Below are 144,179 nucleotides of genomic sequence, written 5' to 3'. Positions count from 1 at the left end.
GGGGGCACTCCCCTCTCGTGTTTCTGCCCAGAAAGTAGAACTCATTTCAGTCACTCAAGCTTTGGAATTGACTAGAGGAAAATGACTTAACATTTGAACTGATTCAAGATACGCCTTTGAAGTGGTACATGCACACAGGACTTCTGCAAAGAAAGGGACCTTTTGACATCTCAAGGCACATTGATCAAAACCAGAAAACATATGCAAGTTGGAAACAAGAAATTATATACAGTAATTTCACGATTACAAGCCGCGCTGAGTATAAGCTGCACTTCCAGGGTGTCGGCAACATTGAGGTCTTTGTCCGTATATAAGCAGCACCGGATTATTAGCAGCACTATCGTTCCCAGCAAGGATCCGTGTGCAACTTTAACAAAGTTGACAATTAGTAACAGAATCGCAGGATCACGGGGTTTACTGGTTCGGCCCTGCTCGGGGTGGTCGCCAGGGAGTGGCCCCAGCCCCACTCGTTGCTGCCACCGGGAGGCAGGGGAGCGACATGCCCAGCCGGTGCCACCGGTAGGAGGGAGAGGGGCGTCCCTGGCTGCTGCTGCAGCCGCGCCCCCCAGGGCTGGGCAGCACTGCCGCTGCCCAGGGTCGCTGCTGGCTCGGAGTTCCAGGTTGGGAAATTTCCAAAATTTGTTCATATATAAGCCGCTCCTGAATGTAAGTCACGTTTCCAGTTTGGGAGCAAAATTTTAGTCAAAATGGTGCAGCTTATAATTGTGAAATTACTGTGTATTTTTTTTTTTTCTCGAACACCCTGTGCCTACAGGGATGAAAGGCCTACTGTGACAACACTGGGTGGAGGACGCTGGTCCTGTGGACTGTGACATCCATGAACAATGGGTTGTGACCTTGTTTCCCTCACTACTTGTCTTGGGATGACCAGACAGTGAAATGAAATGATGCCTGACTGACAGCAACTGCCCCATCTGCCGCCTGTGAGGATGTGGCTTCTACTCTACCCTGTCACCACCAGTTTTGCCTGGGCTGTATTCTGCGGTGGACACAGAGAAATCCAGTGTGCCCACTCTGCAGAAGAACAGTAGTGACTGTCCGATTTTCTGATCATGGAGAAGACGACTATCTGGAGACATCCATCACAGTCCCTGAGGAGCTACCAGATGGCAGCAGCCAGGCAGAGAGAGATCCAGGCAGCCTGGATGAGAACAGCTCTCATCCTCCTGTGATGTCCTTTTCATCTTCTCCACAGGGAACAGTGTCTCCAGCAGAGCAGGAAGGTTCAGGGCTGGAGTTTGTGAGCAGTGTCTTGCCTGAGGTCTGGGCAGAAATTTTCCGTCAATGACAGCATCTCCTGGACCCTATGCGGCCCTGGCTGTATGAGAGGCTGGAGGGAATATACCGGGGCTGGTGGTGGGTTGTGGATGCCATAGAGAGCAGCATCTTGCATGGCCTTTGCATCTACAGGCCAAATGCTGAGATTCTGGTCAAAGTGCTGCAGCCTCTCCTCAAGGAGCACATGGCACTCCTGGTCCATGATGTCATCAGCATTGTTATGGGCCAGTGCCGGGAGGAGGCTCAGAGGCTGCTGCGCTCTGGTGTTGTCAGGGATGAGAACAATGGCCCTGTGGCCAGTGCCAGCTCCAGCTCCACCAGCTCCAGCTACTCCAGCTCCAGCTCTAGCAATTCCAGGATCTCCAGCTCCAGTAACTCCAGGAGCTTCAGCTTCAGCAGCAATAGCTCCAGTTCCAACAGCTGCAGTTCCAACAGCTGCAGCTCTGACAGCTGCTGCTCCAACAGCTGCAGCTCTGACAGCTGCTGCTCCAACAGCTGCTACTCCTACAGCTCCAGCTCCAGCTCCAGCTCCATCTCCAGCTCCAGAAGTTCCCAGCAAGGGACTCCCGACAACAGCACCACAGGCTCTGATGAGGAGGAAGAAGCTGGTACATCAGAGGCTTCCCCCTGCCCAGGGCAGCAGTCACAGCCCCTCTGCTCCCAGGCTAGGGACTGATTGTCCACTGGGCCCCAGTATGTCTGACAGAAGAGGGAACCCTGGCCCTAGAGCTCTCCCCAGGTCTACCACAGGCTGCCCCACCAGCAGCTCTAGCAGGATTCTTGCAACTCTTTATTTGAGGAAAAGGAAATAAATTGTTATTTCCCTCACAAAATCTCTGGGTGCTGCTTTCTCTCCCGTTCAGCCCCGCTGTAGGTGGCACTCAGGTGGGGGGGGCACAGCCATGGGATCCCAGATCCATTGGACCATGGCAACAGGACCTCTTCCCGCAGCTTCCTGCTGCAGCTGCACACTCATAGAGCAGCAGATGCCATAGGCAGACTGGGCATCAGGGGCAGCTGGTCCTGTCACAGGACTGTGCCCTCAGCCTGCCTCCATATTTTGTCTTACCTGCCCACTTGGGAGGGGGGAGTGATACAGTGGCTTTGGTGGGTGCCTGGCCAGGGTCCATGCAGGGTCCTTTCCTGACTGCCCCAAGGGCTGCTGCATAAACAGTTTCATTTGTTCAGGACCCCACTTAAAATTATTCCTCCATGTCACATCTGACTCTGGAATATGCATCCTCCAAAAATCCATGGGGTCTAGGAAAGTTTGAGGTTCCTTCTTGCTGGTTGATGGGGACAGATCTGCTGTTTTGTTGACTGAATTAATTGGAATTGGATGATATCCATCTTGACCTTTTGCTCCTAAAAGACGAATTTCCTGAGAAGCTCCCTTGACCTTACTTTGTTTTATGACAAAACCAGCTTTCAGGAGGATCTGGATTATCTCCTCTCCTTTCCAAAATCTTCCTCTGCTGTGCTGCCTCATACAACAGTGTGATGGATGTACTACAGTTGTTCTGGATCCTCACCCTTTTCCAGTGGCATGGTAAATACTGGGCTATACTGGATTCCTCTGCAGGTGAAAGCAAACTGTGCTTGCACTCTCCTGATGAAGGAATGGAGAAGAACGCATCAGTTATGTCTGTGGTGGCACCACTTTGCTGCCATGGACTCCAGCTCACACTGAAGTTTGAGCACGTCTGGCATGGCAGCACTCAGTGATGGTGTGACTTCATTCAGGCCATTGAATCATGATTTTAGAGGGTTAAGATTTTTACTAAGGGTAGAAACCATTTCCATGACCAAGATGCAAGTTAGGTAGGCAAGTGGTAGGTTAATGATTACTAGATGCTTAAGCTAGAGCTAATTGCTATATTGTCTACTATTACGAGCTTGTGTATAGAAGAACGTAGAGTAAGGGAACCATTATAAGATCAAACTGAAACCAGTAAGAACAATGACCAGCACCTGGACTGCTTGACGAAGTACGGGGCCTTGGATCATGGCAGAGGGTCACCGAGACCTGATGAAGACTCTCCTGACATCATCCTTGGAGACCACTGACCCATTTTGAATCCACCAACCCAATTCGGCTCCACCCACTGCTTGCAACTCTGGGTTGGGAAATTTCAGAACTTTGTTCATATATTGGCCACTTCTGAGTGTAAGCTGCACTTCCAGGCTGGGACCAAAATTTTAGTCAAAATGGTGCGGCTTATAATCGTGAAATTACTGTAGTTAGAGGTTCTTTGTCCATGATCATATTGGTTTTTAACGATTCACCATGGCGCTCTACCGTCAGTCTCCATTCTCCCTTAGACTTATGCACATAAGTAGTAGGCCATACGGGACTACTAAAGGCTGAGCAAGTCTTGCTGACAACTCCTGGGTTTTCCAGGTCATGAACCATCTCATGGATGGGGGGTCACACACGTCCCAGCTGGGGCAGTATTTTTGACAATGCACTATTGTGGTAGTGATTGGCACCTGTTGTTCTTTGGCCCTCAGCAGTCCCACTGAAGGGTTCCCTGAGGCACCAGGGACCAGTTCTCAAATTTCCTTTGTCTCTACAGCAGCTATCCCAAAAGCCAAATGATGCCCTTTTGGGTACTTGAAATACCTTCTCCTGAGGCAATCTATGTCAAGGCTGCACGGGGTGTTCTGCCATTTGTGAAGAACAAAGGCTCACTTCAGCTTCCAGTACAGTCAGCTGTTGGGATTCCGCCTGTCACCCCAGGAACAGAGATGGATTCTGGCCCTACACAGCTCAATGGCATTTTGCACTGATGTTGACCAAAGCCACCTGCTCTTGTAGGCCTGATGTGCCAAGCCATCAATCCACACAGACCTGGAGAGCTGACTGTCTCTTTTCTCCACTCAGCTGGGGGCAAAACCTCTCTAGTCCTGCTCATAGTACTCATTGCTTACTTCTAATAAATGTGAACTACAAGAGAATCAAAGAAACATCAGCCCTTCTATTCTGTTTGAGAACTTGCCCACTGAAAACCAGAGTAGATTTATCCTTGTAGTATTTCCGGGTCATGTCTGAGACTGGAAAGATTGATGTTTGGAGAGCTTTTGGGACACGTGTGTGTGGAGGAGGAAAAGTCAGTCCTTCCCCAGGCAAAGCAGTGAACTGCTTCACACCCCCCAAAGGACCTGAATCCCAGCCTGGCTGAGCTGCCAGTCATTGGCACTCTGGAGGAAAAGCCTCACACTCCACCCCTGGAGGCCCTGACCCAGCCTCTGAGTGGCCAAATGACCCAAAGTCCCACATGGACAGTCATGAAGGTGGAGGGGTATTTAAGGTTCAGCATGAGGTCACATGTCCTGATGCTACCTTCATCTTGAAGTGTCTATCTGAACACCGCTGGAACTAGGAGTTCGTATCTATATGTGTGCTTTTCTGTATCTTTTCTCTCATTTTCTTCTTCTTCTTCTAATTCCCTCTTCTTGGAACATTTTGAGTAACTTAACATCAAATGGTTTTAATGTTCCCTAAGTAGAATGGGTCAAATTAATGCTCGAAGTGTTTTATGTTGATTGGGTGTTGCAGTAAAACTTTTGTCAAATCTCGCTGATTTTCTAAAGTTAAACAGTAAAGTTGTTTGGATCTCTCAAGAATACCTTTTTGGTTTTTCTCCCATGCATTTAACCCAGAGTAAAAGAACCCTTTTAAAAACCCTTTTAGCAAGTTGACTGGGACCTTACAGATGGCTGTCCTTCCTCTCAGCTCTCTCAAAACACCTGTCTTTGCTTTTTCTGTGGAATTCCTGCCTTCAGCCTTCATTTGGTTACCTTCTGGCTAAGGACTGATTTCAGCATTAAACGCCAGCCTTGCTGGGACGATGAATATATGCCTTTGAATCACTTCCAGCCAAATAAATGGGCAGGTACATTTCACCAAAAAGAATAACTCAAGAAGCAAAGGACAGTCCATTTTTTCTTAAACTAGATCAGGATATGAATGTTAATTTCTTAAGATTAATTCAGTTATCAGACATGAACTTAACACTGCCACCACCAACCATAAAATAACTGTATTCAGAAAGGAAAATGTAACTGGTTTAGAAGCACATCCTGTAAACACTGAACATCACACACTAACATTCCTACGTATTTATCACTCAGCATAAAGATGTTGGCTTGTTGGGTTTAACCTGTAATCCAATGAATGACTGTGTACCTTAGAAGAGCCAGAAATATGATGTTTAGATATCTACAAACTGAGAACTGTAGTGGTTTTCTTCTTGCTGACTTTGCTGACAGTAGGGCAGAATATTCAGGGTCTACAGTGCAGATCCTACTGCATAAGGGGCAGTGCCGTGGAAAAGGAATTGTTTACAGTCACACTGGTTAGATGTGGAGGCACTGGGGCTTGCCAAGGAAACAACAATCTCCATGCCCAGGAAGGAAAGACCCTGAGTCAAGGAAGAGGCATTAAGGGCATGAAGACAGAAGGTTTCTCTACAGTCCATTGCTCTTTTATGTTAATGTACCCCAGTTCCCTTTTCCCCATTGGCCCGTTGGCCCAGACCACCCCTTCTACTCTTTCATGGCCTTCCCCTAAAATGTTCTCTCTTTCCCTGATCCCCATTGGCCCCAGTTTACTGCATTTTTCAGCCCCTGTTACCCCACTGGTTTTCCTTTACCCAGCCTTGGCACCACTTTCCCCTGTTCCCACTGGTCCCTGATTCCATGCTCCGACCCTCTTTCCCCGTATTTAAACCCAAACCCTTCCATGCTCCTGGTCTTTTGTCCCAGGGCCCCTTTGGTGTGTGGCTGCAATAAACCCCAGGGGAACTCCGCACAAAAGACCCTTCCCCTCCTTTCATTCGCGGCCTTCTCCTGGCATCTGTGGTGTGCTTGTGTGCGTGAGTGCGCTTCCGTGTGCCGGTCTGCCCGCCTGGATCGCTGCCTGCTGGAGACACTTCGGGAAGGCGGCAGAAACTCGGCATCACCGCACGCCGCTACAGTTAGAGGTTGTTTCTTAAAAAGTTTGTTTCAAGTACAACAGAACCAAGTTCGGACTTAGAACAGAATGTGAAATATTGCAAAGATTTTGATCCAAATCCCCTTCTCCCAAGTCCCAGCCTCAATGTAGAACCTTGTCCTTGGGGACATTTTCATGTGACACGGGGAAAACTGCTGCAAAATGCCAATAATCAAATGACCATTGGATCTGAGGCAGGTGTTGATCCAGCAAAATCATGCCACACTGATGGTCTGTGAAGGATGCCTGTGATTCACCAGCAGAACACCATTTACCCACTTCTCAAAAATCTCTACAGATCTTGTCAAAATACAGACTACAAATCTCTTGCTTATGAGCATCTCTTGAAAGACATCTCAAATTTGCTTTTTGCAGAATTCATCTGTAAACCAGCACTACATTATACCGGGATTGTTAGGAGATGGCACTTGCACAGTCCCACATCAACTATTTAAGGATGGGACTTAGAACAGCAAACAATGCAGCTCTTTGTGTCAGAGACTGCCCCTAAGCATTTTCACACCACCATTCACAAGAACAATTCAGTCCTGATGGCAGTGACTCTACTATAGCCTCAAAAATAAAGACAAGATCACTGCAGACAGATTTTACTTAAGATGTTGAGATTCAAATAAAACAATAAAAAAGTAACCCAAATTTGGAAACAGTAATCATTAGCAGCAGTAATAAATAGAGATTCTCGATGCACCAACTTCAGGACACAGAAAATCTTTCTAATAATAGGTTGCCTATACACCTACAATATTTCTTTCTTAATGCTATATTAATTGAGTATTTGTATAAAGAAGTGACTGACTACATCACTAAATACATTTTTACACTACTACAAGAAAAATTCCAGTTTCCATTATTGCATGTAAACTTTCTATTTTGAAGTACCACAGTGGGCAGTCTCCTATCCAAAACTCTATGCTAGCTATTCATAAAGAAAGAAAAAAGCCCCAAAAGAAAACAAAATGAAACCCCAAAGCATAGAATTAATTGAAACAACATTTTGGAAAGCCAATACTATTTGTAAACAAAAGATGTTCAACGTCTCAGTATTATTTTCTTGTAGCACGTTACTCATATTCAGCAACTACTGTGATTGGCTCCAACACTGAGCTAAGAGTCACCTCAGAGACAGACTCAGTGAGCTGGGTATTTGCTTTGTTCGGTGGGGGATCACTCCTCCTAACATACATGCTCAGCACTTTACACAGCACAATTTATGGTTCAATTTCATACATATCCATTACATTCCTTGGGACAGGAGTGGTTATACAAATTACTTCTCGGAAGTCATTAATGTCATTAGCATATGTGATGAGCAAATGCAGTGTACTCTGGTGATCGCACTGAGGAAGGCTGTGAATCTTCCTCAGGGGTTGTTCTGAGGAAGGCCGGCAGTCTATCTGACTTTGCACTTTTCTCCTTTCTTTCTGAAGTATGGGCAGTCCTTCATCAGCAGTTTCTGTGCCAGTTTCAACAAGTTCTGTTCCTTTTATCTTAACAAGATGCATTTTGTTCCTCTTATCTTGATTGGGTTAAGGCATGTCCTGCTTCTTAGACTGGTGATTAATATTTGCTGACTATTAATAGCTAGCTCATGCTTACATGAGTTAACTATTGATCAACTCCTTTCAATCCCAGGGAGGCCCTGGGAAAGGCGCCAGCCAGGGAGATGGGGAAGAGGCTGGGAGTAGGGGGAATCCGAGAGAAGGCAGATCCTGGCAATGGAGAGAGAGCCCTGGGAGAAGGGAAGAGTCTGGGGCAGAGGGAGGAGAGCCTGGGAGAGAAGGCATTCCGGGACAGGGGAGACAGTCCTTAGAGGGGAGAACCTGGGGGCGGGGCGAGCCTTGGAGAGAAGGGAAATCCCTGGACCAGGAAGTCCAGCAGCTGGGCCGAGAACGGGCATGGGTCAGTGCTCTCGGGAGAGCGTGTCTGCGGGGTGGGCCCAGAGCCGGAGACTCGTGGAAAGCGACTACTTGGCATGCTCAGCATGCAAAATTTGGAGATATAAGGTAAAGTACTTTTATAAGGGATATTGGAAGAAACTGGCCTTGGTTTATCATTATGTCAGTGAGAAATGTTATTGATATTTGTGACAAATCAGAGGAGCCAGTTTAGATTAGTCAGAGAAAAATTATTAGTAAGCAAATTTAGCAGGCGATAACTGAGCAAAAGCAGTGCTGAGTGGCCAGGGAGTCATTGCTCCACCAATGGCTTGCACCAAAAAGAAGTTTTAGTTCGTTTTTATACAGTCTATTTTCCGGTTCTTGTGGTTGCTCGTTCTGATTTGCTGGTGTACTCTGCAAATTTAGCAAGCAGGGGCGAGGAGTTGCTAGGGGATCGCTTCCGCCTCCTGGTGGGAATTGATAAGGGTCTGGTGTGGTCGTCTTTCTCCGCACGTCCTCTGGTGGGGGCTCCTCTTTGTTTACTCAAGAGGAAGAGGTGCTAATGAGTAACCCTTTGCATTCAGCGTCTGTAAACACTTACTGAACAAGATTTTATAACAAAGCACATTCCATTACACCTGGACATTGCAGCCAGCTTCTGATTTATGTCCCCCCACTTCTTTTCCATGTTCTGAGCCAAGAGCAGTAGTATCCTTGTCAGGCATCCTAACACATTCCACAGTGACACCTCACTCCTATTCCATGTATTCTGCCACAGAAGATTCCTTGATCTTTTTTCTCTGACACCAATGGGGATCTGCAGTCCCTGCCCGGCACTGCTCCTTGTGGATTCTCAGCACAGAGGCGATGCTCTGGCGCACCTGGCACAGGTGACCCTTGGGCCCGAGGAGGGAGCGATGCTCGGAGCTGCCGCGTATCCGGCAGTGAACCTGAGCGGTGCCATGGCCTCGCTGGAGCCCGAGCGGTGCCCAGGACGCTGCTTCCCCGGGCAAGGCTGTGCTCTCCCGCCGCCGTGGCTGCCGAGCGGTCGCTTTCCGCGAGTCTCCGGGTCCGGGCCCACCCCGCAGCCGCACTCTCCCAAACGCACTGACCCGCGCCTGTTCTTGGCTCGGCTGCAGGTCTCCCTCGTCCCAGGCTCCCCCGTTCCCGCTCCACCTGCTGGATCTCCCTCTACCGGGCTGGGGTCTCCTCTCCCAGGGCTTTCCCGGACTGTCTCCGCTCTAACTGGCTCCCACCCCTCTCGGGATCTGCCCCCGTTCCCGACTTCTCCCCCGTCTCCCGTGCTCTCCTTGTCTCGGGAATCCCCCAGTCCCGAGCTATCCCTTGCCCCAGGCTCCCCCCTTTCCCGGGCTGTTGCCAGTGCTTTTCTTCATCACCCTGGATCTCTCCCAATCACTCCTTCCTCTTGCAGGATCTCCCCTTTCTCCCAGACCTGTGTCCCCTCTGCCGGGATGTCCGTCCATTCCCAGCCCGCCCCACGCCCGGCCCGAAGTGTAGCTCGGGGTTCAGAGCGCGGCGGGGCCACGGCAGGAGGAGCCGCAACCCCGCAGGCGGAGCGGCCCCGGCTGTGCCAGGAGCTATGCCTGGGAGGAGCTGCGGCACGGGGCAGTTCCTCCGGGCTCGCTGCAGGCACTGAGAGCTCCGGCCTGTGCTCCCTTTGGAGCTTCAGGGCTGTCGGATGCCTTGCAGTGAAGCCAGAGTGCCCGGGCTGTTCCGGTCGCTTCTTGTCCTCAGCTCAGCAGGAAGAGGGTTCCAAGTGTGGGTGCGAGGGATGTGTGAGCATCCAGCAGTCTGTGTCCCTGTGTCCCATTTTCGGAGGTTGGTGTTTCCCCCTGGCGGTAAATTCTTGGATATCATGAGTGGGAGCCTGGATTTACACTCAGGCCTTTAAGTAAAGGAAGCTTGGAGACATTTTTCTATGCACTTCCTAGAAAACAACTACATTGTCCGTGGAGATTCTGTCATGTTTTGATTAGTTTTTGATGGACTGGTGGGTGTGTTTCCTGATGGGGTAGTTGCTGAATATGAATAATTTTGAGTAATGTACTAGGTGAAAGTATCACAGAGACGTTGAACATTTTTTTTATTGCCAGGTAGTAGTGGCTTTTCAAAATACTGTTTGAGTTAATTAATTCTAGGTTTTGTTTTGTTTTGTTTTGTTTGGGGATTTTTCTCTCCCAATTCTGAATAGGAGAATGCCCACTATGGTACTTTGAAAAAAAAGAGATGCCATGCAATAATGGAAGCTGGAGTTTTTCTCGCAGTAGTGTAAAAATGTATTTAATTATGTAGTTCGTCACTTCTGTGTATAAATATTCAATAACTAAAGCACTAAGAACGAAATATTGTAGGTGTATAGACAATCTATTATTAGAAAAGACTTTCTGACTCCTGGAGCTGGTGCATGTCTTGGGTTACAATACAGGGTGTGATAAAAGGTCTATTCTATCACCATGTGTTGAAGGCGGGGGCCGTGATGCTTATCTCCGTGGGAGATGTTCTACTAATTGGCCATCCATTGAAACCAGGTGGAGCATTGTTCTCTATCTTTTCACAACCCATCCTTCCTCCTGGGAGGTATCTTCTGCTAATGGCCCATTGAGTCCCACTGTGTAACTGATAAAATTACTGCATCCCATTGGAAGTTGCTCCAGCCAGGGGGAAGGGCCCAACATTTCTTACAAAGATGAAAGAGAGGTTTTGGGACACTAAGGCAGCCCCTTCTCCGCTGGACTCCAGAGGGAAGCTGGATTTCTCCACATCACCGCTGGACCTCCAGAAGGAAACTGCACCTTCTACAGGAGCACTGCTTCAACTGAATCACATCTGTCACTACAAAAAGACTGCAGCCACCATTTAATCGAACTGCTATGAATACCCTGCCTGAAGGGGTGCCAGGCTGTACTCTTTGTCAGGGCTTCGGGTCTGTTTCTTTGTGGTATTGTATTTCTATTTTAATTTCCCTAGTAAAGAACTGTTATTCCTAATTCCCATATCTTTGGCTGAGAGCTGCTTGATTTCAAAATTATAATAATTTAGAGGGAGAGGGTTTACGTTCTCCATTTTCAAACAGAGGCTCCTGCCTTTCTTAGCAAACACCTGTCCTCCAAACTAGAACAGTGCATCAAGGATCTCTATTTATTGCTTGCTTCTAATGATTACTGTTTCCAAATTGGGGTTGTTTTTTTTATGGTAACAGTGATGGTGCTGTTGAATCTCAACATTTGAGTAAAATCTGTCTGCAGTGATCTTGTCTTTATTTTTGAGGCTGTAGTAGATCTGAGTCACTGCCATCAGGACTGAATTGTTCTTGTGAATGGTGGTGTGAAAATGCTTAAGGGCTGTCTCTGACACAAAGAGCTGCATTGTTTGCTGTTCTAAGTCCCATCCTTAAATAGTTGATGTGGGACTGTGCAAGTGCCATCTCCTAACAATCCCGGTATAATGTAGTGCTGGTTTACAGATGAATTCTGCAAAAAGCAAATTTGAGATGTCTTTCAAGAGATGCTCATAAGCAAGAGATTTGTAGTCTGTATTTTGACAAGATCTGTAGAGATTTTTGAGAAGTGGGTAAATGGTGTTCTGCTGGTGAATCACAGGCATCCTTCACAGACCATCAGTGTGGCATGATTTTGCTGGATCAACACCTGCCTCAGATGCACTGGTCTTTAAATTATTGGCATTTTGCAGCAGTTTTCCTCATGTCGCATGAAAATATTTCCATGGACATGGTTCTACATTGAGGCTGGGACTTGGGAGATGGGGATTTGGCTCAAAATCTTTGCAATATTTCACATTCTGTTCTAAGTCAGAACTTGGTTCTGTGGTACTTGAAGAAAACATTTTAAGAAACAGTCTCCAACCAGCCTGGCTGTAAACAACTCCTTTTTCATGGTACTGCCCCTTAAGCAGTAGGATCTGCACTGTCACTATAAACCCTGAATATTCTGCCTTAATATTAGTAAAGTCAGCAACAAAAGAAAACCATTACACTTTTCAGTTCATATATATCTGAGCATCGTAGTTCTGGCTCTTCTATGGTACATTCATGGGATTACAGGTTAACCCAGCAAGCCAACACCTTAATACTGAATGTGAAATACATAGGAATGTTAGTGTATCATGTTGTCCTGCCTTTACAGTATGTGCTTCTAAACCAATTACATTTTCCTTTCTGATTAAAGGGTTTTTTGTTGGTAATGGCAGTATTGATTAGGTTCATGGCTGGTAACTGAATTCATCTGAAAAAATTACCATTAATATCTGATGTATATCCTAATCTAAATGAGGAAAAGTGGACTGCCATTGTGAGACGCAGGGTAAAGACTCCACAACCAGTGAGGTTATAAAGTAGGTATGTTTTATTCATGCTAGGCACAGGGGAACCTCTCTGCTATAAACGTGTGCACCACCATGATGATTTACTCTGCCTTTAGACATAAAGATGTTACATGTTCAAGATAACTGCTACACAACCTATGCATACTCAGGACCTTTCTCCAAAAAAGCAGGTTTTATTATAAAGAGCAGTGGGAAACAATTTCCACAGTCCTCGCCTTTGGCTCGTCTTGCGTGCATCTGCGCAGCGGCTTCTGGTGGGCCAGGGGGCTTCAGATGAAGAAAGCTCCTCTTCTTCACACTGAACTTTCTACCTCTGCTCTTCCCCAATGCTCCTTGGATCCTTTGCATTTCTCCAAAGTCAGTTTTGCCTGGTCCCAGGTAGTTAATCCTTACTTTTATCAGGGGTCAGTCCTGCTCTTATCAGACCCCCTTTATCAATTGCTATTTTGAGATATTCTTTTTGGTGAAATTTACCTGCCTATTTGACTTGGTTAGAGCTGATTCAAAGGTATATACTCATTTCCCCAGCAAGGCTGGCATTTAATGCTGAAATCTGTCCTTAGCAAAAAAACAACCAAATGAAGGCTGAAGGTTGGAATTCCATAGGAAAAGCGAAGACACTTAAAAGGTGGTTTTGGGTGTCATGGAAATTGTACACGTCAGTGCAAACAGACGTCTGAACTCTCACCTTTCCTGTGGCTGTCTAATAATCTCATTTTCTTCATTCTTCCAATTGACGTGGGATTGTTTGCCACTTGCTGGAAGGATGTACTGCCAGGTCTGACAGATGTCAAGAAGGTTTTGCTTCAGGCAAAGGAAAAGAAAGAGTCTTTATTCTTTGGCGCTGCAGATGGAACAGCCAGCACCAGGTACATTCCTCATCACTACTTTCATGAGACACCTTCTCAGGATATAGCTATGCAAACTGCTGGAAGAACTTAAAATAGCATATGGGCGAATGGACTTGGGCAAGTACTGAGGGGCTTCTTTGTGAGCTACACACTTGAACAATAGCAGTGCTACAACTGAGAGTTTTGGGCAGTCTTTTTCTACTTCAATTTGAGTCACTGTGACTAATTCTGCAGCCCTAATTATGGAGATACCTTGTATTTTCTGCAGGCTTGCTGAGGGTAAACTGCTCCTCCAGCCTGGCCATTAAGGAAGGCATTCAAGAGTATCTGCCCCAGTATCAGCACCTGGAATGGAATTCTAGACATCTGATTATCACAGACCTGACAACCCCTCATATACAACCTTGGAGCAGCCCAGAAGAGGAAGACAAAAATTGAAGTAAAAGTGATTCTGGGTTAAAGGGCTTAAAATAGTCAGATGTGAAGAATATGAACGTTTTTTATTATTACTTTTCCTAGATGGAAACCATAAAGTTCGTGATCTCAAATGTCTCTTACAATCCATGGCTGCACTGTCCTATTGCCAAGAACACAGATATTAGCTGCCTGCAGTCCCTTCCAGTGCTGGCACTACAAGCTCCCTCTTGCCTTGAGCCAAACGCGTGCCTACATCTTGGGGTGGCTTTACCAGGTTTCTTTTTCCAAGTGTTTGACCCCAGACTTCAGCCCCAGCCTATTGGTTATTTCCATCACCAGGTAGTTTTACACAATGAACCATTTGGGTTTTACCTAAGAGGTGAATCATTAGGATTGTGGTGCTTTCTTGCATCCAATGTCCTGTTAAGGCCAAGAGTGAGCTGTTCCTACAGCTTACTTTGTGGCTATTCCTACACAATTTCATTCCACACAAAATGATTAAAGATAATCTATCTTTTTGCTTACTAGGTTGAGGCTGCAGCTTAGTGTAAATATGTGTGTGTCCTGGTTTGAAAAGACAGTTGTGCTAGGGAAAAGCAGGGCCTTACCTCAAAAAGAGCTAATAAACCCCTCCCTCCAAATTAGGATAATTTTGAAATTCAGGTGCTCTCAGGCAAAGATAGGGGAATAGGAATTCTTTACTAGTATATCTAACAAGACAAGCAAAACAACAACAACAGTGAAATTAACAACAAACAGAGCAGTAACCCAGTGCTAGTCCTGCTTGGCCGCAGGCACCCTTCCCTGTGCTGCAGTCACCGGTGCTGGGCAGGGGCAGATCCCGCGCAGCTGCAGGAGTGCTGGGGGTGATGACAGTGGTGTCCCAGGTGGCAAAGGGATGGAGGAGAGGCTTTTGCTTCCAGTGTCGGTCCCGGTGCTCAGCAGGGTGCTTGGAGATAGCAGGTTGAAGCGAGAAGGTGCGGAGTCCAACAACAGAAAAGGCTCCTGGTGTTGGGATGGCAGGGCTCAGGCAGCAGCAGCGCAGCAGCGGCGTCCTCCTCCAACTCCAAGAGCGAGCGAGCAAGTTCCTTCTCCCTTCTTCACCTGCTTCCAATCTCATGGTGTTCCTCCCTTCCCCCCATGAGAGAAACTCCGAAAAAAAAAGAAACAGTCTCGCCCTCCCCCTGTCACTAGCCATCATTGCTACTCAGCATGTCAATTCCACAGAGGGGAAAGGAAAAAAAACAACACACAACAGTTCAAAAAGAAAATGTCATTATCCCCTTACATTTTTTCCCCTCGCCACTCAAGGTGCTGCCTGAGGGTGCTCTAGAGATGGATCACTACTCACAGACAAGTAACCTCAGACAGGTTTTACTATCCACAGATTGACAGACCTGTGACGAACTGGGTGCCACAGCCTTTCATACACTCATCAAAGCCTAAGGATCAGTGAAAAAATAGGGACAAACATTGACGTCGTCACTAATCATGGAATCGAGAAGTGCCCCAAAGCCAATATCACTTTCAAAGGGAAAGTTATTACAGATTGTTACAACTGCGATTCTTATATACAATGACCAATTTCAGTTCAAAGGTGGCTACAGAGTGGTAGAACTCCGCTGAGTCTATAGATAAAGATGGAAATATCCATTTCAGTTCCCACAATCAAGTATGTTCCAGCTCACTAAGTACTGCCTACATATATATATATATATATGTTTGTATACAAGGAACCAATCATCAACTGAAGAATCTGAAAATCCACAGTGCAGGAGTTCTACACTCAATGGAATCCCAGAGTTTTCTCAGCAGGCTTTGCAGGGAGCTCTCAGGGAACGTGTGGCCCTGCTGCCATCCCAACTCTGCACATTCCTTGCCCACCCTGAGAGCACGTGGGGCATGTGCTGGGCATGGTTGGAGATGTTCATGGTCAAAATCCCCCAGCATCATCACCTTTACATCCGCTTATTGCTTTGGACAGCACAAAGCACACAACACCCATCTCAGCTGACAAATGTAATTTCTTGCAGATTGCTACGGCCACTCTGCTGATTGACAAATATGCAAGACTCTATTTCAGTTTAGAAATGTTATTTATTACAAATTGCTACAGTTGCGCTGACAATACAGAATTATACAAATCTCAGTTAGGTTAAAAAAAGGAATTTATTACATTAGTACAACAATGCTATGCAAAAATATACAAATATCAACTTCAGTTAACAAAAACTTAATTTATTGCCAACCTCTACAAAAATTCACTGTACGTAAAGATAAATTAGGTGTTTAACAACTTAATTTATTACATACAAGCGTACAGCCCATAAACAAACATGAAAATATGCATTCCCTCTCTAAAAAGCCCTACACTAACTCAACAGATACAGTTATACAACTGTACTACTCCATAAATGTTTAAATAGAATTAAATATATATGCATGCACATATATATAAAAATACATATATAACTATAACAATCTACAGGTGTAAATATAGACTAAATATTACATATTACATGCTATATGTAAGTAGGTTTATAAACCAAACCTATCGATACACAAATATCACTGTACCAATCTAAATATCCATGCAACTGTATCAATACAAATATACAGCTATACATCTCCACACATATGTAAATGCAGTTACACATAGAAATAGATCAATATACATATAAAATATTAAAAATAGAACATATATACCTATGCAAATATCAATATACCTCTTTAAAGAGCCATATACCTGTAACTGCATCAATACAAATAGGTATCTACACAACTGAAAACCTAGGAAATAGAACTAAAGTCAGATATAATAACATACATTATACTTAGATACATATACACACATGTATGTATATATACGCATATATACACAGCACATCCATAAATACAACAGACATATGGAAATATTCCTATATAAATAGCAACACACGTTTGTAAATATCCATATAATTATCCCTCTCTATGTGAAAGTCCATATATCTTTAAAGAGGACTCCAAGCAGAAAATCGAATTTCAACAGCCCCATCATGAAAGCCTCTCCGTCTGTCTCTACCTGCCATGCAGAGCAGTTCTCCTGAACAGGGACAGCAGTTGGACATCTGGGAAGCAAAAGCAGAGTCAGGAACTGGGCCTCTCCCTTGGCAGCACTTGCACTCCATCAGGGAGGAGAAAATCTTAGCGCCTCCCCAGGAGGGCTGGAAAGAAAAAGCAGTTCGAGTGGGTCATGGTGTGTGAGCGCAGCTGCAGTGGGACTGTCCCGCAGCCCCCGGCACAGCCGGCACAGCTCCCGGGCCCTGCCGGCACAGCTGCCTTGCCCAAGGACAACCCCTGTGCTGGCCGGGGCAGCTGTGCTGAGCAGCCCCAACCCGAGCAGGGCCCGCTCCTGCCCCGCTGGGCACTGCCCACGGCCACAGCCCACGGCACCCTCACCCCAGCCTGCCCCACCGGCCCTGTGCCCTCACCCTGGCTCTTGCAGAGCACCAGCAGCTCCCTGCTCACTGCTCTTGCGTATGGCCTTTGGCTTCTCTCTGCTGGCTCCCGTTGCTCCTCCTGCTGTTGTCAAGGTCTTTAGTGCAGCTGTGGCAAAAATGGAGTCTCAGGAATTGGTTCCAAGGCCTGGCAGAGCTGCAGTCCCGGACCCCTCTGTGCTCCCTGCTGGCTCCTCCATCCCCTCAGCCCCGCCATGCTCTGGGCAAACCCCGAGTCCCCTTCAGTTCCTTCAGAGCCCCGCAGTCCTCTCACCCCCTCAGTCCCTTCTGACCCATCTCGTCCCCTTAGACCCGCCACCCCCCTCAGCCTGTGCCACTTCCCTGTCACCTCAGTGCCATCATGGCCCTCTGCTGCCCCACACCCTCAGCCCCAGCAGCACCTCAAGGTCACCGTCCCTTCAGTGTCACCCCTCCTCAGCCCCCTGAGCCCCCTCAGTCTCACCGTCCCTCAGCAGCTCCTCAGGGGACAGTGCCTGGGGCCAGCGGCAGCTCCCACCGCTCCAGGGACACCCGGGGCTGGAATTGCTGCTCTGCCCGGCCCGGCCGCCAGCTCGGACCAGCACAGCAAGAGGGGACAGAGGGGGCACAGGGAAAAACAAGAGATGGAAAAGGCATTAGAGGAGGGAAAGAGCTTAAAAATACAGCCTAGGCCTACACAGCTCAATCTGTGTATCTAAACTTCCATATACCTCTAATTAAATAAATATGCACATTTATAAATGTAACTAATTAATAATTAGCACATTTTAAAATTTAATACTAATAATTGAAAAAAATAATAACATATAAATATGTATTAAAATTAGCCCATGTACACATAAATGTAAAATCTGAAAATCTATAAAAGTACATATAATTTTATCACATCTATATATATAGACTTAGCTATATAGATATATAAATATAAGCACATATAAACATAACTCTATAAATCTATAAAAGTAACTACATGGATATAGAAATATAACTCTAGAAATCTCTAAATATATCTATAAACCTGGGGATTCCACCTGCCTGATGGTCACAGGCTCTCCCTCGGTCTCTCGTTCTCACGCAGGGCAAGGTAGATCAGATGGATATCTGGGAAGCAAAGGGAACACTCAGTCAATATTGGCCGCCATGCATCTTTCCCTTTGGAAGTAACTGTCCTTCTATCAAAGACTGTAAGAGATGGCCTGGAAGGGAGACTCTCAATTGGGAATTTCAGGCCTGCTCTTTAAAGAGCTGAAATCCTTCCAAGTTTTCAAAACTTCTGAAGTTTTGAAGTGTCCCAGTAAACTCACAGCACTCACAGTGCAAATGGCACCCACGAGAGCTTGAAACACAGACAATCCCAGCTCCCAGAAAGAAGCCCAGCCTTGTTCTTTCTCTGTGCTGAGAGATCTCAGTCCTCACTGAAATGGCTGAAGCTGAAGGGTGCTGTGAGCTGAGTTATGAAACCAAATTGGGATACCCGGCTTGGTGACACAACTGCCACAAGGTCATGTTTATTCCTGGCTCTCTTGCCACAGCAGAGGACTCAGTGTCAGAGTTTCCGGAGATGTGTGGAGGCCAGAGCTCAGGGAGGTTGTGTCAGAGCAGGATTTGAACTAAAGGCACCAGGAAGCACCAACCCTGCAGACAAGAACTCAACTCCTCTGATCTCCCTTCCTGTCAGAGGCAGGCTCAGAGCAGCCACCTCACACCTCTCTGAACCAAGGTGGGCTCTGTGCTTACCAAGCTCCTCGCGTTCCTGGGAACTGCTCCCACAGCTCTGCATGCCAGGCAAAGCTTCCTCTGCTGCAGCCTTGTTCACAGGCTCCCCTCCTGAAGACTCAGGGGCTACATTAATATTCCCCTTGAAAGAGAAACAGAGAGAAATAAACCCTTCTCACCAGTTACACAAAACATCTGGTCCAACAACTTAGTGGCACACAAACTTAATCTCTTGTTCCTAACACGAAGTCTGGGCCCCATAGGCCTTCAAAAGTCCAAAAGATTTGACTTCTCCAACACAGTCCAAAAACTGTCAAAGCTGACTGTTGAATGGGGGGGTAACACTGAACACAGCCATGGGTAACACTGAACACATGGAATGGCTGTCAAGGAAGGAGTCCTCCCTGCTGGCACAGGGATGTGCTCCTCCCTCCAAAGCCCTCGGCTGAACAGTCTCATCCAGGCTGCAGCTTTGCAGGGACTGCATGGGAACACACATCTCTTCCCACACAGATGCCCAACAGCAAGGTGACTGAGCTCTGGAACATGGAGAGCAAGACTGGCCAGTTTGCCCAGTGGAGGATTTCCCAGACAGAAACTGGACTGCAGGCACCAGGTGACTGAGAGGACAAGAAAGCTGCAGCTCCAGCCCATCCCCAAACACAGCTCTGGGAATGCCTACACGCACGGCAGGGCTCACACAGCAGCAGAGGCAGCTGCAGCCCAGCCCTTGCTTTGCCTTGGCCTTTACACACAAAAGAGGCAGAGCCCACATCTGCTGTTAGAACAGAGGCACCTCTCACATGCCCCTCTCTGACTGGGACACTTTGCCTTCACTGGCATTCTCCAAACACTCTTCGGTCCCATCAAACAAAGCCTGGTAGAATGCACAAAGCTTCCACTTCCTCACCACAAATGCCCCTGCAGGAGGCATTCTTCCCAGGAAAAGGAGCACCCAAACTTAGCCAACACAGGCTCACACCTCTCATCCTCACTGACGGGGGAGACTTTTTCATTCCTCTTCTCTTAGAAACCTTACTTTACCAAGCAAATCCTTCCCTGTCCATTCACAACTGAATTCAAGAAGCCTTTGCTTCTCAGCCAAGTAACAACATTCAAAAGCTCTCCGTCCAGCCCCTTTCATCCCTGTTCAGTGGAGTTACCTGAGCACAGGGAGACCTTTCAGGTGGGGAGGACGAAAGCATCTCCTCCAGTGTCTCAAGCACCAGGTCGAGATCCAGCGGTGGCAATTCCTCTTCCCCAGGAGTATACCAGAGCCACCTGGGGGCTGTCCATGGTGCATAACCAGCATAGCCAGCTGGAGCACTGGGGGCTGAAGTGCCTGGAGTGGCTGCAAGAAGTCAAACACATTGGTCAGGCTCCAGAATGTGGGATTGGGACACAGAGCTCTATGCTGCCTTGGATCAAAGTTCACAGGCAGCACAAAGCAGTCTCAATTCCAGAAACATATTCAAACTTCCCAGAGGATTGGAAGAGTGAATCGTCCTCTTAAAAAGTCTTTCTTCTAAATGATGTGTATGTATGTTAAAGGACGGATTCCAAAATTGATCTACACATAGACAAAACCACTACATAATCACTGCCTTTTCTATCTCCCCATCAGCTTTTGGAGTTGGTAGCTTTGCAATTTCTCATCACAAGAGACCACAGAAAGCAGATTCATTCAGGAAGAGCCCAGATCTCCAGACACACATGCTAAACTTAAACTGTGAATTTATTCTAAAAAGCAACCTTGTGGGTGAGGCTGAATTCTGCAGCCACAGCTGCTCTGCCAACACAGAATAATTTAATATCATTATTTGAAAGAGAGACAACCTGTAAACTCTGAAATATCATATCAGGGTGATAGTTTGGCTTCATTCCAAAAAAGATGGGAGTTTACCTAACACTGACAAGTTGTGAACAAAGATGTTTTGCCTTGCCCTTGCACCCTACAGAGAGGCTGTCTGGAAAATGCCCAGAACCCTCTCCCAAACAGCAGACAGGACAGGAAAAGCAGACCGAGATTGGTTTTGTTTACACAGTTCCACTTGAAACTTTCTACCTGATTCACACTTGAGATCTCCCCATGACAGAGCACTGCAGGAAAATATTTCAAACAGTCAATTTACAGGATCGTACTGAAAAGCAAGGGTAGAAACTCTTTCCCTACCTGATGGGCAGTAGGCTGGTGAGTGCTGCTCAGGAGATATGCAGCTGCTGCTCTCTGGAACTGTCACCAAAGGGCTTTGATGGTCCATGGGAACTGGTAGAATGAAAAACCCAGGCTGGAGTTGAAATTTGTATGTGCCTGGGTCCATTGATGAAGCCCCAAAAAGTACAGAGGTGACAAACACTTTCTTGGAAGGTTCTGGGGAAGCCTCATGCTCTTGAGTACCTGCACTTCTGGAGGGGTTGGAATGAGCTCAGAATACCCAGGTGAGGCAGCACTTACATCTGGCGTGTGCTGCTCTGAAGATTTGCAGCTGCTGCCCTCTCGAAGGCCCTGCAGGCAGCTTCAGGGTCAGTGCGAACCAGTGGAATGGTGAGCTTGCGCAGATTAAATTCGCGGATGAGCTCTCTTGATGGTTCCACTGGTGAAGCTCCAGAAAGTCCAGGGGGGGCACAAACTTTCTTGGCAGGTGGTGGGGAAACCTCAGACTCCTGAGCACCTGCACCTCCATTGGAAGGGCCTGGAGGCAGCTCTGAATCCTCACGGGAAGCAGCAGAGAGGTTGTGGCATGATGGAGCTGTGCAGCAGTGAGGGAAGAGGAAAGGAAGCAAAGGGAGGTCAGGGTCACTCTTGGTCTTTGCCTGTGTTGCCCTTGGCAGCAAGTGTACTTCTGCCAGGGAAGACAAAACCTCCCATCCTCCCAAGTAGGGTGAGAAAGAAGAAGGACAAGGAAAGAAACATGTCCTGGGGCAATTCAACATCCACTTCTTGCCTACTTAGTTCTCCCCTATTCATTCAACTGTCTGGGAAAGTTGTCCTGCTGCCATTCCTTGGCAGGAGGCAACTGCCAGAAACCCAACTGCCAGGTCTGTTCCCCTCTGCCCCAGAGGGCCAGGAGGCTCCCTCCCGCTGGGCCTGACCACGACCAAGCCCTCGGCTCACACACACTCCTCGAGAGCTCCCCAGGCATCCCAGGGCAGGGCAAGGAGCAGCAGCAGCCACGGCGCGGGGCTGGGCCAGCTGCAGAGCGAGCGGGCGGGACCGTCCTGCAGCCCCCGGCACAGCCGGCACAGCTGCCGGGCCCTGCCGGCACAGCTGCCTTGCCCAGGGACAGCCCCGGTGCCGGCCGGGGCCGCTGCGCTGAGCAGCCCCAGCCCGGCCAGGGCCCGCTCCTGCCCCGCAGGGCACTGCCCACGGCCACAGCCCGCGGCACCTTCGCTCCCGCAGCTCCCAGCCCGTCTCACCGGCTCTGGGGGGCTGCCCGGCAGACAAGGTGGGCAGCGGCCGCTCCGTGCGGAGCTGCTGGAAGCGGCTGGTTTGGCGGCTGCGCACCTCCAGCCCCGCCGCCAGCCGCTGCCTGTTGGCTCTGGTCAGGCGCTTGATGTGGAGGAGGAGGTTGGGGCGGTCCCGGCGAAAGCTGGGATTCGTGAAGCAGAGCCAGCCCCCGGCCTCGCCTGGCACCTTGTGGAAGCCTTAGAGGTTGAGCTGGCGCACGAAGCTGCCGAAGTGCGTGGCCCCGCCCCTTCGCCGCCCGCTGCGAGGGCACCGCCCTGGCTGAGCAGCTCCCGCTCCAACAGGGAGCGGTCGATGAGCAGGCCCTGGCCGCGGCTGTCCCAGCGCACGGAGCGGACGCGGGGGCTGTTCAGCAGGCGCCACAGCTTGGCGGGGAAGGTGCTGGCGCTGAGCCCGGCGGGCAGCGGCAGCTCGGCCATCGCGCTCATCACCAACTGTGGCCACACAACGCCCGGGGCTGCACCGGCGGCGCGTGGCCTGAGGGGGTCGCTGCGCTCAGCCCCGCTCGCGGCCCCGCGGCGGGCCGCGGTTGGCGGGGACGTGCGCGGCAGAGCCGGGGCTGCGGGCCCAGCGCGGGCGGGGCGGCTCCGGGGCTGGGCGGGCACCGTGAGGCAGCGCAGGGCGAGCTGCAAACCCTTCCTTTGTCCCGCTGCCCGCGCTTATCCTCTGCCTCGGCTCTGCAGCAGAACCACAAACCATCGAGGCAAGCGCAGGAACTTTCAGAAAGGGGTCTCAGTTGAGGAATCCCACGGGAAACTCTTCTTCTTTGTCCAGTGAAAGCAAAATCACTCCGTGTTTTGCACAGCTGAAGGGAGGAAATTATGTTAGATTGGTTAGCTTTAGTATTTTGGTCGGGTGGCAGAGTTCCCACTTCAAAGCAGACAAGGCCAAATGGGAGAAGGGGAAATGAAAAGAGAGAATTGAATACATTTTTTTTGCCCCTTTTCCAGCCAACTGGCTGGTTCTTTCTCACTGTCCCTGCCTGTCTGCAGCAGATTTGGCACATTTGTCACTCTTTGGAGATAGAAGCAGCGGCTGGAAGGGGCAGCAATTTTGTCAGCATTTCCATCAGTGCTAAAGTCCGGCTGCCTGGAAGGAAGTTGCTTTACCTGAGGGGTTAATCACTTACAGTGATAGTGAATTCACAGTGCTGTCTTCACCAAGAGGTTTGGCATTTTTCTTTGCTTAGTAATAATTTATTCTCTTTTTTTTTCTTTTTTTTTTTTCCCCACAATCAGGGGAGAGTTACAATGTTAAATCCTTCCTGCAGCCAAGTCTTTTCAATGTAAACCAGCAAAGGTGATCTTGCAATGCTCTGCTTAGTGTCACTTGTTCTTTTTACTTTAAAATGCCCCTGGAGCTGGAAACAGTTTTCAGAGCAGGACATAATAGACCTATTTCTTCCATCTCTTAATTCCTGCCCTTTTTTTATGTCTTTATGTGTTTAACTATCAGGACTCATGTGAGTGTATTTGGTGGTATGGCAGAAGCTCATCCCACACACACAGTAGATATTTTCCTTACATCCAGCTTGTCTTGGGTTCCAGCTGACACTGCCTTCTCCTGCCCTCCTTCCAGGTGCTTTGTGAGGAGCCCAGCCCTGTCCCTTCAGTCGCTGCCCTGTGGGTGACACGCTGACACAAGGATTGTTGGTCTCATCACATTCTGGAGCACTCTATTGGAGTGAGTGTTCTCAAGATGCCCTGTCATCTTTTCCTCTGTGTGCTGCTTTCTCAGAAAAATTGAAACCCACTATATAGAAAATCTCTTCCCATTTCATCTTAAATAGTTTAAAACACAACCTGAATTAGGAATGCTCCTCCTCAGAGGGATGGTGTTTGTCTTTGTTTAAACACAGTATAACAAACCACACAAAAATTATCCCAGCAACTGAATCACAATGAAATTTCTAATGAATAGGCCAAAAGGAGAAGACAGGAGTTCAGAAAAAAAGAGACATCTTTCTTCATGTTTCATGGCCCTTATGTCCGTCTATGTGCTGCTTTTTTAAGGCCTCCTTTGTAATCTCTGTGAGTCATGAGACACACTGTGGCCTACTGAAGATGAGGAAGCAGGTGGTTGAAAAGTGGATGTCCACTGGAATGTTTAGTCACACCTGTGGTATAGTTATGTTTACATTGACTTTTCCACAGTACTGTGTGGCTAAGAATGAGAAGTTACCCTTAGCTGTGTTTTAAAGACACTGAAACTTAAAAAGAAATGTGCGTGTCTTGTGTCTGGCAGCATAACTCTTCCCCAGCTTTCTATGGTACTGGTAAAATTTAATGTCAGTTACAAACAGCACAAGGTAAATAATGGATATTACATTTCAGTGTTTGGGCAAACAGTTGGTTTAGAATTGACACCAGAAAAGGTTGTTAATTTTTAGGAAAGAAAATCCTTAAATTTTTTGTGGTGTATGGTTTTAGATTAAGATTTTTTTCTAAAAATTACTTCTTTCCCCTTTAAAAAGAATTTGTAAAGAACACAACTCAATGTACAGGCCTCATCACTTGAAGTACTATAGTTCCATGTCCTTCTTTTTTCCTTGGTTTTGTTTAGAGTTGCCAATTTTAATACCCTTAGTTTTTCTTTAGGATAGGATTGAGGAGTAAAAACAAGGCAGAACTAAAACTTAAAAGGATATAAAGAAGAGATTTATTATTAACACAGAGAAAAAATAAAAATTCGGAATAAGATTTTTCAGATCACTTTTTCTTCCCCCCACTTTTCACATTTTTTAACAACAGCATACAGAGGCACTTCAGTTAGTTTTTCACTTAAATAATAATTTCAGTTCACTTCAGAGAGAGAAGTATCTTCTTGTTTTGACTATAGGGATTTTTTCTAAGAAACGAATAAAGTTTTTTTGTGTTTTTACCTTCATGATTTGCATCCGCCTGGGAAAATTTGTAAAACCGTGAAACTTTTTCCATCTTCACAGCCTTCCCAGAACTGTGTTTTGTGGGCCATGTCAAACTTATGGGGTATTGCTTTTAAGGGCAAGTTGTTCAAAGGTAAAAGTTCTCTTCATCTTTTTTTCTCATGTGTTTGTTTTTCTGTTTTCCAAAACAGAGACCCTCATTGCCTCCGGGCAAAGGATCCTTTTCTCAAACACTTCAACCCTCTCCATGTGTTTTCTCTACAATTTATAGGAATTTTTAGTGCAGTCCAGTCTACTCTACAGCTTATAAAAAGGTTTTTTTCAGCTAACTTTCACAGCGTTTCCTCAGTCTTTTCCCATCTGGAAACTGGGCTCTTAGTTTACTGACTTTAGTGTATTTTTTTTTTGTTCCATTACTTCTTACTCAAAGGAGGAGGATAGGAGGTCCGTCAGTCTTATTGGAGTACTGGAAGGGTTAAAATTTCACACAATAAGAGCAGGAACTGGGCTAGGACATGCTGGAGCCATGCCAGGATCTCAGGCTGTGCCGGGGGAGGCTTCATCTCCCCAGGGCTGCTCCAAGCCGATAGCAAGGGGTTTTCAGTCTTTCTTTTGCCCCTGGCCATGAGGGCCCCTGGTTATCAAAAGCGGGCCCGGGGCTCCCGAGCCCATGGCCCTGCCCAGCCAGGCCGCATAACGAGGGCCAGGCCGGGCCAGAGCCAGGCCAAGTGTTACTTGATTAAAATCCAGAATTTAAATGAGAATTTTTACTTTAACCAATGTAGTTCATGGAGGTGAAGTAACTTTTAAATTGGTTTCCTCAGCTGTTAATGATAAAATCAGCTTTCTGATTAGTCCCAGTGTCAGGAAAATTAATCCACAAACACTAGAGGTTTATGTCCAAAAAGGAGACAGAGGAGTCCCTTTTGCTTTATTCGAATAAAGGGAGAGGCCATGGGGCATTCCCCTGGGGTCTCTCAGATTTTTGGAGGATGAAGCCTCCTTTTTATCCTATTTTCCTGGCCACATTTCCCTCTCTCTTTCCCATTGGCTGAGGTACTTGAGAGGCACAGACTTCCCGGAACGCTTGATACCTAAGATTTCCCTCTAATGTATAACTCTCCCTTTTAATTTTTAATTCTTACAGAATCCATAGTTTACCCCCCCCCCCCTCATTGTTTCTTTCATCTTCCAATACCCAGTTTCATTTCTATAGTTTGTTTGTAAAGGCAAATGTCTTTTTCCATTCATCAGTCAGTGTAATAAATCCCATTGTTTCTTCTATCTCTCAGTGCTAGCCTTATCTACCAGCAGACCCACAGTTTGTTTGTAAAGACAAATCCAGTGTTCCTCTCACCAGCAACTTGCAGGAGACATTCTCACAGAGAAAACCCCCTGTGTGTGTGTGTGTGTGTGCGCCTTTCTCTTGTGACTTCTATGCAAAACTAGCACATTTCTGTACATGGCATTGTAACTTTTGAATCACAATTGTTACCCCTTTGAAAATGCAATTCTAGTGTTCTCCCTAGTGGTGAATATTTACCAGTTCCAAGTGAAAGAACAGACAGTCCTGAAAATGAAATATGCTTTATGTGAATATATTTTTTTTAACTAGTTTCCTGGTATTACGTGCAACAGGGGGCAACATGAAACCAGTCTATACTCACTTATTTTTTGAGAAGCTGTCAGAAATTACTCATCTTTTAAGTATATCTGCAACACATTAAGGTGTATGTGTGTGCTTCAGCTGAAACTCTCCTGTGTGCCCTACTGCTAGCCGGTAAGATCTCCTTGCAGTGTAGGCAGACCCAATTTTCCCTTTCTGATTTGCCCACAGCTGTGTCACTGCCTTGACCTTTTCATCTCCCATGCTCAGACAGTTTTTCCTCCAACACCTGTGCCAGCAGTATTCCTTAAGGTGATGTGGATGTGGTGGGCATGCAGGACCCAAACTGTTCCTGATCTTCTGGGAGCTAACTGGTGGTCCCTAAATGAATCCTGTCCTGTTTATTTCTACACTGTACTTGTGTCAAAAGGTGTTCCTGACAATGTATTTGGTTACTTGGTCTAACCACTGCACCCTGAATAGTAAGAGCCATAGAAACAAATGTGTCTTTTTCTGACCAATTTACCTGGAGTCTGTATCTGGGACTTCCATTGCTGAGAAAATGAGAATTCTTGGCCTGGAAAGCAAGTCATAAAGTCGTTGAATTTAGCAGAATTTTTAGATTCCTTGGCAACAAGGAAATGAGAAAGAGTCTTCATCATTTTTTTGCTTCTCACAGATGTGGTCTTAACCTAGTATGGGAAGACTCAGACATAACTAAAAATATTTGCATAGGAAATAGAATCCCATCAGACAAAGGCAATCTTCCTGCAACACCAGGCACAGAGTATGGTGAATAAAACAGAGAATACAATGGAACTGCCAAAGGGGCCTGGTGTCTTAGGCCTTATTGAGCAGAAACCATGGGAGAGACAGACACAGGATAAATGCTCCCTGTGCAAGAAGTGACCAAGAAACATGTTTGAAATTTTTGCTATGATAATGTTACCAGGCAATGTGATGTCATGAAGAATGTGTAACCAATGGCAAATTGTCACCAAAATTAGAACCCTATATAAGGGCCATACAATAAAACCCTAAATAAAAGCCTTGTACACTCAATAAAATTGGCTTCTGATCACAGCTCAGAATGTTCTCCATCTCTCCAATCGCTCATCTCGGTGTATCCATACTTTTCAGTCTAGTGAATTCAAAACACCTGAAACTAACACTTAGGGGGGCCACCTTAGTCTCTGGATTTTAGAGTGTAAGAAGAGAGAACGTATAGTCTGTTATACAAAAAATAAAACTGGAAAGCAAAAAGTCATGGTAACTGCCCTGCAAATGCACCACAGTTTTGGAATAAACTTGATGTGAAATGGTTCTTTCAAGCAACTTCTGCCTCTTTCTCTGCTTCCTCACTTGGGTTTGTTTTGTTAGCAAACACAACTTCAGGCTGTTCTAGAGCTGCTTCCCCCTGACTAAAATGTCTCTGTACATTCCCCAGTCTCAGCTGAATATCTCCATGAGTTGTTTTGTGTGATGACTGCACAAGTTTTGTTAAAGATGAAGCTGTGATGCCTTGGTCTGCTGGACATGCTGCTCAGGTCTGCCAGGATCCTTATCCTCCCTCAAGTGAGCTGAGCTGGTGGAAGTGTGTCAGGGACATTGAAGAGCCCAGGTAGCTCAAGTGGAAGAAATTCTCATCATCTGTGTGCACTCAGGCTGCCTGTGACTCTGCCAGGGGGAAGTGGCATTTGTTGCCTGAGTAGCTCCAGGAGGACTAAAGGTCATAGTGGAATATTGTGGTGAGGGCTGTGGCAAAGGAACTAAACTGGGATAGTTCAGGGGACTGTTCAGTATTAATCACAGCTCATTCTGGCTGGTGTCACAGGTAGTTTGGTCATTGCCTAAGGTAGCTCAGAAGTGACTGTGGCATACTGCTCTTGGACTTGAAGTGGTATGGACTATTCCTCATCCAGGTGTGTGGCTGTGAGCCTGTGTGTTTATCACTGCTGCACAAACTGAGAGAGGCAGACGAATTCTGCAGGCCTCCTGGAGTTTAGGTGCCCTTCTGCATCTTTCTGCTTGCTGGGAAAACTAACTTGCCAAGCAGTGGAAGATACATCTCCCTCTTCTTGTCCAGGAATATCAGCTTGACCATCTACATCTTGCAGCTCAAGGGAAGTACTGGGGCCTGGACATTTCATAGACTCCAAACCTCATCTCATTCATGTATTCACTGTGTCCTTCAGTAAAGAATGTCTTCTTATCAGAGCAACTTGAAAACTTTCTTGACCTAAGACAAAGCCAAAGAGAACCAAAATAATTCAGTCATCGGTTGTCAGTATCGGTTGTCAGTATTTAGGCAAAAGAAAATGCAAATATTTGCAAAAGACTCTAGTGAAGAAATTAAAAAATGAAGCAGGGCTTACTTGTTAGAGCTAGGAATGAAAGTCTGTCTCCTCATGCATCCAGCTGCTTTCCAGGTGTGCACCTGCCAGGGATTTTACCTTTCTATATACTGTAGGTCTCAGGCTAAAATCATAAGCAGACAAACCAAACCACACCAAACTAACTAACTAAAAAAAAAAAAACCTCCACAAACCTCCCCAACCCCAAACAAAATTAAAGTAACAAACAAACACTGAAAAACCCCAAAGACCAAACCAAATCAAAAGTAGGTGGAGAATCTTATTTCCGTAATGTCTGTCCTTTGACACAAGACAGTTTAGACCTCTTGACCACAGGAGGAGAATTTGAGGAATGGGATGTTCACGAAATGAACACCTGAGACTCTCAAGAGACTCCTACTCTCAATGTCCATAATTTTGAGGAAGTGATTTAAATATGTCTAATACTTTGTGGGACTGTTTGATCTGTGAGTTTCAGCAAAGTAATGAATATGTTTTAATTGGATGGATGCAAACGTGTGGGTGTGCACGCATTAGGGAAGTGATTTCCCATGCAGCCAGCACTGAAATAAAGTAATACCTCTTTTCTCACACTGAGCTGGCAGTGGGGAATGAGTTCTTCTTTGTGCCTTTCATTTTGGTCATTTCTACTGAAGAATAAAGAAAGGTGGAAATTAAATCTTTTACAGCTGTTTCCATCTGATATACCTTTTTGGTTCCCAAAGCTCTGTGTCGCAGATGGCCTGGGTGTTTGCAGAGCAGTGCAAACCCTTCTGTTTTCCCACAGTGGCCATAACCTGTTCCCAGGTGTGCCCAGCTGTGGCAGCACAAAGAGCCCGCAGCGCTGTGGGCGCCGTGCCCTGCCCAGCCGGGGCTCTCTGGCACAGAGCAGCAGCAGCGCCAACACCTTTTAACCCGCTCCTGCCTTGGCTTCCCCTGGGACACAGAAGCCTCTGGAAATCAGCACCGTCACTCATGTTCCCAGCCTGGAGCAGCTCCTGCTGGCGGGCAAATCCTGCTAGTTTGACAGCTTCCAAAGTAGGAATAAAAGCAGAGGTAGAGACGCACATACAGAGCATCCAATCGATGTGCAAATATATGGAGACATTTCTTAGGAATTATTTCAGCTCTTATGCCAACAGTGCCTTCTCTCCTAGTGCTGTGCAATGCTTAGAGTAATTTTTCTGGTTTGGTTTCCTTTGCTTTGGTCCCATCTGAGTGCTCAGTTGAGGTACAGGCTCTAGGTGCTTGGGGCACTCTTGGAGTTACTCTTGGATGCTTTGAACAACAGGATTTGGCCCACCAGAGGAGTTTGTGCTGCTTTTAGTCTAAATTGTGTCATGAAAGGATTTGACTGTCTAACTTGACCCTTTACTGAGTACTAAAATAGTGATTCCGTTTGCAATGAAGTGCAAATTGCAAAGCAGTGAGTGTCTGCTCCTGAACCCTGGAGCTGCTCCTGAGCTGTTTCACAACAGAATTGCCGTAGCTCAGGGGGACTTTGGGGAAGTTTTTCTGTGCAAGTGTTTTCAGCAGCTTAATGGGAATTAGTGCATATGACTTATTTTGAAAAAAAATGCATATGAAAAAGAAGAGGAAAAAAGCTTATTGATCTGTTGGACACAGGCACTGAGAGTTAAAGAATGTTTTGCACTTTCTTCATCAAGTTTATTTATTGGCAAAACAGGCTGAAGTGTAGGCACAAGAAAGAATATTGTCCTGTTCTCTTTCTGGCTGTGTGAAAGATCTGTGTCTCCTGGAGGGATGTTGTGAAAGGGAAAGTGCTCTCTCTTTAGGGTGACTTGTTCTGTGGGTTTCACCAGCCCAGGCAGTTGTCTCAAAGAACCTGCTTCATTTTCCCTGGCCCACTCCAGGTCACCTGAGCCAGGTATTCAGAGGTGCCAAATCTGATGTGAGTGAGAAAGAAACATTTGATGTTGCTGGTGGTTAAGAATTGTGCAGCAAGCTGTGAACCTGACCTGTGGCAGTAGAGGGCCACCTGGGTAGGCTGAAAGAAAATCCATTTCCATAGCAGCAGCAATAGCAAATGCATCTCTAGCTATTTCCTGATTTTCCATTTCAGAGCTTCTCAGGAACTAAAAGCCCAGTTTTGCAGAGACAATGCTGCTTCTTGCTAGTAGCCTTGGTAGAATATCTAATTCAGAGCAATTTGCAGTTCTGTTGAATCAGCCGAATTAGCCCAATGAATTTAGTCAGTGTGACTTAGAATCCCAATGCTATTAAACTTTATGATAGGTGCTTAGTAGAGCTGGTTGTAGAAACAGAGCTCAGTAGAAATGAGATTATAGATGATAGGTAACAGCCTGTCCCTCATGCTTCTCTCTGTTCAGAGAGCCCAGATCCAACAGCAGACTCTCCTCTGGCTCCCAATGCTCCTGGAGACGAGGCCAACGAGGAACAAAATGACTGCAAGCCTCCAGCTGCAGTCACAGCACAGAGTGGGGGAAAAGCTGCAGTCATTGACTGCTATCTTGTAATGGTAAGAACAGGCTGTACACCTTGAAATTCTGGATGCTTATCTTGGTTTGAAAAGACAGGTTTGCGTTAAAAGAGGCAGGAGCCTCTCTTGAAATAAAAAATGTAAATACCCACCCTCTGAATTATTCTAATTTTTGAAATTAGGTGGCTATCAGGCAAAGATATTGGAATGGGAGAAATGTGAGAAAAAGGAAGCGAAAAAGAAAAAGAAAAAAGAGGGAGAAGACAAAGAAAATATAGGAGAAAAAAAACAAAAGTAAAAAGGGAAAGGAAGAGGAAGAGGAACAACATGAACATGAATAAGAACAAACAGAAGAAAGAAAAATAACAAAAAAACCTAATAGGCAGAGAACAAATAAAGAAAAAGAAAAAGACGATGAACAAACACAAGAATAATAAAATTAAGATAAAGAAGTAAAAGAAAGAGAAAAAGAAAACAAGAACAAGAGAAATAGCAAGAAAAAGAACAAAACCAAAAGAAAGAACGAGAACAAAAACAAAAATATAAAAGGAAAATTAAGAAGAAAATGTAAAAGAACTGGAAGAACAACAAGAAGAACAAAATGTACAAAAACAAGAAAAAAAGGAAAACAAGAAAAAGACATGGCAAGATAAAAAGAAAGATAAGAACAAGAAAAAAATTAAAAATCAAAAAACTAAAAAGTAAAAGGAAAAGGAAAAAGAAAAAGAAAAAGAAGAAAAAGAACTGAAACAAGAAGAAAAGGGAGAAGACAAAATAAAAATCGGTTGAAGAAGAACAACAACAGAATCATGATGAAAACCAAAATGCAAATGAAATAGAAAAAGAGGATGAAGAAGAAGAGCAACAAATGGAAAAAGAACAAGAACAAATCAAGAAGAAAAAGAAAATGCAAAACAAAAAGAAAACACAAAAGAACAAGGAAGAGAAAAAGGAAAAAGAGAAAAAAAACACTAAAGAAATCCTCAAGCAGTTCTGCTTGCTTTTTCCTTTAATAACCAAAGCACATCGATTTTCCTGCATATTGTAGCATCTTTTCCAAATCCTATGTGTCTTCGAAACTTTGAGGCTTTCGTAACAATCTCTGCATTGTTCTGTCATGTCTCTGGGTGATCTGGATAAGTTTAGGACATGTTTTTCTCTGACTGCAGTTTGAATTGCACACCCAACCCTTGGCTGTTTCTTGGTATTTTATCACGTTGATGAGCTGCAGTCAGGTGCCTGTGGCTGGGATCCAAGGTGTGTGGTCGATGCCAGTACTGTGTTCCTTTCCTGCAAGAGCTGAGCCATCCCTGGCTTGCACAGTTCTAATGGCAGTGAGGACATCAGCTCTCCACCATGTCCAGTGGCTGAGCTCAGCTGCAGACGGATGGCATAAAACCCTCTTGGTGACCTCTGGCGGTGTGGGAGAAGTGAAGGAAATTTTCCTCTGGCTTGAAGAGGAAAGTGACTGGTCAGTGAAAGCGGAAGTCTCTGGTCACCACCTATTTCAGTGCCACCAGCATCAAGCTGTTACTATCACCACAGGAGTTTTCATGGAGACTCCTGGGTCGCTTCCCATTGTTACTTCTGCATCTGCATTTCTTTCAAGAAGAGAACAAAAACTTGATTTTTGTTTAGTTGTATCTGTGTTAAAGGGACCAACAAGCATTGCAGAGATTCATGTAATAAACCTTGGAAATCGTATAGCTAGAGCTAACTCCCCTTCCAAATACCTTCTGTAGCTGGTGTGAATCCTCAGAGAAATAAAACATGCTTTTGGTGATGTAGTTCTCACCAAGTCAGTCAGTGAAACCATCTACTAAGGCAAGATCCCCTGCATGTTGGAAAGGCTGTGGTTGCTTTGGGGTTTGGGTGTTTTGTTGGTATAGGAAAGTCATCTCTGCCTCTCTGCCAGGGCAGAAACTGCCAGTGCAGAATGGAGGTTAAACAATGGGATCTTGGAGAGCAGTTACAGATGTGAAAGAAGCAGGTAGAGCTTCGTGTTTCTTTTTTCTCCAGGCTCAACACCTGACAGCCACAGGAGGGGAACCAAAGCTGTGGCAGCCCAAGCTGTTTGTGCCTTTGCTGAGCTGCTGCCTGCAGACAGACGAGGCGCAGCGCTGGTCTGCCAAGCAGCTCCTGCAGGTAAAATGCAAAGGGGCTGCAGGTGAAACAGTGTCCAAGGGATGGGCTCCTCCTGCACTGAAGTCCAAGGAACCAGATGAGCCCCCCTTCTCCTCACGTTCAATCTTGGTGCTGTTCAAATGAAAAGTGAGGAATCCTAGACTGGGCTGGGCTGGCAGGGAGCTGTAAAGGGTCATCTGGTCCAAATAGCCTGCAATGAACAGGGACATCTTTAAGGAGATGAGGTTGCTCAGAGCCCTATCCCGCTTTATCTGGATGGTTCCAGGGATGGAACACCTTACCAGCTCTTGGGGCAAGTTGTACTGTCGTTAGGATACAACTGGGATACAAGAGCTTAATTATTAGATGTGCTGTTTTTCACAGACGCATGTTTTCTAAGAGGCGTTGCCTCTCTGACCAATGGATCCTTTCTGTTTTGCTTTGCACGATGTCTATTATTGAAAGCCATGGCTTCCTTCAATAAATTGCTCTCTTCTTGCTGCATGGCAAGACAGTGCCATGTTACTGTGTCCCATCACCACTCGGCAACATCGTACAGTAACATTGTGCCAATGTTGCACCATGCTCCCAGTAAACAAATTCTTCGTTGGACCTACTGTGACTCGATCTCCTTTTTGTTTAAAAATGTTAGCCCACATCCTATTGTAACTGGACAAATTAATAAAGGTATCTCACACTGCCTCAAAAGCCACATTGAAGTTTTGGAAAGTGTCAGTAAAGTAACCTGGTGCCTATTCTTCTCTAGGCTGAATAACTCCAGGTCTCTCAGTCTGTCCTCAGAGGAGAGGTGCTCTGTCCTCTGACTATTTCTATTGTCCTGTTTTGTAATTTGGTGGTGTGTTCAGTTTTATCTAATGGCAAAAGAATTGAAGTAGAGCAATGCAGGGTCCAGAGATGTGAAATGGTGGTGAAGAACCCAAGGAAGCCAGTCCTTGCTGAGCAGTCAGCGATTTGGCTGTGGGAAGGAGGGGCTGTGGCGGAATCACTGTGAGCCTCTGAGGGGCCCTGGTTTGTGCCCCCCACCCCACTCTTAGAGGTTTCTGCCATGCAAACAGGGACAGCTGAGAGGGACTTGTCCCAGCCCCTCTGCTGCCTGGCACAGTCAAGCAGACAGGAACTGCCCCAGGGTTACTGCCAGGTTGTTTGGCAGAGAGGGAACTGCAGGACCCAGAGGCACTGGGCTGTCCCTGCTGGGAAGGAAGGAAGGAAGGAAGGAAGGTGCCATCCAGCCCAGGAGGTGCAGGGCATGCAAAGGTAGACACTGCTCTGCCTCCCTGTGGAAATTAGCATAGTGCCTGTCTTTCAAAGAGAGGGACCTCTTTGTGAGTCTTTGGAGTTTCCTGAAAGGAAGAAACCGCAGGCACCATTTCTAAAGCCCTGGCAGGGCAAAAGTCCCAGCAAGATGAAGACACCAGAACAAAGAGATGAGTGGGATTCTAGGCCAGGTTTGCCTGTTATGGCAAGGTCCTGGACATGAGGACTGAGGTGCAGATGGCCCCATTTGTCTTCTTGATACATCTTTATAGGGGTCAGAGCAATCCTGATTGAACCTGTGAAGCACTGGTCTTGGAAAGTGATGCTTCATTGTTTTTTGATGTTGTTTTGTTTTGTTTTTTTTCCCTGTGGCAGCATCCATTTGTAGCATCAACTAAGATGACTTCCTGTCTGGTGCCGCTGATCCCTTCACTGATCCTAAAGAACAGGGAGGTGGAGATATGACTGTCACAATCACATCTGGACCATTTGCTCCACAACCAGTTTAGAATTGTAGACTAGGATTGCAGAGTAGGATTTTAGAGAAGGATTATAGTGTAGGATTGTAAGTAAAACCACTTTCTGAAACCTCAACTCATCTGGAAGATTCCTTTTTTTCTCACTGTGTGTCAAAGACTGAAATATTGCAATTTTTTACTTAAAAATTTTCTTGAAGGACTTTCAGAACTGTATTACAATAACTGCACAGAATACCACCATATCCTGAATAGGCCTTTGGAGTAAGGCCCTGCAGTGTTTGCTGATGCAGGTAAGATAAAACTCAGGAACTGGGTGAAACACTAATCTTAGAAAAATTAGGTTTTTAGTTAAGAGTTAGTTCTTACTAGAATTAATTAAAAAGATAGTCCTTGCTGAAAAGAATTAGAGATGAGAAATTAGGGGAAAAAAAGGGCTTGAGATAGTTTTCTGAAACTTAAATAATTAATTGCCTGTCATTTTAAGTTTGCTCAGCTGTGCCTACAATGGGAAAAGATGAAACTAGTTAGCAGACCAAAAGAAACATGAACAATGCAACCAGAAACCCATTCTTCGAAAAACTGGACTATCCCCAGACGCCATTTGTATTGTCATTGATTAAAAAGGTTGAGAGTTCAGGGCGAGGAAGACTCACCTTACTTCCTCCTTTTAAGACACCCCTCCCCACAAAAACGACCCCAGACTTAATTTAAGAAGCCAACCACGCATGCTTAATAGCCATTCAAGCTAATTGCCATAAGAAGCAAGGAATGGGAAGGGCTGTTGTAATGAATGTGTATTTGTTTGAATCCTTTGTCAATAAATAGACTGTGTGACCACCCGTGATTTTGCATTGCGTATTAGGGGACTACCCCACGCTGCTGCCCAGCGCTGAATAAACATACCCTTTGTAACTTTAAATTGTTAGAGAGTCTTTTGTCCGTCACAGTTGAATATCGGTATTAGACCAATACTCATATTTTGGTAAATCAACCTGATGTTGTAATTGGACAATTAACCCTGGTATGTAGATGAGCGAAAACTTATAAAAATGTAAAAACTTGTGGCTGGGATCCACCTTGGATTCATCCTGGATGTAGCTCTGGCCCAGCCCTTGCACTGCCCAAGGTGGACCCTTATAAGGCCTTTCAATAAATACAGTAAATTCACGAATACAAGCCGCACTGACTATAAGCCGCATCTCTGGGTGTTGGCAAATATTTTGGTTTTTGTCCATAGATAAGCCGCACACGAATATAAGCCGCTTTGTCGTTCGCAGCGAGGACCCGCGTGCAATTATTAACAGAACGGCGGGAGGGCGGGGTTTACTGGCTGAGCTAAGGCTGTGCAGGCTCGGCCCGCTAGGGGCCGCTGACGGGGCCAGATGGCCTAGCCCGGTGCTGCAGCTCGGGGCCGGCCGCCGCTGCCCCTGGGCTCGGTCACCCCGGGTCGGCGCTGCCCTGTGGTGGCAGGCAGGGACGGAGCTTCCCCTGCTCCTACGGCAGCGGCGGCGGGCGGGGACGGAGCTTTCCCGCGCCCGTGGCGCCGGCGGCGGGCAGGGACGGAGTTTCCCCGCTCCTGCCGCGGCGGCGGCGGGCGGGGACAAAGCACCCCGTCGGCTCCCCGAGCCGCGGCAATGGCTGCGCGGGGCTCCCGTCGGCTCCCCGGGCCACAGCAATGGCGGCGGGCGCTTCCCCCCCCCTCCCCGGGCCACAGCAATGGCGGCGCGCGCTTCCCCCCCCCTCCCTGGGCCGCAGCAATGGCGGCGCGCGCTTCCCCCCCCCTCCCCGGGCCGCAGCAATGGCGGCGCCGGCTTCCCCCCCCCCTCCCCGGGCCGCGGTAGGGGCGGCCCGGGTCCCCCCTCTCCTCCCCGGGCCGCGGTTGGGGCGGCCCGGGTCCCCCCTCTCCTCCCCGGGCCGCGGTAGGGGCGGCCCGGGTCCCCCCCCCCCTCCCCGGGCCGCGGTAGGGCCGGCCCGGGTCCCCCCTCTCCTCCCCGAGCTGCAGCAATGGCGGCGCCGGGCCCCCCCCGTCTCTCCCCTGGGCTGTGGCAGAGGAGGAAAGAGAGCTCTCCCGCCTCTCTCCCCGCCCCCCGTTCTGCCTACACGGAGCCAGGCTCCACCCGCGGTGCAACAAAGTAGCGATTTGTAACAATCGCAAAATGCCGACTTTGCAGCTGCTCGGCTCAGCACTCTGGCAGGCACTTCTGAGGTTGTATTAGCCGCTCCTGATTATTAGCCGCATTTCCGGTTTAGGAGCAAAATCTTAGTCAAATTGGTGCGGCTTGTATTCGTGAAATTACTGTACCTATTTTGTCCATTTAGCTCTATCTGGTCTCTGTTTCAGATCAGCCTTTCTAGGCATCATCTGGAGGTCAGGCACCCACCAAAGCCACTCTGTAACTCTCCCCTGCCTGGCTTGTAGCTCTTCCTACTTTTATTGGACAGGCCACACTTAGGATAGGTTTATCCTCACCCACCATATCTGCCCAGAATGCCATGGGATTTTCTGGTATTTGTTCTTTCCAGTCTGGGAAAAGGAAGGCTTGAGCCACCACAGTTCCCCTTGGAAAGAAAAAAGAAGAGTCCAGACAGATTACTTTAACGGTGATCTCATCTTTTGGTCCCACTGTGTGGACCTTCAGAATAATGTGAAGCTGGTGTGGTCCTGTTCAACAGTCCTCGATAACTAAAGTGCCTCTCTCCCAGTTGGAAGGGCCATATTTGCCAGCTGGTATATTGTACATGCCCTCGTCATGAAATTGGATCGACAGGGAGCTTACCAGCGAGCGTGAACTCCCCATCTGGATCCGCTGGAAGTCTTCAGAGAGCCAACGTTCTCCTTCAATATAAGTGAAACCATAGATGATGTTTCCGTTGGCCAACTCTCCAGGATGGTGGGGAGTGCGGGGAAGAGCAACTTGGGATTGGATGTCATTATGCAGGACCGTCTCGTCTTGAGCAGTAGTTTTCCTGAATGCTGCTGGTAAGTAGGGTGATGCTGCACCAGCTGGTGATGCTAAAACTGGGGACAGCTGTTAAAGTGCTTTTTACAGTCTTGGCACCTGGCAGATGGACATGCGGCACACTGGGCTTGAATGTGACCAAGCTCCCCACATTAAAGACACCTTATTTGGTCTCTCGGATGGGACAGCCCACTTTCAGCTGCCATTGCTTCTGCCACTGGTTTATTGACTACCAATGCTATTGTGTGCTCCGTGGTTGTTCGTCTTGTGCCCGCCTCCATTGTTTGCTCCACTGTGGGGTCTGGGTAAAAAGTAAGATTCTTAACATGTTCTCTACACTCAGCATTGGCATTTGAGGCAGCCAATCTGCACAGGAGTTCGTTTTGAACCAGTGTCCTGTCTGTGCCGTGATTCCCACTTTGGTGGGGTGTTTGGTGGGATGCCACATATCTGAACAGCTGAAAGATGAGATCGACAAAAAACAGTTCTGGTTTGATTGTGAGACACTGGCTTTGTGTCAGGTATAAGGTGTGAGTGTGCAGTGGAGCAAAAGGGAGAAAAGGAAAGCCGAGGGAAAAATGAGTTTGATGGAAAGGGGAGATTTGTTCTCCCAGGTTTGCATATTGCATGCATCTGTCCATGGCAGTAGCTGAGTGGTTCCTGACTTTGGTCTTCCATTTGTGCTTGGACAGAATGCTCAGATCCTTTCCACTGTTGTGTTGCTGGGATTGTTCACATCCCATCATTGCAACCCAAGGGTTTTCTCTTCCCTGCACAGGCCCAAGAGAAATCTCCGCTCCACACAGACCCTCCAGCTCCACACAGATACCCCACCTGCCAAGGCTTGCTGCTGTGGCTCAAAGCAATGCAACCGCTCACTCCAGGCCATGCCCCAAGCGCTGGGACTGAAGGCGGATGCAGGGTTTGAACCCCGGCATCGGGGCTGCTGGCACAGCACCCCTAATGTGCTGAGCCAAACGTTCCGTCCGCCTGTCCTCCCTGTGTTGGGGTGGTGATTGCTGCAGTCCTGCCTCTCCCTGGGTCCTGCCTTGGTGGGGTGTTTCTCAGTGCCTCCAGCTGTTCCCCAGAGCTCTGCTGTGACTCTGACTTTGGTGGGATGTTCCCCAGTGTCCTGTCTGTGCCATTATCCTGGCTTTGCTGCGATGTTTCTCAGTGTCCTGTCTGTGCTGTGATTCCCACTTCACTGGGATGTTCCCCAGTGTCCCGTGTGTCTCCTGTGGCTCTCACTTTGGTGGGATGTTCCCCAATGTCCTGGCTCTGCTGTGACTCTGACTTCAGTGGGATGCCACACATCAGAACAGCCAAAAGATGAGGTTGAGAAAAAACAATTCTGGTTTGATTGTGAGGAGCTGGGTTTGTGTCAGGTGGAAGCTGTGAGCATGCAGTGGAGCAAAAGGGAGAAGAGATAAGGAAAGAAGAGGAAATTATGAATTTGGTGGAAAAGTGTGATTTGCTCTCCCAGTATGGCATATTGCAGGTGTCTGTCACTGGCAGTAGTGGGGTGACTGCTGACTTTTCTCTTCTGATTCTGCCTGGACAGAATGCTCTGATCCTTTGCAGCATTGCATTGCTGTGATTCTTCCTGGTGCCATCATTTGAACCCTGAGCATTTTGCCTGCCCTGAGTGCACTCGAGAGAATTCCCCGCTCCACATAAACCTTCCACAAACTTGGCTTAGGTGAAGTGGTTCCCAGAGTGATGCCACACATACAGGGAGCTGCTGTAGCCGCGCTGTGTATGTGGGGACTGAGGCAGAGGCAGGGTTTGAACCCCGGCCTTGGGGCTGCTGGTGCAGCATCCCCAAGGCCCTCTTGGCTGCGTTGGGGTGGAGATTGCTGAGGTCCCACCTCTCATTGAGCCCTGCCTTCTGGGATGTTCCCCAGTGTCCATTCTCTCTGTGATTCCCACTTTGGTGGCATGCTCCTCAATGTCCTGTCTGTGCTGTAATTCCCACTTTGGTGCAATGTGCCCCAGTGTCTTCTCTCTGACATGATTCCCACTTTTGTGGGACGTTCCCCAGTGTCCAGTCTCTGCAGTGATTCCCACTTTGGGATGTCTCAGCAGGGTAGGGGATTAAGGCCCCAGCAGCAGAAGAAAGGCAGCTGCTGGCTGGGTTCCTGAGGTGGTAGTGCCAAGCAGTAGCTCGACCGTCTTCCTCTAAAGCCCTGAGAGAGTGAGACAGCCAGCACCTGCCCCCAGCCCCGTCCTTTCCCTGCACCCCACCATCCCCCCCAAAATCTCTCAGCATCTCCTCCCTCAGAGACAAAGTCCCAGAGAAAAAACTGTGAAGTCAGATGCTACAATCCTCTCTGCCACCTTGGCCACTCTTCTCTTTTCCTTAAGTACCAGGAGTTAGTTTGCTAGCAACATATGGGAAAAAATTCTGGAAGTAAAGGGAAAGAAAACCAATCCCCCAAAACCATGTCCAGGATGGGCAAGAAGGGGAAATGTGCTCTGGCTGCAGCACGTGAGATTTAGGTTCACCTAGCGGGCAGTCGGGGCAGTCAGCACTAGAAGATCCAGCTTTACTCCCCTTTCAGTGATGGCATATGGGTGTCTGCAGCCTGGATCCAGAGCACCCTGGGGAGCTCCTGTGTTTGCACTCAAGGTGAGGATGCCCAGGGGCTGCTGAGGGCCGAAGGCTGGGCCTTATGGGTTGGGAGGTGGCTCTGGGGGCTGTGACATTCCAGAGGACAGGTCACAGTGGGAGCTGTGAGCAGGGGCATGGTCAACTTGGCAGCTGAGTGACATGGTTCTGCAGGTTGTGACATCCCAGAGGACAGGTCACAGTGGGAACTGTGAGCAGGAGCACGGCCAGCTTGGCAGCTGAGTGATGTGGTTCTGCAGGCTGTGACATCACAGAGGACAGGTCACACTGGCATCTGTGTCCAGGGGCAGCAGTGGGCAGTTGGATCCTGGCAGCCAGTGAGTGCACACACCTGGGGAATGCTGGGCTGGATGGTGGCTGGGAAGGATGCCCTGGGGGTTTAAATCCAGACCAAGAGCTGGGGCCCTCCAGGCAGGGCACTGTCCCCAGAGCTGGGGAAGAATGTGGCAGGTGCCCAGAGAGGCTCTGGGCAGGTTCCAGGTGCTGCCAGCTGCCTGTTCCCTCCCAGCCAGACGAGCTGAGCCCCCTTTCTCCCACCAGACCATGTCTCCAACACCAGCTTTCATCCTGGCCCTGTTAGCTGCCCACGCTGGGCTGAAGGAGAATTTAAATATTGAGAATGATGAAGTGAAAAGGATGCAGGAGCGCGAGGAATATCTGCATCAGGAGATGATTCGGCTCCTGAAGGAGATGGAGAGCAGCAGTGGCACCATGGAAGCCCTGCTCTCTTTGGCACTGCAACAGCAGTGGCTGCTTTGGGCCAGTGCAGCAGCCCTGCTTCTGGCTCTGCTTGGTGTGGGCTGCTGGCTGGTCAGAAGGAAGCGCTGCTCTGCCACCTGGAGAGAGCTGGAGGGAGCCAAGAGAAGGAAGGCTGTCAGCAGCAAGGAGAAGGTGAGCAGTAAGAAGTTTGGCTATGAGAAGGTCAAGAGCAGGAGAAGGGGAAGGTTAGTGGCCAGGTGAAGGCCTTTTTAGGTCACTGCCAAGCCCAACTGTTCTGTGATTCTACAGCAGGTCCTGCCCAACACAAAGGTGCTGAAGGAGCTGGTGGACGAACTCCTTGGTGTCTGCCGAGTGCTGTCCCGGAGGAACTTCATGCCGGAGTTGCACCCAGGCCCTCGGTGCAGCTGCGACACCAGCTCTGAATGCTGCAGCATCCAGGAGAACAGCAGCACCTACCACTCCCTGATCATTCTGCAGCCACCCCCCGGCCACTCTTTCAGCCTGGAGAGCACAGAGTGTCCGCCAACCAGGCGCATCTGTGTGGCACTGGAGTGCCTGTGCTCCAGGGAGAAGCTGCTGGGGCAGAGGTGCTTCCTGCACACCTCTGGTGGCCAACTGCCCTGGGATCAGGACTGGTACCTGCTGGACACCCTGTGCACAGGCTCGTGCTTGGATCCAAAGAAAGTCATCCGCTGGGTCCAAATGTTGGTGGCATCAGCCTGGCTGCTTCTGCCACAGTCACACCACTGCCAGCTCACAGCGCTGCCCTCTGGCAAGCGCTGCAGCTGGCAGCTGAGCAGCACCTCTGGGCTGCACTGCAGGATTGAGATGGATTTGGCTGTGCAGGAATGCAGCTCAGGTGCCTACCTGAGCCTTAAGTAGCAGCAGCCAGCTCTGCCAGCAGCACCGTGTGGGTCAGGGAGCTGCTGCGTCTCAGACTCATGGCCAAGATGCCCCTGCTGCTGAGGTAACAGCACTGTTTCCAAAGGACGCTGCCCAGGTTACAATTTCAAGAAATCTTTACGAACCACCACAGGACCATAATGGACCATTGTTATGCAGGCCCATTAGTCTCCACAACACCCCCTTCTCAATTTAAAAAAAAAGTGTCTCCTAAAGACTTTTAAATGAAGCTTTTAAAATAACTTAATAAACACAAAATAATAAAAACAATCAAAATCATTTATAGTAAGCTCTTTAGAAAGGACTCAAGACATCCTTTGAGGCCCCAATGTCCAAAGTGGTCCTTTTACCACTTCATTGCCATCTCAGTCTTATAGGTCATTTAGTTATTTAGTTATTTAGTTGACAGTCTGTGCCTCTGCCGTTTAGATCGATTCAAAAAGAAATTTGCTTTGGGCAGGACTCTTGCCTCTGACTACTCAATCATCCGAGAGTAGGAAGCCAAAGCCTTTTGTGACTTGACGTTAAACAGTCTGTCACTCTTGGAGCAAACTGCCTGTTCACACACCTGCCTCCTGCAGGGATCACCTGTGATGGGTGAGGATCCCCCCAAGCAACTGGGATGGTCCAAATGCCCTCTGGTCTTGGCATCACCTTCACTCGGAAAAAGCTGGGCAATCCCAGCTGGTGCTAGGACAGGCACAGACTGGGCCAAGCCATGTGTAAGACACAGACACACCTGAAGCCCCTCTGTACACTCCAACACCTGCAGCGTGCTTTGTTCTCTGCTGTCACCCCTAGCGATGCCCCAGCCCCGCATCCTGACCTGTGCCCGCACCAAGCCCTGTGTGCCGGGCACGGTGAGAGCCGCTCCGCAGGACCGTGCTCAGCTCTCAGCTGCTTTTGGCTGTTTCCCAGTAGTGTGGTTTGCTGGAGCTGGAGAAGAGCCGTCAGCGCTCGCCTGGCCCCGGGTGTTCTGTACAGGTTACAGTACCTCCACAAACCTGCTGGGAAGCGTGCGGGGTGCAGCAGCACAGGGAGCACGCTCAGCGATAATGGCCCTGCCCTGGCTACAGGCAGAGCAGGGAACCAGTGGGCAAGTCGCATGCTCACAATCCTTCATCCTGCATCCTTCATCTCGCATCCCTCACCCCACATCCCTCACCTCGCATCCTTCATCCCGCATCCCTCCACCCCCATCCTGCACCCTCTGACCTGTTTTTCCCTCAAGAAGCGTTTCTGGATCTCCCCGCGGAGCCCTCGCTCCATCTCCATCCCCCAGCTCCACCTCGTCCGGTGCCCGGTGCTCACTGCAGCCCCGCGGAGGGAAGGCAGGGCGCACCTTCCCAAAACACTGCCGAGGGAGAAAGCCACCACCAGACATGCCCAAACACGTGGCAGACGCCTGTCCCGGGCTCTGGGGCACCTAAGATCACTTGCTGGGATAAAATGAGGAGGGCAGACGGCATTGTCCTCGGGCTCCAGGCATGGACAGGCTTCCTCATGGGCTCCTGGAGCTACTCCCTGAAAAAATGAGGAGGGCAGCCAGCATTGTCCCCAGGCTCTGGGTTGGGACAGGCTTCCTGATGGGCTCCTGGAGCTATTCCCTGAGAAAACGGGGCGTAGAAGCACCATCCAGTATTGGCTTGTGCCATCTTATCCTCATGAGGGTGAGACCGCTCTTCTGGTCCTGCGACTCCTAGCCACTGATTTATGAACAAGCCATTCTAGTTCAGGAATGGAGAGGAAGGGAAGTTGTCACTGAGTTATACACCATTCATTTACTCCTCACATCAAAGACCTGCATTTCAGTGAGGTCACACAGTCACTAAATCACAGGATGGTCAGGCTGGAAGGGACCACAGTGGGTCACCAGGTCCAACCCCTCTGCTCCAGCAGGGTCGCCCCTGAGTACATGACACAGGATTGTGTCCAGATGATTCTGGAATATCTGCAGTGACGGACAGCCCATGCCCTCTCTGGACAACCTGTCTCAGTACTCAGTCATTGCTGAGGAAAGAAGTTCTTGCTCATGTTCAGCTGGAACTTCCTGTGCATCACTCCCTGCCCATTCCTCTCATCCCATGCTGGGCACCATAGACCAGGGCATGATTCATCCTCTGACACCTCCCTTCAGACCCTGAGGTCCTGCACATGAAGGGCAGCAGGTGGTGCTCGCTGGCATTTTGGGCTTTGTTGGCACTGCTGGCTTGAATCTGGATCCATGGCTAGGCCTGGAGCTGGATTCATTACTTGTGCTACCTGGGGACCGAAAGCTCGCCCAACCAGTTTGCCAAGAAGCCAGATGCTGAAAAACCCACCAGCCATCTGAGTGTTCCCATTCCTGGTGAGACTGTTTTAGATGTGTTCTGAAGCTCCCTCTCAATTCCTCTGGAACAGCAGGAAGTGAGGATAAAATACAGCAGGGGACTGAGAACCGATTTCAAAGAAACTACCAAACATGTCACACAGGAGTTCATACTCTGGGAGGAATCTTCTAATCAGGGAGCTTCCCAGACTGGTTGGAACTCCTGTAGCACTGTCCAGTGACAGGAGAAGCCTCACAAAGCCCCTGGGAGGCAGGTGAGTATCTTATCCCTGCAGAGCTGGGTGTTTCCCATGGGCAGCACAGTGCTGTAGGGAGGGAACTGCTGCCCAGAACACTTGTGCCAGGTCAGATGGGGTCCCTGCCCTGCAGGATCCTCCCTCCTGATAGTGGCTACCAGATGGGTATGCAAGCAAGCGCTTCAGCACAGGGTTTGCTTCTATCTCATATCTCCCTGATGCTTGCCCAGCCCACAGGTGGTCTTGGCTCCAGGATTTCTGGATGGGATTGTCTCTCCAGAATGCACTCATAACCCTCAATGGGAATCTCCTCCATGAGGGAACACTCCCTCCTGGAAACATTCATATTTTACCATCCACTGCAAGCCATGGGCAAGGAATAATGTGGAGACTCTCTAAGCTCAGCCTCGGATTCAGTCCCAAGATGTTGCAGAAAAAAAAAGAAAAGGGAAGTTACAAATGAAGGTGAGGACAGACAGGCAGGAACAAAACCCTGACTTCTAAAAAGGATGAAGAAATAGAAGGAGCTTCCAGGCTATAGTGCAGCACCGAGAGCTCTGGTGTCTCTGCAAAAAGTAGTTCATGTACAGAAGTGCTACAGCCTGGGGAAATGCAAAGCCCACTGTGGACTTCAGTGCTGGGATACAACATGTAGGAAAAGTCCAGCGAAAAGCATGTAGGAGGCAGATGGGGAGAAGAAAGACAGAACTGTAATAGGCAAAATATTTGAGATTGAATTTTCAATAAACATGTATCTCAGCTTTAGCAATTTACAACTTGCTGTACTGTAAGCTTTTCTTGGCAGAGTTTGAAGAGTTTTGTAGAAAATATTTCAGAATAAATCTTCCTAAAGAGTCACGCTGAGAGCAAAAAGTGCCCAGTGAGAAACACACGTACAATTATTTGGTGGAACACAAACTAGAGCATTTTGTGTTGGTTAGAGGATGATTTTGCCATTTGAAAACAGAGAGTGGTTTGTGGAGTATGTTTTGTGTCTTGTTACGCCCTGACCCAATTATTTTATTTCCTAGATGGAAATAAAAATGAAGGGGGAAAAAAAAAAAAGCAAGAGCAATTATTATGGTAGGGAAATAGAAGTGTGTGCTGGTTTTGCATTGAAGGCAGCTTGGTGGGGAGGGGCGCACTCAGAAGTTTTTCCATGAGAACTTTCTCTGTGAATTGATAGGACAAATTGGAGGCTGGTTTAGTAATTGAGAGCTTGGGAAACTGATTGGAGAAGCTAGTTCGATGTATGAATTACATTGGAAAAGCAAAGAAAGGTCAGAAAACGCTCTCTTTCATTTTGGGCCTTTCAGCAGGTAACATGGGCCCAGCCCAAACCTACCCATGCCGCCCAGGCCGCTGCTATTCGTGAAAGTGAAGACACAAGAGGACTTTATTTTTCTCTTGGAAAAAATCCCTATAGCCAAATAAGAAGAAACTCCTCACCTTAAAATGAACTGAAACTATTATTAAAAAAGGACTGACTGAAGTGTCTCTGTATGTTGTTGTTAAGAAGGTTGGGAGGTGGGGGGGAGGAGGGAGTGGTCTGAAAATCTTATCCTGAATTTCTTATTTTCTCTGTGTTGCTAATAAAGTTTTTATTTATACATTTTTAAGTTTTAAACCTGCCTTGTTTTTGTTCGTAATCCTATCTCACAACAGAAATTGACTCAATTAAAATTGGCAAACCTACACTGAACCAAGACAAAATGTAAAGGAGAGAGGTTTTCAAAGGTGGAAGATTATGTTGCCAAAACACAAGGAGTGGTTTGATTGTGAGCATGTGGGTTTGTGTCAGGTGGAAGGTGTGAGTGCGCGCTGGAGCAGAAGGGAGAAGAGGAAAGGAAAGAACGGGGAGGGGTGGGAAGAAATGAGTAGGTTTATGGAGGAGAAGAATGAATTGTAAGGAAAAGGGACATTTTTTTCTCCTGGGATCACAGCTTAGAGGTGGGCAGCCAAGGCAGGAACTGGCTGACTCCTGCTCAGAGCCAAAGGCCCCTGGACACAGCCAAGGAAGTGATGCAGCCCCTGCTGCAGAACCAGCGGCTGCTGGGTCTGGAACCCGCGGGTGCAGCACAGTCAGGCCAATGCCCAACATCCAGGACACTCAGGATCTCTGTGTGCGGGTGGTGATTGCTGCAGTTGCTGCCTCTCAGCCTGTCCCTGCCTTGGTGGGATGTTCCCCAGTGTCCTATCTGTGCTGTGATTCACACTTTGCTGGGATGTTCCCCGGTGTCCTATCTGTGCTGTGACTGTTGGCAATAAAGTCAATTATTAACCCCAAGCTGAGTCTGTTTTACCCATGATTGTGTTTAGTGAGTGGTCTCTCTCTGCCCATAACTCATGGGCATCATATTTTGTCTCCCCTGTGAGGGGAGAGTTACAGAGTAGCTTTGGTGGGTGCCTGACCTCCAGATGATGCCTAGAAAGGCTGATCTGGAGCAGAGACCAAATAGAGCTAAATGGACAAAATAGGTATTTATTGAAAGGCCTTATAAGGATCCCAGCCACAAGTTTTTACACTTTTATAAGTTTTTGTTCATCTACATACCAGGGTTAATTGTCCAGTTACAGCTTCAGGTTATGAAGTCTTAGCCCCCTGGCTTGCCCCCTTCTCTTTGCCATTGTTTCTGCTTTTTGGGTATGGGCTGTACTTGATTCTCCAGCTGGGAAGGGATCATTTTGTCTAACTACCCTGTGAAATGAGCTAACACCTAATATGAAGTTTCAGAGTTACATACCAGGCAGCAGAGAATATGAACAATAAAAAAAGTTGAACCCCAAGGCATTACCTCACTCAGCCTAGAAGATGCCAAAACCCAAGGGAATTACCCTGATGAAGAAAGGTTGTGTGATTTGGTGAACCATGAGGAAATCTGCAGGTCATAGCAGAGGCTTGTGCTCTGAGCAAGATTTCCAGTGGTGAGGTCTGTGGTTATAAACACAAAAGATTTCCTGATTGTCACAAGTGAGGGAAGAAAGACACAAAACCTGAAAAGAGTAGAAACTGAAGAACTCTGGAAGCAAATTTAGCAATGACTGTGAGCCACTTTAGTTTTGCCGAGGAGTCATGAAACAAACCAACCAGCCAAATAAACAAATGAACAAGCTCACAGATTGGTTCAACAAGTATAATATTCAATGGACTGAATTTAATTAATGCTAGGTTTTCAGCTGAGAATCTGGCAGCAGCAGCAGCCGTGACTGCATTGGCTACAGCAGTACTCGGGTACTGCAATAGGAAACCTAAACCCTGGAGAGGAGTTTTGTAAACTTCTGCCTTCTGCCTTGTGTTTCTGTTGTCATCCTTTGTCAACACTAGATTAAAGGCCATGATTTTTGGATATTTAATTCCTGTGCAGTAATATTCATTTAATTCACACTGTTCAGATGCTTTACCTGAGCTAAAGCTATGGCTTTACTCAGAAAATAATTATGATATGAGAATGAGCAAATGACCAGGAAGGTCACTGTTCTGTAAAATCACCTGAAAGCTTGGACCTACTGGTTAATTTTGGATTTACTTTATTCTAGCAATAAACACTTGTAATGTTAAAACTTCCATTGCTATGGACTAGGAATAATGCTGTGTAATTTAGAAAAAGAACTCAAATTTTCTCCTGATTTCCCCTGTCTCTGACCACAAGGGGGAAGGAATATGATTTTTTCTCATGAACACTTTCTCAGGCTTCTGAAAAAATAGTGTAGAGAAAAAGCAGAGGGCAAATTTAGGAGATTAACTAAATACAGATGAGCATAATGAAAACTTATTTTTCTTTCCAAATAGCTTTTGTCTTAAACTGTAAGGAATTACACAACATGATGCTACTTACCTTTCATCTGATGGCTGGACTTCACTGGTACAAGGAGGGCTATTCAAGTGTTAAATATTGGTTTTCTAGGGCTATTTTAGATGACCTTGCACAGCCTGGTATCCTGCTGCACTACAGAAACGTGTTTATACCTGCGCATTTTGTGTGATCTTCAGGCCATTACAGCTGACTGGGTCAAGAGAGATTAAACCACTGGATTACACAGCCCCACAACTTCCATTTGGTTGAGGGGTCATTTCTATTCTGCGGTGGGACCAAACCCCTTTGCCAAGACAAACACAGCTTTAGGCTGAATGCACAACAACTCAAGTTTAGTATTTAATGTGCTGTTTTCCAAACCAATTTTCCAATTATAACACATTGGTGGTTTTTTTTCATTCTCTGGCTCCTTTCCTCTAACTTTGCAGCGCAGAGTGTGGGATTCAAGGCTAGCACTATGAAAACAGCAGGTTCTCCATCTGAGGACACACACAAACATGTTGATCAAAAGCATCCACAAGTTCAAGACAGTCTGGGGCAGAAGACAAGGCTGTCCAGGCTGGCAGTGATGAGGTTGAAAAGCAGAGCACCAGGGCAGTTAAAAAGGACTTCAAGGCTCTGGGTCACTTGGTTGATGGGGCAGGAGCTCTGGTGCTGTTCTGCTCGGTTCCTTCAGTATGAGGGATGAGTGATGAAATCAGAGAGGCAAAAGCCCAGGTAGAACTTACTGGTGTCTGCTGTGAAGGATAATAAAAATATTTTTATAAATGCACTAATGGGAAAAGGATGGGCAAGGACAACCTCCATTCTTTATTGGATGTGGGAGGGAATTAGGTAACCAAAGATGGGGAAAAGGCAGAGGTACTTTAACACCTTGTTTGTGTCAGTTTTCAACAATAAGACTGGTCCTGCTCAGGACAAGTATCCCCCTGGGCTGGGAGATGGGGGCAGGGAGCAGAACAGCCCCCTATAATCCAGGAGGAGGCAGCTGGCAACCTGCTCACAGGTGTCTCTGGAAGAGATGGGATCCTCCTAGGGGGATGAGGGAGTTGCTGGATGAGCTCCCCAAGCTGCTCTCCATCATTTACCATCAGTTCTGGCTCCAGAGGACTGGAGGTGCCAACATGAACCCACCCCCAAGAAGGGCTGGAAGGAGGATCTGGGGAACTCCAGGCCTGCCAGGCTGACCTTGGTGCCCAGCAAGGTGATAGAACAGATCACCTTGAGTGCCATCAGAGAGCACCTAGGGGATGGCCAAGTGATCAGAGCCAGCCAGCGTGGATTTAGGAGGGGCAGGTGCTGTCTGACCAACCAGGTGACCAGCCTAGTGGATGTGGGAAAAGCTGTGGAAGTTCTGAGCCTAGGCTTCAGCAAAGCCTTTGACATAGCATTCCCTGTGAGCCACAGCATTCCCTGGAAAACCTGCAGCCCGTGGCTTGGAAAGGTGCACTCTTCACTGGGACAAGAACTGGCTGGTGGCTGGGCCAAGAGAATGGTGGTGTGTGGTGCCACATCCAGCTGGAAGCTAGTCACCAGCGATGTCCCCAGGGATCAGTGCTGGGGCCAGTCCTGTTTAGTATCTTTATTGATGATCTGGATGAGGGCACTGAGACCTCCATCAGCAAATGTGCAGATGACACCAAGCTGGGTGTGTGGATGTGCTGCAGGGTAGAAGGGCTCTGCACAGGGAGCTGGACAGGCTGGATCCAGGGCCCAAACCCAACAAGGTGAGGTTTAACAAGTCCAAGTGCTGGGTCCTGCACTTTGGCCCCCAACAACCCCTGCAGTGTTATAGGCTGGGGACAGTGTGGCTGGACAGTGCCCAGGCAGAAAGGGACCTGGGGGCATTGATGGACAGCTGGCTGAATATAAGCCAGTCTGTGCCCAGGTAGCCAAAAAGGCCAATGGCCCCTGGCCTGTATCAGAATAGTGTGGCCGGCAGGAGCAGCGAGGTCATTCTTGCCCTGTACTCAGCTCTGGTGCGTCCACACCTTGAGTGCTGTGTCCAGTTCTGACCCCTCAATTCAGGATAATTTAGTTGCTAAGGTGGTGTTAGGTCACAGCTTGGGACTTGATGATCTATATGGTCTTTCCCAACCTGACTGATTTTGGGAAATCTCCAAGCCCTTTTTTTTCTTAAGTGGAAACATGACTCTTCATGGAGAATATTAATTTATAACCAATGATTACTTACCCTATGTAGTTAATCAGGATCACTCTTTGTTACTTTTTTATTAATAAAATGGCTGTTTGAATGTAGAACAAGTAAATTACTTAGGATTAAGCCCCTGTTTCAACAGCATTGAAGTAATACTGAGTTTCTCAGCTGTGCACAGAAAAGCCTGGAAAGTAGAACTATACTTTTACAATACTGGATTGTAGCTATTAAAATCTGAAACATTAGACCTTTATGATGGATCTTTCTGTTTTACTATTACAATTAGTAGTAGTAATTTACTTAATTTTCTTCCAATTATTTAACTGCTCTTATTTCAACCCATGGAGTTTCCTTTCTTCTTCTCCACCCTGGAGGAGTAACTACCTGCATGGTACTCAGTTGCCAGCTGGGTTAAACCATGAGAGCAAAAATGACATTTTGTACATTTCCCGTGCTATTTCAAGATTCCTCGTAGACAAATGGAAAACAAAGTTTAAAAAAAAATCAAAGCACTTCCCATCTTTCATTAGAAACTTTATTGTTTTAACCTACAGGTATGTGAAGTGAAATATATGATAGAGAGAGGGAGAATGATGAACATCAGTCATCTTTGGAAAATATATATGTTCTCACAACAAAACACTTTTTTCTTGTTACAACTAAGAAAAAAAAAAGCGCCAGGCACACTTGATAGGTTTTCTTTAAAAATATAATACAGTTCAATCATATCAAAGTGAAGTCTTGTGGGCTAAAAAACTGAAGAGTAACGTTCAGTGCTCTAGCACTAGTACGAGTGTATCAAAAGACAAGGTTTTCTCTACAGTAATTGATGAACATACACTCATTTCTTCTCAATAATTTCAGATACTGTATATACAATCTTTAATATAAAGCAATTTTTGTCAAAACTAGCTCTGTGTTCTTTAGTCTGGACTTTAGAGCTTCAGGGTAAGAATTACTATTTGGACACATACTGGATAAAATTGTTGTTAGTATTTGAAAATCCAATCTATTTACAGTAACACATTCCTCACTTTTGATTTTATCCTAGCTTCACTTCAATATGAACTTGCAGATTGTCTCAGCAGAAAGTGGGAGTACAATGAAATCTTCCTTCCTGGAATCTGCATACACATCTCCAATTAAAGTTAATAGAAGTTCTCTGGGTAGATCAAGACAAGGACAAATTTGATGTGTAACAGCATGTTGTGATTAAAATCTTGGACACAGTAGAAAGCCATGAGGTTTGTTATGCTTCTAAGTGGCCTGAATTAATAATGCTTACAGTATTTAAAGCCTAAAGTTTATACTGACTACTTTGAAGTCAGCTATTAACTCGATGCAGCCTTTTATTAAAATGGTGACACACTGCTAGGGAACAGCTACCTCAATTTTCAGTGCTGTATTTTGTCACTATTGTAATGTGAATATATAGAGGCAAGGCATCCCTTTCCATTCCTGTCTGTGGTGAAGCCAACTCTCTGAGTGCTTGCTAAAATTGTTCCATCAACTGAGGCACTCAGCCTCTTCCACCCTACAGAATGCACCTTTAGAAGTATGTAAATTGTGTGAAGATCACAGTGGGATCTACAAGAAGAGCTGTCTGGCAGCCGTGAGGATTGAGCTGGGGATCTCTGAAGCTGAAAGCAGAGTGCACTGCAGAAAATCAATGTTCTGAGGGCCTCACCAGGAATCATTCTCTCATGTAAATTCACAAGCCATTTGTTTGCCTTGCATGTACTGCAGATCCAGCTCAACATTGTTGTTGCTGACTAACAGCAGGAGTTTTACCCTCATGCAGGAAGGCAGACCTCAGTCATGTATATTTAAAACACACACAATAAGCAAAATCACAGTAAACTCATCTATTTTCATGAATATTTTACTGAATATATCACTTGAGGATATGTGACATCCTGGAAATTTTAAAAACCTCCCAACATTTATTCAGCTCTTCACTTTTTTCCATGTTAAAAGCATTGTTTATACGATGAAGATAATTTACCTAGTGATCTTCAAAAAGAGCAAGAAGTTTTTGTGAGCTCCCTATTGTTAAATGCAGCATTTTCTATTCATGGCTTTAGAGATAAAAGGTTTTATTTTAAAGTCTGTTTCACACAATACAAAAAACAAGTGTATATAGTAGCTCTACATTTTATCTAAATGCATACAAACCCAATCAGTACTTCATCTTAGACAGGGATTAAACGGCAATCAGCCTCAGAAATCTTCTAGCTAATATCTGTACTTTCCAAATCCATAGAGAATGGAATTATTCATTCCAAGGATGTAACAGAAATGCCCAAGGAACTGCAAAACAGCCAGTATCCTTTCCCCATCCATCAGCAACACACCAACCCTTCAGACAAGGTGCTACAGGGGCACTGCCAGGAAATGTTAAATGCCGGCACCTCACTCTTAGGTTCCTAAAAGGATCTTTTCACTGAAAGAGGATGTCTAGTCTGTAACAACCATGTTATTTTTAGGTTTGGGACATTTTTAGGTTTGGGGAAAATTCTGTCCAGGATGGATACCTTGGTGAATTTAATTTTCACTGGATCATGTAGTTCATAATAGACCTTTTGGAAGGACCGCAGGCCTTTTTTGGGAAAAAGGGGCTGCTTTGGGATGATGGTCTCCATCCACATGGTCAACAGAATAAGAACAAGGAACTGTTTTTTCCTTTTCTTCTGTGTTCTTGTAGTCATTGTCAAAAATACCTTGATTTTCTCCCCCTGAAGGAATTAATTAATCTGAACTGTAATGTATTTTTTAATTACCTCTGATAAACATCACTGTGAATTCTTACTTTGATCCTCTTGCTCTGCCCAGAGGTCCCTTGAACTGGACAAAATAAAGGCCAGTTGGCAAAAATGCAAAAGAAATGGACATACACACACACACGAATATTTTTGCAGTTACAAGCTAGTTCACTAAAAACAGACACACAGCGTAAAAATGGAGACAGAAGTTCATAAAGGTGGGGGGTACATGTGTCACATTATTAGCAATGCAAAAGACCAGCTTAAGCATGTGTTTCCCTACATCAACTATAAAAAAGAAAAGGTGCTTTTTTAGCAAGTATGCACAGAGTTTGTTTAGTTATTTCAAAGAAAACAAAAGTCAGAACACTTTACTATCTTTATCCTATATTACAGTAATTGTCACTACCTTTTTATAAAATGTAAACCCTTCCTTGCAGTTAAGATTTACAGAAGTCATCACCTTTGTCCACTCCTTACATAATCAGTCCGTGGTGACAAAAATCAACTGATTCAATTGACATATTGTTTGAAGTAATAACTGATATGTTGTGGATCACTAGTTTGTGTGTGGCAGAAACAGTGGTCTGAACTGTAACACATGAAGCAGAACTGTAGCAAAATATTTGTTCAAAACTGGTGCTGGGTCTGCAGTACCAAGAGATCTTGAAGCTTCATGTAAATATCGATGTATGCAATTATTTTATCTCCAGAACTATTCAAGACAAGTACATCCACCATCTGCAATGGACGGCAATGCCTGATGATGGATTTCTCAAACAACTGCAACATTGTGCTTCCTTATCCCCATCAGATCTTGTTTCTCATAATATGTCTTGACTAAAGATAAAAATGGAAGGTAAAATTTGGCAAGGCAGTTTTCCTTCTACTAGTGAGTAAGTGGTGAATTAGATCACCTGTACAAAGTGGTATTTGGTAAATTGCACTGTCCTGGGAGTATTACTACTCTGGAACATGACAGACATGAAGCCTATACTTGAAGTCACTAAAATGTGATGTTATCAAGACTAATCTGCAAACTACTATTTTTTAAGCCAGTATATTACAGTATAAACGTGTTGCATACCTGTTTCTAGAAAATGTACTGCTTGAAAAAAAAAAAAAGAAGAATCAGGATCCCCACAGTGTGGCATTTGTCCATCTGTCACTTGTAGGCGCAATGCAGACCTCATGCTGAGATTCTGCTGAAGGTACAGCAATTATCTGCCGGACAGATGAGGAGCCAAGAGAGATGGTAAACTACAGAGGAAGGAGCACAACCGTGCCACTCTGCCCCTTGAGAGTCCCAGTGTTATAGGCATCAGCTTCTTGCGGGGTCATTTGCTGCTGACCCCCTCTGTGGAGGGTGTGGGGCTCCCTCGGACAGGAAGCAGGTCGTAGTGGCACGGAATGTGGCTGTTTTTTGGGAGGTCATAGGGATCCTGGCCGAAGCGTCCACTGCTGCTGCCAAATGCGCCCTGGACAATGCTCACCGTGGGCTCTGTGTGGAGAGAGAGCATACATTTAACTTCAGAGAAAACACTTGACACTTCATTTCAGTTTCTGCTGCACTAGGAAGATTCCTCATTACGCTGAGTCCTCAAATGTAGCTGTAGAAACACAGGTTGGTGTTGTTGCTTCACACTTGTAGCAGGGCCCTGCCATGAGTGTCTTTACTGACAGAAACGAGACAGCATCTCTTCCTTCTGTCTTCAATTTCAGCAAATTAAAAAAACAAAACAACAATCTGAATTTGTGGGTTTTAGTCAAGACTTGATAACTGTCCTTAAAAGCAGAATGGGTATGTTGATGGATTTCGGTGATCTCTACCTGCATGCAGAAAAGGAAAATACATCCTGTGACAGTGGACACCATTTATTATAGCTGAGATGATCAGCATAGCTAACACTCCACAGGACCCCAAAGATTTCTGTAACTACAGAAATATGGTAACTAGGTAGGGCCCATAATAGTGGAATACTATGTCTGTGGGTGAAGATGCCATTTTTTTTTCTAATCAATAGAAGGAAACAGAACTTCAACTCTGCGATACGTAACTCCAGCTGCATTCAGTCTCACCCAGCGATGAACTCCACTGAAATCAAATGCTAAGCTTATCTTATACTGTTCATCAAAGGAAGGCTTTCACATCAGGGACAGAGCTGAAGGTACATCAAACCCTGCTTGTGTCAATTACAGCAGAAGAGTAAATAATGCTGTTGTTACAGCTTTTGAGCAGAACACAGAATCTGAACATGTAATTCTGTTTTTCCAGTGATTTTCAGGTGTTTTGATGAAACTGAATCAAAGAATAAAAAGCCCAGTGCTCTTTGTTCCCAGCCCCCAGCATCCAGAGGTAATGTTTTGTACCTACCAACTTCATACACATTCTTGCTGGCTGTGGCAGAGCCGGCGATCTCGGCGTAGGGGGAGTCACGACGTGCTGGGGACTTCATTTCCACGTAGCCACATTCTGAACTCTTTGGCACCAGAGCTGGTGGGTCTTTGATAGTAGCATAGGGATTCTCAGAGCTGCTCAGTGAGCAATTACTTAAATTGTATTCTGAGTTCTTCACCAGGTCTACAAAAAGAAAAACATATTAATGTCTCAAGCATGCTGTGTGCTGTGGACATTGGTACCAAAAAATACAAAAGGGTTTTCTTTCATGCTGAGTTCTAAAAAGTGAATATTTAAATGGAAACCTGGAAACCAGTCGTAACACTTCAAAATTATTTACAGCAATCAATGAAAGCATCTCAACTGCTATGCTCCTTAATGGGCTTAATTTTGCCATCAGAAAATTGCTGTTGCAAAATCCAAGCATCTCAAATTCTGGTTAAAATAGTTACTAGCATTATATAGAGGAAAGTTGTAAAATGAGTTTTTAACAAGCACTTCAGAACACTTTCTGCCCCTCCAGGTACTGAACTCAAAACACTTGAAATAACTGATCTGAGACTGTTCCAAGAGCAATGTCTGGGCAAACGGCAGCATGATTTCTAGGGATGGCTTGGGTGGTGCAGAGTTTCAGTACTTGAAAACACTAAAAGCATAACCAGTTTCTTCTAAGTTTCTGTAAGTCACACACAGGAGAACTGGAAAGAAAGTATCAGGTGGATTGTGATATCAGGATTTAACTGAAGGATGAATAACTGGTTTCAGACATGTATTTGCTTGTGGTGGGAAGCAATTTTGTGGTGTTTGTGTTACTTTGTCCTCTGTGCTGCTTTGTGTAACATGAGACTTCCTTAGCTCATTCCTGACTACATCTACAACATGAGACTGAGCTTGGTGGACCTGTCAGTGCTCACAATTTTGTGACTCATTTGAACTGGGCTTTCTGTACTCATAGAATTGTAGAACCGTTTGGGTTATAAAAGACCTTTCAGATCATGGAGTCCAGCCATTTATATAACACGGCCAAATCCATCACATAAGCATGTTCTTAAGTGTCAAATCTTCACATCTTTTAAATCCCCTTGGGGATGGTGACTCCACCATTGCCCTGGGCAGCCTGTGCCAATGTTTGACAACCCTTTCAGGAAGGAGTTCCTCCTCATATGCTCCATCTCAATGTCTGAGGGGCCCAGAGCTAACCCCAGGATTCGAGCTGTGGCCTCAGGAATGCTTCCTGGGACAGCCCAGGGGCCATTGGCCTCTTAGCCACCTAGGCACCCCTGGGCTCATGTCCAGCTGCTGTCACAGCACTCCCAGTGCCTGTCCCAGCTTTCCAGCCACTTCTCCCCCAGCCTGGAGCTGCAGGGGGTTGTTGTGACCTGAGGGCAGGAAAAACCAGGTGTAAGAAATCCCTCTGTCAGTTTAACTGTGCCCTACTGTACACAAGAGGGCAAACCAACTGCCTTCTGTCTGTGTTTACTGCACTATTTATATGGACTTTGCTACACCTTTTCCCTTGTTTGGCTATCCAGGGACCCTTGGCATGCTCTGATCAGGTACCACAAACAGTGACACACATCAGGGGGGTACAATGTAGTCTTGTGAGAAAACTGCATAGTATCAAAGTATCAGACCACTACCCTGAATTTTGGAAGCTTTTCATTTCTGTCTGTGTCTGTGTATTTTGATATCCTTTCCATGGGCCATCCACAGGGGATGTGGTGAAGGTTTGTGGTCATACAGACCATGCCAGCCGCAGTTGGAACTGTCTCTCTTTTAATGCCTTTCAGAAGAGGCAACATGTGTTCTGTAGTCTAGAACTTAGCTGTGACTCAAGCATGACAGAAAACATTTGATCTCTGTGACACACAGGGGACTTAAAATGGCTTGATTTGTGGTTTTGATTTCTAGTAAAAAAAAAAAAAATCCAACAATCTTCCTTCAAAAAAGATAAAAAACCCACACCAGCAAACAAACCAATCATGCATTGATTTAGTGTCTATGCAAACTTTAGTCTAGAATTATTTTTATATTCTCTTTACCTAGAAACTACATGTAATTTAGAAAAGTAGAAGGTATGTCTATGTAATTTCATCTAAGTACATCAGGAAGAAACCTTACCTTTCAGGGACTTCCCCACATATCCCCTATCAAGTCCAAAAGCACCTGAGAAGAAAATGATACAAAAAACCAGAATAGTTTTAAAATCAAAGAAAACAAAAGTGACTAGACATCAACTGCTAAATGTTTCAGAATTGCCTTGATACTCATTTCTACCCCAGCTGAATAATTCTCTAAGGACTGTGGAACTGCCCAGGACGGGGGTACAGAAGCACTTGTACTCTTGGCTTGCACATTTTCCAACAGGAACAGGGAAGGTGAGTCATAAGGGACCATTAAATGGTCAAGTTTGACCTCACATAATGCCAATTACTCACCCTTGAATAATCCTAACAAGTGCTGTTGGTCTATAGTTTTTTAGTTTGTTTGTTTTTTGCTTTTGTTTTTGTTTTGTCTGGATAAACCCTACCTACCAGAATGGCATCCCACCTTGACCTGAAAATCTCAAGGCGTGCAGAGTTCACTCCAACTCCCAATGCTCTGCTTCCAAATTTAACCCCTCCTGAATGTGGGTCACCTTGTTCCAGCCCCAGTGGCCTGAACATCTCGCATCTGAATTTACAACTCTGCAATTACCCGTTACACAGATTTCTCTCAAAAAATATTAAGAGCAGTGCACGACAGCTGTCCACAGAGACCTGGCAGTTTCCTGGTTACTGAGCTATTCAAATAGCTTCAACTGATATTGTGGAGAGCTAGTTTTTTAATTAGACTGTATTGTGGTACTATGCTAGAAGCATTATAAAAGCCTAAAATTATTTTATCCATGCACTATCTAAACCAATGTAGTAATTTTCAAGAGGGAAGTGATATTTTTAAGTGGACCTAAACATAATTTTATTCCTACCCCATCTTCATTTATTAGATCTCATGTCATCTGTCCTGTTGTTTTCACAAGTTTGATGCTCAGGTCTCCAGCCTTGAGTTACCCAAGTAATTCTATTTCATTTTCTAGGAAACAGACTCAATATCAGCATTCATCCAGTCCTCTGGACCCTCCCTGTTGCTCAAGATCTCCTGCCTTGGGCTAACCACAGCAAGTGTCCCTGAGGAGCATTTAGTGTGAGTTCAGATGCTCTAAGAAAATACAAAGCTGAATATTGAGCATGATGACTGAAATCCTTTCCTGAAAAAAAACAAAAAAAACCAAAAAAAAACCAACCCAAACAAAATCCAAATCAAACACAACAATTCTGAGTCTGAATTGTGGTTTGACCAAGGTTGGGGAAGACCGGGGGAAAAAAACAGTGCTGCATACTGTTCTTAAAGGCTTTCACTGGTCAGTGCAATCCAGACTTTTTGGAATGCATGAGAGTAGAAAAGAATGAAAATACATAAAAGCAGGATTTAAAAAAGCATAAAGTAAGGTATAGCAACTCTCACCACTTCTTGGGAATTTCTCTTCTTAAAGACAGCACTCTGTCTCTTAGCAAACAGGAGGCTTATCTGGGAAGATCTACTATTTACACCTGAAGTGGCTCAGGTAATGGAAAAATACAGTAATTTCACGAATACAAGCTGCACGGACTATAAGCCGCATCTCTGAGTGTTGGCAAACATTTCGTTCTTTGTCCATAAATAAGCCGCACCTGAGTATAAGCCGCTCTGTCGTTCGCAGTGAGGACCTACGTGCAACAAAGTTGCCAAATAGTAACAGAATCGCGGGATGGCGGGGTTTACTGGCTGGGCTCGGGCTGTGCAGGTTCGGCCCGCTCGGGGCTGCTGACGGGGTCAGGGGGCCCAGCTCGGTGGGGCCACTCGGGGCCGGTCGCTGCTGCCACTGGGCTTGCTTGCCCCGGCCCACTGCTGCACTGCGGTGGCAGGGGGGCACGGAGCCCGCCAGCATCCGCAGCGGTGGTGGGAGGCAGGGATGGAGCCCACTGGCACCCATGGCAGCGGCAGGCAGGGACGGGAGACCCCCTGCCTCCCCCCGGGCCACGGGGCCAGCAGGAGGGAGTCCCCCACCTCCCCTGGGCTGTGCTGCCTGAAGGAGGGAGTCCCCCGCCTTCCCCCCTCAGCGTTGCCTGCACAGAGCCCAGCTCCACCTGCCGCGCAACAGAGTAACCAATTTGTAATAATCGCGTAAAGCCGGGTTTTACTGGTAGGTTGCTCGACTCGGAACCTCGGTTTGCACTTCTGGGGTTGGAAATGTCAGAAAATTATTCACATATTAGCCATTCCTTAGTGTAAGCCACATTTCTGGTATGGGAGCAAAATTTTAGTCAAAACGGTGCGGCTTGTAATCATGAAATTACTGTAATTTTGTCCCACTGTTTTATGTAACTAATCAATAAGCATATCTTTTAATAAAAATGAGATATTTTACATATCATGTCTGCACTGGGCATCTAAAACTATTCCACCATTCCTCACAAGGGGTCAGTTTTTAATCTCTTTCTTCTTGTATGTGCATCCCACGTACAAAGAATAATAGTCCATTCTCCTTTGTTTTTTTTTCCCCTTTTTTGTTCCTTTTTTTTTTCGTACCAAGCTCATTGAGGTAGCCACCATGTTTCCAGTCTGCTGGCAGTGTTCCTGTGTAATCCATGACAGCACTTCGTTTTCCAGGCTCCATATTCTTCAGGTTCACAAATAGCTGGCTGGTTTTTGCCTATTTCAAAGAAAGGTAATAAAACTGAAATTGCAAGGAAGATGCTGAATTTCCAGATGATAATCAGGAAGAGCAAAAATAAGCCAAACAGGAGGAGAGATTAGGGAACAATGTAAAATAAACTAAAGCCTGTCAGAGAAGTTCCCATGTTTTTCTGCTTTACCTTTGCTAAGGTCAGTCTCTCCATGTTGGTGACATGAGGTGGGCTGGAGCACTGAGTCAGAGTATGGTAACTGGGGTTAGAGAAATAGTGGCTGTTGACATTTCCACCATTGGTGTGAGGGATGGTTTCTGAGAAGAAAGGAAAATGCACAGTGGAAAATAACACAGATTTTTTTTCTTAAGATACGTTTTTGAGAGTGTTGCACTGATTTCCAAATCTGACCCAGAGTTTCTCAAAAAAAAAACCCCAACAAACACAAAGTCAAATGTATTTTACCCATTCCAAGGAATCAGAGATACAGGACAGGAAGTTACAAGTTAATGTCCTCACTTTTAGCAAGGAGCATTCTCAGGTGTAACCTGCTAATTTACGTCCTCTCTCTGCTCTGGTCCATTACTCTGTTTTTCCTTTCTAGTCGTCATTGCAGTCACTTGTATCATCAAGTCTGCACCAACATTTTCTAGTGCTTCAAGAACACCAGGACCTTTGCTAATTTGCTTTTTTCTTAACTCTGACAAGTCTTCCTGCTACCTTCTTCCTCTGCTGCTTTCTTTAACAATGGTGGTCAGAAGGCATAAAACCTAAAGTTTCACATACCCATTGAATACCAACTCACAGGCACTTTAACAGGTCAAAAACTCCTGTTGGTTTCATTGCTTCTTCCCTTATTTAGTTTCAAACCATTTGCTGTCTGTTTGTCGCAGAATCTTGCCACTGATAGCGCAAAATTCTGATTTTTCTACACTCTTTCTCTATTCAAGCTGTTAGCATTGAAGTCCCTTGTAGAAACCAGGTTTTGCCACACTCCAACCATACAAAAAAGTTGGCACAGAGGATAGAAATGTCCAGGTTCAATGCAGAAAAAAATTTTGAGGGTGCAAAATGTTGCATAGGAAAGTGAGGTACGTGGTCACTTTTCTTTACAATTAACACATTACGCTGGGATGGGCCACCGTCATGGTATTCAAAAGCAGAAATATGTGAATTCAAGCCCTGTTAGGGGCAGATCTGAGCACAAAGCCAAGAGATGGAAGAAAAAAACAAGTGTTTTGAACATCACAAACCTGAAATGGTGTAATCTGCATTGATGACCCTCATAGCAGGGGTGTAGGTCACGGTGGGCATGTGTGTCTCTTTCCCTTTCTGCTTCTGCCTGTAAATGATGAAGAGCACTAGCAGGAAAAGCACAACCAGGATAAGAATGATGATGCCAGCTATGGCTCCTATCTGGTAGGAGTCAGCAGGGAGGACAGTGCTGGTACGGCTCAAGCTGTTCAGGTTTCCCACTATAATTACACCGGCTAGAATAGAAGAAGAAAGGAAAATCAGTGGCATAAACCCAGAGGGGTCACGTGTTAGGAGCAGGAGAAAAATTTTCACTCTAAATCTAACTGTATTCAATTATGCCAGATTAGAACTCTGCCAGAAATAAATCCTAAATTTAAGGAAAAAACACTTAAAATCTTCACAGAAAGGAAAAACACTCAGAATCTTCACAGGAAAGAGATGTTGAAAAGTTTTAACATTCTTTGGGCAAAAGTACAGGGCAGGAAACGTCCATGCTCCATCAGCACCTTTGAGCAGCATAGCCCTGTAATTTCATTCAAATCTGCACTCCAGTTACTTTGCTCACTGAGGCATCTAATTTAAAGCCTCCATTACTTACATGAATTAACAGAATATGTTACCTAAATACACCCATCAGATTCATTTAGTTAATGACACAGAGATGATGTTTAATTGGTGAATCCAGTTTCTGTGTGAAAAGATGACATTAAATATTTTTTAAAATATTTTGAAAAGAAATAATGAAATCTTTACCTTGATCACACCTGGCCCCTTTCCAGCCTGGGCTGCAGTAGCAGGTCCCCGTGATGTGATCACAGGTGGAGTTGTTCAGGCAATCACAGATCTGGCGGCATCCATACCCGTATGTGCCCTGAGGACACTCTGCACAGAACAAAAGCAAGCAGAAACTCATTAAAGACTTTGGAGTTACAGGTCTGCAGCACCACAGAGTCCAACGCTGCACGTTCCTGTCTGTGGGCAGCAGGTGGCAATGTGTCATCAGCATCAGATCTCCCCCTGGAAATGCTCCTAAGAGGAGTGTGCAGGAGACAGAGAAATTGTGTTTAGATGTGTATTCATCCTTCACTTGCAATACCACTAAGACAGTGCAGCAAGGAATCAAGAAGAAAAAAGGCAAAAAAGATAAAAAGGGTAAAAGAAAGCAGTGAGGAAAGGGGCAAGGTGTGAATAAAGAGAGAGAAGACGCAGATCACAGTGCCTGAAAATCTTGTTATCATACAGGTAGAGCCAGGTGTCCTGTGGTGTGACAGATGTGCTGATGTAAAACAGCAGAAGGAAAGGGCCTAACAGTGAGTCTAAAATGCACTAGACATTTACAGAGAAATAAAACTGCTGCCCATAGCAGGCTCTGATACTGCAATGTATACATTGAGAACTACGGACAGGAGAAACATGCTAAATTGTGGAGAATAAGGTAATTGGGAAAGTTGTACTTAGTAATTTGAATTACTTGAATACAATACTTAATTACTGATCAAAGTGTCTCCTTCTCCTACTTCATGTAAGTATCTTGGTAGAAAATTGCCCTACAGTGATAAAAATTATTTTATACTGCCACCTCTTGGAACTGTGTGGCCTGTCACATTATAGTAGTTCTGATGGTTTTAGCAAGTGTAGTATTTCTTCATTTTTTCTGAAATTTCTCAAGAGTTCTGCAACTATATTTACTTCTTTTTTGTTTTTTCAAAAGAATCTAACTCCTCTTTCATGCATTCCTAATTTGGAATAATTTAAAAAATAAAACAGAGAATGGTCTGGCAGTCTTGACAAATCCCAACTCAATTGAAAAAGTTCATGTTTATGTTACCTCCTCCTTCTCTTGATTACACTCAATAAAACAAGATTCTAAGTACTGAGATAATGGGTGGGCAAAACCCATCATATCGTAATGTATTTTGGCATTTCAAGATCAGAATTGATATATCTGAATATATACCTGAATGAATACCAAAACATTTAGCTTAACATTGCTAGATCATTATTATCAACTTGTAGGATAAGATACAAAATCCATAACAGAGTTAGATTTGCCCAATTATTAAAAGTTATGTTTCAACATCAAGAGACTATCTTAAAAAGGTATCTTTTCCTGAACATTAGTGATGTTTTGAGGAGAAACACAGATGTTATCAGAATGCACAAATTTGGGAGCACAGCTCCGTGAAGTCAGCAAAGGTTGGACAAACAGTCCTCTGCTCACAAGCCTGACTATTCTTTTACTGTTGTAAAACACTACAGATAAAATAATACACCAGTGATGTCTGTGGTATTATCCCTGATCTTCCTGAGGAGAGAGCCACACACACATGAAAACAAAACGCTACCTACGATGCTTTTATAAACCAGTTGCACTGTAAAACCACATTGCCAAGATTAATTTAATCCACCAGCACTGATGCTTTAGTTCTTATCTCCAGTTTTTCAGCTACTAGCTGTCACTGCAGTTTATAGTAATGGATACTTTTTGTTGCTTTCACAGAATGATAATGACAATTCCCTGGATTCATTTTGTTGCTTTTACATGACAGAGTAACTGGGTGTTCTCTTAGCAGTACGCCCAAAGCGACTAAAACTCAGTGAAAGGAACAGACAGCACAATCGTAACAATCCTGTTGGGTTTTAAACTGTTTGGGAAAGCCTGTGGACAGCTCTGTGCCCATGAGAACTGCTCCTGGAGGCCAATGGCTGTGTCTCGAGACAGAGAGAGGGGTGTGCTCACTATGCTCGCAGTGCCGCCCCATGAAGCCTGTCCGGCACGTGCACTGCCCGCCGATGTGGTCGCAGTCAGCTCCGTTCTGGCACTGGCAGATCGAGGCACAGTCCTTCCCAAAATACCCCAGGGGACACCCTGCAACACAAGCAGAGGGAGGGGGAAGAGGGATGAAACAGCTGCTCTGGAAGTGGAAGACAAACACACTGGTTCACTGTGTTCCTGAGGGCTTATTGCTACAGCCCCAGAAAGGGAGAGTTCTGTCAGCACAAGGGACCAAGACCTGTCTTGTCTGGAGTGGTTTAAAACACACACCAGTCAAAAATGAGGTTGGAAAATGGTGCTGGCAGCAGCAGTTCTGAAAACAGCAGGGACAGCTCCTTGGAGAAATGGGCTCGAATAGAGATATGCGGGAGGAGGAAGAGGACACTTTGGGAGTCTGCCCATCAGTCAGTGAACCTCTGGACATGTTTCCTTCATAGTTTATGTTGAGGCATTAAAAAAGCCAAAACAACAACATACTGTAACTGAACTATTTACACAGAAATTATTTCAGTATGAAGAAGACACACCACTGCAAAGAGATCATTATTCACCAGCAGGAAGCAAAAAGTCCCCCTGACAGCTGACAGCTGAAGGAGCATAGTGAATGTCTCCCAGAACTGCATCCATATGGTCCTGTAATGTATCTGTTATTTCTTGACACTATGACATTACTCATTTGAGAGAGCAAAGTTCTGATTTTATGAAAAACATGTATTTGAACAATGAATGCAAAACACAGTCATTAGTCCCATTTTTCTTGAGGTCACACACAGGGTTGTGGCCAGGATCATAGTCAGTGAGGCAATCCGAACTGAAGGTAAACCAAACTGAAAGCGTAATATGAAAAACATTAGAAGTCAACTTTACCCATCTTTATTTCTAGCAAATGTTTATTTCTCAAACTTTGTATGAACTTTTAGCCAGCCATGTGATGAATGTCACATACCTACATCCAGTCACTGCACAGCTATTTTACCTTCACACAAAGCTCTTGGGGGAAAAAAACCATCAGTATTAATGTATTATTAAATGAAGAAAACTCCAAAAGAAATTATGATGTTACAGTCTAGTGAAATAATCTTTCAAGGTCCTAAATAAAAACAGCTTCTGTATCAGTAGCTGAATTTCATGTTCAAACTGTTCTGGAGGATAATTCCATCACTAATGCTCAGACTAAGAATGAACACAAAATTCACTTACTCTGTGTGCAGTAAAGGCCAGTCCAGCCCGGGGTGCACTTGCACTCCCCATCATAGGCACTGCAGAAAGCTCCATTGTGGCAGTTGCACGTGTGGATGCAGTTTGGTCCCCAGTGGGAAGGTGGGCAAGCTGCAACAACCCAGAGCAATTAATTAACCTCAAATGACAAAGGTTCCTTGATGCACATGAATAGTGCTGCTTCCATTCACACATGAGCACTGCTTTGTTTGGTGTTCGCTGTTTTTCTCCCAAGTTCATATTTTGGGCTGCTATGTTCAGAGCTAACAGCCACAGATTTATTAATTAATTTCAGATAAGGCATCATTTTACTCCAGGTAAAAGGGCTTAAAACATTAAGTATGTGAAAAATGCCTACTTGATTCACAGTAAATAGGACATTCATAGCAGCTTTATCACAGAGAAAGTCATTAGGTTTCCTTTCTTCACTTACTTTTTACTCTGCAAACAGTTAAGGTGATACAGCTTTTAAATCTCGAAAAGTGAAGGAAAACAGAGAAGGCTGAAACTCCTATATAGGCTAGAGCTTTAGGTTCAATACTGAGCCCTCTTTCTGCGCTTCCATTGTTAAACTTCACATATTTGCTGAAACGTGGTGAAGATAATCAGGTCTGTACCTTAATCTGGTCAACTCAGATGGTTACATGGGTCCAGTCATCAATATAATATTTCTAAACACCAAGTAATTATCCCCAGAATGGAGACTATTTTGCTCACAATCATGTCGACTCATTATGAGATAGAATTTACTGGCTCCTTTGGAAATGTCATGATGGATGAATCTGATCCTATGTGCTGCCACTAGAACTGTGAAGTGGTTTCAAAATACTAATTACTATTCAAAGAGAGCAAAATATAATTTTCTACATGGTAGACTATCACTAAGTGAAGAGAGTACTTAAGAATAGATCCTTTCTGTAGGACTCTCATCTTGAGGAGTTTTTTTCCTTTAGTAAAGAAAGCAGTACTTCAAGTAGTACTCGGTATTTAAAAAATAAACAGTAAAATAAATAATTCTTTAGTACTTTAAAAATAGTTTTATGGAAGTACAGTGTCAGTATTTCATAGGAGAGAAGAAACAGGTCAGACAATGAAGCCTTGGTTTTATTCCTGTGTAAATTTAAAAGGGTAGTAACTTCCTACTGTTTTGTACTGATCTGGTTGCCTGAGACAAATAAAACTTGAATCCTTTAAACTTTTGCATAATGACTCATGTATAAGTGGGCTGTACTTTTCCAAAGCATCACCTTTTTTCCCAAACTTCAGTTCATAAAAAATTATATTACGATGAATTGAAAAGAAGTACTAAATTTATTTTTTGTTACTTTCAGTTGTGCCTTGTAATTATTTTTTATTATTGTTTTGTGTTTGAAATTAGTGGTCAGCTAAAAAGGAATGTAAATCACATACAGGCAAAAAGTTAGAAGTTTAAAAAAGGTCCCTGGTTCTGAAAGAAATTAATGGAATCATTATTTTCCATGTGAACGAAAGGCCTTTATACAAAGCAAATAAACTTCCTCTGTTATGGTCCGTGAGCACAGCCCCAACAAACACTTCCATTCATATTGCTGGCACCATTTTCCTGATATTGATTCAGTGAGTAAGTCCCTCCTCCTCCTAAATACCCCTATTCTGCTATTTTCCCAACTACCTACTTATTTTACCATAAAAATAGGGACCTTTGTAGCCACTGGTTTCCACAGGAATAGGCCCAAGATTTATTCTGGTATCATACTGGTCTGTGCATGCTAATCACTTCACAGAATTTAGTCAGGAAAGTTGTTTATTGGGTTCTTTTCCCAAACTGACCAGATGTTACCCTGCACTTGTGCAGAGCCTGTTAACCTGGGCCAGTCAAACTGTAAATGATATAAACCAATGAGCCATGTTATTAAAAAATGCACTTCCCTGGATACCCCAGCACTATGTCTGATGTTCCAGGGTGTGAAGCTTTTATTCACACAAGTTGGTTGATTGAAATTTTGGCACATGGATGTTTCAGACCATGTGGATTTTAGCACCTTAAAGGGTTGAATATGCTTCTTGTGAGAGTTTTCCTTAAAACAATTATTTCCTCTAATTAGTAAATTGCATAGACCCAGGCATATGGAGAGTGACTATTTAATAAACTAACTTTACAAAAAAATAGTAAAATTAGGACCTTCCCTTCTCCTTTTTAAGTAATGAAGAGTCCAATGAGTTCATCACACCAAAACAATATTCATTGAGTGAGGCTGAATGACACTAAAACTGTCTATCTGTGAAAAAACTTACAAAAAGAAGAAAGAGGAAAATCCATCACAGAGTTACAAGCACTTAATAAAAGAGGCATAATGAAAAATTTCTTAACAAAATGTTCAAATACTTAGTAAGAACAAGGATGGTTGTGCAGCCAGAGCACTAACTTGTGTCTGAGAAAATTTCAGCTTTCTTTTTGGCCTGGCCAGAGAAGTTTAGGATCTCTCCATTACTTATCATGAAGTCCTAATTTCTGACTTAAGACAGTGTTTCTTTACAGAACAAAAAAAGGTATTTTAAATAGATGGACCCTGATAATTTGTTCTAAAATTAAAGGGAAAAAAAACCCCTGATACTTACGCTGAGAGCAGTCACTACCAATCCATCCAGGGTAGCACTGACAGGATCTATCAATAGGATTACAAGTCCCATTATTGGTGCAGGTGCATATTCCAGCGCAGTTCTTCCCAAATCTGCCACTGGGACATACTGAAAAGACATTGTCAGAATTAGAATTCCTTAGTGTGAGAACAAGATTTCATTTTCTTCATTTCAGGAGAACACAACCAATATTTGGATCAAGAGAGGTATTGCTTACTGTAAGAGTAAAGTGAGGTATTATAAATTACGGTGAGCACAGTATCCATATTCACTACACAAATAATGCAATTGAGAGTACAAGGGGTTTCATACTGAAGAATGAAAAGATTCCGGATTTATAAACTGAACATTTCACAACAGAAAGTATCTTCAGTTTCACAGCTCCCAAGTGATGGAATGGAAATAATTTTAGCACTTGGTGAGTGCATCACATGGAGTCTTTCTGTACCTTCATTGCAGAGGGCTCCAGTGAATCCAGGCAGGCAGTCACACAGGCCAGTGATGTGGTGGCAAGGGCCACTGCTGTGCACGCACTGGGGGCAGGTCTGGCTGCAGCGGTGTCCGTAGAACCCCGGCGAGCAGACTGGAACCAGAGAGGACTAAGTGTCACTGCTGCTGTCCTGCCATCAGCCACCCTGCAGAGCACCTGCTCTTGGTTTGGAACTGGTTCTGCTTTCCAACCCCAGTGATGGTCGCTGTTATTTGTGCAGCTCAGTGATTTATACTCCCAAAACAAGATCTGCTCCCTCTCCTCAAGGATTTGGTGCATTCTGGCTCATCATCACTTTGTTGACATTCCATTACATGTCAAGCCACCCTGAACTTGGATAATGTTTGGAATGCATACAGACTTTATTTGGCTCTGAAGTAACAGAGAGGATAGTTTTATCTCTAGATGAGTAAGGTCTTGATTCCTGATGTGTTTCCTAACTTGGAATTCAAATAGCCATAACTTTACTGGATAAAAAGCACAGATGTTTTCCAATTAACCTTTCTTTTACATGGTACAGAGTCACTCTAACTTTCAGAGAACCTGAGACTAGAAATACAGAGTTATCCAATTAACTGTGATGCTAAAAGCACAAGCTTCTCAAAAAGAAAAAGAAAAAAAAGGCAGGAAAAAAAGGTTGCTTCTCCTTCTTTGTTCATCTAATCCCTTTTGGCATTTACTTCCTGATAAACTAGAATATTAGGTAACAGATCAAGAGAAATACCTGAACTGCTGCAATTACACTGACAAAACTACCTTGAAATCTTTTTAGTATTTCAAATTCATTCAAGATTTAGTCTTTTAATTACAAACTTGATATAAGTTATATGGCCAAGATCTATCCACAGAGATTAACTTCTCCAAGTGAAACAGTGCCAAAAGGTCTTCCTGTTTACTGAAAAGGCAGTTTCTGACCAGGATCCAAATTATTCATATGACCTTTGTCTTCCCAGCCTGCAGACCCTGCCTCAGCGGGGCACTGGACTGGGAGCCTCTTGTCCAGGTTATAGGCACAGTTCCAAAACACAAGGGAACATTTTTATATGGCAGTGTTACACTTTGGACGCACTGATTGACTGTGGGGCTCTTTAGAGATTAGATAGTGAGAAAAATTACTGCTCAGAGTCAGAAATGCTTAAGGAATACTAATGCCACACTGATGTGGGATTTAGCAGTGCCATGCCACAGCCTTCAGACTGAAATTTTGCCATTCCTGGACTGACAGAACTTTACCTTCCTCTGCTTCTCCTTCTCCCTGACAGTGACCATTTCAGGTCATCTGCCTTTTAAGCCTCTTTTGGAAAAGCCAGAAGCATTTTTCCTTGTCCTTAACCCACCTGCTCCTGGATCCTGTTTCTGGGAGATCTGCTTTGGAAACTGAGCTCCCCTCTAGGTCCAGACAACTCACATTTCTCTTGCCTGAACACCTTTCCCCCACAGCTTCAGTGATTCAAACTGAAGACAGTTGGACTGCTGGCAAAGTCTGACAAATCTTGAGAGGGCAGACTTATTATTTACCTCCCTGATTCTGGCATGATTTTCCTTAGTTCAGCTGTATCTCTCCTCATGCAAACTGTATTTTCTGATACAAGTTTTTCAAAAGGAACCATGGGTACATTTGACATCCTCTACTTACTGTGGGGACTGATCCCACTGACTCTTCTTACAAAACAAGTGTTAAAATTCCAAACATTAACTAAGCTATTGGTCCCTAGCAGACTCAATGGGAAGGCTTTTAGTTTCTGAAACTCAAGCATATTTTATTTATCTGTATTACAAACTTAACACTAATCAATCACATTTGGAGACGCTTTAGAATGGAATCCTCTACGAGATTTCTTAGAAAGTCATGTTCATAACAGTGCCACTGGACAAACAATGAATAAAAGGAAAGTTGTACCATAACAAGAAGAGCACTACTAGATGGAAACATTTGTTCGTTTATTTAGGTAACCCTTTCTTTCCTGAATATTCATGAATTTTGAGAATGTTCAATCAAGGAGTGTTTCCTAGTCTTTCACACTACAATTAGCAAAGCATTATGATGTATGATATGTTTTCCAAAAAACTGAGGGAGAAACGAGATTTTTCAAGCATTTCTGTTATCCTTACTTCTCTGGCAAGTGGTGCCTCTGTATCCTGGTGCACACTCACAGATCCCATCATCTGGAGAGCAGGATGCTCCATTTTTGCAGTAACAAGGCAAAGAACAATTTGGACCCCACTGTCCCTCAGCACACACACTGTCACAGTGAATACCTGCAACCACAAACAAACAAAACATCTGTGAAGAGCTCTTCTGCACAGTTAGGTTAAATCTTTGCTTCTCAGAGGGCTCAACATTAAACCACAGATCTCACAACCTCTGTATCAAAACATCACCAACATCAGGAAAGTACAAGATAAACCTGCATGTCTGTTCCTGCCTTCCCCAGAACAGTGAATTTCCCCCATATTCCAGTTTTCATGAGAGGTACATAAATGGCTTTTGCTTCCTCCATAATGGTTGTTTCAAAACAGCAGAAGTTTTGGTTTCAGATTTTATGTTTGGGAAATGCATGACTGAAGGTACTGTAGGAGCTTTTCCTTCTGAGAATTCTTCGTGTCTGACAAACTTTGTGTATAATAATGGGGTGCAGGACATGGAATGATTTCTAATTAGTGGTGAGTTGATTACTGCTCAGCCTTGTACCAAACGGAAAAACACAGTGCACACAAAGGGTTTCCAAATACACCATATGAGCATTCCAAAATGCTTAGCTGCCACAGTGTTAAGGATGCTGGTCAGTCAGTGCTTTGGTATAAAATTGATAGTAAAATGGCCACAACCTGAATCTCTACACATGTATCATAATACAAACCACCCATTACAATCATCCAATCACAGTTTGTTTGCTGTGTTCTTTTGTTTGTTTGCTTGCCATTTTCTTCACAATGCAGCAACATTAAATTTAATTTTCCTGCTTTTTAAGAAGCAATGTGCATGTTGAATGCCAGCAGGCACCACCGTGAAACTCAGACCGTACTGTGTCTGCAGCACTTTGCATTAACAATCAAGTTTTATTGTAATGCCTCTACTGAATGAATCCTCCACTAAGGGAAAAGTGGACTAGATCCAACCACAAGCATGTCTTGCTTTGTAAGTATTTCCAGCAAAATACACCATAGGTTCAATGACTGCCAGCGTCCTAAAAAAAGCAAAACAGTTTTACATGTGACAAGGGAAAAAAAAAGAATCTTTTAACTTTGAAAGCCAAGACCTACTGCTTGTAAAAATCCTGAAAAATAATTACAAGGTTTGCTGATAGATCAAACTAAGAGGTGATTCTTCAACACCCCCAGCATGTGCCTTATTAAGCTGCCCATATCAAAAGACCAACTCTCTAATTAGAGAAAAGGTGGAACTCCAGACTCTTGAATTGTTTTTCTCTGCACAACAATCAATAGACTAAAGAATCAAATATGTGTTTCAAGAGATTGCACCAACCTGTGCCAGTAAGACAGAAGAAGACTTGATTTTAAAAATCCAGATACTGACAGACAGCACACAGGTCACCTCAAAACTCTTGACTGCACAATGACCAATAGTACCGACCGAAAACAAATCTATTGTCCGAAAATGAAAGGCTGTTTACATCACTCCTTTTTCACTTTCTGCCTGCCTGGACAATATCATTCTGTCTCCATCTACATTTGAGAGGCAGTGCTGATTTGTTTCTCAGTAGCCTGGTTCAACCTTTTCATTAACTTATTTATGAATAACCAAATTAAAGAGAGGTCTGATTTTGAGAGATGGTGGGGCACAAGAGTAATATGACACCACTGCATTTTAATTCATTTTTATGAATTAAACAAGAAACAAGACCACTTCTTCCAGCTGCTTTTTTGCCTGGTGTTCCCAAACTTGAGAATTTGTGTCTCTAAGTATGTGAAAACAGAGGCAGAGCATCTGAGAGGCAGAGCCCTGTGTCCATGTGAGGTTTATCTGCCATATCACACATAGTTGCACTCAGTGCACCCTGCTGCAGAAAAGACATTTTTCACAGCCTCAATGGGTGTCAAGAGATGCCCAGTGCATAATGGTCACTATTAACAAGCCAGTGGTTGCCAAGAGCTACCAAAGTACATTATCTGAGATTATGTAGACCAGTGACATACAATAACACCAGGCTCAATTATACTGTCTTGATCTGTGCACAGAGGATGCTTTATGACAGCAGTGTCCAAGGGTGATGTGGGCACACTGGGAAGGGGAAGACAATGGGTCCCATGCTGCACAGAGCCACAGGGCTTAAAACACCCAGTAAATACCACTGAAAATGATAAAAGGGGAAAAAAAGACTCCTTCAGTACACATCAGGGAAACTGAAAAATATCCCTTAGGGAAACTGAAAAAACCCCTGCCTTTATCTCTCACTTTCACCCCTTACTCGGAGGTGAAGAACGGCATCACTCTAGCTAGCAAATAAACTGTGTACACCAAATGTCACTGAGTAACAATGATGACAGCATAACACACTGCAACACTGTTGAACATGATTCCATTTCACTGTGATTTTATTATATTCACTCTTGATCACTAGGAAAATCAATTTCACTCCTCTGCGTGCAGCAAGGCAGAAATTATTATTTACTGCACCTCTACTTATTAAAACAGTTTTCAGTCTCACTCACTATTTATTTATTTATTTAGCTAAGTTCACAAGGCACTTAAAAATAACTCGTCGAGTTTTGCATCTTATAGTTGCAAAAACCAAATGTGTATTTTTGAGAAAGAACAGGTTAGAAATATTAAAGGGATATAAAAAGATTTTAAAAATTAATTTCTAGAGTGATATTTTTTATGAAATTTCAGTGAAGAAAGCTACACTTTGATAGAAAAGCCAGAAATTATTCAGGAAAAAGAAGCATTTTTACTGGAATTTGCAAAGCAAGATTAGACTCAGCTTAGCTTTTACAACGATGTTACCAACTGGTTGATGATTGCCACAGTTTTGTGCAAGTATTAATCTCTTACACAATAAAATTGTTTTTATTAAGTTTTCTTGTTGGTTCTGATGCTGATAAGGGTATCTGAGAGAAAATGTTTTTGCCAGAGCTATGGACAAAGAGTTCTTTGATGGCCTTCACAAGTTGCTAGGCAATAGCTGAATGGTCATGATAAACTTCAGCTAAGCTGCTCTGAAGAAATGCTCATGCATTTAATGCCCAGTGCTTTATGCTGGGGGCCTCACATCCAAATCAGCATTCCCCCAGCATTCATAATTGCATGAATGAAGAATTCTTTAGGGATACCATTTCTTCTACCCATGCTAGCAGAGTATTTGCACACTCCCTATGCTGTATTTTTAAGTTGAGACTCAGTGATCCACCCAAGTCAGATGAACAAAGAGCTAATTTGTTTTAGCACTTGGGGTGGGGGTGGAAATAGTTATCAATTATTTCTTACTATCTTCCTAGGCAAATTTGCTTCTGGAAAAAGTGTTGTTTTCCAGCTTATTGTGTTTCCATTAATCTGATAAAAGGTTATTCAAACTTTCATAAGAATTGTTTTTTCTTCGTAAAGAACATGTATTTGCTGTGCAATTTATGTTAATGCACTTGGAACTTTCCAGTATAACTCCTCAACTGGTGTACTTCTCATGTGTCAGTGCAAATTGGATACGTAGCAGCCCAAACTAAAGAAGGAACAAGACCTTCAAAGGCTGGAGGCATCTTGATGTCATTAAAGCTAATGATGCCTTCCCATCATGGTCCAAGAGCTCACCCTTCATATTTGAGAAAAACTAGCACTTCTATTCAAGGCAGCTGCAACTGCTGATGGTGAGAATTACTCTCCTCATTTCTCTGTCAAATAATGGATGGGCAACCCAAAGAAAGGGAGGTGCTGGAAAGTGTCACAGGCACTATCACTATCTCTGAGGGAGGGAGGTACCTTGCTCCACTGCTGAAGGTAGCCAGAGGAATTAATTTTGTCCCAAATTGAAGAGCTAATGAGAGGATCACAGATTTTTCTCTAGAAATTCAGATTTCAGCTGCTTCACTGCAGCAGCAGGAGAATCTGTGGCTTCAAGTATTGGTAGGAAGTTAGCTAGAAAAAACTGTTAGTAGAACATCTGAGTTTGAAGGCAAACATCCTTGTCTGCAAATTCTAGTGACAGAATCTGTTTTGAGGTATTTCTAGTATCCTTCTGAAGGCCCCACTCTCACTACATACTGCTATCCACTCCAGAGGTGTTCTTGTTTTCATCTATCAATCTCTAGGCAGTCACCAGGAAATAAATTTCTCCATTTTTTAACTTCTTTGTAGCCAGAAAACAGATATACTTAATCACTGATTTAAAGCTATTTTTTTTAAAGGGTAGTATTTCTTCCATATAAAGATCCACCACAGAGCACAGAGAACAAACATAAAACAGACATAGTGAAATCTAGATGTAGGGTAGAGCCAAACCTCTTACTGGAGAATTCCTGTCCACAAGTTTGAAAAGGAAATTTGTCATTTATCTTTGGAGAGAGTGCTAAGATATCATTTCATTTTGCACCTCACTGAGTATTCCTCCCAAGAGTGCCTCGTCCTTCACGAATCCAGGGGAAACTGGTAGCAGTGGAGGGAAAACCATATTTTTACAAGACAATCTTGGCTTGGATGCACTGGTGCTACAACAGCAGCTCCTCTTTGCTCCAAAGGTGAGCAACACCCACAAAACAACTCTTCCAACTATGTTTTTTTTGCTTTGTAGGAGGAGGAAAAATGCATACTCATGGAAAGCTGAGGGTGAAGGCAGAGCTGCAGCCTCCCAGTGGACCTGTGTGTTTCCACCAGCAGGGTGGGAATCAGATGGCAGATCTCCCCTTTATAATCCAGCAACAAATGTGCCTCTCAGAAATACTTGTCAGACGCACATGGAAGAACACAGAAACAGCACATCTGGTGATGGGTGAGCTGAGTAACACCAGCAGGTGTCCAGCACAGAAAAAGTCACTGACACCCCTCTGCAGCCTACGGGTGAACGTTATGCCTGCTGGTGAAATGTGGGCTGGTATTAGTGCATCTGTCTTTTCCACAAACCACTGCCATTGTTTTGGTACAGATAGCAGACTAGTGGTATTTCATAACCCCTGGCATCACATAGCCTTTAAATCGATTTTGAGAGTAACAAATGTCATGCCAACTTGACATGACATCTCCTCGCAAATGCAAAGGTGGAGCTGCACCAGTGGAAGCAGAGCAGTGATGTGTGATCGCAACACCCACATCACTGCAATTACACTCATAAACTCTGGAGGGAAAAAAAGCTTTTGCTATTTTAATTAATCATATTGTTTTAATTAATTTAATTGATTAATGCTTTAATGTGAAACCTCTGTTTGCAAGAATATGAGTTCCCTAATCTTTCAGGAAATTTGGGAGAAATTTATTTTGACAGTTGCTTGCAGAACAGGTAAGATTAAGGGATGAAACTATCACGGTGCTTGCTGGTTTGCTTGTCCAGAGAAGTGTTAGATGCACCTTTTTAACAGAAGTTAACCCAAAGTTTTGACGTAATTTAATAAGAGAATTGTCATTACCTATCAGGAGAGCATATTTTCAGTGTGTTTCTTCTGTTTTCTATTTTAATAGCTCTTACTCTTTTCCACTTTCTGGCTACTGAGAAACGAAAAAGAATTTTTCCTCCAAATGAAAAAGAAGTTATTTATAAGATACAGTGAAAATGTCAAGGGATGAGAGAGTTTGGGGCAAACATCATCCTCTGTGTGGGCGGATGTTTCTCATTTGTGCCATCCTATCCTGCGACTCCTGGATCTTGACGGAATGGTCAGACTGCCAGGAAAAAACATCACCCTTAACTCTTCCTTCCCTAAATAGAACTATGCTGCTGCAGAGGGAAAACAAGATCAAACTACAGAAGAGCATAGGATTGCTAACTGGAGTCCTGTAAACTTCATTCTCTTTTGTTTAGGATGAAACAGAACCCAAATGAAAACCAACAACTCCAAATAAAAACAGAGATCTAATGAAAGCCAATTTTAACTATGTCCTGAGTCTTTTAACACAATAGTCAAAAACTGAACTTACTCCTAAGCAGAACCTAAGAAGGAAAAGAGAACATCCTGGGCATGCTCAAAAACAAACTTAACATAACTAAACCTTAGAGCATCACATTGTTGAACCAGCAGGGAGCTGCAGCTGTGCCTGGAGGCTGAGGCCAAGCCCCTGTGCCCATGTCAACAGCTCAGAGCTCCCTCACACCTCGAGGTCACTGACCCATTCTCCCCTTGCAGCATTTCCTGCTCCCCAGCTTGTGGGACAACTGTGTCACTCCTTCATTTGCTTCTGAAAAGTTACATAAACTATTCCCTCTGATGAAATTCCCTGGGGGAAGTGCAGATAACTGTTCTGTTCTCAAGGCTGAGGAAAATGCTGTATGTAAAGTACCTTCTTGGAAAGTCTGTGTTATTTTGATGGCATCAAAACATTTTGGGAAGTTCACCTTAGTGTCATGGATTTGTGTTTAAAATAAAAAAAACCTCACAAGTTCACATTTTTAAGCTTCCTCAAAATGTATTTATTTTTAACACTAGTTTCCCAACGATTTTAAACAACTAAATCACTTTGGCTTAGATAAGCATTAAACTGATCCAAAATCTGCTTTCCCTTTCTTTGTTTGTCAACTAGGTAGGTAACGTTACCCACACAAATCTAGTATGTCTGAGGGTTACTTTCACAAACCCAACACCAAAAAAGAAAAAAAAATGCTAATCCACTCTAACATGATTCCTTTCATTTTAGAAGCTCCTGTATTTTCCACACATCCTCCACCTGCTTCTCCACACAGCTTTATTCACAACCTCCCTCCTTAATCCTACAATCTTCTGCTATTGCTGCAATGCACTATTACAGCACAGCTATTTGAGAGCCCTTTCCAGAAGTATTCCCTCTTTTTTTTTAATCATTCCAAATATAAGCATGTGCACAAAGCCTGGATTCCTCACTGGGTATTGCTCTGACATGCAAAGTGTGGGAGGAGGATTTTTTCAGACACTGAGTATAAAGTGAGCAATGCTGTGGCTGTAGTAAAGTCTGTCTAGACATCACCAACATGCCAAAACTAGTCTGTCACACACATGCTGTTCCGATGACATCATCCAGGGAGAGTGGGCTCCATTTTATCAATAATTAAGCCTGAAGGTTCTTTCTTCTGAAGTCTTTCCTTTCAAAGAATGAAGGTGACATGAGATTTCACTACACAATATTACTACATTATGTCTTTATCTTATTATATATTATATAATGTGTATTATTAATACATTATCCTTTCCCATACCTGAATCCAAGCACAGTCAAGGTTTGTGCTGCGATGAAGCCTGTCATACCCTGGGTTACAGTAATTTCACGAATACAAGCCGCAGCAATTTGACCAAAATTTTGGTGGAAACCCAGAAGTGCGGCTAATACTCGGGGGTGGCTAATATGTGAATAATTTTCTGACATTTACAACCCCAGACGTGCCAGCCAGGGCGCCGAGCCAAGCACCTGCTAGTAAAAGCCAGCATTTCACAATTGTTACAAAGTGTTACTCTGTTGCCCTGGCTCCCTGCAGGCAGCACGGGGGGCGGGGAAAGAGGCAGGAGAGCTCTCCCCTTCTCTGCCACAGCCCGGGGAGGAGTGGGGGAGCCCGCGCCGCCATTGCTGCAGCCCAGGGAGTCGGCAGGGGCCCCGCGTCGCCATTACTGCGGCTCGGGGAGGAGTGGGGGGGCTCTTCGTGCCCGGCCGGCGCCGTGGCGGGAGCGGGGCCAGGGCGAGCGAACCCAGAGGTGGCGGCCAGCCCCGACTGGCACCACCGAGCTGGGCCACCTGGCCCCGTCAGCAGCCCCTAGCGGGCCGAGCCTGCACAGCCCGAGCCGAGCCAGTAAACCCCCCGCCATGCCGCGGTTCTGTTAGTATTTGGCAACTTTGTTGCACGCGGGTCCTCGCTGCGAACGACAGAGCGGCTTATATTCAGGTGCGGTTTATTTATGGACAAAGAACGAAATATTTGCCAACACCCAGAGATGCGGCTTATACTCAGTGCGGCTTGTATTCGTGAAATCACTGTACTTATATCACACTGTCCAGGTAATTTTTATAAGCTGTTATAAATAAAGCTCTTAGATTTTTAATCTGGCCTTTCAAAACGGCCTGTTTTAACCTGGATCCATTAATTAAAACACCTTTTGACCCTGATTATCTTTCTCAATTTTAGAAGACTCACAGCATGTACTTCAAGCTGTGCCTTTAGGACTTGTGAACAGCTCTACCTACCCGCCCTGTTAAGATCAGCAACTGTTCACATGTTTTCATGGTGGTTATTCTTTTACTAATACATTTTAGTAATTTATGAGATCACATTCTGAGCAGATTCAAATGTCAGTTTGTGGAAATGTATCCAAACACACACACAATTACCTGAAAACTACATAAAAGTTAAGGACATTAACATCATAACAAAATAAACACTAAGTGTCAGGAAAAATAGCAATGCCTGGCATAAGGTTAATAGTATTTTATTCATAATTCACTCAGGTAGCTTATACTTTTTCGCACTCCTGAGGCATCTGAGTGGCTAATGGCAAGTCGCACTGCAGCTTGTGGGAAGAGAATTGAAACAAAAGATTGAACTCCTGCCTCAGTTAGGTGAGTGCTGGCTCTTGAAACTCCTCTCACTCACATTGGTGAGACACGCCTTCTCAAAGAGCAAATAAACAGAAAAAATGAGTAAATAATAGATAGGTCTGGTGTCCTAGAGCAAAGCAGTAGTTGTTCCTACCTGTGTATCTGTATCCCCTAGAGATTCCCACTTCCTACCCCTAATAAACATAAAAGTCATGCTCATCTAAACAGAAAGTAGAAAAAACAGCAGGTAGGCTGTAATCAGCTACAGTTAATCAACCTGAATTGTAGACAATGAGTATTATGTACTTCAAACAAGATGCTGGCAATCCATCCACAGAGCTAGGAAGAAAGAGCATACAAAATATTGTTTTTGGGAAAAAAGCAATAGTAAGACTGTATCTGTCTGAGGAAATGATAAGCCCACCTCCACCTACTTTGTCTAAAAGGACCACAAAAAGAAAGAAAACAATTCTATCATGAACCTACAAGTCAGTTAGGCTAAACATTAATTTATAGAGGTGTGGAGTATGTCTGAAACCACAAATAAAACACAAATCTCTGATTTTTAGAGCACAAACATTCTTTGTTCATTTAGGGTTTGTTTTTCATGCTGACTCCTCAATATTAAATGGAAGGAGCCCACACAAACAGGTGATGTGAGATCTGACCCCTGCAACACTGCAGCATCACAGTGAGGCAGCAAGTCTGGAATGCTCTCAGAAGGGCAAACTTACAGTGCTAATTAAACCTTACTGAAGACCAAAGAGCTCTTCTGAATTTAAAGCTTAGAAATCTTTGTGAGACCTAAAACTTCCTCCTAGAGATAAAGGAACTATTTCATGATAGCTAGCTTTCTACAAGGTTCCACCATGTTTTCAAAAAATCTTGCTCTCCACCAGTAGGAGGGTGCAACAACAGTGCCAAACACAAATTTTGGTGAATTATTTGATTGACACAGTTCTTAAAAAACCACAATGTAAAAAAGAAAAAAATGGTGAGAAAATTTTCATACAGGACAAAACACATGCAGAGAAACTTAAAAAAGGATGAGACACTGTAAAGACAGCAGTTGCTGTACGGTTGTCTTGGTTTGAGGCAAGTTAGGAGGTTAACAGGTTGTGACAATGGCTCATCCTCCTCTTGGCTGCCTGAAGGAAGCTTCCAAGGTTCCTGGACCATCATCATTCTTTACTCCAAAGCTGCCAGAACAGCCTTGGATATTTACAGTTGATCACCACTTCCGTAAGGAAGTAGTGTAGTGGAGGTGGCCAAGCTTTAAAGTTTCCCTTTTCCATTCCCAGTCTTCTGCAGATCCCACACTGGACAAAGCTTCCTCAAATATGAGTCACAGCAGGCACACAGCGACCCCAGAACGGAACCCTTTCCCCTTCCAACCTAACAAACTTTTCCTTTGCCCTCAAAACCAAGTTCTACTGATGGGGAAACTCTGGTTGTGTTTTCCAAGGGTGTCTCCTGTACCTGACCATCCTGGGAGGCAGCGGCAGTAGCCCGTGGTGGGATGGCACCCATCCGCGTGGCTGCAGTCACAGCGCTCAGCGCAGTCCAGGCCGTAGGTACCGTCCTGTGGCAACAAAAAGCAGAACAACCCACAGATGATGGCAGCTACGAGTTAGAGGAGAGACAAGTTATGGTCAGCCCAACCTCAAAAAGCAGCCACAGATCCCTCCCAAATCTCTAGGTTGATGTCAATGTAAAATACTTGTGGTGCTTGGAACATTTCAGCATCCTATGCTTTTGTTCTTTCATTTAAGAGCAAAGATAAAGAATGAAATATGTTGTCTTGAAAAATTCCAGACTAAAGCAATCAAACCCTGCATAAAACCCTGAGATCTCTGCTTATGGGTCAAAATGGGTACCACACAGAGGCATAATTTTTAAGAAAACTAGTAAAAACCATTAAATTACAAGATACCTTCAGTGTGAGGTTCACTGCATAAATAATGCAAAACTGTCACTTTCTTTTGATTAGAAACATTTATCTTTTGATTAAAAACATTTCTCTCTGCACAACATATACTCCATCAAAAAGAGATAATCTTTGGTTATGTGACAGTGCACGAAACAAAACTTTTATTTTTACCAATGCAACATTTTTTGAAGCAACAAGAGATTAAAGTTACAAGTTGAATTACCACATCGGTGTATTTCTTTTTTCATGGAAAACATCTAAACATTTGAATTTGCTTTTCCTGCTTCTTCCATAGAAGCTGGCACACAGATTTGTGGATAAATTCACACAAAATCAACCAAAGAAAATGAGAAGAGCAGATTCTTTACAATCCCTAAACAAGGCAAAATATAACAGTCAACTGATCTCGAATAAAATGTGTCAGAACCAAATTAAAAAAAAAAAAGGACCATTTTTAAAAGGCCAATATAATTTCTAGTAATACTTCAGGGTTACCTACACCAAAGGTGAAAAAGGAAAAAAAAAACATGTCAGGGTTAAACCCCAATCATTTACATTCAAGGTTAAAAATTGGTGTCATTCGTGTTAAAAATCGGACTGAAACCTATATGAAAACTAATCTGCTGTTCTTTGATGTTCACGCATACATTCCAACCAAGTGCCACAGGATTTAGCTATTCAACTGCCAGTCTTTCAAGTCTAAAGTAGAACAAAATCTTACATTACTTCAGTGTAAAGAGCCTTTTGCTCATCTCAACAATACATTTTTATATACAGAAAAAGAAAAGATTAAGCATTTCCTTTGCATATAATCAGAGTTGGAATGAAAGGAAATCCTCAAATATGCTGCTGAAAAGCAGTATTTTTAGCCTGCTATGTACTTGGATTGAAGTCCAAACTGTAGTTCAAATCATGAACAACAATCTGAGCAGTGATAATAAGGTTTTGAAGTTACAGTAATTTCACGAATACAAGCCGCAGTAATTTGACCAAAATTTTGGCGGAAACCTGGAAGTGTGGCTAATACTCGGGGGCGGTTAATATGTGAATAATTTTCTGACATTTACAACCCCAGATGTGGCAGCCAGGGCGTCGAGCCAAGCACCTGCTAGTAAAAGCCGGCATTCCGCGATTGTTACAGTGTTATTCTGTTGCCCTGGCTCCCTGCAGGCAGCACGGGGGGCGGGGAGAGAGGCGGGAGAGCTCTCTTCCCTCCTCTGCCGCAGCCCAGGGGAGAGATGGGGGGAGCCCGCGCCGCCATTGCCGCGGCCCGGGGAGGAGGGGGGGAGCCCGCGCCGCCATTGCCGCGGCTCGGGGAGCCGACGGGAGCCCCACGCCGCCATTGCTGCGGCTTGGGGAGGAGTGGGGGGCTCTGCCCCCGCCCTCTACCACCGTGGCGGGAGCAGGGAGTGCTCCGTGCCCGGCCGGCACCGCGGCACGAGCGGGGCGCTCTCTCCGTGCCCGGCCGGCGCCGCGGTGTGAGCGGGGCCAAGGCGAGCGAACCCAAAGGTGGCGGCCAGCCCCGACTGGCACCACCGAGCTGGGCCACCTGGCCCCGTCAGCATCCCCTAGCGGGCCGAGCCTGCACAGCCTTAGTTGAGCCAGTAAACCCCCTGCCATGCCACGGTTCTGTTAGTATTTGGCAACTTTGTTGCACGCAGGTCCTCGCTGCAAACGACAGAGCGGCTTATATTCAGGTGCGGTTTATTTATGGACAAAGAACGAAATATTTGCCAATACCTAGAGATGCGGCTTATACTCAGTGCGGCTTGTATTCGTGAAATCACTGTACTGAAATAAATTGAAATACATTGATTTAAATAAAGTCTCTGCTCAGACATGAAAAACATTTCAGATAGCAGGAATTATTTGAATTATTTTTTATAAATTATTATATTTATTATTATTTGAATAAAAAATTTCTGCTTATTCCCCTGCTCAGGAATTTTGAAGCAGAACTTGCATTTGAAATAGGTAAATGCCTATGGACATTGTTTAATGCAGATGGAGAAAGGGAGAGGAAGACCATGAGCTTGGGCATGCTGAATTAACTGATACAGAAATGCTTTTAAGCTTTATTTTACTAAGCTTGGAATAGTGATGCCATTACTCTGCAATGATGCATGTCTATTTTAAATGTGAGTTTTAGAAAAGCTAACACAGCTTGGGAGGTCTCATCACCCTCCAAAATCAGGGACTAAGTGATAAACAAAGCTTCTTGAGGAGACAGAAAAATCAGTCTTCTGATGGAGATGCATTGTTGGAAACACTGTGCAGGTGGTACCGCCATCAGCTTTCCAGAATATATTCAATTTTCTTTGCCTCTTTCCTCTCTACAGGAGTGCTTAATCTTAAAACCAAAAGCTAAGCCCCAAAAAACCACTCCTCAGTGTTCCTAGCACAGTTCAGGAGAACAAATTTTCACTGAAAATGAGGTGATTTCCAGTTCATGTCATTGCTTAGTAGAGTTTGCCCACACTGAAAAAAGCTTAAATGTGATATGGGAGGGGAATTTATAAGGTGTGTGTTCACTTCAAGTGATTCTTTTGCAGTTATATCGAATCAACAACCTGCTCTGCAGATACATGGCAAAAGTTAGCAACTGATGAGAGAAAAGAAGAGAAGAGAGAAGTTTATTTTAATAATTAGTCTTGTTACTTTGAAATTTTGTTAAAAATTTCCCAGAAAATTGAAGCCCGTCATTGAAAACAGTGGACCCTGGAAAAAAACCATTTTTAATAAAATATTTATCTTTTTTCAGTGTAAGAAATATAATTGAAACTAAACAGTTACACAATAAAACAGATCCACTTGGAATTTTACAATTTAAAAACTTCTGAAATCATGTACTTGAATTTATGCATTTTGTTTTTCCAAAGCTGCAGATTACAAGGTGGAACAGAACTGATACGGAGCATGCCATTGTCCTCACAATGATTTCTGATTTTCCAAAGTCTGGGAGAGAGCAGAAGTCAAAGTCTCAGTAGAAAAGCAAAGACCTGTCATGGGACTGGCTGGTAAGAGTAACTAACTTTTGACTGAGCAGGAATGAAAATTTTTAATCATACTGTAACACAGACATAAGAAAAAAAGTAATTAAAATGACATTATTTTATTTGGGGTGTATTTTTCTCTCATTATTTATACTTATACGTAGCTGAACAGTTGCAGTTTGATAGCATTTGATGAAGAAATGTTAGAAGAATTGTTAGTGCCTATCCCTGACCCTGCACCCCACCTTGTGTGCTCCAAGGGGACTCATCTTCATGCAGACAAAGAATGATGGATGCCCCTCCCTGCCCAATATTCTCCTACAAAAATTCAAAATTCAGTGGAATTATTAAACGACCTGGCAAGGGAGTTCACATTTCTCTCCCCTCCATCCCGGGGCACAGGTACAGGTTCCATCCAGAGCATTACAAGCCCCTCCATTAAGACACTGGCAGGTCAGGTTACAGCCCAGGCCCCATGTACCACTGGGGCAATTTATGGAGCAATCCACACCATGCCAACCTGCCAAACAAAAAAAAAAACAAACAAACAAACAAAAAAACCAAACAAACAAAAAAAAGGGATGAAAGTCAGAAATTAATCAGGTTTTCCCCCACTGCTCTCACAGGGTGCATGCCATGCCATGGGGCACGTCTCTGAGATTGGCAATACTGGGGTAACATTCACTGCAGGATTTATCAGCAGCTTCAGCTGAGGGCTTGTCCAGGTTCAAAAAAAGGTGTTCAAGGGCACCTTGTAACATCTGTGCACAGCACACATCTGCAGATGGGTGCCAACAAGCAAAAGAGACTGATGGAAGATCTGAAAATAGGGACACCTTAACATTTCACTGAGTAGCTCTAAATTACACTGAGAGTGTTAAGGTGTAGCCTGAAAATAATTAGGAATATTTTCCCTAGGCTCAAGCTGCTGCTTTCATAATGTTGCACCAGCATTCAACTCAGATAGTCCTGTAATATGGGTTTAGCAAGTATCTAACAAAAAAACCCCCAAAAGACACAAAAGTATTGCATAAATTGGATTCTCCAGGGAAACAGAGAAGACCTTTTAGATGATTTCTGTACTTCTCTCCACACACAAAAGGAAATGCAATGGAAAATAGCTTTAAAATGCAGCATTCACCACTGATCATGCCTGAGAGCAATGGTTTGCAGACTGGATAGACTGTGATGTAAATAGATTTTTTAAAATGTGATCATCCATTGGATCCAAAGAGGAACAGTGTGAGGCAGTCAGTCACATATTGCCACCACCAGTGACACAGGCCAAGTTTCTAATTTTGTACATTGTTTACAGTAAGTGGAGGGAAAAACTGAGACCGATCAATAGGCTATGCAAAACACTGCCTCGTGCTTCATTGATAACTTCAAATGTAGGGGTCACTTCAGGAAAAAATGTATTGTTAGTAATTTGGCTGGGAAATTGAGACACTGTCCCTCAACTGTCTTCCCAGGATTTATAATATTCCTTTGTTTACATGACAAGTGCTTAGGTTCTGTGTAATTTTACTTTTTGCTGTCCTTCTTCACTGTAGTACAATTAAAACTGCCAAGGTGTGCCTGACATGGCAGGGGACAGGAAAAAATGATCTTTAAGGTCCCTTCCAACCCAAACTGTTACCAAATCCTCCAAAACCCTTGGCATAAATAAAACCCTCCAACACTGTCTTATCTGTGTCAGCAAGGCAGGCACTAGTTTATTCCTGGTCAGAGTCTGTGTGTGCGGCTGACAAAATTCTGGCCTCCACACAGATGCACACACAAAACTTTTTCAGCTTTTTATACATTTTTAACAGACAAATTATTATTAATTGGTTAAATCACATAATTCTCTTTCATTGCATAGCATTCTATCCTCTATTGATAATTGAATCCTCACTTCTCCGGCTAATTAGTAAGTAATTTTTACTCTTTTTACCATCTTTTCCCTAGGTAGGAAGTGTCCAACACATATATGAAGCATTTGTTATCTTACTCTCTTCCTCATTTTCTGGTTTCTGCAAGATGTCTTTGAAGCCCACAAATTCTGCACTTTAGTATTCATTTTGAACAACACATCTCTCTCTTTTTCCCCCCTCCAGGCTTTATTCACTGAAGCATATCAAAGTTAGCTAAGGAAAACTTGAAGTTTCAGTAACTTTTCCCAAGCTGTATTCCCACAGTAGCTGCTTACGACAAACTTGGCTAAATTGTGGCTAAAAGTGATTCAAAGCTAACATACAGTAATTTCACGACTATAAGGCGCACCCTTATGACTAAAATTTTTCCCTAAACCCGGAAGTGCACCTTATAGTCCGGTGCGCCTTATCTGATCTACAAAGTTGCGAAATTTGCCAAACCGGAAGTGAGAGCTGCGAGGGGGGGCGGCGCCGCGGGAGCACCGAGTAGCCATGGTGGGGCAGCCGCGGGCAGCCCCAGGCACAGGGAGCAGCGCGGGCAGGAAGGCAGAGGGCGGCCCCGGGCAGCCCCAGGCACGGGGAGCAGCGCGGGCTGGAAGGCAGAGGGCGGCCCCAGGCGGCCCTAGGCACGGGGAGCAGCGCGGGCTGGAAGGTGGGGGGACCACAGTGCTGGGGGCAGCGGCGCCACAGCTGATAGGGGCAGGCGCGGCCAGTGGGACTGCGTTGCTGGAGGCAGCGGGGTCACAGCCCGATAGGGGCTGACGGGACCGCAGTGCTGGGGGCAGCGGCGCCACAGCTGATAGGGGCAGGCGCGGCCAAGCAGGACTGCGGTGCTGGAGGCAGCGGGGCCACAGCCCGATGGGGGACGACGGGGCCGCGGTGCGCCGAGCCGAGCGAGGGATGGGAAGCAGGGCAGTTGGCGCCGGCGAGCCGAGCGAGGGACGGGCGGCAGGGCTGCTCCACGGAGCCGCGAGGGGGAACAGCATGGTGCCACAACGGAACCGCGAGGCGGAACGGCACGGCAGCGGAGCCAATGTGAGCGAGGGTCGGGCGGCATGGCAGCGGCGCCGCCGAGACGAGCGAGACACGGGCGGCACGGCAGGAGTACCAAGCCGAGCGAGGGACGGGCAGCATGGCGGCGGCGCCGCCGAGCCCAGTGAGGGACAGACGGCATGGCAGGAGCGCCGAGCCGAGCAAGGGAATGGCACGGCAGCTTCTTGGAGCCATGGGGGGGAACAGCACCATGGCAGAACGGAGCCGCAAGGGGGAGGCGGCCCCGCGGCTGCGCCGAGCCGTGCCAGCCGGCACTGGGGGTGGGCGGGAGTGCCAGGGTCCACTGCACAGGGAGGGCACCTGGGGCTGCCTTTGAAAGCCTACACCGATGTGAAAAATGTTTCCAAATTGAGCCCCTGCCAGCAAACTCCACGATCGCGGGTTTTCGTTACTAATTTGTTACTTTGTTGCGCGCGGCACAGATCTTTGCGGCAAAAAAAAAGTGCGCCTTATAGTCCGGTGCGCCTTATCTGATCTACAAAGTTGCAAAATGTGCCGGCTCCCGGGGGGTGCGCCTTATAGTCCGGTGCGCCTTATGGTCGTGAAATTACTGTACTCCTTATAGCCGACATAAGGGTTAGATTAATTAAAAACAAATTATTAAACTTCAATGAAAACCACTAATTTAAAAAAAAGGAGATAAGTTATATAATTTCCAACAAAATCATTCTGAGATTCTGTATGATTTTGATTAGGAATGTTGACATCAGAGAAAGGGTACACTCCACAGACCTCCTGATAGAGCAGAGACATGTTTTCTTTCCTGAGAACATGTTTTCCTTGTTTTTATCTTCCAGAGCAGCAGAAGCATCAAGTGTTTACTTCTCATTAAGCTTCTTTTTCTCTACTTCAAAAACCCAATTTCATTTTACAGTTACAGACAAATAAAATCCATCTGAGGAGACACTTACCGGCTTTGCAGGCACAAGAGCCATCCACAGGTGAACAGGTTGCCTCATTTTTGCAGCTGCACATGGAGGAGCAGTTCACTCCGTATGTTCCAGGGAGACAAGGGGTACCACAAGATGCACCCTGAATTATAGAAAAAACTAGAGTCTAAAAACCATCTGAGGAGGCTCAGACAATACAACTGATTCAAGTGATACAAAAGCCAGAAAAAATTCAGCCCATGCATGTCCTAGGTTGTCACTAAATTGTCTTTAATTTAGGGAAGAGGGACACCTTCATGCTTTCAAGTATTTTTAAAGTCTTCTTAAGCAGGTAATAATTTTCTGTGACTCGCTGTGAGAGCTCCGGTCACATAGTACCTGGTTAGATTGATGGAATAAAGAAGCTCTTTATAAAACCAAAACACAGAAAGAAAGCAGTTTAATGGCAAATTATGTGGGTATGTAAAATATTTTTAAATGCTAATTTGGCTGACGTTTTTGACGTTATTATTTTTACAAGAACACTCGTACTGTAAAATGTTACATTAGCATCCAAAGCACATGTAACAGCAAATGCTTGTAAAAGTTTCAGAATAATCTGTCCTGATGTACAAAAAGAAGTGCTTTTGGCTGGTGTTTCTGTGGATGGAGCGTGAGGAGCTGATGACTGAAACCTATCACTCCTCCCCTCACACCTGAACAGCACACCCTCATTCTTACCAACATCTTATAAAGCAAATAACCCCTTCTTCTAAAAATGCCTTCATTTCAGCACTGAGAATCCATCAGAAATGTTGAGTTTTCAGGATCCTATAGCACAAGGAGTGCTACCCAGACACCCTCAATTCTCTTTTACTGTAGCAGAGAGAGGACGAGGTGGCACCCTGAAGGATTTGTTGCACAACTGGGGCTGAAAACTGTGAAACTGTGAAAGTGAGACCTCTTTTACCTTAAATCCAGGGGCACAGGTGCACTTCCCAGTGACGCTGTCGCAGTCAGCCCCATTCTGGCAGCTGCAGATCTGCTGACACGACTCCCCGTAGAAGCCTGGGGAACACGTCTCGTTGCAATACAGCCCAGACCAGCCTGGCTTGCAGGAGCATTCCCCAGACATGGGGTGACAGCTGCCACGGGAGGGGGGATGACAGGTTAACTCGGTAATTCAGGACTAAATATGGCATAAATATTATTTTCTTTCCACAGGACAAAAAAAAAAAAAAAACTGTTGCAGATGGCTTGCACAAGGGTCTTGCGTGAGATGATTTTACTTCCCAGAACACAATTTGGTGTATTTTATATAAAAATACATGCCAATTAAGATAGGAAATGTAACAATATACAACATACAGACATTTTGGAAAGAAATGAAGAGGTATCATTTTTCTGTCGCTATTTGAACAGCAACCTTGTTGGAACACAGTTTTTACTGTAATTCAGATACCCATGGATACAAATATTAAGAGGATGAAACCATTATATCCCTCAATATTTCTTGTTACCTTCCCACTCTAACATGATCATTTTCGCAACCCTGCAGAAGCTCAGCAGCATATTGTCTGAGAAACATGATCTAGACAAATAGCATGGCATCCAACACAAAATAACAACAGCACCCCATCAGCCCCATCAGCAAAGCAAGAACATTCTTTTCATTGAATTAGCTTGATGGAGGACAACAGGAATATTTCAGGGAATGGCACAAAATCATCAGCACGAGGCAGAAGCCAGCTACAGGATGACGTTAGTGACCTTTCGGGGAGTATCTCCCCTCTCTGCTGGTCATACCTGGTGGCAGAGCAGCTGCCTTTATACCTGGAACAGCAGTTTCATTGAAGGGCCACGGAGGCAGCTGCTGCCGCGTAACAAATGGACATCATCAGCTGTGCAAAGACATATAGGCTGGGAGAGGGGACACAACGGGGTGTTCTGTAGCACTCTGGCAGACAAAGCATTTGCTTAATTCTCACCAAAGGAAAGCCTTAGTATTCAAATCCAACATATTTACAATGGGAAGACTGTTTGGAGATACTTGTCTCCCACTGATTAAAGTGAAGCCCCTTTAAGAATGCTGGAACGCCAAAAAAAAAAAACCAACAAAAACAACAAAAAAAAACAACACAAAAACCCCTTCCTCCAGACAAATTAAATTACCCATGACAAGAGCCTGGTTTTGCAAGCCTTACTGACTTTGTATGTGGGGGTGTATTGGAAACTGAGTATTTTTCTGACTATTTGAAACTCTCAAAAAATACTGGCCAGACTTTTAGGTACTGTAACATTACAACAGCAATCTTTGAAAAAGCTGCAGTGTTACATGGGAACACAATGTTAGCTGCAACTGCTCTTGGACTTGAGGGTTCCTCTTGTCTGAGTTTAAAATTGCTGAAAACAACCGTTGCTAATCAGGGAAGGCATGGATTGTGAAAGCTGGAACATCACTATGTATTCTGCTTCCTGCTTATTTAATGCACATGCTATGGCACCATAAAAACTTGTGGCTCTTCAAGATATTAAAATACCTTTGACAGTGTTGACATAAAGTGAGAGGAAAGGTCTTTTCATGCAGAAATGGGTCAAAACTCATGGTGTTCATACTGAACAGTCCTGGTTATATGTTAGTTATGTGCATACCTGCCATGAAACAAGATGAAATGGAACTATTCTCACATAAAACACGCAAAATTATGAAGACACATGATGTAGCAAGAGAACCAGGTTTGTCCCCTGACCTAAATTCCTGTAGGACCCCTAAGTTCTCATCAGTGGAAGAATACAGAGCAGTGGAAATTTAAAAAAAAATACAATTCAATCCACAACTAGATAGTCGTTAGGATAAGAATCAGAATATATTCATAACATAAATTCAGTAGCACTGACACTTAAAGTTGTAAATCACAGAATCCTATAAATTCATGACTTGGAAGCATGGCTTGTTGTTGGGGTTTGGTTTTTTTCTTGGTTTTTTTTTTCACTTCCAGGAGAGGGGGAGCCCATACATATGAGGAAGCACTGGATATGAGGCAGAGGCATTGATATTCTGTGCCCTCCAGTGAGTGTCACTGAGGCGTCCTTGCCCATGTATTGACTGACACCAAAATTAGTATTCTGTGATTTGTAATTAGATGTAGGAAGTCAAAGCACTTCTGGAGGTTTTTGATGGGTTCTCACACAGTTATCTTAATTGGCAATAATGTTTAAATATTAAGGTAGAGAAATAAAGAGATGCTGAGAGATACTGACAGTATATTCTCTTTTATTCCAAGTTGTCTGTTCACACTTGATGGAAATACAACCCTACTCTTTGCACAGACAAAAAACATTACTTGTGGACAGTTCATATTATATATTTGAAGGACTTAGGTTAACAGAATGATTTTTATATGCTTAATTTATCTGTCTTGCTTTAAAAATATCCAACTAAATTGTGCATCACCCTAAAAAATAAATATAGATATAAATACAAATACATACAAAATTTCCAAGCAAAGCTCTTGCACCTGTACATACAGGCCCATTAGAAAAATGGAAAATTATAAGGCCCTAATCTCTACTTTAAAAACAGAGCTAAACTACATGAACCAAAAATGAATTCCACCAATAAAACTGCAATCAATCCTACAAAGGTATCTCAGAAAGTGCATGAGACAAGAAAAAAAACCCCACTAGTGTTCACGTCATGAATAAATCTTAATTTCAGTCTGACTGCACCAAGGGTGTTGATACAAGAAGGTTTTTAACCTGCTTCTGTCCTCTGGGCCACTCAAACAGATTGAAATCTCTCAAGTATAGCTATTTTTATGCTATACAAAGCATTTAATAAAGGCTGCTGGTACAACCAAGAGCAAGAAAAGGCTTGCCTTTCATCTCCAGGAGCTGCCATCAACCAGAAGCAGCAGCAAAATCCCTATAGCTTAGCCTACCCAAAATGCAAATAATGAATTGTTGCCAGAGCCGTTTTGATGCCATTTTTGTCAAACATAAAACTGCAACAAAAATCAAACAATGTGCATTTTTCAACTATGTAAGTGGAGAAGTATGTGAAGAAAATTGCTAAAAACATAATTGTATTCTGGTACTTATGTGAACTTTCTTTAGAGCAGTATTTTTTGGAGCTAAGCATTTGTTTTTAAATTAACCTTTAGTTCATTTCTGTACTGATTAATAACAACAACCAAGAGCTCTAAGCCTACCAACAGCTCCTCTTTAAGGATGTCTAAACCAGTGATCACATCCAGATGAAAACAGATTTCATGGTATTGAGGGCCCCCAAAACAGAACCCCAGACCTACAGACACATAAAGTTTATTCGCAGAAGGAGTTCCACCTCTTTTATTTTCATGCCCTGGGATTACTTTGCTGTGAAATGGATTAGTGCTAGGAAGATCCTCAGCATAGAGCCAGGCCAAGTAGTGCTTGTGGCAGGCAAGAGAAGGTTGAGGGTATTCCCTGACACGATTAAAGAGTTGCCTCGTGGCTGACTGACATCAAGAGTTGAGGACAACCAGACACAACTGGCTTCTAAAACAGCTCCCAAAAGCCTTGAGTGCCCGTAGGAGTTTTGCCTTCATTACCGGATTCTTGCTGTATATGGTGTTGGTCACTTCCTCACCCAAGGGGAAGGAACTCACATATATGTAAAATACACTTGCGAAGCAACGGAAATATTTGTTTTTCTCACATCACGACACTCTGGTAAATATGCTCCAGCACCTTCAGGGCTGTTGGATTTGTCATTTGTGGGGGGATGAATATCCAAAAAAAAGACCAACCAAATGCTGTTGTTTACTTGTGAACATTTGTGATCTGATTTGACCACTAGCTGTCTCTTCCAGTGGTATAAATGAAGGAACAGCTGTGTGGAACATGAATCATTAGTAATCCCTGTAATATTAGAAATGGTATACAGTGCAATGCATTCCTGTCAAACCAGCCTGCTGCAACAGTCTGCAGACAGATTTTCAGGGAAGTAACTAACTATAATTCATAACACAATAGTATATGGTGTGCTATCCTAATTTGAGAGTTGGACAGCCCTGCATTATAGTGCCATTCATTCCTGAACACACTGCCCGAATAATAAATTGCTTGATTTTACATCAAAACAACTGTGTATTTTTTTCAAGGTATTTCAGGAAAATGGGATGAGCAGAAGCACAAGTACACAACTGTAAAAGTATATAATTGGAAGGGGAAAATTATTTCGTTTGTTGCCACACAGTTTGTCAACAAAAGGTGTGGTGGACAACTATGACAAACCACAAAATAATTTTTCACAGAGAATTAACAGAGTAGCTATTTCCATGCATGGATTTAACATCACTGCTAAATTCTGACTACAGGTTTTATTTTGTCTGTGAGAAAACATGCATCTTATATTAATGTACAGCAGCATTCTACGTGACACTCAGCAGTTGCTGTAAATTCCCCTCACAGCTACTTTCAACATCAAAAATTTAGATTGTGCTCACAAACCTTCTCCAAGGTACTGCTATCAGTAATGCAATTAAGTGTAAGTGAATGTACAATGACCACAGTATCTAATCAGAAGAACTCCTTTGTAACAAGAGAAAGCTGTCCACAATTGTTCTCTAAATATGCTGGCTTGCCTCAACTGACATCTGACATCCAACATCCCTCCCTCACAGCTGAAACTCTGCCTCCAAATAACTGGTGTTTATATTTTCACAATACATTCAAATCCTGTCAAAATCCACAAAACCTCAAAAATAGGGCTCATCATTTCCTGAATAAGGAGAGACATGTAAAAGCTAAACTAATGGGAAAACTATTTTCATTTGATTACCAGGGATTGGATTTTACCCACTCACTTGAAGAAGCACTTAAGTGACAAAAATTGTACTTTTTAAACACAGATTTACAATATGTAAGGATTTTGGAATTTTGTATTAAATAGTCACCCACAGCAATTCTTATAAACAGAGAGAGAGTTGAGGGAGAGAAACATCCAAGCTTCTCATGTCCAACTCAGAAGACATTACACATCCATTGATTTCAATTTTTTCACCTACAGTAAACCAGAGTATTGTGAGAAACAGCTCATGTGCACTGACTTTATGCAGTGAAAAATATAATGATTTATTCTGGTGGCAAACATAGATAAAGGTCACGCTTTGTCTTAGTATTTATTTCATGGGTCAGAGACCAAACACAGCAGTGAATATTATGATCAAAAATGCTTGCAAGTAAAAAATCAAAGCATCTTTTGGGTTGGCGTTTTCTTTCTCATCGTGGTCAGGGAATATGAAATACAAGTCTGTAGTCGTTTCAGTTTGCATGAAAGTATTTGAACAATCAGGAAATACCTGAACCTTTTCATATTATATTTGGATTTCTGTGTATTGTTTAGGAAAAACAAAGCAGGGTACAGGGTGAAAAGCCTACCTCCAGGTGTTGGGCATGTGGCAGGGACACTTTTTATCACACTTGAGGCCATAAATTCCCTCAGGGCAGAGCCTGGTTTCACAATGCTGGCCGCTGTACCCTGGCTCACAGAGGCAGGCACCACTGATGTGGTAGCACTTTCCACCATTCACACACTGGCAGGTCTCTGCACATTGCAGCCCGTAGCTCCCCACTGGGCACTCATCCTGGCATCTGTGAGATTAAAAAAAAACACACCCCAATAAGCAAACACAAAATTGTTATATTTCCCAAAAATGGCAGCTTCTGGAGGTTTCAAGGAAATGTGGTTTATGAGGAATGTCTTCTACTGGTCAAAAATGCCACTTATATAAGAGCAAAAATCTGTGTAACTTGGAAAAACCTTCAGGAGATCAAAGCCATTCTTTTCATCTGATTTTTCTAACAGATGAAATTGAAAATCAGTAAAGATTTGAGTTTAACTCACATGGAGAAGTAGTGGTAATTTCTGTTACTGCTGAAGGACAATAAAACTTCAGAAAGATACTTCTTCACCAAACTTCTGTCATTCACAGAGTTTTGAGTACATAGACACTTTAGCCAATAGATTTATTTCCTTAATTTTTTATAGATGGAACACATGTTTAACCTAAAGATCAGTCTGTATCTTTACCATGACTACTAGCAAACAAAATTTCAGTATCCTGCTTCTCAAATTTGCAACTCATTACCTCATGATTTTCTGGATAACAATTCCATCTGGCTGTGTCTTATGAGTTTGATGTCTTCAGCTTTGTCTTTCCTGTATTCTGTTAAATTCTGAATGCCAGTCAAATTACAGAAAAAACACTACTTGATAATATAAAACATTATTAATGGGTTTATTTATTTATTTACTCTTGATCTGTTTTTCTTATAAATTTGGCTTTTTTGTTTTGGTAGGGCAGTGCAAAATGTAACAGAAATTAAAAGAGCTCTCTGACTGAAATAAAACGGGTAGACACATTAGTTTCATGCTTCTGCAGTATTTTTCTCCATCCATTGCTGATATCCAGAAATTTCAAGGTACATTTACCCATGTCCTAACTGAAGTCACCAATAAAATCCTCTTTTTTCCTGAGGTGTACCAAAATAATAGAGCTAACAGCATAACAGTAGAGCTAATTACCCTGTATCAATGTTTCCTGATGAAGTTATACAAATAAAGCTATGAAAGAATTTTCTTCAAATGGCAACCAGGATTCCCAGTCAAACTAGACAAAACTTAACCTTGATTTTTTAAATTTTATTTTTTTAATTTTACTTGCAAAAACCATCTCTTGGAGGTGGTGTGTATGCGCTACCTCAGAGAGTGCCTACACAGTTCTCTGACATGAAATAAGGACCACGACTACACCCTTGCCACTGACTCCTTCCTGCCCTTGGAACAGTCTTTAAAAATGGAAGAACTGAAAATACAGCATCTTTTGTAGGAAAAGAGGGACGCTCAAATTTGCAAAAATGATTAAAATGCTGCAAACTCTAAGGCATTTCAGATGAAAGTCACTTAAATTATTACAATATGAAAAATTTAATTACTTTCAGAAACACCAGTGCAAGAGTAGTGTCTGCACACAGTGTGTAGTGTGTGGTTCCTCCTCTGATTTTCCCTGGAGCCCCTATCTATGTCTGCCTAAATGCATCTACCACCTTTTGCACTCTTTCTTCACAGACACAAATATAACTTTGGCATGCAAATGCCTCTGGATTAATAATTTCTCTTCTTCTTGTGGTCTTTTTCCACATTATGTCTGGCAGAGTACTTCCCATGTCCTGTGAACACTGGTTACAATACCCACAGCTGCTGGAAGAGATCCCCTGTACTGACCCAAGGCTGCTGCAGATGCCTGTAAATGAGTTGTGTGCTGCTTAAAATATGTGCAGGAAAATGTTCTTTCATTGCTTTCCACTGCCTTCAAAAGTGATGTCTCACTCTACTATCTTTCCAATCTGACTTATAGCCATCAGAAAATGAAATGTTTCATTTCATTTGAGAGGAGCATTTTTAGGAGACAACTTGTCAGCCTGCAGCCTTTGAAGAGGGATTGAACAAGCCTCCCCTGCTGCTGTGAGTGCCAGACATCTGCAGAAACCCACGAGCCTCCCTGCTCATCCCTCCACCACAACTCAGGCTGCATTCTTCTGCAACACACTCCAAGGGAGGGAGACTCACAAGAAGTGCCAGAGCACAGCAGGAAAACAGTGACACCCAGCAGATCCTTCACATGAAGTGTTCTTTGACATGGACTTTCAACTTGCAACCCAGCATCAGCTGAGTAACACGGCAAACATTTCATCATCAAAATCAGCACTTTTGATCATATTTCAGATACTTCCATGGCTCTTTCTACCAGTTTCTAAAGTTCCCTTGTTGTAGCATAGCTCTCCAGGCTCAGCAGCCTGGCAGGAATGGGTTTTCCTTACCGTTCCCCTGTGTAGCCTGGGCTGCAGTGGCAGTGACCTGTCGCTGAGTCGCAGGTGCCTCCGTTGTGGCACTGGCACTCCTGGGAGCAGTTCTTCCCATAACGACCCTCAGGACAAGGCTGACCACAGACCATGCCCTGTGAGTGCAGAAGAGAAATCTTAGAGCTGGGACCGCAGTTTGAATGGACAAGGAAGAAATGAGGGAAAATCAAGGAGATCCTGTATTAGCCTCCCAGTGCTGATCTTGGAAATGCCAGACCCTTCTCCAGCTTTAAAAATTTGGGCATGTTCCAGCACTAGAGGAATAATCCAGGATTTCTATGCTGGAAGTAAAAGTTCTCTCTAAGCACCTGTGAAAACACATATAAGACTAACTGATGTCAAGTTCTTCCCAATTTATTTACCGGGGTAGTACATATCAATAGACTCCAGAATGCCGTCCAGGGAATAGAGGTGCAAGAATCAGCAGCTGCTCTAATGCCCCAATTATTCTACTTTGTGTTAAGTTGGGGTTTTTCTTCTGATGAATGAAAAAGTTGTTTGCAATTTCACTTAAAGCAGTATATCCTAATACCTTAAGCAGCATGATTGCTCCTTTCAACGGGTTTTGAATTTCTGCACTGCCTTTTATATCCTTGGAATTAATCACACCTGGGTGGTGAGGGAAATATCAGAACCTAAGGCTTTTAAGAAGCCATTTCAAGAAAAAGGTATTTACAGGCATTTTATCAGACAAAAGACATCCAGGTATTTCATCTAATACAAGAGATTGCAGAATTTGCACTTTAAACCTTCCTTACAGGAAAAGTGAAAGAAAAAAAGGTTATGCTGACAAAATAGTGTTTCATGGAACTGAAAATTCTACAAAAGTTCTAAAATTAAAAGTTAAATAATTACTTGAAATGGAAAATTAGTCAAAGGTCTAAATAGTCATGTATTAGTTAACACACATATTAGTATAAAATTTTTCTCAGTGCTTCATGTGCTATATCTCATTTTTAGTAGCTGTGTTCAGGCAGATAAAGGGAGTCAAGAATTTATGCAAATATTTGTATTCCATGACCAATAATTTTGCTCTTCTAGCATGAAATGCAATAAAAAGTAAAAATGGCTATATTCCAAGCTAGGAAGTCAGGTGTGCTACTCAAACTCACAACCAGAGATTGTATTTTATAGCATGCTCTCTAGTCAGTGAAAATCTGGCCTCTGTCACAGATTATTCTCAGTATAATATCATCACAAGGTAATTAAACAATCAGTAAATGTGAATCTTCACACAAAATAAACATTTAAATGGAAAATATTATCAATATTATCAGCAAATGTATTTAAAGAATTTTTATTTGGGCCTTGATCACCTTACAACTGCACTATTTGTCAACTCAGAGCAGGGAGCCTGATAGCAAGGGAAGGCAATTTGCAGCTTCAAGGTCAGGTTTTCCTTCCCTACCCTTTCATAAAAGGGAAAGAAGCCTAAAGATAATGTCAAAGATCTGACATCCCATCTCCTCCCCAACAGTGAACACACTATCCAAAGGTTTGGGTTTTTTCCATGAATACTGGGCATACAAAAATGGGCACAAACCCCACAATTAATAAACACAATGTGTCATCCCCCTACAACATCAACTTACACAGAGAAATCAATGTCTTCCAGGTAGGATCTAAAGGATATTGCCTTGTCTGAGCACAACTCATGTCTTTTGCTTCCCAGAATCTGGGAAGCTAAAAAGGCAGTGCAGAATTGGAGCATTTTCAGTAACAGATGGTTTTGCAAGCATTTTATTTCAGTCCCTTATGCTAAAATATGTTTCTCATTACTCCTGGCTACAAGCAGACCACATTTGCTATCCTCATTTGCTACCCCTTTTATCTTTGCTGTCGAGATGCACAAATATGGAAGTTTTGGGGGGGTTGTGAGGGTTTCAGAGCGTGTTTTTTACCATCCATCCTGGCGGGCAGGAGCATTCCCCGGTGATGTGGTGACAGACGCCTCCGTTCTGGCACGGGCACCTCTCCTCGCACTGTGGGCCATGCTTCCCGGGGGGACACAGGTCCTCACAGCTGTGCACAGGGTGGGGATAGCACAGACACCCATTACCACAGCCCCAGCTTTGTTTTCAGTGCCATCATCATCAGCTCTCCAAGTCATAAGCGTGGAGCACAGAGCACAGAGTGTTGGGCGCTGCATACCGTGCAGCATCCACACGATGGATATAAGGAAACAGACGTGGCACTCTAGGCACTCCTTCCCAACACATCTCTTTATACACAGTTTGGCATTCATTTACAGCTGCTGACACAGCTCTGGAATGACCAAGGCCAAATGTCATTTCCCAAACCTGTGGCCAGACTGTGATGGCCACGAAGAACCCTCTGCTGCTCTTTTCTGTGTGCTTTTACCCATCTGGGTCAAGTTTTTTTTTCTCTTGGTTGCACATCTGAATGCACCCTACAACATGAGCTTGCCCCAACCTGCTTGCTCATAATAGAAGTTTATCTAAACTCTCCAGATCTCACATCCCTCCCACCACTCTGAAAAACAACACACTGCTTACAAGGCACCGGTGTATCCAGGGGGACACCTGCACTCGCCAGTGACGTGGTCACAGGTGGCTCTGTTCTGGCACTGGCATTTCTGGTGGCAGTCATTGCCGTAAGAGCCAGGGTCGCAGCGCTCCTCACAGCGCCAGCCCTTGAAGCCCGCGGAGCAGTGGCAGGCCCCGGTGATGGGGTTGCACAGGGCCCCGTTCTTGCACTGGCAGCGGCTGCTGCAGTGGGGTCCCCAGTGGTCGCTGTCGCATGCTGGATGGGCAGAGGCAGAAAAGTGCGTTTAGTGTGTGGTTTTAGAGCGATTTTTATGGTTACAGCAGTGGAGGTGCTGCAAGTCAGTTGTGCAACAACAAGAAAGACGTTATGGAATGGGAATAATTATTCCTCCTTGGTCCTTAGGGATTGTGGTAGGCAGATCAGACTTATGCGATTCATGCAGTTGATTCTTCTGGAGCAGAGCCAGCATTATAAAACATGAGGCTGAGATCTAAATGCAAGTTTGAATCTCTTAATTCTCAAAACTCTTCACTATGACTCTCCACCATCAAACCATGAGCTTCCCTTTACATAAGCAAGTCTTGCTAACTTAAAAAAACAGTTTAAATCCAGCAACAACTCTCTGAATCACACAAGGAAGTTGTAAAGCTGGCTCAGTGTGGACCTATGATTTTGGGTAAATTAAAGAATTCCTACTTGTTCATGTAATTGCAAATGCTTCCTTTGCAATCTTGCAATATCCTGATAGGACAAAAGAAAACACAAGAAGCACTTCACCAAGCAATAGGAAATTAACAACTACATCACTAAACTTCATCTGGATGTTACAAATTTGGTTATCCAATGTGTCTTTAGAATCATTCAAATCCATCTTTTCTTCTCTGCCCCAATGCATCCCATTAAAGCCCTATAAGTAAATCATTCAAAGGATATTACAGCATCAAAAGAAGAGCTTAATGTTAAGGAAGAAATTTTATCCTAAAAACCACAGGCATTCTGCAAAGACCCAGAAGATTAGGGTCACCTGGAGTTCAACAGGAGTGTATGGTCAAATGATCTGATCTTATTTTTATGTTCTGTTGATAACTGCAGCACAATGGGCAAGCCTCAATTGCAGCAACTGTAAGCCCAGGCTCTCCACTTGGAGACTGACAACCATTGTTCTCCCAGTCTTCTCCTGGGGCAAAAAAGCCAGGCAGAGAACAGGCACACTTTCCTAGACTAATGCAAAGTAATTCAAGAATGCTCCTCAGGGTAGGAATTATTCAGCTGTAAGAACTGTTCACCCAGGCTACACAAACAAAAAGGCATTAGGGTCTTTTCAAGAATCTACTCCTTAAGGTTGTTTTGTTGGTTTTTTTTTTTTTTTCCCCAGGACAGTCACTAGAACTTGCATCCATGAATGGAGATATTATAAGCACTTACACACAATGAAATAGAGAGAGCAGAAAGTAGCGTTATGTATTACAAAGACCCAGCAATGCTGCTGGGTTGTAAGTATAACTGTGTATCTTATTATTGGCCTGTCTCTTTAAAGAAGTATAGGCTTTGTTGTGGACAAACAGGTCTACAACAGTTTTGTAAGGCAATGCTGCCTATAGCACACTGCATCTCTCAAACTGCCTTTTGCATAACAACTTCCAACATTTTCAACATGTCTGCATAGAGTAGAATGTGTAATCCTCCTGCTCAACTGGAAACTAGCTATTTTGGGATATAAAACATACATGTATGGCTGTCAAGATGCCTGAGACAGTCACGTGTTCTGTCATGACAGAGCAGAAACCCCTAATTTTTAAAATTTTCTTTTTAATTAACACATTAGTCTGCATTCAGATGAAAGCCTGCTTTCTTTCAGACAAAATTTCAATTTATTCCATTCCTCATGGAAATACAAATTAAAAAATCAAACAATTAATAATAATTAAAAAAAAAAACCCAAAACCAAAAAAGCCCTGTCCAGATATGTCTGATAAACAGAAGAATTCAGACTTATTGCCACACCACAACTGTTCTAGTGCAGAGCTCATGCAAGGACGGAGGCAGCCAGAACATGCCTTTGCAACAAAGATGGGACTGTCAAGAGAAGATTTATTCTTGGTTGGTTGGTGAGAGCTTGTGTTCTTTTACCAGCTGCTGGGAAGGGGGTATTTGGCGCAGCCAGGAACATTCCTGCAGCTTCCTGAAGACCCAGTGCAACAAACAAGCATCTGCCACTGCTCCCAGCACCCAGCCTCACTTGGGAAGGATGCACTGCCCAGTGCATAACCATTAATTAGTTTCCTGGCAAGACCTTATCATTATGTTTGCAGGAAATCATTGAAATAAAAGTACATCCAATGGGTGGAAATAGGATTCCCAGCCTCAGTACCATTCTCCTGGCAACGACCAGGTGAATTGACTTTCAATCTGTCATTATATTTCAGTGGTGGCTGCAGCACAGTGCAGTTTTGCCAAACCCTTCACACAAGGTCTGTCACCAGCCTTCCATCCACCTGTGACTTATGGGCAGAACTGTGGAGAAATGTGCAGGATTAAGGGGAATAAATAATAATAATGAGTAAGATGGATAAATCATGTATTTTACCTCTACAACCCCTGACTGATCATCAATAATATTCTCTCTAGGAAATCAGAATTATTTGTCAGAAACTGATGCTCAGTTTACTACTAGAAAAGAAGAAGGCAAAGGGTAGAAATGTTTCCTGTGGTGAGTCTGGAGCTTAAACTTGCCAGTTATTACCTCAGTCTATTTCTAGGATTCAAACACTGAGAAAGCTGGGCTGGAAGTCACACACATCTGTTAATTTGGTGGAATGGGATAGCCTTGGACTTAATGGCTATTGCCAGGTTACGTCAGCTGGAGAGCTGTGCTGCTGCACCCAGGTAACAGGTACACATGCACAGGGCACATACCAAAAGCAGGCACCTGCAAAATCCCCATACACCAATTTTCTGAACAGATACAGAGCTGTGATACCATCACTCTCAGCACAAGGGAAAAGGGGAGCAACGCCTAGAGACAAGGTAATGTTCAGAATGGTTTCAGCACAAAGACGGTGCACGTCAGCCCCAATCACTCCTCCAAAGTCTGAACCACTCAGAGGTGCAAAACCCTGCCAGTAAACCAGTACTTTCTGTATTATTCTGTATTATTTTCTGTATCTTACAGAGCTGTCTTACAGTGAACAGCCTCTTTACAAAAGGCCCTCTTTGCCTTTCACATGTTATATTCGCCCTCAGGTTTTTTTATATTTTGAACAGAATTAGTCTCCCTGTCAGCTTTTGTGTCAAATTCATAGGGACTATTCTGCCTTCATCTTATGCTGTAGAGGAAAAAATACACATAAACACCACTTTTAAACTGTAGTATTAATGTCACATCTCCTTATAATTTTTTCCTTTTATTATTCATCTGGGAATATCTTTTTTGTCACCACTGTATGCACCGTGCACATAACACAATGCCACAGACGCAGGAAGGAGAACTTTGCCCTCTAATTTGCTTTGTTGAGCAACAGGAATTCACCTTTGGAATAAGAGCACTGCATTGCATAAATTCTATTTAACATGAGCACTACGGTAAGACTCTCTTAAGGCTATGCAGGTCCGTCATGATAAAAATTCTTGCTGACACTGAGGACCAAGTAACTCCAGGGAGCAGCTTAGGGATTCAATGGTAAAAAAGAATCTTTGAAAAGAAACTGAAACCTGTGGTGGAAACTGCTACCAATTTGGGGCCTTTTATAGCATCTTTGAGGATGTAAAGTTCTCCTGTATAACATATGATTTCCCTGTAAAATAACGGTAATGAACATTGTTATTGTGTTGGGCTAAATGTGGTTTTATGCAAATGGTTTTTGTGATTTACAAGCTGTGGTGGTGGGAGCCCTGAAATTTTAGGCTTTTTAAAATTATTTTTTCAAACAATCTGGAACACATGTGTAGAATCTTCATAAACTCTTCATAAACAAAACCCACTTTTAACTAAATATGGTCACATGCTTGTAAGGTTTTTCCTGCCTTTTTGCAATGTTGATTTCATTAAAGGGTAACAAAAAAAAGGTGCAAACAGGTCTCAGTTTGCTCCTGATAAAACCACGTTGATCACCTAAAATTCTGTACTTGTCTTCAGGTTGGCCTTTAATAAGAAACATATAATAATTAGTAAGAAATAATAAGAAACAAGTAAGGCTATCAGATCAAGCCAAAGAACAGTTCAGAGGAAAAAAACCCTTATAAACTCTACCTTTTAACTATGCCACAATTTCCTTTATAACTTCATACTCAAGCCAGACAATTGATTGCAATGCTATTTTTAAAGGTCATTTCTTTTTGTGCCATTGGGGAGGGAGAAGAACTACAGCAAAACTAAGATTTACAGTCCTTGCTGTCAGTTTCTTGCAGGTGTCTCATACGTAGCTCCAAGACAACTACACAAGATTTCAGTCTATCTTACCCATCTTTCTGCAAAACACACAGCAGTGTGTTCCTGGAAATACATACCACCGTTTGAAAACAGAGGAGATTCTTATCACTTCATTAGGCTTATGTATTTTTATGTTCTTCTAGAAAAACTGAAAACAACATTCCCTACCACAGACAGCAGGGAGCAAATACTCCCTCCCTTGGAATGCAATATTGCGAAGTACAAATTTAAAGTAACCTAACACTGGAAAATATACATATTCCTATCTCTCTGCCCTAAAAACTCCTAACATAGTTTGCTCAAAAAGTTTCAAGCAACTATAGCCTTTAGTAAGTCAAAGGTAATTCCCCTTGCTTCAGCATGTAAAACAAACTGAAGCTGCCCCCATAGCTTCATTTTCCCTTCCCTTCCCTTCCCCCTTGGCAGTGCAAGTAAAAAAAGGACAATATTGAGAAAATTCTGATTTATCCAAAGGGATATTCCACTGACAGTCTTGTTTCTAGAAACAAGATGGCTAAACCTTAGACATGCCTCAAGTGACTTCCAAGAGTAAAGAGAAGGGAAATCCATCGATTTTCTAAGTAAAAAAAAATGACAAAAATATGAATGTTATCACTAATCTACATTCGCATCGCCCCTACGGGAAAGTTTAGAGAGTGTTCTTGCTATTTACATCTACAGATTTAAATGGATTGTACTTGTTTCCCTCAGGATATTCTGCAGAATAGAAACAGAAAATAATTCTCCCGACTGCAATTTAAGCCATATTAAAAGTAAATTCCTGCTTTTGAAAGCTATAAATACTTAAAAGTGTGTTTTAAATTTGACAAGATGCATTAAGCCCAAAGAGACAACAGGCTGCCTGTCAGCCTGGACAGCAGATGTGGAACATGGCAAACAGAAACTTTAGAGATGAGTCAAAAAAGCTAGGAAACAAAGTCTTTCAGCTACTCTGAAAACTAGAATAAAAACATCCTGCAGAAAATCTTCAAAGCATTATTGAATAAAACCATGGATTATTCTCCATGTAATTTTTTTTTTATTTTGCTCTGTTCTAGTCATCTCAAAATGCTATGAAAATGGCACATGCATATTAAAAAAACATTTTTTTTTCCTTCAGATAATCACTCATAATAATTATAAAATACCAATGTCTTCTAGTAAAAGACCTACTTTACCTACATCCCAGACACAAAAATGCATGGAATTTTTTTTTTTTTCCAGAATGCTATTTCTATTGGATCTGGAATTTTCTTTCAGTCTTTTGTTTCTATCTGATTGCATTTGTTATACTGTAGGCCTTTTACCCTGTGGCGTATTTTTCATTGTTACTTTTTGTTTTGTGTATAAGAAAGGATTTTTTATTCAAAATGCTAAGCTTAAGCTTAATTCAGGGGTTTTTCTTGTTTACTTTATAAAAGCCTTTTGAGCCGTGAAGTGGAAGAACAATGAAAATGTGTTTTTCAGATCTTATGAAAGACTGGAACTATATGTCTTTCACACGCCACGAATTTCCAAGATTCTTTAAAGTGCTTCGGACAGCAGAACACAAGGATGGATAATTGATAAAGAAAACACACACAGATAGTTTTTGGTGTTCATTTTATCATGTTACTGAGATAAAACCTGTTAAAAATAATTATTATTACAGCAAAAATTTTAAGAACCTGCTTGTACTACATCCTGTGTGTCACTCTGATTTTGCACAGACATTCTTGTAGAACCGTAAGTTAGTTTTTTTACAGTTTTTTTTCAAAGACTTGGGTTTTTTTAATTAGCCACAAATGGTATCCTTCACATCCTTAAAAATCTACTAAGTGAGCCACTGAAAGTATATAAGCCCGCCAATATACATACCAGATTGAAATGAAATCAGCACTAAAAATACTTATGCACTGTTACTAGGAAAAAAAAAAAAACCAAACCCACAGACCTTAGTCAAAAAATCAGCTTAGGCAAACAGTACAAATTACTGGGTTTCCAAAATGGTGAAAAGCAGAAACGAAAAGCTTCTTTGGTCCAGAAAATATTTACAAAGCAATAAAACTATCACCATTTACTGGAATGCCTTCCTTTAAGTAAATCTCAACATAAGTACATTTAATAACTCTGTTTTGTAGAAAATAATTTTTTTGTTTCTACTTTTGCTTAAAGACTGATACTGTAATTAAGCAAAATTCTGAAGCATGACCATAAAATCTATTAACTTGCCTAGGACTTCCAAACTAAAATGGCTCATAGCAGAAGAAATATAATAAACATAAGAGTATTATTATTTCAAATGCATAGTTGTACTGAACCTCAAGACAAGCAGAGGAGCTATGTAGCCCTGGAAATTTTGATGTTACCTACCACAGTGACACTGTGGTGACTGTTAAAAGTAAAGGTGATGGCAATTTCCATTAATATTTGTTTTTCCTATTTGCACATGATCTGACTTGCTGGTGATTTAATTTCTCAACTCAAAGATATTCAGCCTCGTTAGAGGGGAAAATTAAGTGTTCAGCTGGAAAAACTGAGGCAAAGTCAGTCAGGGAAGTTACAGCAGCAATAATCACACACAAATTATAGGTAGTGAACATAGGGAAGACATTAAATACAAACAGGTTAAATGTAAGATTGTTTATGACCTGCTGGCACTTTTGTTTGGGAGCTGGGCTGGGGGCAGTTCTGCATGTCATGAATAAGCTATTTCTCTACATTTTCCATACAAGTTATTAGCTCTCCGCCAGGATAACTCTGCAGTTTTGCCTGTGTGTTTACCAGCTCTCCTGTTCTGGGAACCAAGTCCTCGTAATGCAAGGATGTGGTTAAAACCAGAATTTATTTCTGCAGCCTGCTGGATGGCCTGGAAAACTCAGGGATGAGCTAACTCCCCAAGCATATCTTGCAAGCTGCACTAGTCAAAAATGTTCTTGACAAAGAAAAAAGGAAAGCAATGCCCTGACCCAAAAAAATCCCTCAGTTTAGGACACTGTGCCATCAAAGTGTGCAAGGTGGTTCCAGGCAGGTACCACTGAGGTTGTCTCACTTGTGGTGCAGTGGAAAAATCACACATCCACCTCTGCAGAGTTAAAGGAAATCAAGAGCTGTGCTGGGAAACTGGCACTGCCTGTGGCTCACATGAGTGTCTCACACACATCCATGCCAAGGGATCCAGTCTTTGCCATGGCCTTCATCTGCCAAGTCCCATGAAGAAAACAGTGAGATTTTCATGGAATTTGTGAACTTTACAGAACACCCATGGCTGCAAAGGAAATCTGATAGTAGCAGAGCTACTGTAGTTTAGAAGTTACTTTAATAAGCCCATTTAAAGGTAAACGTTTCTCTGAGGTGCCAGCCTTAAACCTGCAGCTTAATGTATTAACAAAAAATCCAATTTTCTTCTCATGCTTTACAAAACCTTGCAGACAAATTATGTCCTCATGCCACTTTTTCTACTCCCATGACTTCAGACTATAGTTCCAATAAAGCTCTACTAATCACCAACAGAATCAAATTACAAATTAAAACCCAGTGACTGAAACAAATCTCATGATTGCTTCAGCACAATAAGAATGAAAGAATCCTACTCCCATTTTCACAAATGATCCTACCCATGCTTTGGTTAAACCAAGGACATGCCATTTCCTTTTTTGCTTTACCACACAGGCCAGCTGCAGCGGGGGCGGGGGCAGAAATCACAAGGCTATAACCACTTCAAACAAGTCAGTGTAATATTGATTTTTGACTCTGCTCCAGCTTATCCAGAAAGTGTCCTATTGATTTTGAAGGAATTATCTGCAGACTGCTAGGCATGAAAAGAAAAACAAAGTATATTATCTATTATAAATATAAATATGATTATATATAAATAGTATAAATAATTTATATATATGATATATAAATAATATATATTTATATATAATATATAAGTATATAAATAATATATAATATAATAATATATAGATACTATATAATAATATCTATAATATATATAAATAAATAATATTTATAGAGTAGTGTTACAGTGAGCAGAAAATGGGCAGAAAACATAAATTACAAATGTATAACACGATTTGATAATCTCCACATGTACACAGACAATTATTAGTACATGTAGCAACTTCTACAGAAGACTAATCTATTCTGAAAGTATAGTCAAAAGCACTCTTAAAAACAACTGACACATGCCAGTTAAAAAATTGGTAAAACAATAATGTAGTTTGTGAGGAAAAAGTTGTCAGTTTGTTTGCTCTTCAATAAAATCTATTTGTTTAACCTATATTTAGCACTTTTGTTAATACTGCACTTATCCCTAGCCCAGAAATGCCCAACTTATATTCCAGGAATTCACAAGTATTTCTTCAAAGGGGAGCTAGCTGACAACTTACGGACTGTGCTGATTGACTTGCTTCACTCACTCAACACCTCTGTCCACTGCCCTGTCCTGACTATTCTGTTCAGTCAATAAATCTTCATTAGAATAAATTGTTTCACATGACTGTCATCTTTCCCACTAGAATAAAAGTGAGTGATCTCTTGATCCAAATTTTCTCTCAGATATATCTACATTATCATCACCTTCTTGATCTACCTCACACTGACCTTCACTGCAAGCAAAAATTGCCTAATACACGCTATTTCCTCTAAATAAAGAGAAAATACCTGAAGAAAAATTACACCTTGTGCAGGAAATCCTCCCTAAGGAAACATTATTTAATTAACAAAACTCCCAGGCCACCACTCTGGTTTTCCTTGCTGAAGAATAGATCCAATCCTGTTTTCTGCTCAGCTGTGATGTAATTTTTTCAGAAAGGCAGAGGATGTGGTGGGGAGCAAAGTTATGGTCTGGATTAGATTTGAGCCCTTGAAAAAGACAAGCTCAGCACTCTGGTCAAACCTTAGGCCTCCTCTCCCTAAATTGAGAGAAGCCACTGACCTAAACAACTCAGGAACTGGTCATAGTAATAAGGAGGTAATACGTGCTACAAAAGGAAATGGGAGTCGCCCAAAAAATTTATTCCCTCCTGAGAAACAACAGATAAAAATCAGTCTGGGGGGTTGGCATATGGACAGATGCTGCAATAGGACTATATCTGTTCTCAGATACTTCCAGATAAAATTCCTTTGTAAGGAGAAAAAACAATTCCAGTACAGATATAACAGCAATTTGGAAGAAAATGTTTAGTTCTGCAGTTTTACAAAATGTTTTGTCCCTAGGTAGAACACTTCCTTCCAATATGTGTGGGTCCATGAAAATGAACAGATGATTACATCTGGAAGCTGGTCTAATACTTCAGCCTGTGAGGATATCTCCTTTTCAGTCAGGGCATTTTATCTGGTCATCAGTAGCCATAAAATCCCTGAACCTTTGCCTTACAAAAACACTAGTCTGTCTTTCAAATAAGGTTCCGCCATTCGTTTAAGTAATGAAAATGTTTATTTGATCTGTAATAACGTAGGGAAAAATGCATATATTCCTACTGAATTCATAACTTCCTAAATAGAAAAAATATTTTAAAACCACATATCTTAATTTTGTATCACTGTACCTTTCTGTTACTAAAACCAAGTTGGGGATCATGCAGAAAATACAACTAAAGGCAAAATATCAAAATCTTTTACATAGGGCAAGCAACAAGAAAGCTCAGAAAGCCAAACGCCTTTCACTTACTATATTTTCAACACTATCCATTATTCTCAATTCTTCTTAATTCAGTTTGATCTGTGCTGTAGCTCTTCAGATAAGGAAATCATGGACAGATAGCAGGAAATACCAACTCTCAAGCTCAGAAGGACAATCGAGTGAAATCAGTAACTTTCTTAGGTTTGTCCACGCAGAAGGGGAAAAATCCCAGAACAAATGTTTCTGTAGCACATTAAATATCCCCTTCCTCAGCCTATCTCCTTCTCCTATGGCTACACCAGTAATTCCAAATGAATTCTGGTAGTTCCAGGTAGCCCTAACATCATACAGCAGCAGCCTTTAGATAATCATCAGCCTCTCCAGAGATCACTGTTCAAAGGTACACAAAAGGCAGCCAGCTGAGGAAGAAGCACAGGAAAAGATGCACATGTACTCAGAGTGAATTATACCAGACAGGTAAGAGAAACGGACACTGGAAACTCTGTGAGAGGAAGGGTTATTTCCAAAGGCAGTTCTAGAGGTTCCTGTATCATCTAAAGCACACTTTCAGACTCAAACATCTCAATAAACAACAGCATTTTTGCAATCTGTGCTGTCTAATGATTCACATTTCTTCTGCATGTTTGATTAGTTACAGAAGAGTTCAATACATAAGGTTTTCAGAAAGAAAGATAGCATGTTTTGACAATTTATTTTGACAACTCAGTACACTAGATTAAGACCAGTCTTACAGCAACACTGTTGAGAAAGAACTATGGGTCTTTCAGCTTTATGCCTTATGCAAAACTTGGGTGTTTCTTTGGAACTAGATATAAATCCCATGTAAACTACATGAAAACTACACAACAAATGCAGTAATTAACTTTAAAATGGTTAAATTCTTCCTCGTGCCAACAAATATGCTGCTGGAACAACAGATCAGTTCCAGATGAACTGAGTTATGACGGAAACATGTCTGAAAATTGAAGAACATTTCCCTTTTTTTAAGAAAAATAAATGAGAGCTGCTGATTTTATAGGAATAATGTACTAATTAAACTAGCAGTGTAATATCTTTGCAATTTGTTTGTTAGAAATTTGTAAGGTCTATGGAATTTAACTTGTACATACAGTTGTTTTTATTGTTGACTAAAACGCATTCCTTTTAACTGGACAATCACTAGCAGAGACTCATCTTGAACTTGATTGTGACAAAATACGTGGTTTTATGTTAGCCTCATAAATACATTTTTAAAAACCTTAAAAAGGGATGTACAAGGCTGGAATAAATAAATAAAGAATTATAATGAATTGAAAAATTACTTTGAGAAACTGTATTTCAACAAAAGGGAAGACACTTTTTTACATAAGTAAAATAAAAACTGTGAGATTTTCTTACATGTAAAATAAAATTTTGTCTTTAGTCCAGATACTGTTCTATCTGCATGTTTCTAAGCACACCAAAAAAAAAAAAAAGAGCTGATTAGTGCTGCTACACGGGAACACTGTTTGCAAGTAAATGAAGAAAAATCAGGTTACACAGAGTAACCTGATAACTCAGAAAAAAGCACTGATCAGAGAGCAGAAGTGCAAGCACAGAACTGATGATTATCTGTCCAAAAGAGAGGAAAACACCATGGAAATAGTACAAGACAGACAGAAGCAGGTGACAACTCACCACTGGAGCAGTTGGGTCCTCCCCAGCCAGGCTCACATTGGCAGGTGTTGGGAGCAATACAACGGCCATGGACACACTTATCAGCACAGTGAGCTGTCAGAGAAGGGAATTTAAAAAAAACAAAACAAAACAAAAAAACAATTAGAGAACTCCTACCATTAGAAAAAATATTCTTTAAAATATTCTACAGTAGTCCTAACCCAGTTCTTTCGCATCTCAAGCACCTCTTAAAACCAAAATAAATACCAATACATTAATGTTTGGCACCATCTCTTAAAAATACATTTCACTTCAGTCTCTTCTATTTATCCTAAGTTTGAAGACTCCAGCTAAAAATGTTGCTAGTAGTACTCAAATTCTTCTGAGGAAATTGTCGAAATTTAATGAAAAAAGAGTCAAAGTACGATCCAGGTTGGAAACCAGTCTGACCATGGTCCTGGGCAAGAGGCTCTCATTGGCCCTGCCTGAAACTTGGATGGGATGAATTCCACTGGTCCCTTCCAACCTCAACCACCCTGTGACTCTCGGAAGCAAACCCTCACACCAAGGAAAAGAGGGGAACTCCAGCAGGCATCCAGAGAAATGCTCTCTTGCAACAGTATGGATAAAATACGATTTGCAACACACCAGTGTTTTAATACCAACTTTTCCAAATGATTGCACAGTTCAGTTGAACAATAAACAAGCAGTGACAGTGATTAAAGTAAAGCATGACATAAAACCTTATGAATCACTGCAACCTTTAAGTGCTAAACAGGGCTGCCTGAATTTTATTCCTTTTGTTTTTTATGATTTGCAAGCACATTTCTAAAATAAATCTTACTTTGAAACAGATCTTTTGTTAGAAACATCCAAGAAAAAACTGAAATGGCTTTGATAGCCAGCATTATCAATGACAGAATATAATACACCCAAGAGGAAGAACCTCTGACCAGAAACTATTTGCCGGCATCACATTAATCACAAAATACTCCTGGCTTTCCAAAATACATACACTGTAATAATTTTCCTTCTACTCTGAACAGCAATAAAACTTAAAAAATGTGCACAGGATGAGATTTTTCTTTGTACCAATATTGCCAGAGAAATTAAAGCAGAAATCTGACTGCTATACCAATGAACATAAAGTAATCAAGGGGAAAAAGACAAAGTGGATGTTGAAAAGAAGTTTAATGGGGCTGCACGTGAATCACTATGGTTCTGAACAGACTGAAAATATTCTAAAGTAATTACGTAACTTGCAAATGTTCTGGGTTTTTCTCTAATTAAAGATGATGAAGCACATTGGTCATCTTTACATTTAGTGTGTCCAAGAAAAAGGAAAACCACACGAAGATCAATAATACATAAAATAGAAAAAATTTGATTGTATGGGATCCCAGCCATTATCTGCTTATTTTTACAATCTTTAGTTTTCATTCTCAACTATTTCTAACAAACTACAGTAGTTTCACGAATACAAGCCGCACGGATTATAAGCCGCACCCCCGGTGCCTCGACAATGTTGCTGTCTTTGTCAATAGATAAGCCGCACCCCGAATATTAGCCGCACTTTCGTTCGTCGCGAGAATCCGTGCGCAGCTTTCACAAATTGGCCAATTAGTAACAGGATCGCGGCATAGCGGGCTTTACTGGCTCGGGGCGGGGCCAGGCAGGCTCAGCCCGCTCATGGTTGCTGACGGGGCCGGCCGGGTGGTGCTGCAGCCGCCGCCGGGCTCACTGGCCCCCCTCTCCCGTCAGCACCGCCCCGCCGCTGCGTTAACGTAGTCGCCCTGTCGGCGGCCCAGGCACTGCCGCCGCTGGCAGGCACGCCCGCCGCGTCGCCGCTGCGTTAACGTAGTCGCCCTGCCGGCGGCCCAGGCACTGCCGCCGCTGGCAGGCACGCCCGCCGCGTCGCCGCTGCGTTAACGTAGTCGCCCTGCCGGCGGCCCAGGCACTGCCGCCGCCGCCAGGCTCGCCGGCCGCCCCCTCCCATCTGCACCGCCGCCGCGTTTCCTCGCCCTGACCGGCACTGCAGGCCCCCGCACCGCCGGGCTCCCCCACGCTGCTGGCCCCGATTCTGCTGGGCTTCCCCCGCTGCCAGGCAGCCCCACCCGCCGGCCTTCCTGCTTCTGCCATGCTCCCCTGCACTGCTAGCCCCAGTTCTCCCGGGCTCCCCCGCCCTGCTGGCCCGGGCTCTGCCGCCCCCCACACTGCTGGCCCCGCCTCTGCCAGGCTTTCCCACCTCAGCCGGGGCCGGCCAGGCTCCAGCTTGGCTTGGGGCTGCCGCGGGCTCTCACTTCCGTGTTGGCAGCTTTTAGAATTTTGTTAATAGATTAGCCGCCCCGGAATATTAGCCGCACTTCCGGGTTTCCACCAAAATTTTGGTCAAATTGGTGCGGCTTGTATTCGTGAAATTACTGTACTTCTCAGACATGCATTAAAATTATCTTCATAAGAAATCAACAGGGACAATTATAATTTTTAATGGTTTGATGAAGCAAGGCATTAACACAAAGCGTTGTTGCCTATTTATGTATTGTGGAAAGACTGAGTTTAAATAATACATCACAATTTTCCATTAGTCTTATAACTTGACGTGAATCACTTGTATCTTTGAAGATTCTTTCCTAGTTAGTGCTGCCTTAGGCACTGAGGCTCCCCACAAACCAAATGTGTGAAAAACCTTGCCAGCAAACCATGAGGCAACAGGAGGTCACTGTAAACATGCAGTTTGAGCACTTTTATGAATAACCCAGGGAACGCAAACATGCTCAGCCCAAATTTCTGAGCACTGAGCCTTAAATACAATAAGACAACGCTCCACCACCCTCTCTGCGAGAGAGCTGGGACAGAACAGAAACAAAAAAGTTGCAAGAAACCAGACCTCTCTCCTTGTACTGCCCCTCATGCCACAGGGATCCACATTCTAGATATACATAAAAATCCATTCTCTAATCAAAAGAAATTATTCTCCAGGCGCCTTCTAGGCTGATTCTTGGCAACTGAACCCTACATCTGTAAGGACAGCACATTTAAAAAAACAATATTGCAGAGGATATAGTGATGAAAGAATTTACTACATAGAGCTACAAAGAGGTGAGGACAACATGAAAAGAACAGATAAATTACTTTCTCTTGGTTTTCTACTGAATTGCTGGGCATGGCAATAATTAAAAAAAAATACTAATATGCAGGTGCAAATAAGAAACTTAACATGAAGGGGGTATTTTTACTGACCAGTGTGAAGAAGCACCAAAAAATTCCTAGCACCAACTGCCATGTCTTCTTTTTTTGCAAGAGAAAGATCAATTATTATATCAAAAGCAATCTCGCTTTAGTCTTGCACATTTGCTTTTACATCTTATTTGCCCTTTTCTTTTGTGCCTTATTGTTTTTCCAAGATCTTTTCTACACGTTTGCCTTCATTATCTGATGTTGAAAGAAAACTTGAAAAAATGTATTTTTATCTTTGATGATGCATTTTAGATATGTTGCTTTTTCACTTTGAAAAGTCAGCCATAAACCAGTTAACATAAATTTGAAACACTTTGGCTGTAATTATGCACATACATAACTGCGAAGTTTAACTCCAACTTCCTCCAAATTAATTGAAACGAGCATTTGTTATGGGAAAAAAATCAATTCTCTATTAAACTACATTATAAACAGGTTTTTTCCAATAAATCCTTCACTTCTATACTGTATTCTACAACATACCCTTTGTTTTTCCTGTGCTTGATGGTTATTTGCTAGTAAAGTGAGCGACATCCACTTATACAAGATACATAGTTCATTTTCTACTTCATCTTTTGAAGAAATTCAACTGGCATAGCTCTCCAATAAAGTTCTTAGAAATGTATTATAATGTTAAAAACTAAGTGACGTTAATATTCAAGCTGCTAGGTACAATCAACCTTTGCTTGTGTATCCATCTCTACAAGAAAGCCATTAGAAAATGTCTTAAAACCTTTGAAATCCTTCTTTCCAGAAACATGCTAAAAAAACCCAAATTGCACGTTTTGAAAAAGTTTCTAGTCTGTAGCTAAGTCTAGCACCCATATGCCAAATCTCCTAGGGATTGCTGCTGATAGTAGCAGACAAGTTGCAGGAAATTCTTTGGAATAAATAAGGAATTTAGTCAATCATTCAGCATGGGGTATACTTGCTAAAGCCAGGATTAAGCTCCTTTACAGAACTTCACAAAATTATTGTTCTGCCTTTGTATCTGCACATAAACTACATTCAGATAATCTCAGAAAGTGCCTCAGATCTAAACACTGTTATTTTTGCTCTTAAAAATTTTGGAGCATGTAGCAATCTAAGGTCCAGGTAACCTAGTGTTCTGCAGGAGGACAGGCAATAGTGAAGACAGAGGTGAGAAATTTGTACATTATTTATATCCTCTACAAATAAGAGTTTCATGAGCACAGCACAAAGCACTCTTTTTTACTTAAATAGCACTTACTAACAAGCTATCTACACTTTTACAAAACAGTCCAAATACTGACCTCATATAATGTTGGATTTAAAATTAAAATACAATTTCTTTTAACCCACCTGAAAACAAAATGAAATGGCACAGATTCCTATCATTTAATAAATAAATAAAATAATATATTATATTTTATAATAAAACACAGATTCCTATTATTTTTGAGAAGAAGTAATGAAATTTCAATTCAAGCAATGCTAAGTCATGCCAAAATCATCTAGCAGTAAACTTTTCTAACTTACCTTTCTAAACTGAGAAGTCAAATAAAGGAACAAACAAACAACAAAATATCTAGAGCACCACAAAGATTTTAGCCTCTTAGAGGCATCGTACATTCTTCTACTAGGTAAATAAAATAGTCCATACTGCATGAAAATAAAACTGCAGTAATGGAAATGCTCCAGCTGGAGATCATGAAGACTGAAGGTCTCTTTCTTCCAAGGTCAAATAAATGCAGACTCAGCTACACTGAAGGATCCGTATTTTCACATAATTTGAAGTCTGAGGCATTCCACAATCACTTAAGAACTCAGAACAATATGTCCTGACTATCACTATCAGGTACATTTTATGGAATAACAGGAAAAATTAGTATGTCCAATGGTATTTGAATTTTTCAGGCTTTGAATATCATTGTGTTACCACAACAAATTCACTACATATGCTATAGCTATGTAAAAGCTGTAGTCATGCAAGAGAATCACAATCACCATCACATGATGAGTCAAACTAACACTAACTTCAAAAAGTACTCTACCTCATAAAAATAAAAAAATCATTACTCATATACGCTGTATAATAACCAAATGTAGTCAGAAATTGGTTCTTGTAAGTCTAAGATATACATATTACAAACAAAAAGGCTAATATCACTGCCAATCTGATAACAGATAAATAAATCCTTTTTAGAAGTATTTTGACCTTGCTTTTGCACATTCTGAAAATGTTTTGAATTAAAGCTTTTTTCCAAATTCCAGGGTATAAAACACGTTCTTAACAAATAGCATTTTAAGCCCTCCCTAGGCCTGTACAAGGCCACAAAAGAGAAAGAACTGACCCAAGATTGCCGCCAGACTCCCCAGACACAAATTTTCCCAGTTTTGGGTTAGATGAGGAGACAGGGGTGTGTGCCATCCAAAAAGAAGGTGCGGAGACCTCCAAAGAGCTGTTCCAGATCACTGTATCTCCAAGAGATGTTCAGCATGAGGATCTACTGGGGTCTGTTCCAAGGAGCAAAGACTTCCACTTCCTCTTGGTTTTAAACCTTGTGTTTATTTACTGTGTTGGAAAACACACTGATGCTTGCACTGTGCGTTTTCCACATAATCATTACTTAGAACCACATCAAGGCTGGCTGGCCACTGAGACAACTGAAATCCAACTATCCTGTCATTTGCATCTGCACAGCCCCAACTGGTTTCAAGGAGAGCTGCACGTGCATCACTGATGAGTAACTGAGCTCCTGCAACTCAGCCTCCACCAGTCACTCATCAGAGGGGAGTCACACCAGCACAGTGATGGTTGCATGGAATTTCAAAGCCAAAAAGCAAAAAAGAGATGAACTTACGGACACACATTTCCCTGCTTTCATAGAATCCAGGGCAGCACTGGGATTTCCGCCTGTACATCGTTTTCTCACCATGTCTGTAGGCAGTACGGTAACTGATCCTAAAGACAGGAATGAGTGTTTGTCACATACCTTGGTTCAGAAACAAGCAAGGATATATACAGTAATTTCATAACTATAAGCCGCACCCTTTTGACTAAAATTTTGGTCCAAACCTGGAAGTGCACCTTATAATCCGGATGCACCTTATATATGGACAAAGTTCAGAAATTTGCCAACTCGGAAGTGCAAACTGCGAGCTGAACCAGGACCCGCGGGAGCTGCAGCCACGCGGAGGGAGCCGGAAACCACGGGAGCCGAGGCTGCTGGGTGGGGGGAAGCCGGGACCCACCGTGGTCGCTGGCCAGGGGGATGCTGGGACATGCCGTGGCCACCGGCTGGGGGAAAGCAGTGTGGCCACTGGCCAGGGAGAAGCCAGGACGCAGTGCAGCCTCCAGCTGGGGGTAAGCCACGATGCGGTGCAGCTGCCGGCCGGGAGGATGCCAAGACCCGCTGCGGCTGCACGGTGTGATCCGGGAGCCGCAAGCAGTGCCAGCTGGTGCCGGGGGCCGATGGGAGTGCTGGGGCCCGTGGCATGGGGAGGGCACCTGGGCTGCATTTAAAGAGTACACCAATCTACAAAAAATATTTGCAAATTGAGCACCTGCCAGTAATTCATTACTTTGTTGCGCGCAGTGCAGCTCCTCGCTGCAAAAAAAAAAAGTGTGCCTTATATAACGTACAAACTTGCAAAATTTGCCGACTCCTGGAAATGCACCTTATAATCCGGTGCACCTTATAGTCGTAAAATTACTGTACTTACACATTTTATAAAAAAATTCAGGTTTCATAGGAAAAGAGGAAAAAATGCTCTAAGTGGTCTTGATTTATCTGTTGCCAAATTCAAGAGTCCAGCGGGATGCCTGACATGCCTGAGGTTCATGGGTGATCAGAAAGCAAGAAAAGAATGGGGATTTTTTCACTTGTGATGGTTCACACATACCGGCATATTCCTCTGAGGAAAATGCTCTTTGCAGATGTCACCAGTTTTTAATCATTCAACCCTTGCTTGCTTTCTGCTTGCACAGGAAGTTTCCTTTAACAAATCTTTTTACTTTTCTTTCAAGAAGCATACACTGACTTGCCTCAGAACACAACACTGAAAGCAGCAAGGGCTCCCTGTGACATTTCTGAACAAATACAACTTTCAAGTTCTAGAGAATTCAGTTTTTCCCCAGTGTTTGTTTTCTGTTAGCACTCTGTGGGATGGTACACTCCAACCTGCTAATAAAATGTATGTGACACTGCTTGGACAGGCATCTTCCAATTGATCACAGATCATAGTTACACAGGCTGGACACTACAGCTAAAAAATCCTACTTATCATGCTTGATTTTCAATCAAGAGCCTTAACAATACCAGCAAATTGACAATATTAGGATTTATACATCACCTGTGTCGCGTGCACTTGAACCAGTTTAGGATGTCAGTACAACTGGTGTAGTAGATCTGATCAAAAGGATGTGGATATGACTCTTGCACTGTAACTGAGTAACTGGGGAGAGAGAGAAAAAAAAAGGGATATTATCAAGCGAGTCTTTTTAGTACAGTCTCATTTAATTAGGTGTTTTACAGAATCCTGTTACAGAATGGAATAAATATAACAAAATACTCATGTCTTAAAATGAGACAGAAGGCTTGCAAAGAAAAATAAGCATGCAGAGAGTCATCATGTTTTTACTGTGTAACATATCTGATGAAATTTCACTACTCGACATTTAGAGAACAGCAATGTTAGCCTAAATTTTTTAAAACCAGAATACCTGTATCTCAAATAGGCAGCAAATAGAAGCAATATACAGTAATTTCACGATTACAAGCTGCACGGACTATAAGCCGCATCTCCAGGTGTCGGCAACATTTCGTTCTTTGTTCATACACAAGCCGCACCTGATTATCAGCCGCTCTGTTGTTCGCAGCGAGGACCCGCGTGCAACAAAGTTGCCAAATAGTAACAGAATTGCAGGATCGCGGGGTTTACTGGCTCAGCTCGAGCCGTGCGGGCTCAGCCCACTCAGGGCTGCCAACGGAGCCAGGTGGCCCAGGTCGGCGCTGCCGCTCGGCGAGGCTGCTAGGGGCCGGCCGCCGCTGCCACAGGGCTCACTCACCCTGGTTCGGCGCTGCCCCGCGGCGGTGACAGCAGGCGGAGAAGGAGCCTGCCGGCACCCACAGTGGTACCCGAGGCGGCAGGCGGGGGCGGGAGTTCCCCGCCTCACCACCAGGCCGCAGGGCCAGCAGGAGGGAGCCCCCACCTCTCCCCCAAGCTGCAGGGATGGCAGGAGGGAGCCCCCGCCGCCCCCCTGAGCCGCAGAGATGGCAGCACGGAGCCTCCCACCTCTCCTCCGGGCTGCGCTGCCTGAAGGAGGGAGCCCTCCACTTCTCCCCCCCTCCCCTGCCACACTGCCGGCACGGAGCCTGCCTCCACCCACCATGCAACAGAGTAACCAATTTGTAAAAATAGCACAATCCCGGGTTTTTACTGGCAGGTGCTCGGCTCGGTACCTTGGCTGCACTTCCGCGGTTGGAAATTTCAGAAATTTTCACATATTAGCTGCTCCTGAGTGTAAGCCGCATTTCCGAGGTGGGAGCAAAATTTTAGTCAAAATGGCGCAGCTTATAATCGTGAAATTACTGTATATGTGTTCTCCTGTGGAAACTTTTATTCATGCAACTGGATAACTGGACAACTAGTTAAGGAGCCAGAAAATGAGGTTTCTTCTGTTACCATTCAAAATAGAAAGCTAGGACTTTCTGAGAAATTTCTTGTAAAAATTGTATCTGGGCATGTGGGAAGACATCCAGGGCATTTAGATACTGAGTGTTAACACAGAAAACACCTGAGTTGTAATTACAGAAAAATTGTATTACAGTCATATCACCAAACATTCTATTCAGCAATCAGAAATTAATAAATAGTGAAGACCACGCTTCCTTCTACTTACTGGATAAATTTTAACAGGGAACCACCCACACCACACCCCCAAAAACACTATATGAAATCCTACTCTTATTTTTAGCCAAATTACACAATTATACCATGTCCTAGAAACAAATCTACACTGAGAGCCTCCAAAGCTGTCAATAGGGCATGAGGAGCAGAGCCGTGTCACAAAAGGGGAAAATACTGAATCATCCTAGAAAACTCTTTGAGAGGTTGTTTGTGCTGGCAGCCAGTCATGGATTGCACAAGGGAGCTTGAAAATACAGGAATGCGTGGCAAGCTCCTGCTGCAGGACTGATTCCCAGGACCAGCCAAAACACTAAATAGCCTGCCCAGCTCTCCCTCACTCCCATTCACGTCCTCTCTGACCCCTGAGCCCCCACTGCTAAATAACAGCCACAGTATCCTCATCCTGCTGTCACCATCTACAACGGGAAACACATCCAGAGCCACTCATCCCTAAATGCACACACCCCACTCCCTGTTTTCCTGCAAGGCAAGCAGCCCTAATCCACCCAGCTGTCCCAGCCCAACAAAATGTCAGTGGGATGCTGGCACTTGCCTGAAGCTCTGCACTCTTACCCTGAGGCAGGGCACGCTCTACCCCTTCTCGCAGTTCATTTCTAAAGACCATGTTAGTACTGACTGAGGCTTATTTTTCCTTTAAAGCACACAACAGTGCCAGTGGCAGTCAAGAGCTTCTGTCTGGGGCTCTGCCCTTTCATACTTCTGTCCCTTTGTCCCCTTTGGGCAGCAGCACGATTGTTTCACTAAGTTTGTTTAGAGCTCTGCTCCATTTTGGAGACACAGCACAAGAAGGAAAGAAGTTTATGCAACGAAGTGGGCATGCTTGCTAGATGCATTTTTTGGTATATTTTTCCTTCTGCAGATTTTGACTACTTTGTTTAAAGTTATATTATGCAGTGTAAATAGTTGTACTCAGGGTTTCTTTCCCATTTTGCTTTCACTATGTTGTAGCTTTCCCCCAAACCACTTTTATCTACAAAAACTGTAAACAAAGCACAGACAATACTGGGCAGTATCCAGTAACATTGTAGACAAATGCCTGACTACTATGAACAGGTATTTAATGTGGCGACTACTTCATATACACATTGTTGTATGAACTGTACACAGCAGCTGAGGCAGAGGTGCTAAATGCTTCACATGAAGCTCAGGTAAATTCTCAAGCAAAGTCCTTAAGTGTTGGGTTTGGTTTTTGTAATAGAGAGACTTTATAGAAAAGTAAATACAGGTTTCCATTTTCATTGTAAAGATTCAGCCATAACAATCACAAATAAATGTACAGTGGCTTAGCAGCACTCCCCATGATTAAGCACAAAACACAATTTTACATTAACTGCAGGAAATACTGATGTTCTCAAGCGAACAGAGAAAATCAAGACTTTCTCATGGACCAGTTGATCCATTACAGAACAACAGTTACAATGAGATCAGAAGTTTTGTTTTCACTATCATAACCTTTACACAAGGAAAGAAATGCAGCAGACGCTTGAGGCTCAACCTTTCCAAACCATTGTGACATTTTGCAATTCATGAAATACATTAAAATTGGATGAACAAACAGACCAACTACATTGATGACGAATTTAATTTTGCATGTTACAGATTTTTGAACCTCATCAAAATAATTAAACAACAAATCTTAATTCAGATCCTGTGAGTGCTGAACAGGAGAGAATCAGCATAATCAAATTTGGCCACATTCCAATATGGTTAATTATATTTTGCACATGTAAAACTTTTCATCTAAACTGGAAAGAGCTATTTTTACTCATTTCTTGTACCCAGATGGTTGTGTAACATTGCTAGTACCACTGCAGTGGTTGTTTGTATCCAACCCCCAATGCAAAGATGCATTTCAGCCCACTGTTAAATAATCTTCTACTCATCCCTAAACTCACCTGCCCATTCAGTAAAGTGATTTTTCCCTGTTTTTAAACTCAGCTAAAAGGCTCCAACAATTTGAAACGTTCCAAGAAAAGCAAAGCAAAATTATTACACTGGAATTTATGTCACTTGTTTTTCCAAAAGGAAAGTATTACCTTTCCCAATGACTACACACATTGGGATCTTCCAGATTCAAAGACACAGCTGACCCCATCCAGTGGTACAGGAGTATGACAGGGAAGCCAAAAAGGGAGTTGAAATGAAGAACCATCTTTCCAAACAGATGACTGTGAGGGAGGAAAAAAAATATAAAATTATTAATACCATGCAGAATATAAAGTAGTTAATAATGCTGACCCATCTGCAATCAATCTAAAGCAGGGAGCACTCCAAGGAACACACTCTGCTTGCCCAGCAGCAGCAATACCATGCCCATTCTGGAAGAAGAACCCAAAGGGAGCAGTTTCACACGAGGTCAGCTGGTGCACAAACTGCATCTCAGAGGTCCCGCTGCCCTCTCCAGCTGCAGCCACCCAGGCTGGGTGTGCTCAGCCAGGCTCTGCCCACTCTGAGAGCCAGAGCTGAGCTTTGCAATAAAGGCTGGCATTTGCTCAGACCTCAAGAGCACAGAGGCTCAGCTGCGACACAGCACCAGGAACCCTGCACGTCCCTCATTTTCAGGAAGGGTTTGTGCCTCCCCACGCTCCCCATGGCCAACACAGCCTCACGTGTCACCCTGTACTGTCACCGCTCTTTAAACTGGAATCCCCAAAATTTAATTCTCCCTCCTCAGCCAGTTGTACAGTTTCCAAACATTCATTTAAAAAAGTTGTTGTAGTAACATGAAGGTCTAAGAAGATTATCCTAACACTTTTATTAAACACATTATTTTAATTTGCATGCTGAAACACTCTTAATCCAACTGGTCATTAATCTACAAATGCCTGAATGAATGCTATTAACATGTAATTTATTTGTAATGACTTAAAGTACATTACTGTTTCAGTAAACATTTGACCTTATTTCTGCACTTACACACCAATTCTAACATTGTGTGGCTACAGAGATAACAAAAATATCAGATCCTTGAGTCTAATCTGCAGTATAATGAGAAAATAATTTCTAATAAATAAGCTTGATTTTAAAAAATATTTTTAACAAAGTAAATTAACCTAGAATTAGCAATTTCTTACTTTAAATATTATGGAATAGAATAATGCAAATTACATCATCACATTATTTTATGAGAAAAAACACAGGGCCATGGAATAAAAAAGAGACAAAACAGTCTTACTTAACTGTTACTTCAGAAGTCAACATAAAAAAGCTCACAACAGGAAACTATTATATTTAAAGTATCTGAGGTCACAGAGATGATCCCCTCTAGCTAAATTGTTGTTAGAAAGTCAAGCTGCTGAAAGATATTTCATGGTCTGCATGGTAACTATTGCTCTGCATCCAGCAAATAGTCCATGTGCAGTTATTTAAAGAGCAGCTGTATTTTCAGCTAATAACTGCAGTCAAGTGGTGATTTCATTGAAAATACTCACTCTGTTTAAGCAGACTGTAAATGATATTTCCTTTTTTTTTCTCCTTTTATTCTCAACTTCAGCAACTTTCCTTTTGCAGGATACATTTAACAAAATTTAAAATTAAAAAAAAATTAATTTGCATGAACCCCCTAGAGTAAAACCTGATTGCATTCCAGATCTTTGGCTTAATTATTGAGGAAAATCAAAACAGAAAATCAGTGTAGCTGATTAGCATTGCTAAAGTGTTGATATTAGCAATAAAGGATGTAGATGACTTATTTCACTCCTGCTACCTATGGTTTGCACCAAGAAAAACTGTTCAGAGATTCACTTTTCATACCATATATTGCTTAAATTATCTCACCCAATAACACAAGAGTATTTTCATTATCTACAAGCACACAGAACCTATAGTTTAAGTACTGAAAATGCTCATCTTGAGGAATGTCTTCCCAGTGCAAATTACTGCATACATGAGACAGAAAAAACCCCAACAAATTTAAGCTACTCCTTGGTGTTTCACCACCAGGATTTCCACAACAGAGCACTAAAATCTTCTTGCCTGTTAGCTTTTTCTACAGCATTTGAGGCAAAGTCTTTTGTTGCTAAAGCTGCATCCTTATTCCTATCTTCGAGCAGGAACTTTAAGGCGTGTCTAGTATCTGTTCAGGGTCTATTTCTTTCAGCTTTAATCCAGGTCAATGTGGAAAGCAGTGCAGTGTAGGGTACTTCCCTATATCTCTATAAACTACAGCAATTTCACCACTATAAGGTGCACCGGATTATAAGACGCACCTCCAGGAGCCGGCAAATTTTGCAACTTTGTACATTACATAAGGCGCACCGGACTATAAGGCGCACTTTTTTTTGCAGCGAGGAGCTGCGCTGCGTGCAACGAAGTAATGAATTACTGGTAAGTGCTCAATTTGCAAACATTTTTCACTGATCGGTGTACCCTTTAAACACAGCCCCAGGTGCCCTCCCCGTGCCATGGGCCCCAGCACTCCCATCCGCCCCCGGCGCCGGCTGGCACTGCTCGCGGCTCCTGGCTCACAACGCGTGGCTGTACTGCATCCCAGTGTCCCTCCGCCCGGCAGCTGTGCTGCTTCTCCCCGCCTCTCCCCGGCCAGCGGCAGCACCACTTTCTCCCGGCCAGCGGCCACGCCATGTCCCCCCGTCCAGTGACCAAGGCACGTCCCGGCTTCCCGCCGCCTGGTGGCCACGGCGGACTCCAGCATCCCCCTGCCTGGAGGCTGCGGCTTCCATGGTTCCCAGTTCCCCCCGTGCAGCCGCAGCTCCCACGGGTCCCGGTTCACTCACAGTTCGCACTTCCAAGTTGGCAAATTTCCGAACTTTGTCCACATATAAGGCGCATCCGGATTATAAGGCGCACTTCCAGGTTTGGACAAAAATTTTAGTCAAAAGGGTGTGCCTTACAGTCACGAAATTACTATAATTAAGGAAATTTAACTTGTTATAAACAGTAATTTCACGACTGTAAGGCACACCCTTTTGACTAAAATTTTCCCCAGAACCCGGAAGTGTGCCTTATAGTCCGGTGCGCCTTATCTGATGGACAAAGTTCAAAAAATTTGCCTACTCGGAAGTGAGAGCTGCGAGCCACTGGGGAAGCCGGCAGGGCCATGGCTGCCAGGTGGAGGTGGGGCAGAATGGCAGCGGGCACGCCCTGGCCCCGTGCAGGCAGAGCCACCCCTCCAGAGGCACCCCCTGGTCCCGTGGAGGCGGGACGGCCCCTCCAGAGGCATCCCCTGGCCCCGTGGAGGCAGCGCAGAGGGGCGGCGTCCACAGCCTGGCCCCGGAGAGGCGGCACGGAGGGGCGGCGGGCATGCCCCAGCCCTGCCAGATACAGGCGGGTCTGGGGCCCGCGGTGCCCCTCCTGCCGGGTACAGGCGGGCCCAGGGGCCAATGGCTGCTGGGTTGAGGCGGGGCCTTGGCCAGAAACTGCGCGGAGGGAGCTGGGGGCAGAGCCTCACTGAAAAAAAATAGTGCGCCTTATAGTCCGGTGCGCCTTATGGTCGTGAAATTACTGTATTTATTAGATAAAAATCAGATAATCAATAGCAGTCATATTAAAAAATTAAGCTGATGAGCCCAAGGTTTATTATAATTACTAACAAGCTCATTTTAAAATGGTGTAACAGTTCTACAAAATATACTCCCATAAATTACAGGTACTTCCCATAAAATACATCTAAACTTGTGCAACTACAGGAATTGCATTTTTCTCACTAGTAAGCTCATGAAAAATCCTGTGTGTGTACCATAGAAATACAGATAGTCATAAAAATATAGACAGCTAACCATTAGCACCCAATATCGCAGATTTTAGGCACTTTCTCTGCAACTATCAACTGTGTTGCAAGTGTTTATTTGGTTTGGGTTTTTTTTCCCCATGTAGAGTTCAGGATCAAAACCAGAGAAAGACCAGGTAACTTAAAAAGAAAAAAAAAGGCCAAAAAATGCTTCTTCTTTATGAGGTAAAAATAAGACATGCTTACAAATTAATCTCTCCACCCACTCAGAGCAGAGCCACAGACAAAATTGAGGGCACACATCTCCCTCAGATTTATTGTAATAAAAGGTAAATAAATACAGGTGGAAGTGGGGGGAGACAGGGGAAGGTGTGATGGACACTGTAAAAAAAGTGAAGGTTGCTCAAGGCTGCAAACAAAAATTTTTTGGTCAGCATTATCAAATGCTGCCAGAGAATTAACCAGGATTAGAACTGCATGAGCAACAGAGAACAGTACAACATAGTTGCTAACATGACATAATGGACCCAAGACCAAGGGAAATGCTGACGCAGCTTTCCCATTACTGTTGCAAAAGCATTTTTAGCATTGAAACATGAAAAATGCAGCAGGAACGAGCCATTTAGTTACAAGACAAACTCCAGAGTAGTGAGAGCCTTTCCTACTCTGTCCTTGGCATCTCAAAGGCTTTACAGCACTCAGTTCTGCCCTTCTGCACTGATAGGGCACAGGGATAGCAAAACGTTCTCTGAGCTGCAAACCCATGGGCTATTCTTAATTGCACTGACATGGCATCGACCTGCAAGTGCTACTTAAAAAATAAAATCTTTCTCTGTCCATCATAGTTTTCTTCAAATTTCAGACTGAATTGTAAACCACAAAGTCATTCATCTGTGCAGAGCCCCTTGCAGGTGTCCTTGCCTTCACTCTCTCCAGAGCACCCACACAGACTTGGTGACTGCAACTGGAAATTACAGCTCCACGTGAGATAAAGGGAGTTTTTCTACACATTTTTCAGTGAAGAATTGTTTGGTCTTTCACTTCCTACAGAGTCTTTTCCATAATACTTTTCATTCCTGAGGCTCAGCTCCTCTATGAGGGACACAATTTGCTTATAAAAACATCTCTCACAACTGATGTCAGGCAGAACAAAATTTGAATCTGACCTAATCTTGTCAATCATGATTAATACTGTGTTACCTTCCACAGGAAAAAAAAACCCCACAACTGATTGCTTTTATTGATTACATTAAAGATTTAATGGATGTAGAGCAGAAGGCATTTTCCCTTTGGAAATCAGTAAATCAGTTTGACACTTTGTCACATGAAATCTCAATTTCAAAGCAAATACAAAATAACCTGAATTAGAAGCATTAGCACACAGACCCCAGGCTGGCTGAGCATGTACACTCAGAGCAAATGGGCCCTGACTGATCTTTTCCCAAATCCTCAAACCATGTCACTCCAAAGGCAGCACTGACTGTCACTGTCATGGGGAGCTCAGGACAGACCAAGCTGGCAGGGCTGAGACTGCCTGACAGAAAATGTGTGGGATCTGCACAGCCAGCATGAGAGTTTGCTAAAGGAGAACCCAAGAGTGCCCTAAACTGAAGTGCCCTAAACTTTCACACCCTCCATGATCACACAGCTATAAGAGCCCTTCCTGATGCAGCTTAACCAGATCTGACCCTCCTCACTTGTGCTGCTTTGCTTTCAAAGCTCACTGTGAAACACACTGACACATCTGGAGAGGCCAAAGGTGTTGAAGATGGGCTAAGAACTGTGATGTGGGAAAAACAACTCATTCAGACTGGTGCCTGAAGAACAACCAAATCAGAGGCTGAGTGTGCTGGAACAGGTCTCCTTGATGGAGACAGATATGCTGCTACTTTTTTCAAGTTACAGTTGCTAAGAAAAAGAAATCAGTAATCAATTACCATTTCTCTTTAGTTATTAGATTACATCATGATTATTTTACAGTTCTCTCTTTAATTATCAGAGACTTCTAAGAAAACGAGATTTATCACAGTGTTTGTGTGTTCTGGCCTCATGCCCAGTAACTTGCAAATTTATTGGTCACTTATACAGAAAGGAAGAGAGGGAAAGAAGTCTAGAAATGTGGAATTCCAGATAATCAAGTGATAATGCACAAGTCTGGAACAGACTCGGCTTTATTTTCGCCTAAGTGATGGAATTGCCAGTTTTGAAAGCTATAGCATCACAGTCCTTTAACTAATACTGTAATTTCACAGAATACATCTCTCTACCATGCCTACTAAACGTAAATGCAATAATACATTATCTGATCTTAAATAACAGAGAGCACCCTTCAAACTGTATTAAAACTGTAAACTGGAGTAAATTTTGGAGTTAAACTGTATTTTTTTTTTCCAACTAAACACAAACATTTACTGGTGGAAATCTGGAAAGGTTAGGAGCTGTCACACTGCACATTGTTTTGTAAGCATCAAACAGCCTCTTGGATTCTAACTACAAGCACAGAATGAAATAAAGTACCTGCAAGCATGGGAGGAAACATAAAACTTTACCACCCAGCAAATACATGGATTTGAGATGGAATGAGTGGCTGGATGGCATGGATCATGCTGCAGCACAGATCCAAAAGCACAGGAATACTGCAAAAAGGTCCACAAGGACCTTCCCTGCAGAACACTCAGCACTATCTTTTACAAGACCTTTTCTTACTGCAAAAGATCACATGAGAGTTTCCTCTAGGAGCTGTCCTCTTGAAAAGCAAGATTCTCTTTGGCCCATTGACTTCACTTACTGCCACTGAGTGAGAGTTTCTGAAGCTGCTAAGCTGGCAGGGACCTTAGATCCACTTACCAGTACTCCCTCAAATTAGCATCAAAAGGGCAGGAAGAGACAGTCTGCACAAGGCAAGGAGACATGGTAATGACAAATGCTAGCATGCCAGATACTTTGCAGATGGACTCATTATTATTTCTCAGAGGAAGACTGCAAAACATCACAAACATGGGGTCACTTCACTGTAGCTATCATTGTCTGCTAAATTAGGGCCCTTTCACTTGAAATTGTATTCTTGTTTGTCACGCAAATAGTAAGTATAGGTGTTGAACCATTAAGCCTACCTACAGCCTTTTTTTTTCCTACCCAGATGAAAATCTAGAAATCAGAGACAGTTAAAAAGCTGTGTAGAATCCAAACAAAAGTTCCTGAAAAACACACTTTAATAAGATGAAATAGCACCTTGAACATAAATCCTGATATGCTTGTTTGGCACCAGACATTTCAGGTAAAATATAAAAAACTATGTCAGGTCTATACACAGATGGCACCTCTCAGCCCTAGGCATCTTTCCCAGGGTGGATTTTGGGAGTTAACAGTTAGTTCTCAGCAGAAAAGGCAAATAACATATAATTTAATATAGTCTATACAGTACAGGCTTGAGACAAAAATCATAAACCCCTCCGCTTTTTCCCCCTCCTCTCCCTTTCTTTTTATTAAATCAATATATTTAGAAATATTTTTTCAAATAATGTATTTCTTATCGGAACATCTTTATATGAACCCCAGGTCTAATTTAATAGTATAGGTGAAGACTATAAAATTAAGTAAAAATAGCTGAAGGAATGTGTTTAAGGAGAATTATTTCTGAAATTAGGTATTACTAGCATGCATGAAAGCTTTATTACAGAGTTACATGACAGATACCAAAAGTATCAAACTTTTATTGTAGTCCCTCAGCTATATACCATACAGATTTCTAATATTTATTTTTTTTTCCCCTCCCTAATGGGAATCATAAAAAAGGACACTGCACTCATGGATGCAACTGTGAAAATTTTGTGGTTGCTGACAAGTTGCCTGGGACAATCCTGTGGCTGCCTAAATACACCAATGTCCTGGTTCCGCTACTGTGGAAATTATCGTTCATGGTTTTACCCTCTCTTGAATAAAGTTTCTGTGACCCCCTATTTTCCTATCACCGGCCTTCCAGACACTGTGTCACTTCCAGTTTATTGCCAAGATAAAAAAAGAGTACAATCAAAAGACTCAGATAATTACTTCAGCTCCCTATGCAATTTAGGATCAATTTCAAATGTGCCCACCTTCCTTTAAAAGTCAGCTTTTCAGCCCTCTTCAAAGACAGCCTCTGTTTCCTTCCCTCCCCAATCACGTGCATGCTCTCTTTTTCCACATACATTTTCATCATGCACTAGATTCCTCCCCTTCCTAGACACAGCCTCAGTTATCACTGGCAAAATTCTTCAGTCTGCAGATCCCTGCACTTGTCACAGCCTTTCACTGGACTCTTTCATTATGACAATCAGACATATGAACTTCTGCATTTGTTTATAACTTCTAGTTGCTAACAAGATGGTGTAATTTGTGAAAAAATTTGCTGGCAACTCTTGCTTCAGTACCTCTGTCCTTGTAAATCATCTAGTGAAATGCCATTCTGTATGTAACACCCAGCAGAAAACTAAGTTGTCATTCCAGCTAGCTCCTGAGTTCATGATTTACACCAAGCATTACATTCCTGTACATCTTTATCACAGCTTACAAACTTCACTTTCCAAATGATCTGCTTTAAAAACCAAAATTAATTAATTCTAATGCCATTTCCCCTTAACATCTTCTGAAACATTTCAATGCATTACAGATCAGTTTTTCCACCTCTAGCAATCAAAGTATCTTTGATTCACTGCACAAAGCCTCCCATGCTAACACCACCCTACAAAGAAAATTCAAAACATTTAGCAAAAGAATAGGGAACATAAAAGTTTTTCCTTTGACAGTTCATTCACTCACTTCTATGTTTTCTTTTGGTTATTTGCAGAGGTTGGAATGGATGTAGTACTACTGCACTCAAAGGGGAAAATGGAAGAAAATAATTTAAAACTCAGAGTGGTTGGTTAATTCTAGTTTTTTAACAAACCTAGAATTAAAGGGATAAATCCTATCCTTATTTAGTCTTGAAGAACTTCTGCCTTGAAGAACTTTCACAGGCATTACAACACAATCTCAAGAGGGCTATGGAGTGAGCAACATGCAAAAAATGTTTTCACAGTAAACTGGTTTAAACATATTACATCCTCCATAAACAAATTTTTAAAATGTTTGCAGTTGTGGAATCCTAGTATTTAGTCTCCCTATCTGCCAGCAGAGAAAAAAAGAATCCTGGGGAGAAACTAAACTTTGCCAGGTGCCAATAGTGTTTGCAAGTTTTCTGCAACTGAGGATACACAAACATGCAGGTGAATATACACACGCACAAACTGGTTTAATGCACTCCTAGAGTATCAGCTGAAACTGTAGGACAAGATGCTGTGCTGTAATAAATAAATAAAACCTGCAAGAAATAAAACTGCTACCAACACCTCTGGCAGGCACCAAAAAAGAAGATTCCTTCTAAGAATGACCAAGTAAACAACTTGTATTTTATTTTTATGCCTTTTATACTAACAGAGTAATTTCATAGCAAAGTTTCCTGTTCTGATTTATGTATCAGTTTTCCCTTATCATAAATTTTAGGGCCCCTCAAATTATTAAATTAAATTCCTCATCAGAGGCCTTTATAAAAAGAGTGCCCAATACATGAGTAAAAGAAACTAATGATGACAAATGTCTTAGAAGCTCCGACAATCAGAAGACAACTTTTTTAGGTGGCAATTAATACTGTTTTTCAAGAAAGTTTGTCTTAGTCTAATGTGCTAATTTACTTGGGTTACAGATTATGTGAAACCTTTTTACATGTTTGCAGAGTTGATTTCAGTTCAGGGCAGTGTAACTTGAACTCAGAAGAATCAAGACCACGTTTTCATAAACTTGCACACAAAGCCCTAAATCCCACAAAATATGATCCTTCATGACACACATGGACATCTTCAAGCCTGTACCGCTTTGCAGTGTGCAAAAGGACAGCGGCAGCACAAGTACACATTTGTCATACAAAAATGGTCTGTTATGTCATTGTCTGACAAAGCACCTTTAGTAACAAGGCACCCTATTCAGAGATCTAATTTTTGCAGACATTTGTATGCCAAATTAAAAAAAAAAATCTCTATGATGGTGATCTAATGAGGTACTCTGTTATTCTCTGTAATAAAAATTAAATGAGAGAGACAGAATTCTTCAGCTTAATTGCCACATCTGTTATTAGGCACTTTACTTTGATTGACTGGAGTGTATGTGTCAGAGACTGTGCCAGAAAACAGGCAAACTTTGTAAAGTAGACTTATAACTTATAGCCCAACTGTCACTAACGGCATCTCTGTTACAGCTTCTGCTGCCTCTCAGATAAATCCACAAGAATACTGGCCTTGGTTCAGTCATTCATTAAAAATTAAAGTAAGTATTGCAAATTTTGGCTCCTTTCCCCACCCCCCTTCCCCACCAAAGGTAAATTAAAAGTAGTCTCTATTTTCAGAACAAAGAGCAGTGGTTATCTGAATACATAAATGTGTCATCTCTCATTAATGGATGAGAGAGACATAAGCAACAGAGAATCTGGAAATTGCACCACATGAAATTCCACATTCAGTGGTGCATCTGCTGCCTTGTTTTGCCAGCAGAGGAGCAAGGGACTGGGGACAGTGACAAGCAACTCAGTATTTGCAGAGGGACTGGACATTCACACCGAGGGAGCTCCTAGGAAGACCAAAAATGGAATGGGTATTCTCCTCTGACCTGCATGGAAACTTGTCATGAAACCTGAACTCAGGAACTGCTTTCTCTGAAACCCACAGATCATGAGACCTGGTGAAAACCCCAGACATCTTGAGCTGGCCAATACGGTTTTATGGTAAGCTGATTTTCTTTTGGCTCTAGAACCTAAACTCTTAGCATCTACTGTCCTGACATAGCAAAATAACACTTTCTCCTCAAGTTTCACACTAACGTCTCTTTTCCAGTTTCACAGAAGCGTTCGACCAAGAGCACGGAAATGTATGTTGCTATTGTAAGCATGAAGACAGACAGGCCAGCTGCAGTATTGCTGAAAAACACGTTTCATCCACTTCATCCAGTGAGGAGCAAGGGATTATTTGACTCTCCTTACCAATTCTCTTTGCTGCTTCAGAGAATGCAAAGAAATCTAAAAGTATCTGTGGAAGAGCAACAAAAACTGCACCAGTACCCATTGCATCTGCTCCTGAAAGGCAGAAGGATGCTTTCTGTGCTGGAAGCCGAAACAAAGCTGTCCACCATGGGCTGGACAAGCCTGACCAACCTGTCAGCTGTCCACTGAACTAATCCATGTATAAATCTTTTTTCTCTCTGGAGGGCAGATTGGGACACTCCCCCTCCAGGAGAGCAAGTTTTTTGGAAGGAGTCTGCCCCAATGGGTGAGACGAGCCAGGGCAGATGCTCTCTGTCACTGTTTGAAGGTTTTTGTTGTGCTCTCAGGAGTTCAAGGCTGCTCCACACTACAAGGGGGTCAGGGAAGTTTCCACACAGCTCTCTACTTTGAGATCTCTTTTCTTTTACAATTCTCTGTTTTCCCTCAACCTAGACAGTGTAGCAAAAGATAGCACTCGCTTAAGTACATTTATTTTAGATACACATTATGTAATAATCTCACATACAGTATTTTAATTGATATAACTGCCTACAAGATCTAAAACACTTTTAATAGTGCAAGGCCTTTTGTTCGTGAGGCTACTCTTAATAACCACTTTGTACATGGAAAGTATTTGGCTCCTGTTTTAAGTGTTTCATCTTGTTTCACTAAACAAGTCAACAGGAGAGCTGAGAACAGAATTTAGGTCTGCTAGTCTCCATTTTCAACCCCCTTGGGACCCATGCCTCCAGTGTGATATTCTGCCATGGTGGCAATGACATAAGCATTGTGCTTACAGTACTAACTGGGTGTAGCAAACATGAAATACAGACTACTGATTCCTACACATTTACAAAGGAACCACCACACGCAATGTCATGACTGAGAGAATTTTTTTTTATAGATTTGGGTCACCTCTGCAGAGGCTGATAATGCCCTCTTTGACGGTCTGCTTTTTTGCTTGTTTTTCCCACTGATGTTCTTCTTGGAAACAGTAATGAAGAAAAACACACACATTTGCCTAAGAGAAAATATCAGTGTACTAAAGCTTTGCCATTTCCCTGGAGATAGATCATGCAACTGAAATCAGGGTAATTTCAAAAGTCTATAGAGAGATTTCCACAAGAGAAGATAAAGTTTAAAGCATGTATCTGTAAGACAGGCTCCAGAAACGTTATTCAGTGGCACTAGACATTTTTGGAGTGAAGGCAATGGATTTCTACTTAATTCCAAAAAAACCCTTGTGCACGCCAAGAAGCAGCAGTGGTAACTAACCTCAGGTTTTCTTCACGACTTGTCTCCTTGCTAGATGAGAAAGGGCATTTCCTCCCTGCACCCCAGCACTACTTCAACATACAAGTCAAACAAAAATCTCTTCTGAAATCAAAATATGCACAGAAAGGTTGGAAATCTGCAAAAGCAAAAAAAAAATCTTCTGCTACATATTGGTGGTACAGACCAGAACCCCAAACTACTGCATCCTTTGAGGTTCACTTACCATGAATGCATATCCTGGCTGTTATTATTCATACATAATGCAAATTGGCATGAACTAGTGTTCAGCAAGAAACAATGGAGAATATCTAAAAAGTGCATTAAAGTTGCAGAGGAAAAATAGTGTTACAGAGAAGAGATTAAGTCTCACAGCTCTCTGAAGTGGGTTATGGAGATGGGAAAATCTACTTACGAGCAGTGGGGATACTTAAAACAAGGAAATTTCTCTCTTGCTGTGTTTTTGTTTTACTCTTTCAACAGCTACTCACCCAATCTTTTTATTCAATAATTAAAAATGCAGTCTTTTGTGGGTTCAGAGTTTAAACAAGTTCTCTAGAAGTAGTAATTTTTTTTCTTCAGCACCATCTCTCTTTCAAAGTGATGCAGGTCTGTGGGATACCTGCACAGCAGAATCTGCAGTGTGTAGTGCTTTTAATCCAAACCAACCCTAAAGGACAAACACCACTCTCAGCAGTCCATCATACAGTAATTCTGCTTTTTCCTAAAAGAAAATTTAATTCTATATTAAAAGAGGCCAGTTGTTCTGGCTTTGGTGGAGTCCGCTTTGGTATATTTGGATGACACAGATGTGTGTGGCTTCACAGATCCTAAAATACACAAACAACGGCCCTGGCATCGTGAACTTCATCTCAATTACAGTAATTTCACGAATACAAGCCGCAGCAATTTGATAAAAATTTTGGTGGGAACCCGGAAGTGCGGCCAATATTTGGGGGCGGCTAATATATGAACAATATTCTAAAAGCTGCCAACACAGAAGTGAGAGCCCGCGGCAGCCCCAAGCCAAGCTGGAGCCCGGCCGGCCCCGGCAGAGGTGGGAAAGCCTGGCAGAGGCAGGGCCAGCAGTGCGGAGGGCGGGCGGCAGAGCCTGAGCCAGCAGGGCGGGGCAGGGGGGGTGGCAGAGCCCAGGCCAGCAGGGCGGGGGAGCCCAGCAGAAGCGGGGCTGGCAGTGCACGGGAGCCCAGGAGAACCGGGGCCAGCAGCGTGGGGGAGCCCGGCGGTGCAGGGGCCTGCAGTGCCGGCCAGGGCGAGCAAACGCGGCAGCGGCGGTGCAGACGGGAGCGGGGAGACAGGGAGCCTGGCGGCGGCGGCGGTGGCAGCACCGGCCGGCCGGCCCAGCCGAGCCGTAGCGCCGAGCTGGGCCACCTGCCCCCGTCGGCAACCATGAGCAGGCTGAGCCTGCCTGGCCCTGCCTCGAGCCAGTAAACCCCGCTATGCCGCGACCCTGTTACTAATTGGCAAATTTGTGAAAGCTGCGCACAGATTCTCACTACGAACGAAAGTGCGGCTAATATTCGGGGTGCGGCTTATTTATTGACAAAGACAGCAACATTGTCGACACACCGGAAGTGCGGCTTATACTCCGTGCGGCTTGTATTCGTGAAACTACTGTACTCTGGAAGTTCAGTGATCTTATTTGAGTCACTCTTGGTTTACTCAATGCAAGCAAGAAAACTGGACCCTTAGTCTCTTTTAAAATAAAAGGCATAGAGTTAGACCTTTTATTTTAAAAGAAATGAAACTAGTTAAAATCAATCTATTAAAAAAAACCCCAAAAAAACAGAAATTACATTCTTTGCAGGTTGATAAAATCTTCATGAACTGTACCCCTCAATTTAAAATACACTTTTCAATCTCACTGGCTGGTACTCTTCATTAACAGTTGTTATCTGCAATATCAGTCTGGGGAGGGAAAAAAAAAAAAAAAAAGACGACAAAAGGGGGAAAAAAATTAAAATATCAAGTTACTCTTCACTTCCAAACAAGCCCGGCCACAGCTGTACATCAGCTTCCGAGCAACTGCTCTACAAACACACAACAGGCCTTCTGTCTTCCCACAGGGTTTGCTCGGGTCACCCACAAGTGGTGTGGATTAAACAGGCAGGAAAGCTCCATTACGGAGCAAGAAGAGCCATGATGAACAGGGAGCCAGTGGTGCTGTTGGTAAATATCCTGTCCAGTGCCCCGTCCAGAGGGGGTTCCCACAGATCCAGAGGAGCCCACACACAGCTCTGGAAAAAGAGGCCCAAATCACCATTCTGCTTTCATACTTTCACTGTCTAGCAGGAAGGAAGGAAACCAGAGAGTTAAGTGGGGTTTCACAGGCAAAAAAGAGATAATGAAAAACGAAGCCTCTGATTTTCGGTAGTGACAGAGTGATGGATTTAAGCAGCTGGGCTGATTGTGAAATTCTTCTTTATCGTAGGAAAACAGTAAAAAGAAGTGACATACAGCAGTAGTTAAGGAGTAAGGCCAAACCTCTTTGCAGGCTGTGATCACCAGTACTCTGGCCATCATCAGGTACCACTTTCCATGTGCTGGATAAGTCAATTCAGCCCTCAAGGCTGCAAAGGCAAACCAGTTGTTTTTAAAAAAATACCTTTCTAATTGAAGAGCTCTCCACTCCAGCTGCTGCACGCTATTTACTCAGTAGATTTCCAGCCCTGCTGCCTTTGAGACGGAAACTGCCACAGCTCACAACCTGTCAGGGACATTTCTTGGTGTATCAAGTGCTCTCGAACCCTTTGAAGAGGGTTTATAAATTGCCTAACAGATGCTTCCCACAAACACACATCACCATTATTTGTGCTAAAATTCCAGTGATCATGAGATTTGTATATTGACAGACCAACGCGGTCCAAAATTTTGTAAATACTTTAGAGCAAATTAAAACTCAGCCACACATGTTCAAAAGCACACAGAAGGAAGCAATAGAACAAAGAAGCAAAAGGAAGTGGAAGATGCGCTTGGCCTGTGGCATACTCCATCTTATTCCCACTATGTCTGCTCCCAACACTCTGTTACATGCTTTTTTGCTGATTCCTGACAGCAGCTTCCAAAAAAACAAACAAATCAATTATGTCATTTTGTACTTAAAACTTAACCAGACCTTGGCGTGCACACACACAAACACACATGTCTTTTTTCTCTTTTTTTAACATGCAAGTGTTTCCAGTGTGTTCACATTCTCAGGGTGCTCAAGCTTGGTCTGACTATGGGCTTTTGGAGGATCTGATGCCAGTCAGCCATGCATAATGGCCTCTTTGTCTCACTGTCACATGAGCAGCATTGTGTTACAATCATTGTCACTCTGGGCTCAAACTGCAAGGCATGCTTTCACACAAAACACTCACACTTTGGGGGCTCCTTTTGGCAGAGTCCTGCGATAGAAACTTTTGCTGCTCTTTAGTTAATCGGCCCAGCAACGCTGAAACTTTAAAAGTCAGGATTCAAAAGCTCTCATCCAAATCAACCGATTATGAAGCATCTCTATGGGCCACATGAAGAGCAGGGCAAGTAACATAACATAGCAATAACTTATTTAAATCACTTTAAATCACTTTTTCTAAGCCCTATGACAGCAGAGAATTGTGCTCCAAGTAACAGTGGAGGATGGGAAAAAAAATCTGAAGTCAAATTTATCTCCACCTTGACTATTTTTCTCCTGTACTTCAGAAAAACATCTGCAAGATTAAATCAAAACATCTCCACAGGATAAAGATAAGTAACTTGCCAGGTGACAATGTTATTTTACTACTTGCTCTGTAATTCCTTTAAATTCATCAAGAACACCCAACTCTTTCCCAAAAAAAAAAAAATTTAAAAAAAAAAATTAAAAAATAGATGTATACAAGACTTCCATACAGGAGAAACTTCAAAAGTTGCTTTATAAACATGTTGAACTCATTGAAACCCTGTATAGATTCTCTGTTTTCATCAATGGACGGTATTCTCACAGGGCTGAGAACCAACCATGTTGTTAAGAACAACCTCCTCTTGCCCCTACTGCCTCTTGAAGAATTTTGTACTGGAAATCTTGGTCTTGTACAGCTACTCTTGAAATACAGCACTACTCCCTCTGAAGAGGACATACAGGACCTACCCCTGAAGGAAAGAGGCACTGTGGGGGAAGAATTCATGATGTAATTCCTGTGATGTGCAGAAAACTTTGGAAAGCAGTGGCTTCTTCCCTAAAGAAATGGAGTTGTGCTTGGAACAACAAACTACTAGCTCAGGTATCTATCAGGTTCATTTTTCTTTCCTTTGCCCTCCATCAAAGTCATGTCACTTCTTCTGAGCCCTGATTTGGTGTTCCACCCTGGTACTGCTCATACACGTGCCAGGTGTCCCAAACACACATTACCCTCCTCTGGATCATTTTACTTTACTAAGCCAGCCTTACTCCCTCTCTACACCCTCCACTGCTGCTTTGACCAGACCCTTCCAGATGAGCACTTCCCCAGAGAAACACCACCACCATGAGTCAGGACCACCCTGACTCCTGCCTGGACAATTTTACCCAGACCACAAATCCCTGCTGGTGTCCTCTTGTCCAGCCTGACAAATTCACCTTCTGCATCATCCTACGGTCATGACTTCTCTCAGATGCCCCTTGCCTTTCATGAGCTCTTCCCATGCCCAGCATTTCCAGTACTTTACAAGATGCTGGCTCTTTGTTTGGTAAAGCCTTGGTTCCAGCCATCATTGGCAAATTTCCATTGTCTTTTGATGAAAAATAATAGGACTGTAGCTTGACATCTCTCTTCTTTATTTCATTGTCTCTCCTTATTTCCCCTTGCCTTTTGCCTTGGGGTTTAGATTACAAAAAGCAAGATAATTTTTTGCTACTGTTCTTGTGCTGTTGTACATCTCCTGTGGCTGCAGTGCTGGACACTGGAGCCATACAAGCTGCAGCTCTGTGTGCCAGTGATCCTAATTCTAAAATTACACACTAATATGAAGTCTTTCAATTGCTTCGAGAAAATAACTTTGCACACACTTGCACCTCTGTGTGTTCAACAAAAATGATCTGGTAGGGTGAGAAGGTTGTTCTCTTACAGCAACAGGAAAACTATTAAATTTCTTTCCTGAAGTAACAGAGTAGTCAATGCCAAAGTCAAAATTATATTTTCTGCTGGATCTTAAAATTGTCTTGCATATAAAAAGTACTCAGAAATAGTACCTCACTACTGACTATGGCCTAATTTCTTTGACAATCAGGCACCGATAAAACTGGAAGAGATGGCTGTCCACGTTTTAATAGAAACCTAATGTGTACATCCAAAGCCATCAACCACAAATCCTTACACAGGGAAAACATCAATTAAAGACCAGACAGTTTGAATGGGTTAATTAACATGAATGCTGACACAATCAATAAAGCTATTCGAGTAAAGCAAATCCCGCCTCAGAATGTTTCTCCTAGTTTTCTGACAGATGGTTTAGATGATACATACACTTTTCATAAGTTAAAAAAGAAACATTTGGAATATCAAGACATAGAATCTTCTCACAGATGAAAAAATACTGCAGTTCTATCTACATTTACGCTAGGCTGACTGGAGCATATGAAGTCAGTACTAATTACTGACAAACTAATCTCTTAATATCAAAAATCAAGATCAAATTCCTGGCAGTGAATCAGCAACATAACTACTACATACCGAAATCTGATTCCACTGGCATCACTCATCAAGGAAGACACTGCTTAACAGGAATAAGGATGTAAGACCTACACCATTCCTGTCCATACCTAAAGAAACACTACTGAGCTATACTGTGTTCCATTAAAATAAATTAAAAAAAAAAAAAAAGGATCACATCCATCTTACAGTACTATCTACATAACTCTAGGGTTTTTAAACCAACATATCTTTGGTTAGACTAAACCTGTGGCACATACACAAAGAATCAGGTTTTTATCTTCCTCAAAGGCCATTTGTTTCCACTAGTAAGAAGAGAAAATGCCTAGACAAGAAAAAGCAATATAAAGAAACCATGCCAAACTCCTGCCAAGTAATCTGAATATAAATTCAAGGGATCCTTACCAGCTGCAGTCAAAAGCCTACTCCAAACTCTGCTAGATGTTAATCAAACTTAAGTATGTTAATGCACAGTTCCTGTGTTCTTTGCATAGATTAGTTAATTGCTTTTGTTAAATGCACTTGCTTCCTTAGGGGGGTGGTGTGTACCCATACAGCTGAAGACCTGATTGTAGAAAACATGGTTATGCAAGTCACCAAAGGATTGTTCTCTTGGTTAAACCCTTCTGCTCACCTCAAAACAGCTCACTGAACACTGTAACCCCTGGACAGCTCCTCCAGGTGCCCACTCCCACCCCACCAGTGATGGCAGAAAATGATGGCATTTAGCTAGTTGAGTTTGAAGTAGACATCTAAATGGTGAAATTTATATACAAAGGGCTAAGGCCTCCTCCCCAGTGCAAGGGTAGCACAGTTTCTGTCTGTGGGGACTCAAACCTGGCGTGCACAGCCCTGCCCCTGGAGAGCTGTGCCACCTCTGGAGTGTGTCACCACCTGATACACCAAAAAAGAGGAACTAAACAGATTCAGCCAGTTGACTTCACACAGGTCACTCAGGTGCCTGCAGTTTTGAAATTTTTTTGCCAGATATGGACTGTAATCAGTGAGCAAGAGCAGAAATTTCACTGCCAGTCCTGTGAACTGCTCTTTTCTATCAGACACTTTTAACACTCCAGACTTAAAATCCCACACTAAAGAGCCCAGACAAAGCCATAGCACCTCCATACGATATTAGCAATCAATACTAATATGTTGCCACTGATTCACCCCCTTGTCATTGCATGACAAGGCCACATGGTTCTTACAGACAGCTGTATAAGAAAAATTAAATAAAGTCTATTACTTAAGATTTCATATATTGATGCTGTGCAGGTGGCATGAGTTACACAGGTAAACAAGTAGAGACTTGGTCCTTACATTACCGTTTGTCAAGTTTTTAGAAATCTGGAGCACACCTGCCCACCTGGTCTTTCTGATTTGACATGGGAAATCAAACTAGACATGCTCACACTATTTCATTTGCAGGACCACTAAGTAGCAAGCAATACAGTTCTTTGGCTACCCAGCCTGATGTTTTCCTAAATTCTGTCTCCAGTTCAGAGAGTTGCACACCCACACCCTCCACTTCAAGAACACACACACCTAATTACATCTGCTGTCCTCTCAGAATTGTGCTATTGGCCACAAATACCATTAAGGGATGTTGACAAGGCAACTGAAGTCAGCTTTTAGTCTCACATAAGACATGCTGCTCAATCAAAGAATCTTAGACTTTTCAGCAAAGGACTGCAGCTTATCTGCTGGGAAACAAATGCTACTCTCCAGATTTGTGTTTTTGGGCTTTTATTCTTTGTTCTTCAAGATGCTGGATGAAAATATTTTTCCTGTATAGAGTCGTTACAGTAATCAGTTTTCTAAAACACTGCTGCCAAAACTCAGTTACCAACTTGATAAAATAAGCTATGAAGCATCATCTATATAGATGACACGTTCCAAGTGAGGTTTTAAAGTCACTCTATAGTGAGAAGTTGGTACTTCGGAACTGTACGTGATTCTATGAAATGCACGTTTGCTTTGACGCTTTTCAGTACTCAATGACTGGCAGCAACATTTAAGTAATTAATAACATTACCAAAAGCTCGCCATGCCCAGCTCATTCGAGGAAAAGCAGCTGCATATTTCTCCTACTTGATTTGTGCCTGCATTTCCAAGTTGAACCTACTCCTTGGCTGAAAGACAAAATAGCAAATGTTTACACTACTATTCCTGTTGCCAAAAGAAAATCTGTGCAGGGTACAACACAACTGAGAATGTCTCTAGTCAGCTTCTGCTGAGGGACATATGCTGGAATAAAATCAAGGTATTAAACAGATGTACATTTTCATGTGCAGGTCACGCTAGCTTACATCTATACTCAAGCACCCCTCTTACTCCAGTGCGTATACTCGCTCCAGTTTCTGCTCAGGACTACCAAACGCCTTCCATGACAACGAAGGGTAAGCTTTTAAAGCAGACACTGACCCGTCCGGGCTCGGGACCGCAGCAGCGCTCCCGCATCCCGCCCCACCAGCCCACAGAACGCGGGGACACACACGCCTGGATGCTCCGCAAAGGCGGAGGCACCGCGGGCAGCCCCGCATCCCAGCCGCTCCCCGAAGGACGCTTCTGCCCAGGGCAAACCCCGCTCCGGCAGCAATGCCGTCTCGCCCCCGCTTCCTCCCCGAGGCTGCCGGGCCCGGCACCTGCGGGACGGGACGAGTCGAGTCGGGTCCAGCCACTGCCTACCTGTCCCACGGGCACCCTCCCCGTCCGAGCGGCCACCGGGAGCCGCCGCTGGGAGCCGCCGCTGGGAGCCGCCGCCGGGAGCCGCCGCCGGGAGCCGCCGTCGCCGCCGGCACTTGAGCGAGGGGCGGGGAGAGCGGCGGGGATCAGCCCCTCCTCCTATTGCCCCGGACCGCCCCCGGCCAGACCCACAGACATTTTTAACCACTGCCCGCTCGCCCAGCGCCAGCCCCGCTCGGGCCGCGGTGTGGGGCGGGCGGTGTGTTCCCTCAGCGCCGGAATCGCCGTCCTGCACTCGCTTTCAGGCCAAGTGCAAGCTACACAGGGACCTCAGAGGGCATTTTATTCGGCCTGCTGAAATATAGGGACCTACCCAGCCGGTGGCGGAGGAGTGAAATCGCCTTTTGAAACGACTGAATGCTTCGGTCCCGCCATGAGGGGCTGATCCTCAGCCCCGTCAGGAGCACATTGACAGAAAAACAAACGTCATGAGCTCCTCTGCAGAGCTGCTACGGGAAGGAAGAACGGAG

At 43.6% G+C, this 144,179-nt stretch overlaps 2 protein-coding genes across 5 annotated transcripts; both read right to left on the bottom strand.

Annotated features, from left to right (window-relative positions):
* Positions 1-16,003: 16,003 nt before the first annotated feature.
* LOC117011239 lies at positions 16,004-22,696 on the bottom strand. 2 transcript variants are annotated; one of them, XM_033086582.1, is made up of 7 exons: positions 22,433-22,696; positions 21,471-21,765; positions 21,189-21,281; positions 20,179-20,366; positions 19,037-19,157; positions 17,294-18,400; positions 16,004-17,026 (listed from the first exon to the last, which is right to left on the bottom strand). In XM_033086582.1, exons 2-6 carry the CDS (start codon positions 21,697-21,699, stop codon positions 18,342-18,344), a joined length of 690 nt encoding a protein of 229 aa, XP_032942473.1. In that variant the 5' UTR covers positions 21,700-21,765; positions 22,433-22,696; the 3' UTR covers positions 16,004-17,026; positions 17,294-18,341. The 2 variants fall into 2 exon arrangements, with proteins under 2 accessions (XP_032942473.1, XP_032942472.1); XM_033086581.1 differs by having other exon boundaries at positions 16,005-16,930.
* A 29,235-nt stretch (positions 22,697-51,931) lies between these two features.
* MEGF10 (multiple EGF like domains 10) lies at positions 51,932-143,719 on the bottom strand. 3 transcript variants are annotated; one of them, XM_033086606.1, is made up of 25 exons: positions 143,653-143,719; positions 123,335-123,466; positions 119,721-119,822; positions 118,229-118,329; positions 112,188-112,280; positions 100,482-100,728; positions 99,867-99,987; positions 97,924-98,060; positions 95,482-95,694; positions 90,029-90,203; positions 89,101-89,221; positions 85,577-85,740; positions 81,777-81,879; positions 71,753-71,899; positions 69,599-69,733; positions 69,130-69,258; positions 66,514-66,642; positions 65,278-65,406; positions 63,291-63,419; positions 62,534-62,770; positions 61,470-61,597; positions 61,183-61,306; positions 58,696-58,740; positions 56,551-56,757; positions 51,932-55,677 (listed from the first exon to the last, which is right to left on the bottom strand). In XM_033086606.1, exons 2-25 carry the CDS (start codon positions 123,448-123,450, stop codon positions 55,514-55,516), a joined length of 3,396 nt encoding a protein of 1,131 aa, XP_032942497.1. In that variant the 5' UTR covers positions 123,451-123,466; positions 143,653-143,719; the 3' UTR covers positions 51,932-55,513. The 3 variants fall into 3 exon arrangements, with proteins under 3 accessions (XP_032942497.1, XP_032942498.1, XP_032942499.1); XM_033086607.1 differs by lacking the exon at positions 143,653-143,719 and adding an exon at positions 135,305-135,372; XM_033086608.1 differs by lacking the exon at positions 143,653-143,719 and adding an exon at positions 123,607-123,737.
* Between the last annotated feature and the right edge of the window lie 460 nt (positions 143,720-144,179).

Source organism: Catharus ustulatus (genome assembly GCF_009819885.2).
Source record: "Catharus ustulatus isolate bCatUst1 chromosome Z unlocalized genomic scaffold, bCatUst1.pri.v2 scaffold_29_arrow_ctg1, whole genome shotgun sequence".
NCBI classification, from domain to species: domain Eukaryota; kingdom Metazoa; phylum Chordata; class Aves; order Passeriformes; family Turdidae; genus Catharus; species Catharus ustulatus.
The sequence above is the reverse complement of the archived record's forward strand: the minus strand, read 5'-3'. Positions and strand labels throughout refer to the sequence as shown.

Excerpts from the sequence above, each read along its gene's own strand:
- MEGF10 (XM_033086606.1), bottom strand. The coding sequence starts at position 123,450 with ATGGTTCTTCATTTCAACTCCCTTTTTGGCTTCCCTGTCATACTCCTG. Across the intron at positions 119,823-123,334 it reads GTGTGTAGTCATTGGGAAAG|TTACTCAGTTACAGTGCAAG; the intron begins GTAATACTTTCC and ends CTCTCTCCCCAG. Across the intron at positions 58,741-61,182 it reads TGGCTACCTCAATGAGCTTG|GTGCTTTTGGACTTGATAGG; the intron begins GTACGAAAAAAA and ends TTTTCTTCTCAG.
- LOC117011239 (XM_033086582.1), bottom strand. The coding sequence starts at position 21,699 with ATGGAGGTGCAGGTGCTCAGGAGTCTGAGGTTTCCCCACCACCTGCCA. Across the intron at positions 20,367-21,188 it reads ACCAGCCTACTGCCCATCAG|CCACTCCAGGCACTTCAGCC; the intron begins GTAGGGAAAGAG and ends GACTTCTTGCAG. Across the intron at positions 19,158-20,178 it reads AAAGGTCTCCCTGTGCTCAG|GGGAATATTAATGTAGCCCC; the intron begins GTAACTCCACTG and ends TTCTCTTTCAAG.